A 144,179-nucleotide genomic window follows, 5' to 3' on the forward strand; every position below is an offset into this window, starting at 1 on the left:
GATTTGTGGGGGAAAAAAAAAAGGTAGAAAGCTGGAAAACATTCAAATGAGCTTCCAGTTGACGAGAAAAGAATGAGAACCGCTATTAGATCTCATTGTCAACAAACTCCTCAGTAGGAAGAATTTAGAGTAGAAACAGTCATCTGGTTTTTTTTTATTTTTTAAAACGATACATTGGCTTTCTTTGAATTAATGTGTCTTAACATATAAGCTACATCATCTTCTATTTCAAAGACCAGCAATACTTTAGTTTGTGAAAGCAGTATTTCAACGCAGCATTTCAATGTCTTATGCCAATTTTTAAAATAAACATTTTATAGGGGTATAGCATATATACGAGAAAAGTACACACAGCACAGATCCCTAAATATAGGGATCAATTTTTTTTTAACAAAATGGGCATAATCATGTCACCAGCACACAGATCAAAAGATAAGACATTCCCAGCACCAGAATACCCGATCAAGCTCATTTAAAGCTGCTTTCTTGCAACAAGTAACCAGTGATTTCGAACACCAGAGGTTTATTTCACCTGTTTTTGAACTCATCATAAACAGACACCTACAATTTGTGTTCTTTGGAGTTGGCTTCTTTTCCTCAGTATTATGTCAAGATTCTCCCATGTCTGTACATTCATTTAGTCTCACTGCTTTCTTGGATTCTATTGTACAGCTACAGCACTGTGTATCCATTCTATTAAAGGACATTTGGATGGCTTCCAGGTAAGGACTGTGATGAATAATGCTGCTCAGAACATTTAGCACAAGTCTTTCCACGTGCAAGTTTACACATTTCTTGCAGTTGCGTAGCTAGAAGTGGATCACTAGGTCATAGGGCAGGCTTATGTTTAGCTTTAGTAAATATTGACAAAGTTTTCAAAGTAATTGTATTTATATGCACTCCTACCAACACTACATGAAACTTCAGTGATTTCATACCCTTTCCAACAGGTAGCATGCTCTATCTTTTTAATTTAGCCAGTTCGGTGGTGTGTAATAATACCTTACTAAGGTTTAATTGCACTTCCCTAATAAATAATGAAGCTCTGCACCCTTTTTTATGTTTGAATCTCTCCCCCCCCCCTTTTTTTTTTTTTTTTTTTTTTTTTTGATCAATGGTCTGTTTATGTCATTCACTCAATTTTCTCTTAGGTCATCTGCTTTTTCCCTTACTGATTCTTCAGTGCCTTTTGTATGTTCTGGTTCCTCATCTTTTCTCTTAGTTATGTTCTCTGAATATCTTCCTCCACTTTTGGAGTTGCATTTTCACCCTCTAAATGGTATTTTTTGATAAATAGAAGTTGTTTAAATGTAAGGCACCTTAATGTTTTTCTTTTGTAAAAGCGCTTTTTGTGTTCTTCTTAACAAATCTTTACCTTCCCTAGGTCAAGAAGATAGTCTCTTATTCTATCTTTCTAAAAGCTTAATTGTTTTATCTTACACATTTGGATCCACAGTCAGTCCAGAATTGATTTTTGTGTTTGGTGTGAAGTGCTGGTCAAGATTCCTCTGATCCCATATGGGTAGCTAATCCTACACAGATTTTGCTCTAGTTACTTAGACTGTTTCTTCTTTGAACTATTTAAGTCAAAATCATTGTTCCCATCATTTTGCACAGAGGATAAATATTTACAAGAATGGAATCACATTTGACTTGCTTTCATCCTTTATGAAACCTAGTTCTATGCATTTAGCAGTTTAAAATATAGATCTACATTATTTTTATAACAATGATATTCTATTAGATGGCTGTGCAAACATTTACTTAACTCATCTTCTACTGGTAGATACTCAGATTGATCCAAATCTTTCAGTATCATAATCAGTGCTGCAAAAGTAATCTTTGAATGTATAGCTTGGCACATTTATTAAAACAGTTCTTTTTAATACAGTTGAGAATTACATTGCTGGGTCAAAGGGTATCCATGTTTTAAAGCTTTTGAGCAAAATTGGATATACCATGAAGCTTAAATTTCAGGGCCTGTTACTGGCACAGGCATCTTTCAAGTCCCTGTAGCAAAATTTTTATTAGGAATTTTGTATCTTTAAGCAACAATTGCTAAAAGATTTTTCCTTCATCTTTCCCTCAAATGGTATCATCAATTGAGTTATCATTTAAAGAGCCCATTGTTGCTTTTATGAAATCTACCTTTGGTTTGATAAGGTCCACTGGGTCTTTTCCCTACGTTTATTGTCCAACTAGTTATTAGTTAAGGAAAAGAAGTGCTTGGTTGGCCCAATGAGGTAACGATTGCCTCTCTAATGGATTTTTCGTGACATTTTGCAGTGATCTTTTCATGATAACAAAGAATGCCATCCATTTCGATCCCAAGTCAAGAAGGAAATAGTACATACATTGTGTCCCAAGGAAATGATACTATTCCAAGATATATGTGTGACTTGGTATAAAGATCAGGGGGAAAAATGCAATTTACTCTTTTTTTGGAATTCAAGTGATTTGAGCTTGATTTAAAATGAAAGTTCAGGTCAAACTATCACACCATCTGCTTAGGTTGCAGCTTTATGTCTTTACCCATAAATTTTCACTATAAAATTGTCTCCCCAGGCAGAGAAAAAGAGGAGGAAAGAAAAAGTAAGTGCCTCCAGGCTTTTTTGGCTGTGAAGTGTGATAAATGCAGCGTAATCTAATCTGATTTCTCTGTTTAGATCATTAAAATTTTTATCTAATCTCCGTCACTGAGTCATCACAAATGAGGGATAAAACTTCTCTCTGCCCATTTAAAACAGGTAATCTAGCAACCCTTTCACTGAAAACTTTCAGAAGTAATCATTTAAACTTTGGAGAACCTATTAATAAAAGGAGCATGTAGAAATGATTAGCAGGGAATGGAAATTCAAAAACTGCTTGATTTAGAAAGTATTTCAGTCCTTGCTTCTACCTCATGCTTGTATTTCTAAGTTGGTGGCTTTTCTTCTTTTTTTTGAGTGACCTTTTCCCCTTGATGAGTTTATACACAAACGTTTTAACATAACAGCTTGTTGGCTGTTTGTGCAAGAAGTAAAACCACTTTCATGAATACAAGTTACTTATTTTTTGGCGCAGGGTTTGGTTCTGACCGTAACTGTGGATAATCATTGCCGCCTGCAGATGTCAGAGGGTGCCGTCCGTCAAGCTGAATGGTCCCAGACAGTCAGATTAAGCTGAGGCATCTGGAAGCAGCACATCTGAAATAGATTTTACGACACCTAGCAAGCCTTCTTTTCTCATAATACCTGAAAGTTTCTGAGCAGAGAGGGCATCGGCTGATAAGCTTTGTCACCCGGTACTAAGAGAAGCAGTTTCTTTCCAGAACAAAGACCCCAAAGGAAAAGGCAACTCGACTCAGAAATGATGTAAATAAATAAATAAACTCAAAGTTTTCCAGAGGTCCCTTTGAAGAGATTTCTTTTCCTTGTCAGCTGAGCACTTCACAAGTTTTGCTGACTTTCTAGATCAAATGAAAATAGAAACACCATTTTCTGCTTTGCAGCCAAATCCACTTGTCTGCGTAACTCCACTGAACAGGCTATGCTCTGAGCTTAGGATGGCATTAAGAATAACTAGAAATGCCCCAAATTACACCATTCCCTTCCACCAACAGAATTTTCGTTAAAAAAAAAATCCCTGGAACCACTATATGTTTACTTTTCTCCAAGTCCTAAGGGTTCTTGATTATTTTTTCACTTATTTATTTTTCTTACAGTTTTATTGAAATATAATTGATATATAGCACTGTATAAGTTTAAAATGTACAGCAGAATTATTTGACTTATATACATCACGAAACAAACTTGTCAAGTTATTTCATTTTTTCATTATTTTGAAGAATTGAACAAAATATAATTGAGTCCACCCTGTGAAATACATTGGTCCATGTATGTTTTTACAATTATACTAAATATTTTTTCTTGAGAAACATTATAAACGATTTTGATATTGTAAAACTATATATATATAGTATATATATATAAAAATAACCAAGATGGAATTGCTCAGTAGAAAGGTGTGAACCTCTTTAACTTGAGAAATATTGCCAAATTAAAATACTGCTGATCAGTTTCTCCCTCTTACGATGACACAGTATCTATTGAAAAGATAGTTCTGAGTTTTATTACTTGTTTTTCAAAAGCACTGTGATGATTTTTTTTAAATTTTTTATTGGCTACTTTTAAGGTTTTCTTTTTTCTCTTGGTTTTCAGTAATTTGATGATACTAGGTCCTAGCATACTCCTTATTTATCCTTTGTGGGAATCATTGAGCTTGTAGAATCTCTGAGATGTGGTTCTTTATGAGTTTTGAAAATTCTTTGTCATCTCTTCAGTTGTGTTTCTAATCCATTATTGTCTGTCCTTGTAATACTACAAATACTACAAATAAATGTAGACTTTGGGCAGTGTCCCTCATGCCTCTTAGTTTTTTAAAATTCTCTCTTCTCTCTGCTTCAGTCTGGATAATTTCTATTGAGTCATCTTCAAGTTCACTATTCTTATTGTTTGCTGTCTGCAGTATGCTATTAAACCTATTCATGTGTAACGTCAAATATTTTAATTTCCAAGATATTTGATGATATTCATAGATTCAGATTTTCTATCGAAATTCTTAATCTTCCATCCATTTTATCCATCTTCTTTTCATTCATCATGGCACTTTTAAAATCGTCATTAACTCCCATAACTGAACCATCTGTGGGTCTGCTTCTGTTGTGTATTTCTTTATCGCCAGCCACATTTTTATTCCACATCATGGGTCTAGGTGTCTAGTACTTGCTGACTATGTATCAGACATTATATTTAAAGAACTGTAGAAGTTACAAGTGATGTTTTCCCCAGAGAGAACTCTTCGCTCTGTGTGGAAGCAAGGAGAGAAGCCTGTTGTCTCAGCGCAAGCAGAGGCTGAGCTAGCTCAAGGTTAAATTGTACTTTCAGTAAGATCTGGTCCTTCTTTGCTTCCTTCTGTTCCTTGCATGTGACCTTCTCATGTTTGTTTCCAAGCCTGACTTTTTAGTCCTGAAAAATTACAGGAGATTCAAGACTACTCTTGGGGGATTTTGAGCTTAGCTCTTTAACGTTCTGCCTCCAAAGATTCAAAATTTAGCAAATGTTTTAAAAGAGAAAGTGGTTGTGTGTTTCGAAGAAAGCCCCCTTTCTCCAGTTAGTCTTGTAAGCATGTCAGTATTACTGGAAATTTCACTCCAGTTTTAGGATCCAGTTGTCTAGCCTTGCACCTCCCCATGGACACCCCAGAACTTACTAAGTGTCTTGTGGAGAAAACTTATTGCATTTGGGCCTTCTCAAATTTCTTCTTGATCAACCAGGACCAAGTACCTACAAAAAATTTTTCAAGTTTTCTCTTTCCTTGAGTAGAGTTGCTCTGTTTGGATCAAGCCTTAGCCTGTCTGCAACCCACGTCAGTAAGTATCCCAGGGAAAAAAAACACTGGTGATTCTCACTCAAATTTGAAGTTCCCTCATTTCTACCCTGAGTTCCAGCGTATCTAGTCCTTGTTATATTTCTAGCTCCTCTCAATATCTTCAAACGTATGTCTTTGGTAACTTGTCTGGCTTTTCTGGTACTTGGAGAGGGAGAGCTGGCCTGCTTTGAGTTACTGCATCCTGCCTGGAAGTGAAAGCATTCACTTCATTGCCTAAAATTTGAGGGGCCAGAAGGTTAGGGTAAGTAAACACCTTGCAACTGTCTCTGAGAGTATCCCCCATCTTCAGTGCCTCAAGTCAACTTCAAAAATTGAGAATTATAAAGGAAAAACAATGATAAATTTGTCTATAATAAAAAATTTAAAACTTCTGCTCTTCAGAAGACTCTGAAAAACAAGTCAAAAAGAAACCACAGACTAGGAAAAAATATTCCCAATAAATATAGCTGACAAAATATTAATATCCAGAATTTATATTCAGTATAAGAAGACAACCCCACTTTAAGTGGGGAAAATTTTTGAACAGATATTAGAATGACTGATAAGCACATGAAAAAAATATTCAACATCATTATTCATCATGGAGATTCAAGTAAAAACTATAGTGTCTTAATCATCACATGTCCAGCAGAATGACTGAATTGTGAGATAAACACCACCAGATGGATAACAACTTGGAGCCACTTGAACTCATGTATAATTGGTGGGAGTGTAAAACAGTACAACCACTTTAAGAAAAGGTTTGGAAATTTCTTTTAAAAGTAAACATGCACTGAGTACTTCTACTCCTAGGCCTTTACCCAAGAGAAATGAAAATGTATGTCTACACAAAACATAGGCATGAGTGTTCTTAGAAGCTTTATTCCTAATGGCCTCAAACTGGAAACAACTCACATGTCACAATAGGTGAATGAATAAATAGCTACACCTTTTAAAAAAGAACTACATATTAGATTTGTAAAGTAATTTTATGATTAATCAAATGACATCACTATTTTTTTCTTTTGGAGAACTAGAGTCATTAATCACTCTTTCAACTTTTTCCTTCCAAATCTCCAGTATTCCAGGTATTATCCTTGGTACTGGTTGGAAATACAATAATGAACAGGCCAAACATGGTTACTGTCCTCATTTTTCATCAAATGACAAAAAAAAAAAAAAAATCTGAGTTTATAAAGACAACAAGAAAAGTATCTCAAGCAAGGAAGGACGTGATCCTTGATCTTGATGAAGCACCTGGAAATAAGTTTTTATTTAAGAATTTTCCCTCCACTGAAGAAGTCTGACTGGAGGAGTGTTTGCTATTTTAAGTGGAAAGCTGATGGCCACTGAATTTTGATGCTAGTAGTCTCTGCAGATTCCTTTGACAATGCTTGGGACCATTTGACTTTCTTTGCATTCTGAATACCCATGTTTCCATCCAAAAAATCCTTAATTCAGTATGGGATGTTTAAGCACCTCTAGTTTGATATTACCACCCACCTCATGTTTTTGACTCTAATAAACTCCAGATTGTGCACAATCCTCTCACCTGGACAGTCTTTCTGTTTATTCAGTCCTCTTGGCTTTTGCTTATTCCCTCCTTTGTGCTGCACATGCGTTTCTCCAGTCTTCTTTTGCTGCTTAATACACTTCCTAAGATTGATGCAGGCATCTTCTCATAACTAAGGCTTCCAAATTAAAGAGGGTACCATTCCTGTCTGCCCACCTGTGTATACCTCTTTGTGCTCACCTTCATTATATCGTCCTATTAAAACAGGGGAAAACAGGCACGAAGTATTGCACGGTCTAAAGAGAGCTACCAATAGTTGGGGCCAGCACCTTACACCCCAGGATTTCCTCTAATTATGTGGGAAGTCCCTCTCACAATCGGTCAACTCAACCTGCTCTTCCCCGTGCACATAAACTGGTTATTAAGGAGGAGAAATGTCGAGTTGAGCTAAGTTACTCCATGGTATTGCTCCCTTGGCATCCATTTTGTTTGGCCAAAGGGCCTGCAAAGACGTTAAACTAACACTAACCCCCTCATGCAAGCATACATCCCAGATATCAGCCTACAGAATAATAAGCAAATGTAAGTTTCTGATATGACTTTCCCATCAGCAGTCTCCCCTGCCTCCCTGCATCTCTATGTCTTAAGACCCACCATGGGTCTTACCTAAACCCTGCTCTTTTTGGTTTGCATGGACCAATCTGGCCCTAGCCTGGGAACCCCAAAGCACTCCACCTCCAGATCCTAATAAAGGAATGTGGCCCAGGTCCTGCCTCTCCGAACTCTTTCTCTGCCCTGTGCCTTGACCTCCCTGTGTAGCCCCTCAAGGCATGTTGTGTACCTGCTCCAGGACCAGTGGGTCATAAACCTCTCTTTCTCAGTTTTCTCCTGTCATCTGTTGTTGAACTACAGCTTACCGTGTGGCACCTTGTGCTCCACTTAACAACTGTTCGTTTAACAAAGTCATAACAGGAAGGAGGCAGAAAAGGAAGTAAAACTCAGGTGCCACAGCCTTTCTCCAACAATCCAGCCCTTTCCATTTTCTTTTCCCTAGAAACATCTTCACACCCCCATTTCCATGCAAGTGAGAAGGAAGATTTTGAGACATTCGCTCACAGAGAAAAGGAATGTATGAAATGAGGGGCAGACCGAAATTTCCTACTCTGGTTGGATATTTGCTTAGACAGGGAACTTGAAATTTCTTTCCGTTCTTTCTGTTCAAGAGAGAGAAATTTAGGAGAAAGGTGGCATATCATTTAATCTTCACAGCATGAGCCACTTTGCTGTTGTCCCCAAAAGGGCTGCCTGGAGGATGCGGGTTGGGCCACTGGGAGTAGGCGCCGAGGAGGCAGGGGAAAGGGATAGAACCTGAATCTGGCTCTGGAGTCAGCCTGCTGGTCTCCAGTACCAGGTCTCCTCCCCACTGGCTGCAGGGACTTGGGCAAAGCTCTTCATTTTGCTGAGCCTTAATTTTCCCATCTATAAAAAAGGATAGTCTAAAAACTGACTTTGTAGAATTTTAGTAAGGAATACACAAAGTAAGGAAGGAAAGATGCTTAACAGAGCAGTTACCATGTAGTAAAAGTGTATTTAATAATAGTAAATAAATGTAACCATTGATTTTTTTTCCCCAGCTTCTAAGACTAGACTTCATCCCAGATCTTTATCACGATTAGATTCCTGAACCTACTTTCTTTTCCTTCTTACCCCAACAGTAACTGATCTGCCCTAAGCCCAGGTTAGTTTTAAGGTTTCAGTCTTTACCATCCTACTGTAAATTAGCTATGCCGGCCTGTGCCTAGATATGGTTAAATAATTGAGTTTTATACTGTAGTCATTCTTACACTACCTCTTAAAATACCTCCCTAAGCCGTGTGATAAGAAGGTACTCAGGAAATTTGCAAAAGCCAGAGGTATAGCAAATCCAAATGTTCAGATTGCGTGCAGAAAACACACACACACAGTACCTGAGATGTAAAACTTGTAAAACAGAGCACAGTAAAAATAGTGTAAGACTGAATATGCAAACATAAAGAGGCCATGCCACATATAATAATAAGATTCTAATCCCATAATCTGCAGCCACCAGCCCAGGAAATCAGCTGGCTCTTTAAAAGTTGGTCTTGTAGTAATCAGACTACTATCACCAGTAACAATCCACGAAGCCAAACAATAACCTCTTTAACTTTGGCCCCCCAAATGCTGAGGACTTGATTACAGTAATTATTCTTGTTACTACTAACAGTTTAGCCCTGCTTCCAAGTTAAGACCAACCAGAGAAAGCCAAATACGCACCCCTAACCAATCACACAGGATGCTGTGCTTCTAGTTTTCCTGGCTTCTGCTTCTCATGCCACCAGCCTCCAATCAAGGCAAACCTCAAGCCTTCTCTTTTTCCATTATAAGCTTTCCCACTTCCCTGCCTGCCTTTGAGTCTCTGCCAAAACACAAGTGATGGTGGCCGACTCCCTTGCTGTGGCATGCGCCAAATAAATAGCCTTTGCTTGTTCTCATTTAGGTAGTCTTTGTTTCCACAATATTTAAGTATAAAGTCTTGTTTCAGTTTTATCTTAATGAAATCTGATCACTTATTAAGCTATGACTATAAATTGTCACGCAGAGTGGCTGGTCTCACTGTGGGGCTTAACCTCTGGCATCTCAAAAGCACCCAGAGTAAAACAGAGCATGGTGAGAAATAAGGCAAGGTCCACAGTACCTGACAGGAAGCAGCTAAAGATTTAAGAACCACTAAAAGTGAATGAGGGCTCAGCCTGCCCTATCAAAGTAGGTCAGTTCTGAGAGGATGACCTGGTTGATCTGTAAGGTAATTAGAAGTGTCACCTTAAAATTAATAACTTAGTCAGATGAACCATTGACCCTGTGACATCATCACAAAGGGCAGCTCATTTCCTCTGTTCTCATATTACCCAGAAACACCGAATGTGTTAAGAATTCCCAAACTTTCAGTAATAATTTTTGTTAACTACTTTTCTTTAACCTACACATACATTACCTTTAAAACAATAATGTAAAGATACACCAATATATTCTTTAATACATAGATTATTTTAGCGTACAAAGGAATTTTCAACCCCTCCTTTTTTAAATTAATGATTGCTTTTGTTTATTTTGTTTTACACTCAAAGGAACTATGTTGTTATAGAGGATTGAGTGGTATGGAGGATGAGGGCAGATACTGGGGCAGGGAGAATGGAGCACCAACCAAATCACAGAACGTGGAAGAGAACTGCTCTTAAACTTTTTTAAAGTTCATTTTTACAATAACATCTGCAAGCTATAGAGCTAAATTGTTTTATTCATTTGTGAGCATCTGTATCTCCAAGATGAGTCTTCAGCTCCTACAGGGGAACAGTGCAGCCAGAAATAGTCATCATCGTTAATCCAGAAGAACCTCACTGAGGTACGGATTCTAAGAAAAGGCCAGCTTGTCTTAGACACTGGTTGTATACATTAAGGTATTTTACCTGGGAATCCAAAGAGAGATTTCGATGTGCTCCATCTGTAGCCCCTATGCATACTAAGAGAGTGTCAATAATCTTAGGTTGCAGCTAAGACTACCTCCCACTCATTCTTCAGGTGTCAGCCTGGTCATCACAGCCTCTGGGAAGTCATTCTGCTGCTCCCCACACCCAGCAGTTCCCATCTTCCTATTATATTCTCTCCTGTCCCTCTCTACCCACATAACTTCACAGTTTCATTTTGGCGTTTCTCATGCAATTGCCTCTCCTTCGCATTTGTTTCCCTTTTTCCAAGGTGGGAATACCACTTTATATTCTCACCGGCTGTGTATGAGAGTCCAAGTGGCTCCACACCGTGGCCAACACTGGGTGGTTTTAGACTTTTAAATTTTAGCCATTCTGGTGAATATGTTGTGGTCTCCCAGTGTGGTTTTAACTTGCATTTCTACTGCTAAATAATGACATGGAACACTTTTTAATGTGCTTATTGGTCGTTTAATTATCTGCTTAAAATCTCTCATTTTTTTAAGTTAGATTTTTTTGTCTTCTTACTTTTGAGTTGTCGGAGTTCTTTATGTATCCCAGATATGAATTCTTTGTCAGATATATGTATTGGGAATATTTTATCCCCTGTTTGTGGTTTGCCTTTTCATGTTTTCAAGGTGTCCTTTGAAGAGAAGTTTTCAATTTTTGATTAACTCTCAGTGTATTTTTTTTTTTTAATAATTCTCAAGTTTGGAGATTGGCTTATGGTTTTCATGGGAACATTAGTTCTCGGAGACAGTTACAGAGTGTTTATACTGACCTTATCCTGAAAGACACCAATTCAGAGATTCCATAAACTCTCATTCCCATGAAGGATAAATAAAGAAAATCACATCAGGACACGTAATTGTTAAGCTTTTGAAAACCAAAGGAAAAGAGAAAATCTTAAAAGCATCCAGAGAAAAAAGACTTGCTATTTTCAAAAGAGAAACAATAAGTCCAAAAGCTGAATTTTCAGCAGAAACTGTAGAATCTAGAAGAAAATGGAATATAATCTTTAAAGTGTTTACAGAAAGAAAAATCAGCCTTGAGTTTCATATCCAAGAAGAACATCCTTCATATACTAATGTTAAATCAAGATAATGTTAAACACACAAAAGCTCTAGAATTTGTCACCAGAAGACTTCCACTTCAAGAAATTGTAAAGGTAGTTCTTTGGCTGCAGAGAATAGTTCCAGCTGAAAGCACAGAACTGCAAGAGGATAACATAATGTCCTCATGGTCCATCCATGTTGTTACAAATGGCAGGATTTCCTTTTTTTAAGGAAGGAAGGAAGATGTACACACGCACACACACATATCACATTTCTTTGTCCAGTCATCCATTGATGGACACTTAGGTTGTTTCCATGTTTTGCATACCTTGGCTAGGTTGTTTCCATGTCTTGCATGTCTTGGCTATCGTAAATAATGCTGCAGTGAACGTGGGGTTGCAAATATCTTTTCATGACAGTGATTTTTTTCCTTTGTATAAATGCCCAGAATTGAATTTCTAAATCATACGTTAGCTGTATTTTTAATTTTTGAGGAGCCTCTATACTGTTTTCCTTAGTGGCTGCATCAATTTATATTCCCACCAACAATCACAAGGATTCCCTTTTCTCCGCGTCCCTGCCAACACTTGTTATTTCTTCTCTTTGATAATAGTCATCCTAAAAGGTGTGAAGTGATATCTCTCTGTGGTTTTGATTTGCATTTCCCTGATGATTAGTATGTTGCGCTCCTTTTCATGTACCTGTTGGCCATCTTTATGTCCTGTTTGGAAAAATGCCTATTCAGATCCTCTGCTGATTTTCTAGTTAGATTGTTTGGGTTTCTACTGAGTTGTATGAGTTGTTTAAAAATATATTTTAGATATTCTTATCCCAGATATATGATTTGCCAACATTTTCTCCCATTCCATAGGATGACTTTTCATTTTGTTGATGGTTTCCTTTGCTGTATAGAAGCTTTTTAGTTTCATGTAGTCTCACATGATTATTTTTGCTTTTGCGGTCATGTGTAGAAAATCACTACCAAAGCCAAAGAAGCTTGACACCCTATGTTTTCTTCTAGGAGTTTTATGGTTTTAGGTTTTAGGTTCAAGTCTAATCCATCTTGAGCTGATTTTTTGTGTGTGATGTAAGATAATGGTCCAGTTTCATTCTTTTGCATATGGCATCCAGTTTTCACAACACCACTTATTGAAGAGACTATCCTTCCCCACTTTATATTGTTGACTCCTTTGTCATAAATTAATTGACTATATATGCATTGGTTTATTTCTTGGTTCTTTATTCTGTTCCATTTATCTATATATCTATTTTTATGCCAGCACCATACCGGTTTTGGTTACAGTAGCTTTGTAACATTGTTTGAAATCAAGAAGTATGCTGTCTCCAACTCTGTTCTTCTTCTCAAGATTGCTTTGGCTATTTGGGGTTTTTCTCTGGTTCTACACAAATTCGTCAATTGTTTATTCTATTTCTATGAAAAATGCCATTGAAATTTTGATAAGGATTGCATTTAAACTATAGAATTCTTTGGATGGTATGGAAATTTTTAACAATATTAATTCTTCCAAGCCATAAGAATGGAATATCTTTCTATTTAGTTGTATCTTCTTCAATTTCTTTTATAACTGTTTTATAGTTTACAGTGTATACATCTTTTGTGTCCTTAGTTAAATTTATCCCAAAGTATCTTATTACTTCTGATGCAGTTGTAAATGGGAATGTTTCCTTATTTTTTCTGATGATTTTTCATTTTATAAAATGCAACTGGTTATTATACTGATTTTTTTTATCATGCAACTGTACTAAATTTATTTATTCAACAGTTTTTTGGTGGAGTCCTTAAGGTTTTCTATATGTAATATCATGTCATCTGCAAATAGAGATAGTTTTCCTTCTGTTCTGATTTGGATGACTTTTAGTTGTTTTTCTTGCCTAATTTCTCTGGCTAGGTCTCCAGTACTACATTGAATAAAAGTGGTGAGAGTGGGCATCCTTGTCTTATTCCTGATATTAGAGGAAAAGCTTTCAGTTTTTCACTGTTGAGTATGATGTGAGCTGTGGGCTTGGCATATATGGCCTTCATTTGTTGAGGTATGGTCTCTAGATACCCACTTTGTTGAGAGTCTTCAAATTAAAATAATCTATATAAAATATATATAGTTGTCCATGTATGTATTTTCCCTAAGAGATGTTACTGAACCAAAGATGTTTATCAATCAATATTATTTTAAAGTCAAGAAATAAATTATTCTTATTTACCAGTTCTAAGCCATGTGTACATGAAGCAGACGTATTTTCCTATTTTAAAAGAGCTATTGCTCCTGACTGCAGTTAATCACGGCTGGATGAGAGCAGATGAATTTTCATCTGAAAACTTCTGTCTGATTTTCCACATAGTAAGTGAATAAATAGAGCATTTTCAAAACACAGACTACATCATAAAGAACAGTTTTATAAGCCAGCACTCATAGAAAGGGTTGAAGACAGATGCAACCCTTTAAGTAGTCTACAATTATGAGCTTAAAACAGACTTCTAGAGTCAAGACATCAAACACCTCTGCAATTCTCTGCCGCATGTTTCACTTTTAACTGCTGTACGTGGCATCATAAGCCAACTGAATGGATGAGGAGGAGGGAAATGGCTATACGAAAACCACAGCAGTAATATTACACTACACATATGCCATGCTTTGTAGTCTACAAAGCAGTTTCACATCTGTAACCTCATTTCAACCTGTACGCAACTTTGTTGTAAACAGGACTGGTATTAATCTCCTCATTTTATACAAGACTGAAACGAGATTTTGAAACATTAAGTGACTCGTCCAAGGTCACAGGGATGTTTAGAAGCAAAGCTTGAACTTAAGCACATATCTCTGCACACTGACCAATGGTTTTCAAACTTAGTGTGCCTGAGAATCAACAGAAGATTCTCTTTTTGTTAAAAATGCAGATTCTTATCCCCACCTTCTAGAGATTCTAACTCAATATTTCTAGTGTGGAGGCCCAGAAATTTACATTTTCAGTGGATTCCCAGGTGATTCTGGTGCAGGATGAACCCCATTTTACCTAACATTGTGGTGAGCAAAGAGGGACAGGAAGAACCTGTGGGAAGCATTCAAAATTTGATGTCCCTCACTAGATCATATGGGAAAAACTTAACCTACTCCCTGCACTGGTATCACTGGTAACTTTAATTGTCATAGTAGTTAGTTAGGATGAAAGAACTGATGGTGCTGGTAGAGTTTTTTTTTTTAAGTAACATGCTTTAGCACCATTCAACTTAATCCTGGTCAAGCTTCATGAACAACTGATTTACGTTAGTTCTGCCTGATTATAATATCACCATCCAATAATACTTATGTGGCAGAGTCCTGGATTGGGACCTCACTGTTCCTTTGGGACAATTTTCATAAGATCAAGTCTCAGCCTCAATAGGATGAAAGTTTGCCAGGAAATGTTACAAACTATTACTTCCCTTAACTGTCCACAGTATAGACAGTTAAACGCTCCTATTTTCTTGGCTGCATTTTCTTTTATTTGGTTCTCTTAACATGACTTTAAACATCAAGACTCGCAAGCCAGAATTTTTGGAGGACTGATGTATGTTTAATGAGTGAAGTCAGGAGTTGTGTTTTAGAAAGGTTTTTTTTTTTTTTTTTTTAACATTTTAGGGAGGTCAATATCAAAGGACAGTCTCTTAAAGAATGATGATCTGGTGGGTTTTTTTTTTTTTTTTTAACAAACAGAACAAAGATCTTTCATGTCACCATGAATCTAATACTGTCTCTTGTGTTTTCTTTTGCAGTCTCTTTGATTAGATTATGTTCAAGGCTACAGGGACCTCTTGTCTTTTGAGTCCATTTAAGAGTTCATTTTCCAGCTTTGACATTCACCTCTAGAGTTTCAACAGCAATTAATCAGAAATATCTGTATCAGAAACATCATTAATCCTTACCAGACAGAAGCAGTTATGTTTGTGACTAAACTTCAATGGACTCTTTGGAGGTGGGATTTGCCATTTTGCAAATGTTTTGAAAGGGAAGACAAGGCTTTGAAGCAAAATGAGAGAAACAGTTTTAGAGTTAGAGCCAAAATCCAAGAGTCATTCAACCAGTCCTGGAGGGAACATTTGTTTCTGCTGTAGGTTAGGAGAACGGTCACTTGCGGGTTGAACATCATCCAAGTGTGCATGAGGGCATGTGGTTATCCGTCCTTCACATTTCAGTCCTCAGCCTTTCTCTGCCCTCTCCCCTCAGATGAGCTCATTTCCTCCCAATTTCATTTATCACCTCCATGCCTCAGTGTAGATGACGCGTGGATTCATTCAGTGACCCAGCAGCTATTGAATTCCCACTGCTATAGTAACCATCATCATAATAGCTTCCATTTATTGAGTTTTCATCATTGCCAGAAACTGTGCTAACCTTCTCTGTGTACTGAGGAGAGAGTAGGGTGTTGTGGTTAAGATGGTGCAGAATCTGGAGGCCAAATGCCAAGGTATGAATAACTTTGGGGAAGTCATTCAGGTCTCTCTGGCTCTGCTTCTCTCTAAAGTGGGGATAGAAATAGAATCTTGTTTGGCTTCTGTTTAGAATTAAATAAAAGATTGTGTAAAATGTTTAACATAGTGCTTACTCGTGGTGAACTTTCCATTAACATTAACATTAATGATAATAATGGCTATTATCACTCTAATTTTTATATCATAACACAGTACTTCTAGGATGTAGTTAGTATTTTTTCCAATTTAGAAACATACTTGTGTTCTTAATGATGATACTGGCTTCTCTGAATTTTGGCTCATGAACATAACACAGTGTTAGAAAACATGGCAGTCCTTCACCTCAGGTTGCACACATACACAAATAAGAGGATTGAGATAACCATAAAGCATTAAAAAGTGATACAAGAGCTTAGGGGCCTAATTGTCTATAGCCTCATTCCTGTTACCTGATTTCCAAGTATTTACATAGTCACAGAATGTGAGAGCTGAAAACACAGTGAACACCAAAATCCAGAGCTGTAATCAAAGCAAAAGTTTCCATTTACAACCAAGGGGAGGGCATTCGTCTCAGACAGGTTACGGGATGTGGTGACAGTCACAGTTGGTGGCACAGACAGAGCTTCTGATTCTCTGCTCCACCACTCACAATAATGTGTCACCACTTGGCATCCTACCATCGACACTAGTCACCATTTCAAAATGTAAACCTACCACTCCACATATGGTTACCTATTTGCTGCTGTCTGGAAGGCCCCATCTTTGGCAAAATTCTCTCTTTCAATGTAGTGCAGACACCATATTGCAGTGAATCAGAACTACCCATATTGGAGCCATCCTTAATATTTACCAGACAGAATCTTCTCTTTGTGCAACTAAACTTCTATGGGGTTTACTGTTCCAAAGCAAATGCTTCAAAAAGGAAGGCAAGGCTTTGAAGCAAAGTAGAAGTGGTTCTTTTTTTAAGAGCTCAGTCAGGAGTAAAACCCAAGAGTTGTTAAACTTAAGTTTAAGGAATCCTTTTTTGACTACTGCAAGACATGAGAAACTTATCCCTTCATCTTTTGTTCATCAGGAAATCTGGCTGGTTTATAACACATTCAGAATATGACCACTGCTTGCCACCTCCATGCCACCATCCTGCTCTCAGCCATGACCATCTCCCACTTAGTCTGCTGTGGGAGCCCCCAACCTAGACAGCCTGCCTTTCCTTTCACCCCCTGGAGTCTCCTCCTCACAAAGAATAGACTGCACGAAGAACTCACAAAGTTATGATTTTTTAATATGAATCAGATTATGTCTTTCCTATGTAAGACCCCTCAGTGGCTTCCCACTGGACTCAGAAGAGAAGTCATTGCCCTTTCAATGGCCTCGGGCCCACCCTCTCCAGCTCCCTGCTCCTTTCCTCCCTGCTGGCGTCTCCAATGGCTCTTCCCTCCATCCACTCTACTTCCAGGCCCTGCATGCCTCGCATCCCTTGGAAATCATAGGACCTTTGCCCTGGAACAGTCCTCACAAAGACACTTAGGTGTCTGACTCTCACTTGCTTCAGTTTTTTGCTCAGAAGCCTCATTCTCAGTGAGGCTTACCTAGATCACCACATTAAATATTGTCATGTGGCCCTGCGCATGCATGCGTGAGCGCACACACGCATTCCTGATTCCCTTTAACTGTGGTTAGCTGTTTATAGTGTCTGATCCAGACTGGGACATCTTTCAGAGTTAAGGAGGTGCTATTAATGGTTATGTTGGGACAATGAGTAAACCAAGCCTGCCTTGGGCAAGTGGACATAGACCCAACCTGCTCTGATTTCTTTTCCTCTTAGCATTTATTGCCTTTTGGCATATTTATTATGTGTTTTAGTTACTATCTGCCTCTCCCTCTTAGAACATAAGCTCCATGAGGGCAAGGACATCAGTCTCTTATTTATTGATGTATTCTAAGTGTTCAGAATAGTGCCTGACAGCCTGGCACATTGTATATTCCCAGTGAATTTTTGTTGAATTGAATGAATAAGTGGTACGGGGAAACCAAAGATGATCTCAAAGCTCCTTTAAACTTTAAGCATGACATGAATTTTTCCGTTCATGTCTGTCAAAAATGCTTATACAAATGAATGAGATGATTATGAATACCTAAAATTTGAATCAGAGCCATGATACTCTAGATTTTCAATAACGGATGTGGAAGAGATACTAATGGATGATCCAGCTCGCTCTCTCTTCTTTCAAAATAGCAAAATATACACATTATTGCTCCCAAGTTATTTCCTGTTCTCCATTCTTGAATGTCTCTGACTTGTTCTTCTTCATTTTTGAAAAACTCCTGTGGAAAGTCCTCCCTAAAACGTTGTTTTCCTCAAGAAAAATACACACACACACACACACACACACACACAAACACACACACACACACACATCAGTGCAGCTTGTTCCCTCATGTTATTACTTCTGTGCTTTGTACATGTCCTAGAATTGTGTATGTCTTGTGACATATGCTCTAGCACGTCACCTTCCAGCTTATTGTTTGTATCTTCTATACGGTCTTTCTGTCTTTCAACGGACTGTAAGTTTTTTAGAGACAGGTGCTCTAATTTATTCACTTTTGGCTTCAGAGCAAGTGACACAGTACCTTGCGTAAGGTGGGCCTTGTATATTTACAAATGTGAGTTAAACTGCATTTGATTCACTGACAACAATATCTTTAATCTCATTAACCACTCCACCTGCCCACAATGTGCTGTACAACTGCAACAGTCCAGCTAAACTATACAATTTTACATCACTGTGATATCAAAGGCCCTTTCTAACATGACATGTTCACTTAGTAATGGTTTCTTACCCTCCAGCTGATCCCACTCCCAGCTATAAATGATCTTCAAACTGTGGTTCCCATATTAGAGAGGGCTACTGTTTTCAACATTACAGGTCAACAGTCTAAACTGGGTTCTTTTATTTACTAGTAAATAAAAGAATTTTTAAAGTGAATTTGAAGCCATCAAGTATAAGCAATGTCTACATGAAATCTACAGTTATTTCCCAAACATAAGTTTCCATACATGTGGAACACAGACACATGTGCATGTACGTGTGTATCTGTCATCCCTAGAGCATAGGAGGATAGATATTACTGAAACACATCTCCTAATTCCTGTGGATTATTTTTGAGCTTGTAATATTTTGATGACTGTTGGCCAAGTCCTTCTGGACTCTTACTGGACAGTTTGTCCATTACTGCTTATATATTGTGCTTCTGAGCTACCGACCACATTTCATCCTGAGATGCTTTTACCGTGTGCATAGTGCTACTCATCTCTATTGAATTTTGGATTATACTCAATTTCTGCTGTGTTCTTTAGCCAGAGCCAGTTCTGTTTCCTACTTCCAAGCCGCCTTTGGATCTGAATCTTTCAACAGTGAAATGCCCAGAAATAACAAAAATACTTAAATATCTTAAATATAAATAATTTAAATGTTATTGTATGAAGACTCTCCAGATTCGCCATTAGATGTTGAATAGATCTTATTTTGCTCAAATCTATGCCCAGAGCCTTCTGTCATGAAAGCGTCTAGTATGAATTGGTGGTAATCTCCATCATTTAAAAATCCTCCCCGACTTTCTCCATCAGATAATATAATATCTGCATCTTTTACCCCATTCTTTCCCAGCATGCTTCTTTTGTTCAGTTTATAATCAGACAAGTTATATGACAGTTACACTTGATTCAAAGTGTGCTGACTCCCTTCCTCATTAACAATGCCAGATTCTATCCCCTTAAATCACTATTCCAAGGGGGAAGGGGGAGAAATAGACAAACGTTACAGAAAATTACAAAGAAGAGTTTCTCACCAGGCTGAGTGTATCATAGGATGATCTCCCCCAAACCCCAAAGCCACCAGGGGTCTGGTGGAAACAGTTGCAAGAGTCAAGCCCTCACAATTACCAGAAATTCAAGCTGCCTTATGTATGTGTGGAAAAGATGTGTAACATACTTGCTCTCTAAAGCACCTTAAGGATAACATCCTGTTCACTTTTCACTCAGATGATATCTGTATTTCAGCAAATGTCAGCAAGTCCACATACTTTGGCAGAGCAAATGTTATTTTGCCTTTTATAACTGTCCTAAGAGGAATTGTGCAATCCTATAGATTATCACAGGGAGCTCTTGTTGGCACGTGGCCAAGGCAGAATGCTCTTCTCCGGAGGAGGCAAATTGTGAATTAGGTTCACTGCTGGCAAATTGCTTTTTTGTGTTCAGTTTAGTTTTCAGGATTTTTCCTGAGGGCTCATCCGGTCTTGCTCAACTAACTGGTTTAACAGATCAGCTAAAGTTCAAAAGCCCTCAATCTTTCCAAGATTTCAAAATGTCTTTTGATTCAACTGCTGATTAGGACAAGGGAGAGTAACAAACCTTTTACAGGTGTTAAAATCTCCAAGACAGACATGGTGTAGAGAAAAGGGCAAGGGAGGAGTTAAAATAAATTACACCAGGCATAATTTTACCCAAATTTAGAGGGGAAAGAAAGGGGAGAGTAGGAAGCAGCTTTTAACTTGTAAGCGGAAGTTACATTCTCCGGGCAGTGACTTTTTTTTTAAATATGCTGGACCATCCATGAACAGCAATAGTAATGTAGTAACTAAAATTGAGGATATCTGTTCAAGGTAAGAAACCAGGAGACAGGAGTACAATGTTCGGGAACTCGGTTTCTGCTCACACAAACTCGCTGGATCATTCGGCTATGAATAAACTCAAGATCCCAGATTGAATCCATGAGTAAAACATTTCTGGAATAATACAGTTTATAGATTTTAGTAATAAGCCTGAAGAGTGTTTTAATTACAGTTAGGTTTAGCTACGTAAGACACGCATGCACACACACACAAAGAAAACAAATTTGAGTAGTTTGAATGAGGTAGAAATTTATATCCTTCTTACAGAATAGAATTCTGGATGTAGGTAGTCTGATATGTAGAGGAGAGTTCCCTACTCACCTAAGCACTCTCCGTCTTTATGCTCCACAGTGCTATCACAAAGTGGCTCTAAATCTCCCTGCTGTCTCATGTTCCAAAATGGCTACTGTAGCTGTTGCCTTTATGTCTGACTTCTAGGCAGGAGAAAGCGGGGAAGTGAAAGGCAAACACCTCCTAGTTGAGTCATTTCTACTTGGAGGACCTTCCTAGGAGAAATACACTACTGGTTACCATAACCAGTAAACATACTACTGGCTAGATGCATGGAGGCTGCGAAATGCAGTCTTTTAACTAGACACTTTTGCCATCCTACCACAATATTGGTTCAATTACAAAAATACAAGGAGGGTGGATATTGATCAAGCAGCTTCAGTCCGTCTCATGGGTAAAGTAAAATTTTCATGAAACTGGATAGGAGACACTTTGAAACCTATTAGCTTCTTTTAACCATTACCTTATATAAATATTTCACAAATTATTTTTCTTAATGCAAATGTTTATTTGGTTCTCATTACTTTATGACCAAATGATCCCCTTCACAAGTAAAAGGATGTCATACAAGGTGACGTATCACTGACTTCTCATAAAATGATAGTGTTACCCTCGACACAGGTCGTGAAATTTAAGAGGACACTGAGAAGGCTCATCTGACCAAAACCACTCATAATACATTGCCTGAAACATTCATTGTGAATGCCATTCCCTCCATCAAGATGGTGTTCTTATAAAAGGTCTTTCTTAAAATGAATATGCATTACTTGGAAGGCGTAATCTTTGCCCCATTCAATATCCATTAATCTCTTTCTCTTTATTCGTTTATCAAATTAAGTATCATCATGAAAAACAGAGACCAAGGCTCTGAGGGAACAGGTACCCTTAAAATGGATACAAGTCACATACATCTTCAAGAAGAAGATACGAAAATGTCAGAGTAGGAAAGGGGTCCTTTAGTGTCATGGCAGAGTGTGGACATTAATTCGTGTGAAAAAGAAATAGAAAGTTGAGAGAATCCACATAGCAAGAGAGAACGTGTAGTAAGAGTTCCATAATTATTTTTGAATCAATGAATGAAGTAAAATACATGCACAGCATCATTGTCAGTAAATCTTTCTGGTTGACTCTCAGGTAAATGAGTGAGTAGATGAACATATGCATAAATCCTCAGGTGAAATTATCAGTGAAGATTCCTTTATTTCATGATGTTGTTCACTCAGCACAAGACAATTAATGGATAAAGCTTTTCCTCACTTGACCACAATCAAACAGGTATACCTACCTTACCCTTAATGACGTACCATATCATAACTCTGAGTATGCCTCCGCACCCCCCGCCCCAGTCTGGAGACAGTGTGGTATGATGATTACTAATATCAGCTACTGTTTCAGGAAACTTTGAATTCAGCTGCTGCATCTCCACTTACTACCTGCATGGCTTTGAGCATGTTACTTAACTGCCCTAAACCTCAGCTTCCCTATCTTTAAAATGGCAAGAATGCAGTTGCTTCCCTTGTGAGTAATTATAAGGATTAAGTGAGGACTCAATGATGTCAGACACTGTTACTAGTTATTATCTGTTGGGATTTAAGTTTTGGTATTAGAGTTCTGTAGAGAAACACAACCAATGAGGGGTGTGTGTGTGTTTGTGTAGGGAAGGCAGCAAGATAGAGACAGAGAAAGAAGGATAATTATTTTAAGAAATTGGCTTATGTAATTGTAGGGGGTTGGTGGGTATGAAATCTGTAGAGCAAGCTGGTAGGCTGGAAATTCAGGCAAGATTTGTTGCAGTCTTGAGTCTGAAAGCTGGAAATTCAGGCAGGGTTTCTGTGTTTCAGTCTTGAGGTAGAATTGCTGCTTCTGGAAAAGTCAGTCTTTGCTCTTAAGGCCTTCGACTGATTAGATGAGGCCCACCCACATTATGGCGGCTAATCTACTTTACTTGAAGTCACTGGTTTAAATATTGATCACATCTAAAAAATACCTTCACAACAACATCTAGACTGCTGTTTGACCCATCAACCTGGGCACCACAGACTAGCCAAGCTGACATACAAAATTAACCGTCTCAGGGACCCCATAAATATGACCCCCTTCTCCACCTGGATTTTGAACAAATAGAGAAGTAAAAGATTGGAAAATCCAACTGTAACTCAGATGACAAGCAAAGGCTAGGATGGAAGCTGGGGTTTATGTTTGTAGGCAAGTGGGTGCAGTAGAATTAGGGACCCCTGCCCCACCCCCTTCTGCCAGCTAGGTGAACACAAGCAGCCTGGGCAGTGCTGCCAGGCAAGACTGACAGCACAGGGGAGCTGGAAGGAATGCACATTTCTGCTGACAGGTTCACACTTGGAAAGACAAAAGGAAAGAGTTACTTTTCTCAAGTTTTCCAATCATATAAGTTTCTACAGGTCATTGGAGTAAAGGCAGTCAAGGGGCAAAGAGCAAACCTATCTGTCAGTTACCTGTCCTGCATAGGAAGGTATGGTCAGGAGTCAAGAAGGATTATTTCATCTCCCAACTTCATTCTCTCCTCACTACCACCCTCATTTTTCTTATTAATGGAACAGTGCTGTTTATTCTTGCTATCTGGGCCCTTAAAAATTGTCTGTGCAATGGACACTCTGGAGACTTGAATTTAGAGGCTTCCAAAACCTAAGGAAGCTCTGCCCAAGACTCTTCCAGGACCCTATATAATCCTGTACTTAGCAACTACATGTTTCCTCTACCCTGGGAACCACCAATTCCGGTCTCCACCCCCAGCTCCCACCCCCACACCCGCTAGCTTCAGTTGAGAACCAGCTGGGGTTTAAAGTGTCAGACCTGGTTTAGATCTCTTGACACCTCCGAAACAAATTCCTCTTCACTTTGGAAAACTGCTCAGAAGCCCTCAGAGCCTCAGCCAACTTCATACTGAAGGACTCAGACATGCCCAGTGTAGGGGAGATGGAATCTTTAGGGCATCCTTCCCTCATCTGTAAGGAAATCTGAGGGGCTGAAAACTGACGTGCTAGCCTCACCTCTCTCCCCTTGGCCCAGAATCCAGGGTTGCTCACTTCCAGTTCACTTGAAGCAGCTTGCCTTGGCAGGACTGGTATCTTGTGCAGTCAGAGCTGGGAAGTGGAAGTTGCCTGTTAAAGGCAGGTGAAAATTTAAAGTGATCTTTGGCTGACAGATGGCTTCAAAATGTTTGGTGCCTTTGGATCATTTTTCTGTGATCCCCACGTGAGAGATGGGAGCATGGGTCTCCACCACCGCCCTTTATTCCAAAGCCAGCAGAAACTGGCCAGGCTTCACATGTATCTGAAGGACTTCTTTTCGTTTTCTGTTGAGGTGAGGAGATTCCTGAGTGATCTCTAAGATTCCTGCTGATGGGGAAAATCAGAGAATCAGTTTTGGATGCAGCATCTGCCTGGTTTGGGAGGCTGTGTGGAGTCAGGGAGAGAACATGGGCTTTGGAGTCTCTTCCCACTGAGCAGCTGTGAGATCTTCAGCAGTTGATTTAATCTCCGGGAAAATCATTAACCTCTCTAAGCCACGTTTTGAAGGCACTCTAAAGCTGACATTTTGGAGCTAACTTTTCCCTGGCAAGAGAAGTTGTCTCCTCAGAGAGAAAGAACTACTCCGTTGTTGTTTAAATGTGAGATCTGCCGTATGTCCTGTGTGACCTTGAACAATTGCTTAACCTCTCTGGGCCTCAGTTTCCTCATCTATAAAATGGAGAAAGTAGAACCATCTCACAAGATATTGTCTAGAGAATTAAATCAAATAAGAAAGTACTTAGGAGTCCCCAGAAGATGGGCTTTCTCATCCTTCAGTGTCTGTATTGAAGGCTGACACTTGAGGAACCATCTCTGGATTTCTTGATTTGTTTGTTTGTTTGTGTCCAGTATCTTCTATTTTTCCTGTATTTGTCCAGGATCCTCATAAGAAGATCTGGAGCAAAAGTAATCTGCTTGATTTCCTGGCTTCAATTTGTTCCTTAGGTTCTTAGGGGAGGATTTAAGTAGACAACGTGGAAAGTTCCTCATAATTTTGTCTAAGCAATTCGACACTGATCAATACCAGCAGCAGCTCCCTGAACCGCACTGTGATTTTTTTTGACTGCTATGCAAATGGATCACACTGACCAAGAATGAGCAGAGCTGCCAAATACTCCGAGTGGAGTTCATCCTCATCAGGAAACACCAAGGAGGCCTGGAGCCCCCACCGAAGAGTGGTTTATATCCAAAAAGCTCATAAAGTAAGAGCATGTTATGCCAAAACCAGACTCAAATCAAGTGATAGTGATATTGGTCAGCAGGGCAAGAAGTATCGTTAGTGTTGGGGGTTTTTTTTTTTTCATTTTTTAAAAAAGTATTGAAAGCCTTTGGCCATCTGCATGCTCATCCACATAACAATATTTTTAAAAATACTAAGAGACTGTATTTCTTGAGTGATTAATTTGTCTGAAGTGCTTTTCGTACATAACCTGTTGAATCATCATAGGAGCAGGCGTTGCATGTTCCCATTTTTAAGACAAGGAAATCGAGGCTCAGGAAGGGTTGGTGACTTTGCTACAGTCACACAGCTACTTGCTGGCTCATTTTTACAGCCTAGATGTACCACCTCCAAAAATAGGAGCTACATTGATGGAGATGTTGGACTTTACACAGGCTATCTGAGTTCACTTAATGTAATGATCTCCACAGACCCGTAGGATGGTATTCTTACTCCAATTAGAGGTGAGGAAATTGAGGCTCAGATAAATGGCACCCTTTACCAATAGCACATAGTAAACAAATCTGAGAACCTAATCCAGGGCAAAATAGGACATCCTGCACTTCAGGTAGACTGTGATGACAGCGTGTACCTCACACACACAGTGCTTTGTCGTCACGGGAAAGGGATCCACAGGAAACCCAAAGCCGTCAGCACTTCTACAAATTACACCCCGCTGTCCATGACCCAGAGCAGGTTCCCCCAGCTAGACTTACAGAAGGAACCAGTGGCATTCATGAAATACTCCTCAGCCTCTCTGTTCTGCACCCATTACAGGATGATATCTCCAAGCCCCCAGAGAAAGGGTGGGGCTTTGTGACGAGTGCTGACCCATGACCTTAAGCAAATGCCACCTGTGTCACTTTGAGCCCAGAGCATTTCGTTGTCAGCATGAGACCATCCACAACTCTTGCTGGTGATGTTTGAGGTGGTAGCGTCTCAATCAGTTTGTACTGCCGAGTGACTAAGCTAGCAGAGCACCTGTCCCAACCCTGATGGACATGCAGACTGAGCAGGAATGAAACGTCTGTTATCCTAAGCCCTTGTGGTTTGAGTTTTTGTTTTGTGACTGATACAGAGCCAGACCCAAAGGAGCTTTGTATACCTCCCAAGGAACCTAGCTGGTGCCAGGACTCTCTACATGCAGAATCATGAACTCGTGTTACAGGGCCAGGGTAAATAAGCAAAGCTAAAATAAGCATACAGTTGCAGAGAGTGGAAGGGACTGGCTCAAGCTGGTGGACACTTGCCAAAGAAACATGGTCTCCCTCTTGCCAAATCTTGCAGCTTTTCCAAAGAAGCTGGATATTTGTGACTTTTCTTAAAAGATTAAAAGACTGTGGGTCAAGTTCACTCGAGTTTTTAGTTTGCAACTTCTGTGTCCTCTGTCTCAAGTTCACAGTCAGATTCTTATCTGTCAGCTGTAACCCAGAGATTTAGAGCTGGTTCTTTGAGTTCCTTGTTGTGTGATGTTGGGTATGTCAGTGATGTCCTTAGTACTCACATCTGTAAAATGGGTTAAGTGGGAGAACACTGATGATTCTTAATCTTTCTGAGGTACTTCTGCCCTATAAAATCTCATATACGCACAGATGCAACATCTTATTTACGAGTTTCATGATTTCTGGTGGTGCTATAGACCTCAGACACTAACCCCTTCCTCCCTGCAACAGATCCTTGAAATCAAAGTTAAGGATCTCTGGGCTATATGATTCCAAAGGTTTCTTCCATCCAACAATATGTCTCATTTTAGCAGGAGGAATAGGGTATTTTTATTCCCATTGAGGATCCCCAGCCCTTCTTCCTCTTAGGGAAGCCACAGCTCTGACGTAGTAATTGATGATGATCACTCAGAATGATATTCTTGGGGGTGTGGGTTTTGTCGTGATGTCTACAGTGAGGCGGTGTCTCTCACCCTGATACACTATGGTGTATCTAATCAGAGGGAGATCTGATATGCAGTGCATGCATTTTGGGGTCTGGCTTATGAATTTCTAGGTTCTAATATAATTCCAGTGGTTCGAATTTAGTTATCTTTGGCCTCCTTCAGATTTATAATCCAAACCATCAATGCAGTGCTGCTTTTAAAAATAATCTTTCAGAACTCACATCCAAACTGACTCTCTCTCGGTGCCGATGATGGGTGGTTGCCTTTCACAGTCTGGGACGAAGTCTTTTTCTGTGGTCATGTTGTCAGTTCTAGTCTATAACTCTGAAAAATCCATCCAGACAGGCCTTCAGATGCATTTTTCCAAAGGAGCCATTGTAATAATCATGGGGCCAAGAGCATGAAATCGCCATATTGCATGAATGAAGCAAAGTTTTCTTCCAGGTGGGCTCTGATTTCTCTCCCACTGATAGCATGTGCTGTTAATGCTTTCGTCAGTAGCACCTTTTACTGCCTGCCTTTCATAAAGGAGGATTTCCACCCCATTTGTCAGGATTCTAGATGTATGAAGCCGTTTTCTCTGGGAATCCCTTGATGTGGTTGGAATGAGACTGAAACTTCTATTAGACAATCATTCAGCTGAAATAAAATTTATCATAAAGGGCAACCCTAACATGAAATCTTTATACGTAACAAAGAGGTCTTAATTTGAAACAAAAAAGCCCAAAATGCAGCATTAAATTATGTCAGGAAACAGGCCCAAGGCCATATGATGAATTGGTCGCAAAACCAAAACATTAAAGCTAGAAAGAGAAAATCAAGTAGTGTTTTAAATTGGTATTAAATTAATTCAAGCAAGGTAGCTACCCCAAGATGCTAGAAATTTCTGGAAGTAATCTGAATCTTTTTAACTATCCTGCCAACTTCATATAATTAGCCAATCAAGACAATCTGTCCTGTCTCATTACTCAAGTTCTTGGAATGTGTGTTCAGTTCAACAAATATTTGATGGGCCTTCTATGTATAAGACAGCTTACAAGGTCCTGTAGGGACTGCCAAATAAGGAGCTCAATATTTAAGGAAGTAGTTCCCTAAAGCTGATGTGTAGGCTGGTGACATCTGAGTCATTTCAAGGGCTCTAAAATTACAGATTCCCAGGCCCTACCCTGTGACAAAAACAGAATCTCCAGATGTAGGAACAGGAGTCTGTATTTTAACCACATTCATTAGATAAAACTGTTACAGAGCAGGTTTGGGTCCTACATAAGTCAGGACCTTGCCATTGCAAATGACAGGCATCTAATTCCATCTGGCTTAAAGCAAAAAGGGAATCAGTTGACTCTAAGAATTAAAAAGTCCAACAAGGAAATAGCTTCAGGCACAGCTGGATCCAGGTGTTCAAGCAATGTCAACAGGAATTGAGTAGCTCCTTCATCTGTCAAGTCTGTTTTCCTCTGCATTGATTCTTAAGCACAACCTAAAGCACCATAGGAAGTGGTAGTAATAGTAGCAGTAGTGAGTAGTAGTAGTAGTGATGGTAGTATTAGTTGCAGCAGTAGTAGTTGTAGTTGTAGTAATAGTAGTATTAGTAACAGTAGTCACAACAACAGTAATAATGGATTCTTTCTTTGCTCAGGCACTGCACTTTACCTGTATCATCTCATTTAGTCTTTATAATAATAATATGAGGCAGGAAATATTATCTCCATTTAACCCGTAAAGAAACAGACGCTAGAGAAGTGATTTATCCCAAATCATGCAGTTATAAAAAGAGATAGAAAGGGAAATTGAACCCAAAGCTGTCCAGTTGTACCTTTCACTGTTTTGCCCCTTCTCCTGTACATAGTGGCAATATAGGCCAGGGATAAGTCAATAAAACACTGAAAGAAAAATTAGTGTCAGAAGGCAGAAGGGCAGGCAGGTATAGGCTTTAAGTGTACTCATAAAATGCCCCATCTACTGTCAGGTCTTGGTAGAGTACATTTGGACAGGCCTTGAACTCTGTGTTGTGGATGTTCCCCCAGTTCATCTAATTCACACCTCCTACAACTGGAAAGCTCTTTCCAGTCCTTCAGCACAGCTCAAGGAGATCTGCTGAAGCACTTGAATCCATGCACAAAATACATGTACAGGACTCATGCTGAACTTGTTTTAGCAAAGAAGGGCTGAGATGTCACAAACAGAGAAAGTGATTCCAGGGTTGCCAGAGACAGAAGCCCGATAAAGTCTTTGTGGCCCAGCTGATAGGAGCTGATAAGTCCAGGACTGGTGATCTCAGTACAGGAAAAAAATGAAAAATAAATGTAACATGTAGAAGCACGATTTAATAGTAAAAAGGATATGAACCATGAAGACAACTTTTTTTTTTTTTAAGTTACGGGTGACAGTGAGTCCAAGATCTCTGACTTGGACTGTCGTAAGAAACTGGCAGATTGTGGACCCCATGAACCATGCCTCCTGGCATTCCCATGTAACACTACTCTGGGCTTGGCGATGTGACTTCATTTCATCAATGGGACATTAGTAAGCAAGACACAAGTAGAGACTTGATATGTGCTTGCATACTGGGGTTTGTCCTATTGGAACACCTTCCTGGACCACTACGTTGAGACTGTCATGCTGTGAGTAAGCTCAAGTTGACCATGAAGGGATAAACCAAGATATCCCAATAACCAGCCCCAACCAATCCCAGATTCTAGTAATCTTCCAGCTACATGTAGGTACATGTGTGACCCCAAGCAAGAGCAGTAGAAGAATCACTCAGGCAACCCACAGAATCCTAAAAAATTATAAATCATCATGGCTTAAGCCACAAGTTTTGGGGTGGTTTGTTATGCAGCTGTTGTTAACCAAAACAAACCAGACTGCTTTCTTCTAGCTGGTAATATAATCCAGTGTTCAATCCGTTGTCTCTCCCTCCCTTCCCTGGCTGCTAGGAGTCTCAGAGCTACGTTTTATGTTCATTTCTGTGTCTTTCTTCAACCAGGAATTCTCATTAGAATTTATGCATTTCTCTGGCAGATTTCTGTCTTTTCTATTAATTGATTGGTCTTATCGTATCTCAGTTTTTTTCTGAACCAACTAAAGTTACTCTTACTATGTATATCCATTTGTTTCATTTTTTAGATTCCCCGTATAAGTGATATCATACAGTATTTGTCTTTCTATGTCTGACTTACTTCTCTAAGCATAATACTCTCCAAGTCCATAAGTACCACTACAAATAGCAGAATTTCATTCTTTTTATGGCTGAGTAATACTCCTTTGTGTATGTATCACATCTTCTTTATCTATTTGTCTGTTGATGGCAACTTGGTTTGCCTCCATATCTTGGGTATTGTAAATAGTGTTACTGTGAACATTGGGGTGCATTTATCTTTTTGAATTAGTGTTTTAATTTTTTCCAGTTAAATACTCAGAAGTGGAATTGCCGGATCATATGATAGTTTTATTTTTAGTTTTTTGAGGAACCAGCATGGTGTCTTCACCAATTTACAACCCTAACAACAGTATACAAGGGTTCTCTTTTCTTCACATTCTTGCCAACATTTGTTATCTGTAGGCTTTTTGATAATAGCCATTCTGACAGGTGTGAGGTGGTACTTCATCACTGTTTTGATTTGCATTTCTTTAATAATTAGCAATGTTGAGCATCTTTTCATGTACCAGTTAGCCATCTGGATGTCTTTTTTGGAAAAGTATCAATTCAGGTCCTTCTGCCCATTTTTGATTGGGTCAGTTTTTTGATACTGAGTTGTACAAGCTGTTCATATATTTTGGATATTACCCCTGGTCAGTCCTATTATTTACAAATATTTTCTCCTGGTTCATAGATTGTATTTTCATTCTGCTGATGGTTTCTTTTGCTGTGTAAGAGGTTTTAAGTTTAATAAGGTCACATTTGCTTATTCTTGCTTTTACTTCTTTTGCCTTAGGAGACAGATCCAAAAAGATACTGCTACAATTGTTGTCAAAGACTTCTGCCTATGTTCTCTTCTAGGAATTTTATGGTTTCAGGTCTTATATTTAGGTGTTACACCATTTTGAGTTTATTTTTTATGTGGTGTGAGGAAATATTCTAATCTTATTCTTCTACACGTAGCTGTCCAGCTTTCCCAGCATCACTTATTCAAGTCTTTTCTTCATAGTATATTCTTGCTTCCTTTGTCATAGATTAATAGTCCATAGGTATGTGGGCCTATGACTGAAGTAATTCTTAAAGCAGTCAGAGTATATATAAAATAAATAAAATTCTGTGGTTGATAAGTAAGACAATGACTGAGATGGAAAAAATAATAAGTAAGTACTAATATATGTGAATTCAACTAAATATTAACATATTTTCTGAGTCAGGTCCTGTTCCAAAATATATACAAGCAGCCAATTCTTTAATTATCCCAATAACTGTGTACAAGTACTGCCATCTCCCATCTTACAGATGAAGAAACTGAGGCACAAAATTTTTGTGGTTTGCCCACTGTCACACAGCTAGAAAGTGACAGGGGCAGGGTCCACCTCAGGCCTGCCCCAATCAGAGTTCCCATTCACAGGCATTCTAGAGCACTTGTTTACATGCTTTTTAAATTGTGTTTAGCCTATTTTGTTACACGTAAATTTAAAAGGGAAGAAATGATCTTCCATGTGCTTTGAAGTACAAGAGTTATCACCAAGTTATCAAGTAGTTTTATAAAGAGAGAAAAATAGAAAGTTGGAAATGAAGCCTCTGTCACCTAAATTGGGTAAACATTGCATTCTTAAGAAAAATAATTTTTCCACATTCAAAACAGAAATTTGCACCCCAGTTTCTGATGCCACAATCATTACAGTTATCAAAGCTGTTTCATTCTCCTCATTTTGTCCTTTGATACATGCATGTTCTTTCAAATGTCCGTTCTCAGAGAGAGAGAATACTTTCCTAAGAGTCTATCAGTGTTTCAAAGAAGTACACGTATCTTGTAAATATAGTCATACTGCCTGCAGGTGGTCCTCCAACATACAATCAATGCATTCACACGTTGATTACCTGAAAGCACTCAAGAGCCAAATATATACTTCGATATGTTGACTGAACAAGTGTTGGAAATACTCTGACTTACTTTTTGGTTCACAGAGCTCTAGTATCACCAACTTCGCCTGTAAAATAGAGCTTATTTAAAGCTTGAAATGCTTTATTGGATTTAGATATTAAGCTTCTATTTTCAAATAAGTGCAAAATGGAAAGCAATAGTATTGATTCTAACGATCAATTTTGAAAACTAATTAAAACCATAAGGCAGAAAGAGTTCATAGGCATGCCAAGTGTGGAACGCTTTTAGCCTCAAAAGGATGCTCTTGCTCTTGGTTGGTCAACTGAGAAGAACAACAAAATTGTTTTTATTTTCTTTTCCTGTTGATTCATCATTATTGTAAAGAAATGCAACTGATTTTTGTACGTTAATCTTGTAACCTGCTACCTTGCTGAATTCTTCGATTAGTTCTAGTAGTTTTTGTGTGGACCTTTTAGGGTTTTCTATATGTAGTATCATGTCATCTGCATATAGTGACACTTTTACCTCTTCTTTTCCAATTTGGATCTCTTTTATTTGTCTCTCTTGCCTGATTGCTGTGGCTAGGACTTCCAAGACTATGTTGAATAGGAGTGGTGATAGTGGGCATCCTTGTCTTGTCCCAGATTTTAGTGGGACTTTTGAGTTTTTCACTGTTGAGTACTATACTAGCTGTGGGTTTGTCATATATAGCTTTTATCATGTTGAGTTATGTTCCCTCTACACCTACTTTGGTGAGAGTTTTTATCATAAATGGGTGTTGAATTTTATCAAATGCTTCTTCTGCATCTATTGAGATGATCATGTGGTTTTTGTCCTTTCTCTTGTTGATGTGATACATTACATTGATTGATTTGCATATGTTGAACCACCCTTGTGTCCCTGGGATGAAACATACAGTCCACCAAGACTGAATCAAGAAAAAACTAACCACTTGAACAAACCAATCACTAGAAATGAAATTGAATTAGCAATGAAAAGCCTCTCTACAAATAAAAATTCAGCACTGGACGGCTTCACCGGGGAATTCTACCAAACATAAGAAGAAGAACTCATACCAGTCCTTCTCAAGCTCTTCCAGAAGATTGAAAAGGAGGGAATTACTCCCAAACTCATTCTATGAAGCCACCATCACCCTGATACCAAAAACAGGCAAAGACACCACCAAAAAAGAGAATTATAGGCCAATATCACTGATGAACATAGATGCCAAAATCCTTACCAAAATATTAGCAAATAGAATCCAACAGTACATAAAAAAGATTATACATCAGTGAAAACAACAGAATTTTAAAATATGTCTTATGGAACTGTGTCACTGAATTTTTATATCCAAAAAGTGAAACATGACCCAGAATTTTATCATTTTTATTTTTTAGGTTTTGAACTGAAAGTTCAGTTTAAATATTTCGTTCAGCTTAAATGTCACCTTTTTAAGGGAGACATTAGCTTTCCTGTGTCCTTTATGTACATCCTGCCCAACGACAGGTGACTGGCCAAGTTCACCTTGCGAGATGCAGTCTATCTAAATGATTCCACTCTCTAATCCATGATACTGGTTTTCAGTTGCCTCAAGGCAATTTGGAATTAAACAGCCCAGAAAGGTGCAAAGCTGCTCTGTTCTGATGTGCTCCCAGCCATCAGGTTCTCACAAGGCATCTGGGCCTACAAAGCAGACACCCATCCATTCTGCCCTCCTTTCCCCTCTCAGTGCTGATATGAACCCTACCCTACGTCCTGGCTTCCTCCAGGCTGCATGTGAGAGTTTTCAATGCATGAGGACAACGCCCTCTTTTTCTTCTAAGATACTAAATGACAAACACACTGACAAAAATACTTTGGTAGAGTTCTGTTAAGTGTTCACTCTTAATATAGTGTGAGAAGTCTTTGCTAACATAAACATAGCACTGATAAAGTACCATCACTGGGAGGGTCATAGTTAATAATTTACAACTTGGCCACCTCATAAATAATTGTTAATCTTCTGACCTCTGTGTGCTAATAGTGAGAATTGGGCTTTTCCCAGTTTCCTTTTTTGTTGTTTGTCATCCTTTCTTGACTGTTTTTCCCCTGACATCAGGAGGTGGTTTGTTTTGTTTTTTTTTTTTTTTTTTTTTCGGTCTCCAAGGATACAAAGTTCTGTTTAGAAGCTGGTTCCTTCTTCCCAAGGGTAAGAGAATTAAAAGGAAGAGAAAAACTATCCTGTCTTTTTTTTTTTTTTTTTTTTTGAAGTATAGTCAGTTTTCAGTGTTGTCAATTTCTGGTGTACAGCATAATGTTTCAGTCATACATACATATATTCTTTTTCATATTATTTTTCACATTATGTTATTACAAGATACTGAATATAGCTCCCTGTGCTATACAGTAAAAACTTGTTGTTTATTTTATATATAATAGTTAGCATCTGTCTTTATTTTTAAACTATGCTTCACTGTTCTCAATACTGAAGAGAGCAGTGTCCTCAATTGGTGAGGAACAAATGCAAGAAAAGTTAAGTAATTCCCCAAGGTTGCTGACAGCTTTCGCTTCCATCCTAGAATTCAGACCACAACAAAGAGCCATTTCAAAGTTACTACACTACAGAGTTCTCAAATTTTAGTTAATAATAAGTTTTTTTCTGTCTACCCCAAGTCCACTGGGTACCAGAAAATTTTTCTGGAAGTGGAAAAAAAATAACATTTTAAGTATATATTCTTCCTTGTGCCCCCAAGTATAACTTACTATAAAATATAATATTTGAAGAGAAAACAAAGATAGCTCCCCAGACTTGATTGCTTTTCCAACGTGGTTTTGGGAATTAGTGGCTTAATTCAGACCCCGAGAATCTGCTGAAGTTTTGTGATGTAAGCGAAGTCATTGACAATTGGGGAACTTTTTCTTCTGGAATTATAGCTACTCTTTTGAAGGTAAAAAGTTGCAAAGAGGGTGAAGATCTCCTAAAATTGCTCTGCTGTGTAATTGGGGAAACTTTAAAGATGAGTAAAATAATCCACACGTGCAGGTGCTACTGAAATCATGGATGCTAAAATCGTGGTAGTTTTCAATCATCATGGCAAAAATGATTACACAGAAAGGTGACCCACAAGCTTTAAAAAGGGTCAGAGATAGGATAGAAGTAATTTTCTATGGCTGCTGACTTGCGCTCAGAAGGAGATGCTATTTTTACCTCCAAAGAAAGGGCTTTTTTCTTCCTATAAACTTTTTTTTTTAATCCTAAATTGAGTATGATAGCTTTGTCTGGGTTGAGTTGAAAGGAAAATAAAAACCTACCAACTGATTTCACAACTCAGTTTTTCTTGTAAGGTCACTTAAAATTGTAAGTATTTCATCTGACCGATCAGAGTCTGTGGGAAGATTAGAAATCCCAAAACCAACCACTTTTTTGGATCTAAAGGCAAAGACAATTTTGTTGAGCCACCCTGAGGGGAACAAAGATTTTGAATAGTTTAGAAGTGGGATGTACACATATTAATGGCTTATTTAATCCTCTTTACTCCTCTCCCCATCTACAGCCCCCCAAAACCCTTCCATGACCCCCATTTTTGCCACCATCTCCCACTATCCCTGCTATAGATCCAGAAAATTGGATCTGCTAACAGTGGGGTCTATCGTCACAGATAGAAGCCATCCAGAATGGTGTAAAGATGTAGGTTTAAGTCCCAGTTCTGCCTCCTGTTAGCCCTGTAACATTGGCAGAGTCGCTTCCTGAGCCTCAGTGTATTACCTGGAAAATGGAGAAACTGTAATTTCTAATTATGGGGGTTGTTCGTAGGATTCAATCACATAATCCATATAAAACTTTTGACATGGGCCTAAAAGGTAGGAAAGATTTAACCTTGGTACCTGATCCAAGTCTGAGAGTAGCCATAATGATCATAGTACCTAACATTTATTGAGCATGTGGTATATTGTTCCCTCATTAAATACAATGCTAGATTTTTGGACAGCGTTGTCCACTCTTCATTCACACTGAGTTTCCTGTTTATTTCAGTTCTGAAGTCTTTTTGCTTCTTTTATTTGCACAGTGTTTTGACCTAAGGCCAGGACCTGACACTTGTCTATACGAAAGCTGCCATCATTAGATTCGGTTCATTGTTTTAGCCTATCACATTCCGTCTGCATTCTATCTGTATAGCCACAAGTTCATTCAGTGTATCTTGTAAGTCACTGAAAGTCCCAATGGGGAAAGGGGTGCCCTTGGATCCAACTGGCCCTTGTCAGCTCAGCCCAGTTGGAGCTCCCAGAGCCTCCTTTGCACAACCCTCCAATATTGAACACTCAAGAAAAGGTCAGGTTCTCCTTTGGTTTTCCCTCCTGAGGGTCTCTCTGCTTCTCAGGGCTGTGACAGTGGAAGACCCATCTCAGCTCTACATCCTGAGAAGCCTCAAAAGGGCCTCCTTCCCTTCTCTCCCCTCTTCTGCTCTCTTTGGACAGTCCCTCCTCCCTGCACCAGATAGAATTCATTTCCAAACTCCAGACAGATATTAATGTTAAGGAAACTGGAAAAAAAAAAGATTGAAATTGCCTGGAATACCTTCAACCATAAATTATTATTAAAATACCTCCAAAGTTCTTCCTATACTTAACTCAGCCTTAGGAATACCAAAAAATTGTTTAGTAAGAAAGATATTTAAGTTTGGTAATATTCACAAAGAACTGTAGTCTAGGTTGAATACCAAACACTGGAAAATGTCTGGGGACATAATTGAGTGGTTTTTGAATAATGGAATATTCTAGTAAGACTAATAGCTCTACACAGAATCCTATGTAGAAATTGCCAATATAAGAGCTTATTTTTCTTTCAAAACTTGTGATTTCTTGGAATATCACTCATCGATTTAGTATAGAGGATACCATGTGAATAACCTCAACCTTCACTTTATTTGTAAGAATTCATCATTAGCAGTTGATGGGGCCACTAACGTCAGCTTTTCCTGCTCTGGCTTTGTTCTTGACAAGCAGTAGCACCCTGGTTTTCTTTTGTGAAACTTCCCTGGCCAACTCTGTGACTATCAAACACGGTGCTCGACTATCCTATGTAGGAAACAGATCTACCACATTGTTTCTAGGGGCTTTCAGCCTAGTCATTGACTGTGTGTTCCATGATATAGTTAAGTGGTCCCTTTTTTGGATCCACTTAGCAGTCATTGTTTGTGGATGTAGACCTTTAGCAAAGATAGCAAAGAAAGAGTCATAAGATACTTAATGTTGTGTCTACACATTGGCAAAAACCAAGGTTCCAGGAGTTTCATTGGTTCCTATTCTTTTCAAACTCCCAGTTGTTTAATTGAGACTTTCCAATTAGTTATTAATTTTGCTTATTAACAATAATTATTTTGCTTGTTACTGAGGAAATTTAACTGATTGGCAAGAGAAAATAGGCTCCAGCTTGATTAGCTTGACCCCAAAATGTTTGACCAAATGGCCCACATCATGTCCACTCAAGGCGTTAGGCTCCCTCACTTGCTTTTGGGCTCCCATCTTTTTGCTTTCTCTATATGCATGGCCTGTTTTAAGCTTACCCATAGTTATCTGATTGGATTTCCGGGGTTTTGGTGTGGGACTTCAGAGAATTTATCAAAAAAAGTCCACCAAACCACATAGCTTTGGTTCTAGATCCCAGACTAACTTCCAGCCCAGGCAACGGGGAATTTCTCTTAGGCCTTATGTCCCTATTATACAGAAATATTTTCTTTGGTACACACAGTATTTTCTCTTAAGTATTTTTAATTAGCCTATTCATTAAAATCTATGGATGTCAGCTTTTAGAATTCTGGATTTCACTTTTTTTTAAATAGCCAAAAATATTAGGAAAGACTGAGGCCATGTTTCTGAATGACAGTCCTTTCAGTGATCACACATTGTCCACTGGGCCCATCTCTACCCAGTAAGTTTTGCATCTTTGCATCTAGCTGCCTGGCCCCGATTGGCATCTGAGTCTGTAACGTCTCCTCTCCATGATCCAGATGAGCTCAGCTGAGTACTAAGGTTTGAGGCCAAACCCTCATCCAGAATGTAATTCCCTTGTGGATCCACAGGAATAGTGGGTGGGTGGTTAAGGACAGGATTCACAAATTCAGTAATCTGGATCCAAGTCAACTTTTAATTTTTTCTTACATCCATTTGGTTATGGGTGGGGTATATGCTAAACAGCTAAAACAAAGAAACAAAGCCATAACCACAACAAAAATAAAGTAGCTCAAACAAAACAGAGGTTTATTCTTCTTTCCTGAAATATTCCAGAGGCCAGCACATGGTCCAGGTTGCAGGGAGCTCCCATCCAAAAAACCATCCAAGCATCCAACCTTCTTCCTTCTCTTGCATGGCTCTGTCAACCTCTAGTGTGATTTCTCACCCATTTGGTGAAAGGTGGCTCACTTCACACAAACCAAGGTCCAGCCCATGTAAGGGGAGAAGAGAAAAAATGAAGAGGAAACAAATTGCATTTAAAGAGGTGTCTGGAAGGTACGCCCCTTACTTCTGCTCTGACTACACTAGTGGTGGCTTAGTCACAAGGCCTCACTGAGCTGCTCAGAAGCTTTTGTAACATTTCTGGTTGGCAGCCATGGGACCCGCCGAGAATCCATAAGACTCCATGACTAACAGTAGGCCAGAGCGCCTATGCACTGGAGAGCGGGCCCTATACCCTGCCTGAACAACAGGCCTTGCAGAAAATATCGGGAGACAGTAAGATCTTACTTCTCAGAGACCACACACACAAACACACACACTCTCACAAACACACCATCACAACCACCCCCAGCCAGAGCCATCTATCTATAAGCCCTTGGATGTTCCTTTTTTTTTTTTTTTTTTTTTTTGAACCAAATAGCTACACATAGTGAAATCACGAGGAAATGATCTATCAAATGTGGATTACACACCAAACTCTGACTCTCAAAATCTCTTTCCAATTCTTCCTTCACCTGACAGGCAAGACTCATTTTATCAGGGTAGAAGTTACACATTTTCTGAAATGCTGAGAGTGGAAGAAATCCCTCTTCATGGGATTTTTATCTTAAAAAAAAAAACAAACCAAACTCCAAAAACAAACAAACAAAACTGTCCTGAAAGAAAACTAAAGCTCATGCCATACGTGTGTGTGTGTGTGTGTGTGTGTGTGTGTGTGTGTGTGTGTGTGTGTGTGTGTGTGTGGGTACAGAGTGTGTCATAACCATGGGGAAAGAGGAGAGAAAAAAGTACAGTTACACAATGATCGCCCCCCATGGGTTCTCCAGATCTTTGATCAGAGTTGCTCAACAGTTCGTTGGATCCGCAGGCGTTCTTCTCCAATAGCCTACTTGCACACACCATTTATTTCTCAGAACTTTAAAGCTACCCCCTAGAGTTTTAATTCCACCGAGAACATTTTAAGAAACTTTGCATTTAATGACAAACTTTTAAGATGGCTCAAAGAACATCTTTATTTTCTATTTACAAGGAGCCATTGCTTTCTCATTTTTTCATCCTTTGTGCTAGTCCCACACATCTCATTTTCAGAGCCACAGCACACAAGATAGATGGAATCACCATGGCTCTGGTTAAAGTAGGGGTTGGCCACCTGGAGCTCTAACGACGGACCCTCCTTGTCATCTCCCAGTGAAGTCCTCAAGGCCTCTTTGGGGAGCCCTCATCACTCTGTGAACACTATCTGATAACCATGCTGACTCTTTGTTCATGGCCTGAGGTTCAAGAATAGGAGAGAGAAGGGGGAAAAACATCCAGGAAAACACATGCCTTTTCTATGTAACACCAGTGCAATTTGACAGTTCTATTAATTCCATAGTGTAGAAAGAAACCAGCCTGATCACACATGATGGGGACAAAGCGGTGTGTTGTTAAGAGGCTCGTGCAGTTTTTAATGCCAGACTTGCTGGCCTCGTGTTGTCACGGCCCTCTTGTAACTTACACCCTTTTATAATGTGAAGGAGTTGCTATGTCAGGATGTAGTGGGATCATCACAGTTTATTAAATAAGAGACTGTGGGAAGCTCCGTTTCCCCATCTCCTCCGTAGGAGGAGAAATAGGACCGCCTTCTCTGCTGGACCACTGGGCTCTCTCCCTGGCTCCTTTGACTTCACCAGAGAGGCCTTTCTGACCAGCCTGTTTAAATAGCACCCAGCTGTCCGGGCATCGCTGTTCTGGCATTACCCTGCTTTCTCTTTCACCCAAGTTCTTACTACCACTTGACATCATATGTATTTATTTATCATCTCTCTCCACAACCAGAATTCAGCCTCGTGAGAGCAAAATCTTTATTTGGTTTTTTTTGCTATTATCCCTCTGGAGTCCAGCAGAGTTTTTTGGCATTTAGTAGGCGGGCAGTAAAATGAGTTAGCTGTTGAATGAACCATGAAATTATTGTGAAAAAGAAAAGAATATGTGTAAAATGTTCCACAGGGCATCTGGTGCATGGAAGGGCCAGTACAGTTAGGTATTTGTATTGTTGTCAGTACCTTCAACACCAGGACTCTAAGATGATGGTTGACTTAATGATCTCACCCGCCTCTTGGTGGATCTCCTTTATATGCTCCCCAAGTTACAATCTAGATAGATTGCCACAACACCAAGAAGTATAGGCAGGTGGTGTGGCATTTCAACTTTTCTAAAGCCATTATGTGAGGTGCAAAATCACAGATAGTTTGAGTGACCCTTGAAGATTCCTTAGGAGGACAGTTTCTGCTGCCAGGTTTTACTCCAACATCACAACAGATCAACAATTCTTTGGTTGAGTATCAGACGGAGTATTTGACTTGTGTTAGAGTCTATACTGTACCAAAAACAATAATAAAAATTTAAAGCATTATCATGTTGAACACTAGTCTGTGTCAATGTTAGAATGTTTCTTAACAGAGTGAGATTCTCATAGGATGAGAGGTTCTTGGGATCTGAGACCAAATGTAGATGAAGATTCCCATCTCTTCTGAGTCACTCCAGACGTGCCCTCAGAGACTTGAAGGCCTGTCAGAAGTAGGGTCACTGTTCCTCTCTGTGTTCCTTCTGTCTCGGTCTTTCTCTCTCTCTCCCTGGCCATTCCCCCACCCCTTTTCTTTTTTAGGGAAAATGGTATGAATTAAATGTGTGCGTTAATCGAATCATGAGCAGTGACAAAAACTGTTATGCTCAGGACATTTTCTAGTTGGAAGGATCTTTTGAAGACATCTTATCCAATCTTTTTCACTTTACACAAGGTCTGTGAGAAAGTGGTCGACTGCCTAAAAGTACACAAGTTGTAGTACTAGAACCAATTCTGAGGCTTTCTAATCCAGTGACATCTCCATCTCGTTCGACTGCCTTCTATTATGTCACTTGTAACACTTTCACTCTCCTTTCTCCCTCTTCCATTCCTGAAACCGTTCTCCATGGAGAAGCGCAGCCACCTTGAGTTCCTCGACCTCTTGGCTCAGGGTTCAAGCATCCTTGATAAATGTGGCATGATTCTTCCCTTTGTTTCCTCTGCAGTCTCTTGCCCCTTCCCCACTCCCCCAAGTCAGCTGGATTTCCAAGAAGCCTCTGGAGCTCTGACTCACTGCTCTGTAGTTGGGCCAGTGCCCACCTCCTCCATCCTTGGCAGCTACTGTAATTCCTGGTAGGAAAGATCATTCATGAAGCCCCTGGCATGAGAATCATGACAACACACGGCGTCAGAGTCTAATATTTTATTTTTGAGTCATGTGGAGAGAGGCACCTTCCTCACACAAAGACCAGGAAATACATCCAGATAGACAGCACAAATGGATAATGAAGAGGACTTAAGAGACTCCAACAGTATAAACAGAACTGCATTTTTAAAATAATAAGCATTCGCATATAAATGCCAGATTGTTGTTGCAGATTAGATCGTGGTTCACAGTGACCTCACATGGCACTTACGCCCCGAGGAGGGTTTTGATGGGGTGAGACATTACTCAGAACAATAGTTGGTTGCCAGAAAGCCAACAGAGTTTTAGAAAATGTTTGCTCCCTTATAAATCAGACCCTTCTTTTGTGTTTCGAGTGGATCCATTGGGCTCGTTCCCCAATGATCAAACACACATCCTCTGCCACCATCAGTCCACATCACCCCCATCTCTCCATCTCTCCGTCTCTCCACTCCCCCCACGTCTCTCTCACACAGACACACACACTCAATGCTCTTTTCAAAATTTTGCTGACAAATTTATGCATCCCATTTCCTCTTTCTCTAGTTGTGGTCTTTTAAGTACTCTGCAGGACTAAGACTGTGAAGAGAATTCTAAAAACTAAGGAGGAGACACCTGGAGCAAAAGCTAAATTGGAGCAACGCTCTCTGTAAACTTCCACAACGTCATCTGAGTGTCTGGGTGTTAATTACGCAGTGCCCTTGGCCCCCAGAGTTCTCTTTCCTTTTGATTCCTACTAGTGATTTTAAATCTCTCCACGTGTTTTACACACTCTCCCCCCACCTCTCCAACCCTTCACCATGATACTCATTCAAGTGGGAGGAGGAGGGGCAAAGAAAAAGAGAAAACTGAGTATAATGTCTATCTGTACAACCCTTCCTTCCATCTTTTGGCTTATGCCTGAGATAACAACTCTAATGGCCTTTGAAATTCAAGTGGATTTGGGTATATTTTAGTAAGTACCTTTACAGTCTGACTGATGACATTTCATGTCTTAAAATAGTTCTTCCCCAGTGGTTTCTTCTCCTAGCGATGGATGGAAAACCTTAATACATGAGGATATCGTAGAATAAGTGGGTAATAATCAGCAGAGACACAGGGTGATGTAGAAATTAAGTGTGTGTCTTATTTTTAGAGTGTTCCTCTGATATGATTCCTCTTAAAAACATTTCGAAGTGTTAGGATCTGAAACCATCGCCATGATTTACTGAAGTCATGGAGAACACATGTGACTCTTGTTTTGAAAATGACAGCATGCAGATACCATTGCTTTTTTCCCTCCCCTTTGGGTTTCTTACAGAATTGGTGGGCAAAACCAAAAGACCAAGATAAATTCTCCTGGTACTCCGCTGTCCGTGTTCAAAGGCTGTGAGTATTTGGTGTACATGATCTATGTACCAAGGTGATATTCTAACAGAGACAAATTTTGTTCAAACATCTGAAAGTCATCATTTCTATGCATATGCAGACATTTTGAGAAAAATCTACAAGAGGATCAAAAACAAGATTAAGCCACATCTGTTTGGGTTTAAACGACATTGTCTATGTAGTTCAAAGTTGTTTCCTTTTGTATAAAGACAAAACCTGCCCAGCTGTTTTTTATCTTAAATTCTTAGCCTTTATCAAAGAAGTGTTTTTATTGGCTAGCCAGTGTTATTTCTAAAAGTTGAACTCGTTAGGCAAGGGGGCTAAGAAGAAAAAAAATATGCTGTATTGGTCTTGCGTCTCTCCCTTGAGCCTTTCCTTGGCACTCCCAGAAAACTAATACAAGTGTTTTGTTCATTTCTAAATAGAAATGCTGTATCTACTGCGTGTCACCATGTCATAAATTAGGTATTCCTTCATTTTATACAAGTAATTGATTGCAATCGACACTGATAAGAAACATGAAACAAAAAATGAATCCTCAAAGGCATGAATTATATAACAAATAAGCATTTGACTGCATGAATGTTATGCACTGTTGAACAGGGAAAGGAATGCTTTTGAAAGCTGCCATCATCAGTAAATAGTCTTATTTAGTAGAAACATGGGTGTAGAGTGATACTGCCCTAGCTGTGTTTCTTTTCAACATCTAATACATTCCTACGTTAAAAATCACATCTGATTACAAAGTCCTTCTATTTTATGAGGAATAGATAAGCTCCACTATGAAGCACCACTAAATGGGTTATTAGGATGAAACTTGAAAGCGAAAAATTAGAATGAATCAAAGGAATATGATATGACAACCAAACCTTTCTAAGCAATCGCTTAGCTGTTTTCTGGTTAGATGATTGATTCTTTCTGTAATTTCCAGTTGCATTTAGCGGAATAACTAAACCACATAATACAGACAGGTAGGTTTCCATGAACATACACACAAATGGACTCTATTGTTCTTCCCACGCGTCAACAATCAGCAGATAACTTTAAGGAGGATATTATTGAAAAAACCTTTTCATTGTAGCCTTTCCAATCAGTTCTCCCTTACACACACACAGAACTATTCTTTTTCCTTTCCAAACAAGGATAGTTCTAAAGCCTTTGTCCCTAGTTTGTGTCAAAGAAGTGGCTCCAGTTTTCCCTACTTTCGATTGCCATAAAAACATACCTTTGAGACTAAAAAAAGTCCCAGGTGCAAATGCAGAAACCACTGTACTTCTTCACTCATGGGGTTTTATCTGTTTTTTCTTGTTTCCTTAGTACATTCAAAATACTCAGTTTAACGTAGTCCTTGGGCTCCAGTGTCATCCTGCTTGACTTCAAATCTTAGTTTTGCCACTTACCAGCTGAATAATTTTGGCTACTTAACCTTAGTTTTCTCATCTCCAAAAAAGAGGTCATCATATGACTAACTTCCACCAAGTCATTGGAAGGATTAAATGAGAAAAGACAAGAGAAGGGCTTAACAGAGTGCTTGGCTTGCAATGGCTGCTCAGAACAAACTTTTGCCACCATTATTCTGCAGACTGGTTTCAATCTTCTCTCTGCTCCTTTCCCCCAGCCCCCTACTGTCCTTAACCCATTGCTGTCCTGTGAGCTCTGATCGTAAGTCAGGTTCCTACATGGAACAGGCAGTTGAGATTATCCAGACATTTACATCAGGAGATCACTCTCTGTATTCACCCTCTCTGTCATCTTAGCTCCTGTCTGGAAAAGTCACACTCTTCCTTTCAGAGACTAACTCCTCCCTCTCTGGAGAGCACGTGGGTTTGCCAAGTGTGAGCCAGTGGCAAGGGCTCCTACTGTGCTGGCTCAGTGGGGAGCTACCCCTGAGCGAGTGATGCGGTCCGCCCTGACCCACAGACGGGAGCAGGATGGGAAAGGTGGCCGGGTGGATACTGCTAAGTCTTGTGTTCTTGGTCCAGGTTCTTTTGCCTCCTCAGAGCCCAGACTCCACCATTTCTCCTTCTCAATCGCATTTTCCATGGAAATCATTAAAATAACATCTTAGTAGGCCTCCTCACTACCACCTTACCTCATCCCATTCCCTCCCACACCAGCTGCCAGGTTAATCTTGCACAACTACTCCTGTTCAGAAACGTTCATGGCTTCCATTACAGAAAGAAAAAAAGAAAAAAATGCACTCTTCTTCAAGCTGATGGGGGGAAAAGATTTTACTGCCTTTCTCACAGAATAGAAATTTAGTCTTGAAAAGGAGACAGAATTTGTGGAGCTTCCTGTGTGCCAGACACTGTGCTAAATGCTTTGCCCATTTTCTCTCTTTTAATCATAGCAAGAATTGAATTAGATGGGTCTTCTTATTTTCCCCGTTTATTCATAAGGAAATGGGGGCTTAGGTTAACCTTGCTCAGAGACGGGTAGTGTGATGTGTTGCTATGAAATCATTTTGTTGGTGTGTTTCTTGTCTGCCCACCACCCCCACTGCCACCCACACAAGTTCTTTGGCAACAGGAAAATCATCCTAAATGCAGAGCAGGTGCCTGATAAATTCCTTGCACATTCAGTTGGCCCACAGGCTTCAAACAAATCCTCTTCAGTCACAAAGCACAACTGTATTGCTCCTCAGAGTATTTCTGATTTTCAAAGCTTCCATTACATTGGACCTTTTAGTTCTCAAAGCACCTGCCCCTGCCTCTTATTTGATCTTCTGTAATCCAAATCTGAGCATTCCCATTTTGTGGATATGACAACTAAAGTTCCAGATGATTCTGTGATTTTCCAGGGTCATAGAGCAATAAAATCACTCAGCTAGGAAACAAACCCAAGTTTCTCCCATCTTAAGTAAAATTTTCTTACACTCAAGATTTATGTACACCTTTTTAGATGCCTGGACTAGGTTAGAGACGACTAGAGGTTGGCAAGCTGCATTCTTTTTAAGTAAAATAGCCGTTGAAGAGCTTAAAATCTGTCGGTAGTTCAAGTGTCAGCCCCCAGTGTGTGGCTTCTCTGCCCACTTCTTGCCTACGAGGTGAGTTGAGGACAGAGTTTTAGTTTAACAGTGAATGTCTTGGTTTTCCTGAATTTATTTAACAACCACCCTGGATGTTATTTCAACACAGTTTATCTTCCTACACAGGAATATGCCCCTTTATAATTTCAAGGCAGATCAACATGGACTGGGGCTTTTGAGGTTTTTGGACAAAGGTGGCACTGAGGCTTATTCAAGGGATTTGAATGTCAGATGGGCAGAGGAGGGCTTGGCGAAACGCCTGCCCAGAGACGTTGGATGGAACCGCCAGCAAAGGAACATTAATGCTGCTTCTGTGTTGGGCTGATCTTCATCCAGGGAAAGAACAAATAAGCACAGAGATGCTTCTCAAAGTGGTAGGAGGTAATCCAACTTTTTTTAAAGAGTATTTTGGTCTCTTGGTTCCAGAAGGGATCAGTTAAGTGGACGTTCAAGGGAGAAATAATGGAAAAGTAAGGTGGCAGCATTTACAGTCTGGTGTCTGGGCAGCTGTGGAACAACATGGTAGCTGAAAGACCTCACTGCTATTTCGGTTGTAGGATTCTACAGAGAAGATGCATTGGGGCTCAGCTGGCCTTGTTCCCGTATTGCTTGTGAGTCTTTTGAGGTCATGCTGCACATTTGGTGCAAGTACTAGATTCACGGATTCAGCTGTATCCATCTGTCATCTAAAGAAAGAAACAAACCCAACTTACCTTATACCAAGAGCATAGATTTTCTGTTCCATAGTAGGAAATTCTCTGTGTAGCTTCATGTGTAACAGGGAACAAGAATTGAGTTTGAGGAATCATTTTTCCCCCTAGCTAACAAACTTTCAATTTGTTTTAAAAAATGAAAACAAATATAAATCAATACAAGTTTGGTACTATCCCCATGTCTTCTCAGGGTTGGCTCCTTTTTTCACTTGGATCTCATCAAAGTATGCCTCCTCCCCAAGGCCTTCCCTCAAACCTAAAATCTAAACTCATATCACAAATTATTAACTTCTCTTCAAGTGTAGTAATGGTGCTTTCGTATAAAAAGGGAAAAAAAGGTTATCTTTTGGAAATATGTCATGAAGTATCTATAAATACAATTAATATTAGAAGAATTGGAGTGAATATAAAATACTACCCCCGCCCCAGTCTCACACCCACACTAGGTCACTCTGCTTTGTCCCATTTGATGTTTTCCCCAGTTACTTAGGCCTCTCAAACCATCTTGTCCGTGGATGGGTTTACCCTCCTATTCCCCCTCCACTCCCAAAATATTAGCTCCAGGAAAGTAGACACCTGGTCTCAATTATTCATGTCTTATTACGAATACAAATTATGAAATTTTCGGATCTAGGTTTATATCTCAGCCTCACAGTTTTCTAACTAGAAGACTTGGAGCAAGTTACCTAATTGTTGAACCTGTTTCCTCACTTTTCACACAGAGATCATCTCTCTTCTTCAGGAATGTTGTAAGCATTAACTCAAAACATGTACTAAGGGCCAATCAGAGGACTTGTCACTGCCTAGCTTTTTAACACATTAACTTACTTTAGCTCTTTGTTTGTTTTGTGTTTGGAATATTAGTTGATATTTACATTTCAATCAAGCCAATCATTTGGGAAGATTGGGTATAAGGGAATTTCTCTTCACTTTAAAAACAGACTGAGAAAGCAAAAAAAAAATCTATTCTTGGCTTTACCAGTTCTGACTTGATCTGTGAATTTCTTTTGCTGATTTCTCCTGCAAAATGGGAAACCACAATACATGAGTTGGGGTGATTATTAAAATGAGAGAGAGAAAAAGTATTTGGAACCCCATATAAATGTCAAACCAAATTTTATAAAAGTCCAACATGCACTTGAAATATTCAGCAGTTCTCCTAAGGCCTGATTACAGGCTTGATGGCCTTAATTTTTCTCTAATATATAATTCTCTGTTATAGAACTCTGCAAAAATGTTGTAGCATATCATTAATGCTTACAAAATGTCATAAAAGTTCCAAGAGCAGAAAACCTCCCAGCTAGAGAAATTTTACATCTAAAGATAGAGGCAGTTAACCTTAATCTAGGAAACTCAAAAACAACCACAGGATGGGTGGGTATCTTGGAGAGAATGTTCCTGCTTGTTCTTTTGAAGTAGGGGATATTATCTATGAACTGACAATATTTGACTGTCGAGCAAAATCCAAAATAAGGTCCCAAAAGTATTCATGGTAAAAGAAAGGAAAATAGGAAGGAGGGAAAGAAATTTTTAACAGAAGGGAACCCTCTATTGAGATGGACTAAGAAACAAAACAAAGAAAATAATTTGTCTACAGATAAATTTTTAAGGGAAGCCTAAGTTTGTAGTTGTTGGAAATAAAAGACAAAAGCAGCATGATGGAAATTTGGGAAGTTGTATTATATTGCCCACCAAATGCACTGGAATGCAAATAGAACCAGTGCGTGGTTTTGGAGTTGACAACAATCTGAGCTGTTAAAAGCCTACGCTGGTTATTCCTAGAGTTAAAGAATAAAGAGTTAAAGTGTTGAAATCAGTCAATTAATTAATAAATACTCAGAACTTGCTATATGCCCGGCACTGGGGACACACCAAGGGAAGCCAAGCAGGTGCAATCCTTGTCCTCACAGCACTTATAGTCCACTATAGGAGAAAGGTAATAACAAGATAAGTACCTATAGATAATTAACTAAATTATGGTAAATTTGCAAAATACTGTTAAGGACGCCTCAGGAGCATTTAATAAGGAGGTCTCTCCAATCTAGTGGATTGGGAAAAGGGATGGGTAAGACACAGAAAAGTAACCTTTGGAAGTGTCATTTATTGAAGTAACCTTGAGGAAGTGTCATTTATTCAAGATTGATCCTGGATAATTGGGAGTTGACTAGGTTACCAATGGAGAAAGGCTTTCTATAAGTAACAAATAGCTTGTACAAAGGTCCCAAGGCAGAAGAAAGCACAGTGAGTGTGTAAACTGAGAGAAGCTCAAGTGGAAGAAATTGGGGAAAGAGTAGCCAAGATGAGCCTGGAGGAGTAGGTAGGAGTCAGATCAGACAGGGTCTGGGTAAGGATTTAGGACATTATTCTACAAGCAACAGGAAGTTACAGGAGGGAAGACCAAAGAAAGTTTAATGACTCTTCTTGTGATATTCATTCCATAATGAGGTCAATTATATTTGAAATTTGCTGGAAGACAGATTGTTTGTACGTATTGGCCAAGACATCCAGACACCTCTAAAACTGTAGGATACTGAGAACTCATTGTGCCCTGAGACTGAAGAATCACAGTGTATCCTGCCAAAGGGAAGACAAACATACACAAACACACAAAAACAAAACCTTGGAGATCATTTCTGGAAAACAGACAAAATAATTCTAAACCACATCTAAGGCACAAGTGCTTAGAAGCGATGTCAAGTGGGTGGAACTCACCCACCCAGACGGTTATTGGGCAATTGTATAGTGCATAGTTTGGGGTGGAGGGGTAATCCAAAAGGTTGGCCACAAATGGGAGAGGTGGATTACTATCCTTGAAAATTCTGGCTTGTGGTTGGTCACACAGGAATCTGCTTACTGTATCTCACGAAGCTTCCACCCATTTGTTCAAGACAAGAGCATGAGAATCATCTTTGGTTACTCCTCCTTTATGCCACACATTGAATCCATCAGCAAGCAAACTACTTGTTATTCTTACTTCCAAAATTTATCTTGACTCCATCTCCACTGCTACCAACCTGGACCAAACCACCATCATCTCTGGTCTTGACTACTGATACAGTATGCTAGTCCTTTGCCGTCCATTCTTCTGTAGCAGAGAATGACCTTATAAACTTGAATCAGATCTGGTCATTCCCCTGCTCAGTAGTCTTCAGTGGTTTCCGACTGCACTTAGAAGAAAATCATTCCTTTTTCTGGTTTACAGAGCCCTGCATGATCTGGCCCTCTGCCTACCTCTCCATCCTTATTCCATGCCTCCTAGTATTCTCTAAAACTAGCCTTGATTCAGTTCTTTGAATGTACATAACATCTTCTGCCTAAAAACCTTAGAACAGCACTTGTCCAAGTGTAGTCCAAGGGTCTTCTGTATCATCTGAAGGGTTATAGGAAATGCAAATTCTCATGTTCTACCCCTGACCTACCAAGTCAGAATTTCTGGGGTTGGGATCCAGAAGTCTCTGTTTTAACAAGCTCTCCAAGTGATGTTTTTGAGTGCTAAAGTCTGAGAGTCATCACGCTAAAGAATTCTGTTTTTCTGAACCTGCAGTGCTCTGTGCTTTTAGCTGTGAGTTTACCATAACACAGAATAGCAATGGTTTAAAATGTGAAAATCTACTTCTTTTTCATGAAAAAGTCCTGGTAGGTAATCCAGGACTGGAATGGAATTCTACTTTTCCAACAACTCAAGACTCCTACTACTTTGCTCTGCCATTCTTGGCCTCCATTCTCCAATTTATATCATGATCTGAGATACCTACTTCAGTTTTAGCTGTCATGGCTTCATTCTAAGCCACAGGAAGGATTCTAAGCCACAAGAAGGAGAAAAAGGAAAAGATCATGACACTTCCTTAAAGACACTTCCCAGAAGTCGCACACTCTGCTTCCATTTATGTGCCTGTAACCAGGATCAGGCCCCAGGGTCATACCCAGCTGCAAGGAAGCCTGTCAGATAGGTTTATTCTGAGTGGTCTCTCTGCCCATCTGAAGTTTGGAATTATATTGCTAAAGAAGGGAAGAATATATACTGGGAGGTAATTTTCAGATTCTTCCATATCCTCCACCCTGCACATGCTTTAACTTAAATTTGTCCTTCTCACAAAGCCCAGGTGTCAGGTAGGAGTAAACCCCTTTCCATTGTTTTCTCTGACTGCACTCAAATTATTTCCTTTGTAGCACATAACAGAATTTTTAATCAGGTACATGTATATGCATTGAGTCACTCCCCTCCTAGACCATAAGCCCTATGAAGGGAGGAACTACATCTTTTTTATTCAATATATATCATCCAGTATTGGGTATAGAGCTTAGTACATAGCAGGCCCTTAGTGTCAGTGGAATGAATGAATGAATGAAAAAACAACTAAATGAAATAACCCTCCTGTCACAGGTTGGAAAGGTTGTGCAGGGAAGTACAAGAGTCACTGGAGAGGAGCCACTTATCCCCATCCCTGCATAATGACTGACACTCAAGTAAGGGGACCTTACTCCAGCAACATGAAGCAAACAAATTCCACTTCTGTTACAAACCTATATATTCTCAACCAGCCTAACAGAAGCCACGAAAGAAACAAACAATAAAAAATCATGGTAAAGAGAATGTTCTAAGAAAGGTGATAAAATACGTCCAGATACATTAGTAATCATAATAACATAAATGAATAAGATCTGTCAGTTAAAAGACACAGGGGCTCAGATTTAGATAAAAATAAAATTTATGTTTCAAAGAAACACATGTAAAACATAATGATACAGAGAAGTTGAAACTAAAGCAATATATACATCCCTACAGGGCCAACAGTAATTAAAAGAAAGCTCTTGTGGACAATATGAATATCACATTATATAGACAAGGATAAAAGAATCATTAAGACTGAACAAGTATGTTGTTATAATAAAAGGAAGATGAAACTGTTCTGAACCTGTGTGCATCTAACAGAATTTCAGAATATATGTCCAAAATTGATAGAACTGAGAAGAGAAATTATCCAGTTTACAGTCATTGAGGAAAGTTTAATACATCTGCCTCAAAAAGCACTCTTACAAGAGCTAAAAATAAGGCTGTATATGGTATGAACATAATTAACAAATTTGATCTAATGCTTGATTAGAATTCTACATCCAGTGATGTAATAATTTTAATTCTTTTCAAAAATATGTGGAACATAGATTTTTAACAATTCAACTTGTATGAGACAACAGATATCAAAGAATCCAGATCATACAAACTGTGTTCTCCGACAAGAGTACAATAAAGCAGAACTCAATAAAAAGATAATCATCTTCCCAAATATATACATTTAGAAATTGTAAAACCTTATGTCATTAAAAACTAGTAAAAGATGAAAGCAAATAAAATTATGTAGAAATAACTGACCAAAAACCCCGTATGTATAACAGACTAAATGTTCTATTTGGAAGGGAAGGTATCACCTTAAAAACATATATCAAAGAAAGAAAAGTTAAAAGTCAATGAGCTAATCAATAAAAATTTAAAAAGTCAGTGAGGTAAGTGTTCAGCTCAAGACCCTGGAAAAAGAATAACAAAAAACAAGCGACCAGCAGGGAGGAAATAATAAAAATAAGAGCAACACTCAAGAAAAAAATTCTTAGGATTGATGATCAACTCAACCTAATTCCCACCATTTTGAAAAGTTAATAAAATAGACAAAAACTTATGGCAAAATTTATGAGAAAGAAAAAGGAGGAGACTATTGGTAAATGTGATGAATGGATAATGGTTCAACAGGTCACTTTATTGGTGATTGTAATATTGAAATGAGATTACATAGGTGAAAAGGTGGTCCAGTGCCTGCAACTCACAATGAAACCCAGTCAGTATAAATTTTTCTTCTCTAAAGAAAATAATAAATGAATCAAAATAAAGTGTTAATGGAAAATGACAATTTAGTGCAGTTCTTTTGAAATGCAGAGGACTTTTTAGAGTCTCTTAAATCTTGTGGAATCCCCTTGTATAAAAATGATAATTGCAGAAGGGCTCTGAATAAAGATGGTGGCAAAGGAAATTCCTTCCACACTGTCTCTTGGAATTCACCTAAGTCTCTAAACCAACTTTTAAACTTACTGCCCAACACAGCAAATACCTTTTGAGGGCCCACCGTGCCCAAAGAACTTTGCTTTCCAGGGTCGTCTTATATGAATGCATGAGTGAATCATGGAACCTCTCCTTGGACTGCATGAGCCTTCTGGCTCTACTGAAAGAGTAAAGATATTTTCTCCCTCATCCTTCTTGGAGCAGAACACAAGCCTGGGCTACATCTACCATCAGTGTCTCTGTTAGAGTTCTTGGATTGCAGTGTAAGAGAATACTCCAGCCAACAGCCATAGAAGTCATTTATTGGAAGAATACAGAGTAATTCACTGAATCCACAGAAAAGATGAACAACTATGCACAGGAAAAGATGAGAATCAGGACAGCTCCAGCCTGTAGTTTGTAGAAGTCAAGGAGCATTTATTCACACAGGTGTTACCATGAGATAAATCAACTCCAAGACCCATGTTCATCTGTCTCTTCTTGAGATGCATTTTCCAGAGGAGAGATTTCAGTGGGACCAGCTCCTGACAGACTGAACTTCCTGCCACGTGGCCATTGCTCTGGTCTCGGATGCCAGCCCTCTACAGCTCTCTGGATTCTGATTCATTTCCCAGGTCTTCCTCCCAGCTCGCCACTGGTCTGCAAGCCTCTGATAGTCTTTAAATAAATTCTCCCTTCCTTAGGATAACTGTAGTCAGGGACTGTTGCCTACAACCAAAATCCTGGCTAAAACAAAGGGTCTTTGTTCAAAAGGTTGTGGGTAGTTGATATCTATATATTTGGGGGACTGGGCACATTGTGACATTGATACAATAGGCTAGAATCTTATCCATGTATCATGGGATAAGGCTGAAAATAGTAGGGGTTAGGGACTTAACCTGATTGAAAACCTCTAAGTGTAAGGAACCTTTGGCAAAACCCCGAAGTAAGACTGTAATTTCTTTTACTGGTTTCTGTTGCATATTTGTACACTGCTCTGTATTCTGAGTGAATGGTTTTCATTGATTACAACTATCTTCTTGCCTCTGATTATAAAACCTTAAAATCAAAGCAGAAGCGCTTGCAATAAACCCTCTTCCCTGCCAGAGTGAGTTTATCAAAACAACAGACAAATCAGAACTCAATTTGGTCATCCCAGGAGAGTGAAACTTGGAAATCCTTGGCCAAAAATATTTTCAGAGCAATCCTTCAATCAGAAGGTGCCTTTTATCTTTAGAGACATCAGTAAGCTGACCTAGGAAAATGTAGCTGTGCTCTCTCTAGCCTTAAATGTGTGGGAACCAGACGTCCGTCTCCATGTGCCAGAATTTTTATTACAGAACTAACCCAAAGCCCTCAAAGAGCATCATAAATTCACAGTAACATGTCCGTTGAGACTTCTACCAGTGAATGTGTGGGAAAATACAAATATTGTCAAGGCCAGCATTCACCAAACGACGTCTAAGAGACCATTAGCGACCCAGCCAAGGGCCACAGTCGCTTTACTCTCAGTCTGTCCTTGATTTTCTACAGTCATTGAACCAACTCCACATACAGAGTTTGCCCCAAGAGAGCCACTTCCTGAGAAAGAACAGAGCCTCACAAATCTAGAGGGCGTCTATCTTAAGAGAAATAATGAAAACCATGAATTTGGGAATAAAAAAAAAAAAAAAAAAAAAGACTGCACTATCTTTGGAAATCATATGCATGCATCCTTAGGGGGCTTAACCCTAAAATACATTCCAAGACGTGGCCATCTGATAAGTTGTACTGGGGATATGGCCAATAAACATATGAAAAGTTGCTCAACATCATTAGTCATCAGGGAAATGCAAATTAAAATCACAGTGGAACAGCATTACACCTACCACAATGATTCAAGTTAGAAAGATTAATCGTACCACGTAATGCAGAGGATGGAGAAGTTTCGTAAACTGCAGGTGGGGACTTAAATTGCTTTAGCGATTTTAGAAAACTATTTGGTGTTACCCACTGAAGTTCAATATCTGTGACCTACATTTCCACCCTTCGGTGTATGTCCAAGAAATTTATTGATACAAGAAACATGTATGAGAATGTCTTTAGCAATGTAATTTGTAATTGCTGTAAACTGAAAATAATCAAATGCCCACTGACTACAAAAGATAAGTAAATCTGTGCAATTAATACTATACAGCAATGCAGATTAACAAGCTAACAAGTGTATGTAAAGCTACAGATGACATATATGAATCTTAGGAACTTAACGTTGAATGAGGGAGGCCAGACGCAAAGAGTACATGTGGTATTATTCTATTATACAGAGTTCAAAACCACATACAAACACCATGGTGTCAGAAGTCAGGCATTAGTTACCTCTGGGGAGGAAGGAAGGTATGGATTGGAAGGGGCTAGAGGGAAGTCTTCTGGGGTACACAGTGGTGTAAGTCCTTGATCTCAGCGGTAGTTAAATGAGTGCTCTATAATATAATTAAACAACCTCTCTATGAACCAAACTAGAAATGCTGCTTTTCCCTTTTTTTCAATCATTTTTGCAAGGCTCATATTGCTTCCCTCACTCCCAAGTGCCTGAACATGTAAGGACAGAGAGATGGGCAATGTGGTTCTCACTATAAAATCACCAGCTCTAGTTTAGGTCACTCTGCAGAGAGCTCATCTCGTAGAATATCAGAGCTATGTCCCATGTTGCCTTGTGGGCACTTCTGGCTGATCAAGATGGCAGCATGAGTTCTAATTTCTGACAGATAGTATTGGTTAATCTACCTACATTGGTTATAACTGAAACTTTCTTTAAGATTTCTTTAGTTTGGGAGTATCTAACGCAGCACTGTCAACAAATCCCAAAGTTTGGCCCAACTGCGTATCTTCAGGTGCAGCCTTCAACACTGATCTAGAAACTGATTCGATATAGAGAGGAAAAAACTCTGGAACTGATTGGAATCCATGATTATGTGTAGTCTCATTGGAATACAGCCTGATGCAGTCATTTGTCAGGAGATAGAATGTGAATCAAAGAAAAGCCAACTAAAACTACGGTCCAATTTCAGTAAGCAATTCAGCCACAGGAGGGGAAAGAGGAAAAAGAGAAATGGGAGGAGGACTGGAGGAGGTTGGGGAAGGGGAGAGAGAGTTGAAATAATCCATATGTCTATATTTATTTGCAAAACAAATTTTTTTTGAAGTAGCTAATTTTTTTCTTTAAATTTAGAATAATTTTAAAACTGTTTTTAGTATGTAAGGCCAGGTCATAGCAAATGAAAAGAATAGGTAACTATGATTAACCCCAGCATCTGATTCTTTTTTAAATCTTGAAACACCAGTTAAGTGTGAATGGCTACCAGTAGGTGGCAGCATTACCTCCACCATTTTGATCTTCATCTGCCAAACTCTGAGGCTATCATCTTTTGAAAGCTAACAGTCACAAATCGTGTCCCAGCTGCCCCATTTGTTGGCTGTTGTAACCTTTCTTTTATGATACACTCTTCTTTTAAAAGAGATCTAGTTAGCCAATACAATCCTTTAAAGATGCATAAGCAGTGTGCCAACCTGCGTTTTTTTTTCTCTTCCTCTTGGCTTTTATGACAAGCATGTCTTTGTATATCTACGTGTATAAAGACATTAACTGTTCTATAAAATGTTGCTTCCACTTACCTCTTTTGTGTAACCACTCACATCCAAATTTACTCATGAAGCACCAGAGCACTGCCAATGGAGACAGGAAGGGTGGGGGATTTATTGTAAATAGATTATGGTTCAGATACTGACTCCATCACTTAACTCCTCTGAGCCACATTTTGGTTTGGTTTGGTTTTTGTTTGCATCTACAGAGATGAAATTACTTGAGTTGTTCATATCTGCCTCATGGGATTATTATTATGAGTGTATACAATAGTTGAAGTCAGAAAATGTTGACTGAGCCTCTGCTACGCACCAGGCATTATGTCAAGCCCAGGGAGTAAGCACTACACCGACCTTATCCTAAAGAAGGTCATAGTCTACAGCTGTGTTGTCCAATACAGTGTCCTCCAGCCGTGTGCAGCGATTTAAATTTGAATTAAATAAAATTAAGTAAAATTAAAAATTCAGCTCCCGGGGTGGCCTGGCCACGTTTCAAATGCTTGATAGCCAATATGTGATTAGTAGTTAGCATATCAGAGAACATTTCCATCATTGCAGAAGGCTATATTGAACAACATTGGTCTGAAAGGCCAAACAGACTCACAGAAGTTTATAATCAGGCTCAAAAGCTCTTTCAAAGACCAAGCTACAAAACAGGGAGGTGAAACAAACAAGGAAGTGATGAATTCTTTCCAGCAGTATCAAAGATGTAGAGATAGAATTATCAGTTGTTTTTTTTTTTTTTTTTAGAATTATCAGTTTAATGAAAGCATTTACACAAAAGATGATACTCAAGGAGTAGTCTGAGGAGGATTGAGGTGCTTTTAGGAAGACCTGAGGGGAGGAGAAAGGTCTACAAAGAGCCACATCAAAGACTTAAGGAAGATGGAAAATCAGACAAGTTATGCTCCGGGACCCCGAGCTGTTCTATATTGTGAAAGGATAAAGACCTGGGGGCAAAGGAGGTTAGATGGAAGGAGATGAAACTGAGGAGAGAAAATCACTCCCTGGATTTTGAGCGTTAGAGTGAACACTCATGATAGCTTAGCTTTTCTTTTCCTAGTTGAAGAGAATCATCTTTGTACAGCTGAGCTGGGAGAGGGGGAGCAAAGAAAGAGGGAGCGGTTCCTGACGGATTCTTTCCACAACTGCGTCCAAGTGGAAAATGAAACTAACTCCCCTTCCAGCCTGTACAGTACCTCCCAGAACAAGGCTGTTCTGCTCACACTTCCCTCAGACAGGGGGACAACCCACCAACTATGTCACCAACAACACAGCTGCCCCCATCCACCCCCAGGGATGCGCATTCCCCCCAAATGAGTGAGGAGTGCCTTCTGCCAAGGTTAAAGTAAATTCAAGCCTCGTGAGTCCTGAGCTTTGAACTCATCTCCAGCTTCTTGTGGTTACAGTTCAGAGTTGGCTGGCAAAATGTGACTTCCTGGTTCTAAGATAAAAGACTTGTGGGGGATGGAAGCAGGGAGAAGACTTAAAAAAAAAAAACCAAAAACTTACTTGACATCAAATGGCTCTTGCAAAATACAACTTTCCTGAGCAAAGCCCACATGAATCCTACTCATCCCGATTACATTTTTGAAAATGTACATACACACTTTTGAAATTTCAGGCGGAGGCGGTTTGGGGGAAGTATGTTTGAGGTTTCTGTAGCCTCTAGACATTCAGAAAAGAGTTGGAGGTATTGCTGATTCGCAGCACACAGCTGGGAGGAAAGGGCTTTCAACGGAGGGGGAGAAAGAAAAAGGCAAGAAAAGGCTCTGTTGTAATACATGTTCCAAAAATCGTCGGTCTTTCCTAAGAGATGAGATGGGAAGGGTGGGGGAGGGGTTGGCAGAGCTCCTCATACGGTTTTATTTAAGCTTGACTAGAGATCATCAGCTCTGCTGTTTATTTGCAGACCAAATGCTTGGGAGCCGGATCTCTGTCACTCTCCTAACCTGGATAATTTTAGCGGCAGTCCTTCTGGAATAGAAAATGTACCCTAGACACTTCCTCGTAAAGAGTTACCAAGAGGATCTAGAGGAGCCCTCCAGGACTTTCACAAGCAGAGTGGCTCCCCGTCTCCCTCCCAGGTGGCTGGTTATTCCTGTGACAACACCTCATACTTCCCACATGATGCCATTTGACAAAAGGAGAACTGGAGCCAGGCTGAATGCTCACCCACTTGACACTTGATCTCTTTATCATCCCAGTTAGAAAGTTGAGGGAGGGGCCCTGGCACCAGGGGTCAACTCCAAACCCTTGCTTTCATGGTTATGAGCCAACAGGAGTGTTTTGTTTCGTTTTGTTTTAAAGCAGAGGGTTTGGGCATTAGACTATGCACTTCAGAGCCCAAGCCTCGCAACTTGGCCATGATACTTGACTCTTCGTAGCCTCAATTTCCTCCTCTGTAAAATGTGAAATTGCACCATGTTCACTTCACAGCGTCAGTTTGGAAGTGATGTGAGTTCTGTCAGCTGGGTGCCTAACACAGAACTTAACACACACAGGAAGCATTTGATGGTTAGTTGTGGCTCCAATCTGATGTCACACAACCTGATTAGCATATTGCAGAGCCTGAGGGGTGATCACTCTCCTCTCACCAAGGGATTTCTTTTACATTTCTATAAGAACAAATGGTGGATATAGCCCTCCCAATTTTTTTTTTTTTATTGTGGAAAGAATACTTACCATTTGTTATCTTCCTGACAAATTTTAAAGTGTACAATGTATTATTGTCATCTGTAGGCACAATATAGAGCTGTGGGATTGAATCATCTTGCATAACTGTAACTTTATCCTGGATGAATCGCAACTCCCCTTTTCCGCTCCCCCTGAGCCCTGGAAACCACCATTCTACTCTTGGCACGTGATTATTTTGTAGACCTCATACAGATGGTATCATGCAATATTTGTCCTTCTGTGATTGGTTTCTTTCAGTTAGCAAAATATCCTGAAGATTCAGGCATGCTGTTATATGGAAGGACAGTCTTCTTTCTTAAGGCTGAATAATATTCCATTGTGTATCTTCGCCACAAATTCTTTCCCATTCATCCAACAAAGGACACTTAGGTTGTTCCCATATTTTGTGAATAATGCAAATCTCTCTTAAGATCCTGATTTCAGTTCTTTTGGATAAATACCCAGTAGTGGGATTATTGGATCATATGGTAGTTCTGTTTTTAATTTTTTGAGGAGCCTCCATACTGTTTTCCACACTAGCTATACTATTTGACATTCCCAGTAATTATATATAAGAGTTCCAATTCCTCCATATCCTTGGTAACACTTGTATTTTTGTTTTGTTTTGTAATAGCCATCTTAACAGGTGTGAGGCGATATCTCACTGTGCTTTGGATTTGCATTTCCCTGATGATTAGTGATGTTGAGCACCTTTTCATATATATGTTGGCTGTCTGTATATCTTCTTTGGAGAAATGTCAACTCAAGTCTTGCCCATTTTTTTAATCAGGTTATTTGGGTTTTGGGTTTAGGGTTTTTGTTGTTGTTGTTGTTTGCTAATGAGTTTTGAGTTCTTTATATGTTTTGGGTATTAACCCATCAGATAACGAGGTTTGCAAATGTTTTCTCTATCCTATAGGTTGCCTTTACACTGTGAATTGTCTCCTTTGCCCTTTCACTTTGTAATTGTTTCCATCAAGCTCTTTAGTTTGATGTAGTCCCACTTGTCTGTTTTTGCTTTTGTTGCCTGTGCTTTTGGTGTCATATCCAGGAAATTATTGCCAAGATTGATACCATAAAGCTTTTCCTCTGTGTTTTCTTCTAGTAGTTTTACAGTTCCAAGTCTTATATTTAAATCTTTAATCCATTTTTAGTTGATAGTTGTGTATAGTGGAATGTAAGGGTCCAGTTTCACTCATATGCATGTGGTTATACAATTCCCAACACCATTTGTTGAAGATAATTGAGCCCAAGTTTAATCTCTCAATACCTTGAACTTTAAGGTAGGGCAAGCCCCGTCCTCACTGACACCAACCTCAAGGCTGAAAACTTTGGCCCATAACTTCTTATTAGCCTAGAGCCATTCTATAAAACTTTTCTTAAACTTACTTTCAACTTGTATCACCCCAGAGGGTCATTCCATAACTGTGTTATCCCGCAGGAAATGCACACTTCTTTTCATTGCAATCAAAGTGGCTTTCTTAAGGTGTGCTGGGGCTTTCCTCCACAGAGGATGTAGGGGTCCTACATTCATCTTGGCTTTGGCTTTGCCATCCTTAGACCTCACCCTTCCACCTCAGAAGTGATGTAGTTGCATTGCTGTTGTTGTTTGTATTCTTTCCTCATTTGGAAAGCTCCTTCCTATCCAGTTCCTCATGTACTTTCCTTTCTCTTCTGGTTTTCTGGAGCAACACCTATTCCATGAGAATATTTTTTCCTCCAGTTTACGAATTGGAGCAGATTAAGCAACAGTGGCTGACTCTTTCGGCATAGCCAAAGAACAGCCCTGCTAATGTGGTCATCCCGGCATCCCTGCCCAGGCTGTGTGCTCAGCTTCCCTCCTGGGCTTGGTCGCGCCGCACCCCACCCCACTGCAGAAACACCTTGCTGTGCCAGACAGGGGAAAAGAAAAACAATCTGTCAAGAAGCTGAAGCTTCTTTCCTTTGGACTAACTTTGACAAGTATGTTTAACCACTTACTTAGCATCCCCAAAGCCAAATCATGAGGATAAGAAAGGACTGTCATAAGTCCATTCTTAAGAAATATTTGCGACACCCTCTGAGGTTCGCAATGATACAGGGAGTCCTCAGGCTTGGAACAGGAATTTCAAATTCAAATCCAAATCCCTATAGGGGCTGGGCAGACAATGTAAATTAGGGAAGCAAGAGAATAGAAGAAATGTTTTTACTTAATTCTATTTTAATTCTTAATTATATTTTAACTGCAAGTACATTGGTTAAAGAGCATTGTCACCAGCTCTAAGTAGTGGTAGGGTAGTAGGGAGTGGTGGAGACTATGGCAAATTGGAGAGGGCATGCCTTACTGAAGAGAGTAGTCTAGTCCCTCCTCGAACCCAGTTGATTGTTGTTCTGTGAGAACATGAGCCCACTGTTGCTAGATGCTTCCATTTTTTTTTTTAAGACAAGCTGGAAATCTCAGATTTTTCTGTTAAATCGTGTAATGTTTGAATGTTGACAAGTAAACTAATCTATGCAATTAGAAGTCAGAATATTGGCACCCCTCATGTTGAAAGTACAAGTAGAATTTTGGGGTGCTTGTAATGTTCTGTTTATGATCTTGGTGCTAATTATACAGGCGTGTTCTTTATGAAAATCTATCAGGCTGGGCACTTAAATATATATGCATTTTTCTGTATGTATATTATACTTTCATGAAAAGTTTTTAAATGTGTTCACATTTTAGCAGAGTTTTAAAACATTATCTGGGCCAACATCATGTAGGCCAAATAATGCCCATCTGTGGGATAAATTAAGCCCTCAAGGTCATTCCTTATAAGCTGTAATTTAGAGGACTTAGAGGGGGAAATGCTGATTTTTCTTCCACTCATTCAGAGGTTGGAGTGGGGGTTGGGGAGAGGAAAAGGGAGTCATGGATGCAAGGTTCCAGCAGCACACATGATTTCCCAGGCCATACTACAACGGCCGGTGTACACACAGGGAAGAGCCCAGACTCTCCGGCCGCACCCTTCTCACCCCACACATGAGAGCCTATCTTCAGTTGACTTGCCCAGTGCTTCCCTTGGTCCACCATTATTGGGGCCTATAATTCTTGCTTCACTGAGTCTCCCCTTGTGGAAATTCAGGTCTCATGTTTCCTCTCATTGAAATGAAAGCGGCCCATTGCAACCTAAGCTTCAGGAAAAGATGAAGGTAACACGAGACAGTAGAAAATAGACCGGCTTTGAAGTCAGACCCAGTAAGGTTCAAATACTGGCCCTGACACAGGGTAGCCAAGAATTTGGCCAAGTTACTTAACCATTCTGATCTTTTGTTTCTCATTTAAGTAACATTGCTATAACTACCTGTTCCCTAAACATATGAAATGCCTAAATAAAATGCCTGACAGAATGGTGCTTCTCAGACTTTAATGTGTAAGAAAATCTTCCCAGGAATCTTATGAAATTCTGATTCTGATTGAGTAGGGCTGAGGTAAGATCTGAAATTATGCATTTCTGACACGTTGCCAAGTGTGCCAATGCTACTGGTCCCTGGACCACACTTTGAGTAGCAAGGCTCAGAATGCTTGATCACAGGACTTAATAGATGTTAGTTTCCCAGTCCTACCCTCCATAAAAACATACACCCGCCAACAAGGAGTTTAAAAATGGAATGTTGGAGGCAGGTAGCGATAGCACTGACTTCGCTCTCTTTGCTGGGGATTCTAGTCAGCTCTGGGCAACTTGTTTCCTTTGTGATAATGACAGCAAACACCAAGTCTCTACCCTGGTGATGCTCAGTCGGAGAGTCTAGGACTGCTGTCAACCATGGTGATGGCCCAGTGGGTTCCCAAATTAGGACATGAGACTAGAAGAGTTAAACAGGCTTCTCTATAGGAGGTTCTCTTTGTTTCCTCAAGAGGACTACCAAACTCGCTGGTTTGTTTTTTTCCTCTGAATGTTTTATTCCATGAATAGCCTACCAGTATAAATGTGTTTCAAGTCTATGAATAAACAACATAATAATAAAAAGCACATGACTTCCCCAAGAATTTATCCCTGCAGTTCTGAGTCAACCAAAAGAGAGCAACTTTCACTTTGGGGGAAGGGAATGAAGACAAAGTTTTAAATGTGCTGACGAGACTCAAAGAGGAAGGAAAGAAAGGAGTATTGGTCTCTGTTACTCATAGCTCCCCAGAACTGTTCTGGTGTGATTGAGGCAGAAAAGACAAAACTATTACAAAAGAGATTAAAGTGGCAAGAAAAGACACATGTACCTTTGGGGACAGGAAAGAATACCTTTTCCCCAGTAGTATGAGGAAGAGCATGAACTTTGGAATTAATCACAACCCGGTGCAAACTTGTCTCTTTCCCTCCGGGACAAGTCTCTGTAGGTCACTCACCGGAGTCCTAGTTTCTCCATCTGTAACATAAGGGAAGCAACTCCTACCCTACTGAATTACTCTAAGAAGGTTCTAAAGTCACACATCAGAAGTGCCTAGTTCCTTGGCACCTTAGATGAACAGATTCTCAGAAAATGTGTGTTCCCCACCTTCTTTCTCTAGAGGACTGAGGCCATTGATCACAGACCCTGAGCCCAGGAAAAAAACACCATACCGTAGTTCCATAGATGCATCCAAATCTCCAGGACACTTTTGCTAGGTAGATCTTCTGTCCCAAGATGGCAGACCGTGGTATGCATTCAGGGGATGTGTTCCAAAGGATCCCTGTCGTCACTTTTTCTCAACACCTCCTTTGGTCCCCATAGCCAAGAGCTCGTCATTCAAACCGAGGTGCATCTCACCCCACTTCATCTTGCACTTACTTACCCTGAGCCCACACATCTCTGACACTGTCAGGATGGTGTCACAAAGCTCTAGGTTTCAGTTGTAGCTTTCTTACTCACTAGCTGTGGGAACTTAGGCACATCACTTAACTGCTAAGTCTCAATTTCTTCATCTGTAAAATGGGAAGATCATAAGGATAAAATGAAGCTTGAAACCAGTGTCAGACGCATGGAAGGCACTTTGACATGTTAGTAGTTGTTATTATTATTATTCACAGTGGGCTTTGTTCCTATTTATAGGTGAGCAAATTAGCATTCTAGGTGAGTGAGTGATACTGCCAGGCTTTAGAATTTGCCAATTTCCATGGTGTCAAGTAGGCCCTAAAATGCAGAATAAAAGGTGTTTCAGCCAGTTTAAAAAAAAAAAAAGTTTAAAAGTCAGCTGCCTCCTTAGCCCAAGGTCTGAGTATTTATCAGGTACCTGAATTTGGACCTCCCCTCTCTGGTTTCAGGGTCATGAACCTGGACCCTCATCAAATATCCTTCTTGCCCACTGTGTCCCCTGACCCAGCACTGGGGAGCCGTTCATTTCTGCTTTGTCTGCCTTTGTGATTTTGACTTCTTCTCTGGCTCTAATAGCCACTGGACTCCTTTCCCCAGCACCTGCCCTTCCTTCTTCCTGCATCCACAATTCACTTCATCAGAGACTCTGTTTCTTCTTTAAGGCTGGTGTCCTATGCCTTGATTTAAATTTATCTCTGAGCAAGAAAAGTCTGCCATAGTGATTCTGTGTCCTTCTAGCCCAGGACACAGAGAAAGTATTGTACTAAGTGAAAGGGAGGTGACATTATGTAAAACAGAGGAAAAGCAGAAGCACAGAGATGGATTCTTCTGTTTTCTACCTGGTTACAAAGTACTGTGGCTCGAACTTTTCATCTCACTGTCTTTTCCAGCAACTTCCTTCTCTTCCTGACCTCTAAATGATGGAGTAGCTTAAGATTCCATTGAATGTCTTCTGTGTTGTCTATACTCACTTCCTATGTGATCCCATCCAGTCTCAGCTTTCAGTAGCTCTGTCCACTGTGTTTCTCAAATGCTCATCTCCAACCCAGACATCTTCGTTGTACTCAGGACCTATGTGTCCAACCACCCACCTGATCCATCGCTCCAGTGTCTAACAGGCATCATACACTGAGCAGGTTCAAGCCAAACTCTTCTCCCCAGTTTTCCTCATCTTGGTTAAGGACAGCCCCGCCCTTCCATCTACTCCTCCTAGACCATAGTTTCTTTCATGTTCTGTATCCAGTGGGTCAGCAAATCGCATAGTTTGTATCTTCAAAGTGTATCCACAATCCAACCCCAACTGTTAACCACCATCAGTTCTTACCAAGACTTCTGCAGTAGCCTCTAAATTGGTCGTCTATACCCACGTCCCTTGAGACAGCCTAACCAGTCATATCATGGCACTCCTTTGGCTGCCCATGGCTCTCAGGGTAAAAGCTAACATCCTATAAGGCACTATAAGATCTGACCTCTCCCTGACTTCATAGTCTTTTTCTCTTCTTTTTTCTCACTTCTCCCTGACTCACTGACCCTGTTACTGTCCTAAAATCTACCAAATATTCCATTCCAACTTAAGGTCTTTGTACTCACCCTTCCTCTGCTTAAGAACACTTAACACCAGATGTCTGTGTGAAGCATCCCGTGTTGCACTTCTACGTTGCACTTCTACCTCTGCCTGCATTTTCACTCTACTGTAAGGCCTTTCCTGGCCACCACATCTAAAATAGCACCCACACTCCTTAGCCCCCATCACCCTACCCAGCCCTAACTTGCTCTGTCTCTCCTGGCACTTACCACCACCAGCCCTGTCGTACACTGATAGACTTCTTTATCATCTTCCTCCCGGGAAGAGACTAGACTCATACACCCAATGAGCAGAGACATTTTGTTTTGTCATTGTATTCTCAGCAGTCCAAAACAGTTCCCAGCACAGAGCCAGTGTGTAGTAGATACTTGCTGAGTGAATGAACATGATTACCGTCCTGGCTCATTTTCTCATGTGAGTCCAGGTGGACCAAGAGTCACCCACAGAATTCGTGTCAGTAGTGATGCCCTTGTTTACATCTGAGTCATCTCCAAAGGACTTAATGACCTAGAAACCTGCTTGTGACCCCCTCCTCCTGCTGATCCAGGCCCATCTCAAGGCCAACTTTATGGGGTGCTAGGTTTTTCAGATTCCTACACTTTCACGTCATTCCTCTTGCAGTTGTAAGTTGCAGAAACCCAATTCAAACAGGTATAGAGTGAAGAAAGTAAAAACAGTGTGCTGGGAGGCAGGGAAGTATTTATTGGCTTAATAGAATTGAAAATGCCAGTACCAGGGCAGTTGGAGAAAGGGGCTGGAAAGATTTTGTCAGGAATGTTCTTCTTTCCTTCTCTCAGCTTTGCTTTCCTCTGTTTCATATAATTCAAACTGACTCACTCCAAGTAGAAGTGAAAATGGTCACCAATGTCCTCAAGCTTATGTTCTACCAAGTTAGCAAGCTCAGTGTCAGGCCCAACCTGAGATGCTGTCATTTCCACCCAGACCAAATGGGCCTAGCAGATGTTGAGATGGTTTCCTGAAGAAAAGTTAGCCTGTTGAAACTAAAAAAGAACAAGGATAGTTGCTGGGCAGATGAAAACAATCAATGTTCACTCCATTGATTTTGCCTTGTTAACTTTAGCGTATAGTGTCTGTTTCCTAACCCTACAGTATTGAAGGATAGAGACCATGGCTTGCATCTTTGTCTTTGCAAGATCTCAAGAATAAGCCCATACTTAGGCTCCACGTACAATAAATGTTTGATAGGAATGATCAGATCTCAGGACCAAGGAGGCCGTCCTAGAGCTGTGACTTGATTTTAAGTTTTTTCATCCCAGAGGAAATTTGAATTCCCCTTTCAGAGACTGAGTTTGCTTATTCTAACATGTCTCCTCTCTCCTTGCCTTTTTTCTTTCTGGGAGTCTGCTAAAATCTTGCCATGTTATTATCTGTGGCTGTGTAACAAATTATCCCAATATTCAGTGACCTTAAAGCAACAGTATCATCTCATAGTTGCTGTGAGTTTGAAGTCTGGGTCCTCTGGCTCATGGTCTTTCTCCAGGCACACTCATCTCAAGGCCTGGCTGGGGAAGGATCCACTTCCAAAGTCATTCACGTGGTTTGTTGGCAGAATTCAGTCACTGGCTTTCTTTTGAGTTGGGGGCATTGGTTCTTCACAAGCTGTTGAACAAAGGCCTCCCTCAGTTCCTTGCCATGTGGACCTCTCCATGGAGCAGGTCACAACACAGCCACTGGTGTCCTCAGAGTGAGAGGTTAAGAGCAGGTACCAGCCAGATAGAATTCACCGTCTTCTGTAACCTCATCCCAAGAGTGCCGTCCCATCGTCACTTTTGTAAACTTTATTCACTAGAAGTGAATCGCTAGGTCCAGTCCATACTTGTAGGGAGGGAATTACACAAGGGTACAAATACCAGCAGGGACACTTGCGATGGTAGAAAACTATCAAAGTGGCAAGACACATTTGTGCCATGTGGAGACAGCCCCAGTGAGTTTTTGCAGTGATGCCAATTCCAACACTGCTGTTCTGACTACCTGGCACCTCATTTAGACAGGATTCTGAGGCCTCGTGACTCAGTGATGAAGAGAGCTGTAATCGAATAGTGATGTCTGCCATGGGTGAGAGATGGAGGGAGCTGATGTCCATCTATTGGCTGGCCCCATTCTAACAACAAAGTTTGTTTGCCCAGGTCTAAAGTACATAACAATTTCTCTGTGGCACTAATCAGAGGAAATGAGCTGGCTAAAACCCACATATCCAGTAGCCGAGTCTGAATGTGCTTTGATTGAATGGCATGACTTGAGTTACTGTTAACAACTGGCACCTTGTCTTACTGGCTTTTTTTAAAATGTATGCCCAAATCAATATTGAACCATTCTGTGTGTTTGCATCTAGTTTCCCACTACAAACATACTTAAGAAATGGAACAGGGTGTGTGGGTTCTGATTTTTTGGTCTGGTTTCTGAGATTGTGGTGGAGCTTGGCCCCACTGCTGCAGTCGGTCCCCAAGTTACACACTGGTTTCATGATGGCGGACGACCAAGTCTCCCCACCCTCAGAAACAGTAACTGTACAGGCTGGACCTGTGGGTAGAGCAGCAGAGAGAAGTGAATCATGTTTCACATGGTACTTTCTCTTTCTTGAAAACTAGCACCACGTTTGTTAAATGGCAAAAATAAATAAATAAAAATTTAAAAGTCTGATTAAAACCATGTTTGTAAACACTCACTTCTTTTTCACTTAAGCAAGAGAACAGAGCTGACTTATTTTGACTTTCCCTCAGAAGAAGATTTTTTTTTTGAAATAATGGAGTAAATGGAAAAGAAGCAAGGATCTGTTTTTTTTTTAAATATTAAATGGTGTTCCAGAAATTAAAATACTGCTTTACTTGCTGAATGTTGGAGCAATAGGATTATGTTTCTAAACTTCTTAAGAAGGTCAGTTATTTAAAATTATTATTATAGTTTCCTCCCTCCCTCCTTCCTTCCTTCCTTCCATTTTTTTTTCCTTTCTTTCTTTCTTCCCAGTTGTATTTAAAGCTTAGAAGTTGACAGTGGAGTTTACAAAATAGAAAACAAAAAAATCAAGACCAAAATAAGTTGTAAACATGCTTTGTTTTGAGTTTATTTGTATCCCTTCCACTTGGATTGGTTTGTTTGCCACAAGGGGATGAAGGCCACCCTAAGATTAAAATTTGCTCAGAGAATGAAATCTCCACTTCCAAAATCCTTAGAGGCAGTCCAGACAGCCAGTCTTCCCCGGGCTCGCATGTCAGCGTGGCCACGTGTCAAACTCAGTCTGTGACCAGATATCACAACCTCTGAAATCAGAATCTCAGGAATTGTGGCCTGCATCCTTTGGCCATCTGGAGCCTGCTTTGCCCAGCCATCTATTATTCACCAGATAAGTTGCAGAAAGGGTTAATCAATCACATACCAGTTCAAACACGAGGCCGTCCTCTCACTTCCAGAAGCTTAACACGACCCAATGCCCAGAGCCAGAGGAACGAGGCCCAGCATCAAAGCCAGAAACTCAAAGCAAATGTGCCAAAAGCCCAAATGGAATTGGCTGAATTGGAGAAGCCTTTATTAAGTGTCACTTCTTCATACAGCCTATGAAACGGGCAGAGGTGATGACCATCACACCCACAGCAGAACTGAGGCGTGCCAGGCTGAGCAGAGACCTGGGCTCCCCACTGAGATCACCAGTCTCCCCTTAAGGCTCTTTCTGTAATAACTCACCTTGAAAATGCCGCAAAGACAAGTGACAAAAGGGCCGCTTCCCCGGGGATACCAGAACAAGGCCCTTCCTGGACGTGCCTGAACACGTGTGGATGGCCCGCCCCTCCGCAACCTTCTCCAGCGCTGCTTTGAATTGGACACAGATGACAATTCCTTCCATTCTGAGCTGGTGAGGCTGGAATAGTTCTATCTTTCTTGCCCTGGCTCTTTGCCCCTTGGTTAGAACATTTTCCTTAACTTTCAGGGTAGTAAATGTGTGGTTCAGTCTTCCAGCTCCCCCTTATCTTGCAGAAGTGGCTTTAAGTCTGATGGGTTGGGTGGGAATGTCGGCCCTGTTGCATATCAGTTGTGCAGCAGTGCCATTGTGGGGCTGACCTTTCCTAGGTTCCTTTGTATCATCTGTAAATTGGGAATAATCAGCATTCCTTGAAGAAGTTGCATTGTTAAACTGCTGAGTAAGGGAATGTATATAAGTGCTCAGCACCGTTCCTGTCAGATAATAAGCTCTCAATATATGTGTTTTTCTGCTACTGTAGATCATGTAGTCATGCAACAAATGTTCTCTGAATGCCTTTTTTGTGCTCAGTGCTGTCCTGAGCACCATGGGCAGTGATGAACAAAATAGACAGTCTTTGCTTCCATGGAGCCTGTGACCTCATCCGAGGAAACAAAAGATAAAAAGTAAATGAATAAGTGAGCAAGATAGGAAGGGTTCCAATGCCAAGATTGAACAGAGGTTAATGTGATAAATAAAGACCTGTGCTTTGAAAATTTAAACAAGGAGCTCCAAGAAGTTCCGGTAGAAATAGGAGTTTGGAACGCAGACCTGAGAAATGAGAAACAGCAGCCCTGTGAGAATCTTGGGCAGAGCATTCCAAGCAGATGGAACAAGTCCAGGGGGCCATGAGTCAGGACTAGCAGTTGGTTTTTCTCCTTGTGGACAGAAGAATGCTGACCTGGTCAGAGCATCACGGGAGGAGGGTGTGGAGGAATGGAAGGAACATGGTGTGGTGGTGGCCTTATTTCTGGACATGTTGTAGGTTTGCACGTGACCCAAAAAATATTTTTGCATTTCACTCTGCTCACTTCATCCTTGAGTTTGCCAATCCATTTCATAGAACAAGGGGAAAGTTCATTTATTCTCCATCGCCTAACCCCCAGCCCCCATCATTCATAAAGGCACAGACTGTTTCCAACAGAAATGCAGAAACCAAGGAATAGGCAGCTTTGAAATCCCTAGAGAGAAGTTCATGTATAAGCCAAAGAAGACAAAGTGGAAACATATCTTTTTTGTTTTCCCTTCCCCAAAGCTGAAATGGACATAGGAATACACAGTGACTAAATAAACGTAGGAATACACAGTGACTAAAGTCTCACTTTAATTCCAGTTGGTTTTTCATGCTTTGGGCAAAGAGCTAAACATCTTATATTATCTGCATTTCTCTTCTCTGAGGTTCAGCATGTTGTGATGGAACATGCCATGTGGATTTGTGTTCCACAATTTGCTTCTTAGTTCTGCCACTTAATTGCTGTGTGACCCTAGGCGATGTACTTACCCTCTCTGAGCAGAGACGCAATTTCTTCATCTACAAAATAGGGATAATAATATTCAGGCTATAATAATTATGTTTACGAGGAGAGGCACCTAGCCTGGTTCTGGCATTGAATAGGGACACTCCGCAGATAGCAACTTCTGCAGAACTAGTGGAAATATAAGTCTCTAGCTGAGGGGACAGCAAGTCATTGCCCATGAGCCAAATCCAGACTGCTCCCTGTGCGTGTAAATAAAGAATAATTGGGATATAGCCACGCCCATTTGTTTACAGGTGTCTGGGCTGCTTTCACTCTACAACAGCAGGATGGAGTAGTTACAACAGAGACAGTAAGGCTCACAAAGCCTGAAATATTTACTCTCCAGCCCTTCAGAGGAAAAGTTTGTCAGCCCTTGCTCTTGACTTCACATATCAAAGCTCTTTCCAGTTATTTCAAGATGCCTGAAAATTCACTGCATGTTATAAAAATCTCTTGTCTTCCCTACTGTCACTTACACACAGTGGGCAATTATTACAGTGATTTAATTGAATTAAATATACACACATATATACATATACATGTATATTCATGTACACACACCTTTAGATTTCTTGTCATGGCTCAGTCTTATTCTCCCCAGAAGGCCCTTCCCTTAGCTGCACATTCATTTTGTTCATATTATTTTTGGCCCCTTTATCTGTGCATGGTTAACAGATGTTGTAGGTTTCCGCCCCTCAAATAACCCTTGCCCTTTGCAGGATCTAATGTTCATGGGTTGAGCAGACCCTGCTGACCAGCTGGCGCCTGAGCATTCTACCTTAACTCTCTCAGCCCTGAAATGTCAAGCATTGGAAAGGGGTTCCTGAGACCCTCTAATTGTCCCCAAGCAGGAATTGCAAATAATAGACTAGCCTCTAGGGGTCAGTGTGGGGGATCCTAATCTAGCTGCTCAGAGTGGGCAACCCACACAGCGTCCACCACCCCTCATCCCATCATGACTCTGACCTCATTTCCTGTTCCTCTGGCCCTTGTTCACTCCACTCCAGACATGTGACTCTTCCTCAGTCACGCTTGGGCCCTTGCTCTAGCCGTTCCCTGTCAGGAGTAACCTTCCCAGAGAGAGCCACAGCTTTTCACTGAGTATATCTTCTCCGTAAGTCCTGCCCTGATCACCACGTTGAAATGCAACCCACCACCTGCATGAACATTCCTGCCCCATCGCCCTTCCCTCCTCTGTTTCTCCATTGCATGTATGACCTCCCATACTCTACTGTTTACTGTGTTCACCTGTCCCCTCTGTTATGGATAAGCCTCGCGAGAGCAGGAATTATAGTGTGCTTTGTTCACTGATGTATATATTCGAAGCGGGCCAAAAATTTACGTATTTACTTATCATGCCCACACGGCACCTATTTTGTATCTGGCACCGTTTTGAACTCTTTAAAAATATTTACTCACTTAGTGGTAGATACTCAATATATATTTTTAGACCCAGTGAATAAAGGGAGACAGCAAGGCTCTGATGTCAGAGTGAGCCATGTGTCAGCCTTGAGTCTGACACATGGCTGCTGTGTGACCTTGAGCAAGTCACTTAACTTCTCTGGACATGAGGTTTTTTTCTTTCCCACTGAGAAAATAGGAATGAATGTTCTCTGTCATAGATTTGATGGGAAGGTTAATGAGATACTGTTTAAAAGTTCTTGGTGCAGTTTTCAGCCCAGAGAAAGAGCTAAAGTTGGTAGGAGAGTGATGGCGTTGGTGTCGTGTCACTGGGCAGAGTCTTTCGAGTGCTAGGTGGCCGTGATCACTTCTTATTTCAATTGCTATTTCTCTTTCTTTGAAGAGCAAAAGGGCCCCTTAGTGTTGTTCAGAAGATATCAGTTCTTCAAGCCAAATTAAGGAAAGAATCAGAACAAATTTCCTGGGCAAAGTTCCCTGGAAATTAAGATGAGAACTATTTCAAAAATTTCAGTTCTAGTCCTCTCTCTCTCTTTCTGTGTCTTTAAATATTGTGTTAAGACTACATGAGATCTAGTCTCTTAACAAATTTTTAAGTGTGCAGTACAGTTATCAACAGTAGGCACGGTGTTGTAAGCAGATCCCTTGAACTTAACCATCTGGCATAACTAAAAGTTTATACCCATGGAACAGCAGCTCCGCATTTGCCCGCCCCCACCCCAGCCCCTGGAAATGCCCATTCTACTCCCAGCTCCTGAGTTTGACTATTTTAGATTCGTCATATAAGTGTATCATCCAGTCTTTGTCCTTCTGTGACTTATTTATTTCGGTTAGGATTATTTTCCCCATGTTCATCCTTGTTGGCTCATATGGCAGAATTTCCTTCATTTTGAAGGATGAATAATACTCCACTGTCAATGCATTGTCTTCTTTTTATACATGCAGTGAAAACACAAGAAGGGATGACTTAAATATAGAAATGGATTTATTTAGCCATTCTGCAACTATTTTTGTATTTATTGAATACCTGAAGTGTGCCAAAATCTTCGTAGCAGAAGCAGAAGACAACACAGTGATCAGTAGTAGGGGAGTAACCCCTGTCAGACAGCTCACTCTTTAATCATGGTGCTGAGTGGGTTAACAACACAGTAAATATAGTGATGGAGGCAACACAGAGCCACAGGCACATATGGATCTTATAATGACTAATGGTTACTGATCACTATCTTTCAAGTACTGAGTACTGTGCTAAACATTTCTAGATATTAATATGTCATTTAGTGTTTCTGCTATACCTGGGAGGTAGTTTCTATCATTATGTACTTTTTGCAGGGAGGAAAATGAAATTTAAAGAGGTTAAATTGCCCAAGATCACAGTTAGTAAGAGAGACAGGCAGGAATTAAGCCCCAAATCCCAGCTCTTTAACCAGGTGTGGATTTATAAGTAAAGAGCTGACAATAGCTCTACTATAGCTGATGGGCACTTCATGACCTGGTAGCCTTTTTAGAATTTTATGATTCCCTGGAGATAGTATCTGCCACTCTAAGATTAGAAAAATTAAAGAAGGTAATAAATAGGGAGCCATCAGCCAAGACCTAGCTAGCACATGGTATGCAACCAATGTTCATTTTCATGCCTCCTTCTTCTTAAATAACTATAATTGGAGAGTCCTGAGTGAATGTATGAACATATATATACCAAATAATTTCACTAATAATCACTGATATCAATGAAGCACTTACTCATGTGCCAGGCACTGTGCTTTTTTTCATGAATTAACTCATAACATCAGCATAATAACCCTGTGGGTAAGTACTTTTATTACCCCAGTCACTGTCTACAGGGGAGAGACAGGCACAGAGATATTGACTAAGTGGCTGAAGGTTATAGAGCTTGTACATGACAGGCCAGGACTCACTGCTGGTGGTCTGGTTCCACAGCCTGCTCGTGACCACTCTCCCATATAAATGCCATCAAAAAAGGACTGCAGATATCCTTGGCAGTGGTTACTGCTAGTGCTGGTGCTATGGCTGGTATGATTTGTTCTCACAATAATGAAATAATATTTACTCATTTATTTTCAAATTGGATAGATTTTTTTTCTACGTCACCGGTAGCCTCATGTAGTTGGATGACCCCATATGCATTTTTCTCTTATTAGCATCAGTCAATGCCATGACAAGGTATGCATTGTCTTTCTTGGAACAGACTCGTGCTCCCCACCTGCCTTGCTTGGCATCAGTACACAACCAAGTGTGGCCAGTGGCTGCCTGGGTGATTTCAGTGACCTCGCAACACCTACTAAGACTGGTGACAGAGCTCACAATTTAATTCTGGAGTGAAAGATTGGAAAGCTGTCTTCATACTGCTCAGAGCTGCTCAGGTGTTTACACTGTATTAAGTAAGAGCCATGCCACCTTTCTCAATGATTCTGCTCAACTCAGTAAAGCCTGTAGTACAAACTGTAGAACATATTTTCTATTCTCCCACAGAATTATCAACAGGAGACTTCCAGACTAGTCAGGAGAAGTGGGGAGGTAGTCCTTTGTGATCCTTTTCAAAGCTGCAAATCTCAGCCAGGTCCTCAAAAGCTTGAGTTACTTCATCTGGATGCTGCCCTGAAAGGTACTGGTCCTTTCTCAGCTGGTGCAACATTCGCTAACTTCTCCTAATGAGTGTGGTTCGCAGACTGTCATTTCTATGCAGCTACATTGCCAGGGCAGGTTTGGACAGAAATATGTGAACAATAAAGCACGACAGGGCACGCAGAGTTGGGTCATAAAACGCACGTCCCCTGTGTGTTGTGAGGCAAGACGCCAGCTGCCTTGTGCCCTCAGCCACCTGTGTACAATTCCAGCCAATCATCTGTGACTCACTGGAGGCTGATTAGATTGTTTCTGTCCTGAGGCCATTTTATTATAATGTTCGGTTGTGAATTTCATTAAGTTTTACAATCCTACGCACGTGTGTTTATAACAAGAGCTGTCTCCCCTTGTGGGATGACATTTCTTTTTATAAAACAAAAATTAAATCAAAATCTAAACTGAAGAAGGTTTTTTAAAAAATGTGTGGGAAAAGCAGTCAGCAGAAAACATTGTCACATAAGCCAGCATGAAATGTAAATCATTGCTAACGGAGGGGCTATTTTTAGCATCACTGAGAATGCAATATGAAACGTGTAGCAAGATGACATGGACTTACGCTCAGTCAACCCTTGAATAGCTGGATATTTAACGTTGGCCAGTGTTAAGACACACCTAATACGGAGAGAAATACGGAATTTTGCCTAAGCTGCAGAAGCGTGATATTGCCTCCGTCATTACAGAAAGTGGTGGCTCCAAGTTGCCTTCTGTGGAGAGTCAGAGGGGAGCGTCAGGGACCACTACATCTGGATTTCCTGCTTTCTCAAAGTCCTGTAGACTCAAGGGCACAGATGGACCCATCAGATGCTGTGCTCACCTTTCTGTCTCATGGGACAGAACTGTTAGGCTTCAAACCTGTTTAAGAATAGGCTTCAAACTGTATGTTTAAGAACCATACAGAATTACAGTATTTTATATCTGGGTGAATCATTTAGTCCAGGGGTTGGCAAGAGTCTCTTATAATAAGCCAGTAAAGATACAGCAAATATTTTCAGCTTTTCAGGCCATGTGGTCTCTATGGCAACTGCTTGACCCCACTGGGATCGCACCAAAACAGTCAGACAGCATACGTAAACAAATGGGTGTGGCTGATCTAATAAAGCTTTTTCATGGCCATTGAAATTTGAATTTCATGTATTTTCACGTGTTATAAAAATATTATTTTATTTTATTTTTGACAAACATTTATAAATATAAAAATGACCATCCTGAGGTCACAGGCTATACAGAAACAGGGGGCCAGATGTGACTTATGGGCCATAGTTTTTAACCCCTGATTTAACCCAGAAACAAAAGCCCTGGGGTGGAGTTGGGAGATTGCCCTGTACAACGTGGCCAGCTCTGTTCATTAGCCTGAGTGTGGCTACTTCTCCAATAGGCTGGAATAGACAAATTCAAGAGGCTAAAAAGCAATGGCAGCTTTCTCATTGCCATTCTAATGTTTAAAAATATACTCAGCCTAAATTGTATTTTTTCTGGAAACCATTAAGTTTATTTAATTACAACTTTTAAAAAGGGTTGTTAATAGCTGTTATTTCCTGATTGGATCTTTGGTAGAGTAGATTTCTCTCTGCCTATGTGGTCCAAAGCCTTATTTTACAAATTTAAAAAACAGAAATACAATTCTTCCTTGAAATCAGGTTGTGGTAAATTCTATTACCCTTCGGCCAAAATCCAGTCCTCAGCCCTCTCCCCGGGAGGAATATTCTTCTCTCATTCCTTCCCCCTTGTTTGATCTTAGGTTTGGCCAGGTGACTTCATTTGGCCAATGAAGGAAGGAAGGTCGATGAGGATAGGAGTGACAGTGTAGGCCTTCAGAGGAATTACATGTTTCCAGTTGCCCTTCAGGAGTTCCTCACCTCCTCCATGAGAGAAATATTCCCCAGGTAGCTGCTGCCCCTTCACCCTGACCCAGGCACGAGCAGTCCTTGAAGTCGGCCCAACCTGGAGTAGATCAGTAACTTCCCTGTGGACTCATAACCAGAACAGAGCCGCACCTGGCAACCCACAGTCCGTTGAGCAAGAAATAAACATTTCTTGTTGCATTCCACCGAGATTGGGGGTGTTTTGTTTTGAGACATAATTAAGACAACAGCTGACTAATGGCAGAGCTGGGCCAAAACCCCAAATTTCCTAACCCAACCTGCTTCACTTGCCACTAAACTACAAAAAGAAAAAGAAATTTGAATAAAGCAACTCTCAGGGGTGGAATATCCTATCAATGTGGCCTCATAATCACAATTTCTGGAAAAAGATAGGAGACAAGGTGTATCTGGGGTGAAATTATTGATGAACCCTAATTCTCGGTGACACTTAAGAGCTACCCTAGTCTGCCACTGGCAGTGCCTCTGACACAGTTTGCTTCATGTATTTCGTTCATCCTGCTTTGAATAATTGTCGCTATATTTATTTTTCTTTCTCTCTTTCTTTGTTTTTATTCCCAATGAAGCTTGGCACACTGTGAGACAGAAATCTCGTTCTGTTTATCTTGAAGATGGATTTGAAAGAACAAGATCATGTTTCCTCTAAGTGGAAAAGACAATGTTATAAATAGAGGAGAATAGAAATTTCAGTTGCTAAAAAGTGATTCAAGTAGCATCTAAGACCTCAAAAGAAACCCTTGAGTGGACTAAGCTTCCATGGAATTGTGTTTGTTGGAAAATTTTTGAGATCTTATCCACATATTCCAATTGCACAGAGCCAGTTAGCTGTGTTTTATTGAACCATTGTTAAAAAGTAGGTGCCAGGCTCCATGTAATGGTTGGCCTAAATGGATCAATATTTGGCATACTGAATATGTACTTAAAAAGGACAATTTAGAAATAAAAGGGATTCGATGGAGCACTCTCTATTGCCATTACAGTAGTCCCCCCCTTATGTCCAGTTTTGCTTTCCAGTTTTCATTTACCCGTAGTCAACCATGGTCTTAAAATATTAAATGGAAAATTCCAGAAATACAGAGTTTATAAGTTGTGAAATGTACGCCTTTCTGAGTAGGGTGATGAAATCTCTTGCCGTCCCACTCTGTCCCACCCAGGATGGTCTTGGTTGGCCTGATAATCCAACCATCTTGGTTATCAGATTTACTGTCATAGTATCACAGTGCTTGTGTTCAAGTAAGCTTGCTTTACTTAAGAGTGACCCAAAGCACAAAAGTTGTGACGTTGGTAAGTTGGATATGCCAAAGATAAGGCATAACGTGCTTACTTTAAGTGAAAAGGTGAAAGTTCTTGACTTAATAATGATAGAAAAAACTTGTATGCTGCGGTTGCTGAAATCTGTAGTAAGAATGAATTTTCTACCCATAAAATTGTGAAGAAGGAAAAAGAAACTCATGCTAATTGTGCTTTTTTTTACCTCAAACTGCAAAAGTTATGGCCACATTGCCTGCTGAGTGCTTAGTTAAGATGGAAAAGGCATTAAATTTGTACAATAAGATATTTTGAGAGAGAGAGAGAGACCACATTTACATAACTTTCATTATAGTATACTGTTATAATTGTTCTGTTTTATTATTTTGGTTGTTAATCTCTTACTGTGTCTAGTTTATAATTAAACTTTATCATAGTTATGTATGTATAGGGAAAAACCTGGTATATAGAGAATTTGGTTCTATACATGGTTTCAGGCATCTACTGTGAGGTCTTGGGACATATTCCCTGTGAATAAGGGGTATTACTGTAATTATTTTCACTGGGTGTAGTGGTTTGAGGGGAGCACTTTCCTAGCAATCCACTTTGTTGTTTCCCCTCAGTTCTTTAGCAATTAAATCATTTGTGTTTTAAATGAAGAAAACATGCTTTGAAACTAAGCATATTCACTTTAAACTGCTACCAGCTTGGTCCTTCTGAAAGTATAAATAAAGAGCTTTAAACTGGGGTCCTTCTAGACCACTAATAAAGAGAACAAAAGCAAGAAAATCCTCTGAAAGAGAAGTTAGAAAAGTTATAGCATAGTGTAAGTGAATATTTTAAGACAAGAACAGATTTTAAAATGAACCATCTCCTTAAACATAACTAAAGATGGATAAAATTTGCCAAGTTTCCCTGTGGAAAAAAGACACCAATTATGCAATGTGGTCTAATTTTCATCAGTATGAAAATAAGGCCAGGTTACATATTGGATCAAATATTGGGAAAGCAAATAAAACAAGAGTAGATTTTCAATTTTGTTTTCTTTTCCTGGTTTTTTTTTTTTTTTCATTTTTCACTTTTCCTGTGAAAAATCACCAAATTCAAGATGAGACATGCAACCTCACCACCTTGTCTTGCATCAGAATGAGCATCAGGCAAAGCAGGACCACTGGCACGGTCTTGTTGATTGCAGCAGACACAGAGGTACCCAGGCGAGGGGGGAAATGAAGCAGAAGTGATTGCCAAATATCACATTTGGGTCATAAATGCGCCTTTCCTTCGAAGCCTCACCAGTGTTAGCTACAAATAGGCATGTGGGAAAATGTTGCACATTTTCATGAAATTGTGTTCTAATTCTGTTCCTTGTCCAAGAATATCATGGAGCAATAGCATTCTTGCCTTGAGTCCACGTTGTTCTGCTCTGTAGATACCATACTTCTCCTGGGTGAGAAAAGATAGGGCCCAGGATTAGTGACTGGGGAAGTGGTCCTTTGATGGAGCCTACCCAATGTGATTGGGCCCACCTCATTTCTCTGCTGATGTGTTGTGCTGGTGATGTGTGCGTCTTCTTCGCGCCCAGCCCAGGTGAGCGTTCAGGTATATGGGCTGTTGAAAAGAGTCACAAACACTATGAAAGTGGTATTTCTTATATGCTTTTTTTTCAAATTCTCTTAGGTTCACTCAGCAATTTGACTTAAAATAAGGCCTGGAAATACCATATTCTTTTCAGTTAGCAGCTCCTTGCAGCCTCCTGGCTACATCAACTTTCATAATACTGATCTTCCTTTAATCCTTTGTTCTAGAGTATTCCTTTCTGCTCTGAAGCCTCTGCACCTACTCTTCCCTCTCCCTGTGATCTTCTTCCGTTCTCTCTTGCCCTGATTAATTCCCATTCATTTTTCATATTCCATCTCAAGTGTTAACCTTTTCAGTAAAGTCTTCCATGACTTCCCTCAGTTAGCCAAATCTCTACTCTAGGTCTCCATGGAACCATGAATCACCTTGTCCTCACCTTGCTTCAGTAGTTATTGAATATTTTTTCCATAGGGCTGTTTGATTAATGCCTGTATCTTTCGCATGAAGGTCAACAGATCTGTGTCTCCAGAATCTCATCAAAATCCCCCAATGCTGAGGAAACATTCAGCAATTGTTATGGACTGAATGTTTTGTGTCCCTCCTGAAGTTCACGTGTTAAAACTCTACCCCATAATGTGATGGTATTTTGGGGTGAGTCCTTTGGGAGATAACTAGATTTGATGAGGTCAAGAAAGTGGGGTCCCCATGATGGGATTAGTGTCCTGATAAGCGGAGGAAGGACAGCTTCCTCCCTCCCCACCTCCTCTCTCTGCCATGTGAGGACACAGAGAGAAGATGCTTATGTGCAAATCTGGAAGAGGGCGCTCACCAAGAACTGAACGTGCCATCACTTTGATTCTGAATTTCCCAGTCTCCGGAACTGTGGAATAAATGTCTGTTGTTTAAGCCACCCAGTCTATAATATAATTTGGTATAGCAGCCCACACTAAAACAGCAACTATTTGCTGATCAGCAGATAAATGAAAGGGTAAGAGGGAGGAAGGAAGGGAGGGGGGAAAATTTATCTGAAGGAAATAACCAGATAAGTGTGCAAGATTTAGCTCTCAGGATATTTATCAGAGCTGTAATTATAATAGCAAAAGCCAGGAAATCGGTGTTTCTAGTATCAGTATTCTACATAGCTCCCACCAGTAACATCTTACAGGTAGAGAGATGGCCCCATGTGGTTAAACAAATGAAAAAACTTACAAAGCAGCATATACTATGTGGATCCTACTTTCTTTAGGAAGAAAAAAAAGGATAAGGGAACAACACAAGTAGGCACAATAATCTAGAACAAGGGCCAGAAGGCATCAGTGCATTACCAACAGCTATCTTGGGGTGATATAAATCTGGATGGCTTCTTTCCTTCCTCTTGCTCACCCACATTTTCTCACTTTTCCTCAGTTAGCATGCGCCACTTGTGTGGACCATCTGTTGGTTTTCTCCCACACAGTCTTGACTTGTTCCTCATGCCTAGCGTGGGGCGGGCTCAGCACCTTTCTTCCTTTTTCAGAACGAATCTGAAACCATAAGCTCTGCTGAGCCATTTAAATTCTGTGGAAGCTTCTAAGTAAGAGAAAGAGGATGCTTTCTCAGAGCCCACAATGTTGATGTCAACAAGGTCTCCACAGGACATTCTCTTGTATCAGGGCTATTTTCCAAGAAACCAGTGGGTTTCTCTATCTTCTCTCTTTCCTCATGTAGCAGGTCAATCTCCATTAGCCCCTTGTCTCCACTCCAGCCTCTGATTCTTATCAAATCATTACCTTCTTCTCCATGAGAACTTCCCATCCAACACTCTCTCCAATCCCACAGCTAGCTGATTGTCACTTCTCAGCAAAGGCTACATTTCCTCAGTTAACAAAATCCTCAAACCAGCTGCTGAGAATTTCATCCACACTGTTACGCATCAACAATAAAATTTAAACCATAATCACGTAAAAATGAAAAAGTTCACATGTAATTTATTATTTTCCCTCAAGATACTCTTTCAGTCTCTAGCAAAGACCCTCACTAGCCTTTAGAGAAACGTTTCGATTAAGAACAGAAGTGTCAACCACAGCCTGAACTAAGAGTTCTTTGCTGATCTTTGGGGAATATTATCTAGTGCACATTGGTCTACTTATCAAATTCTCCATCATGTACTAGACATTGGTTTTCAAATTCTCAGATCTGGTAGGACTCTGAAAACCCAATGCCTGGCACAATTTTAGGGCATCTTAAGGGGCCTGGCACAAACACAAATACATATGTCCACCAGGACTCCATTTTCTTAAGGAGTCCAAACTGTTGTCTTCTGGGACTTAAATCACAGGACCCGTTGTGAAGCCACAGTTCTTGGCAGTTTAGCAGAAGACAGGAAGGGGACAGGAATGGCCAAGATCTAAAGCAAATTCCAACAATTTCAATTCAAATTCACCCCAGTTTCATCCAGAGCCCCCATGTATAACTGAAATCAGAAACCCTTTTCTTTTTGTAAATAATGAGAGGTAACATTTGTGAGTTGCAGTAACAATAGCTTTCTCTTAACTGCAGTATGGCAGGTCCTGTGCTCAAGGTTAACATGGATTATCCCATCCGGTTCTCCCAATAATCCTGTCTACATCCTGCAGATATGGCTTGTATCATCTTTTTATTGGAAAACTGTGAACTAGGGGTTAAAAACCTGTTCACATTCGCACAGAAAGTGGTAGAGGCTGCACTTGAAGCCATGACTGACATCAGACCCATGCTTCTAACCCCCGACAGCCTCCTGCTTCCCTGTACGTTTAAGTCTTCTCTGCCTTCATGTCAGCATAGAGCTAGAGAGAATTCCATGGCATCCTTAGAACAGATGCACTAATATTACATATTTGCAAAAAGGTTTTTTGTTGTTGTGGTCCAGCTATTTTTTTTTTTAAAATGACTTCTTTTAGTTAGCAGTTAAACATCTGTGTTCCCAAATGTCTGAGAAGGACCCCATCACTTGTGTTTCAGCCCGAAACATTATAACTAATAGAAAAGAAGTAGGATCAATTCAGGGACCATTATTATGAACTGTATTAATATTATATAATTACAAAGTCCTGGTCTTCTGAAATTAAAATTGTGATATCCCGTGTCTGGTAGAATGTGTATACAGTGAGCCTCCATAGCCACTTATTCTGCATCTGTGGATTCAGCAAAACATGGATCAGATTTATCATTCCATCTGTAAAGAACTTAAGCGTCTTCAGATTTTGGTATCGGGGGGAAAGAGGGGGACCTTGCCCCAGGACCAGGGGACTGTTTACCTAGACAAGAGCACAAAATTGTGATTTTCTTAAAAAATTCAATAGAAAATATATACTAATACTCACTCTGTCCTTTCTTAACTGTATAAGCTCAAAAATATCTTTAAAATTATTTGTCCTTTAGAATCTATTGTTGAAAAATATAAAGGAAGAATATATAATTTGGGCACAAAATTTCTCATCTTTCCACAGTAACATGTGGAATTTGTTCCAGGTCAAATTCAATTAACCTTCATCATGTTCTCATATTAAAACTGTTTGCAATTTAGCAACAAGCAAAATAAAGATGTAATTAAAGTGGTGAGCATTTTTTTGTTTAATTTTCCAAGTATAAAATTGAGGATAAAGTTTAAAGAATATTCTAGTTACTATCCAAAGTCTTGACTTACAGGATAACATATTATCTCCATCAGAAGTAAATTATGAAGAGATAAATTCTTTTTTGTGTTCTAACGAGTTCCCCTAAATTTTATAACATCTTTTTTATAGCATTAAAAGTTAAGATATCTGCAGGTACTTTTTATTTTCCGTTGTGTTGTTTTTTTTTTTTAATTGAAGTAGAGTCAGTTTACAATGTTGTGTTAATTTCTGGTGTATAGCATAGTGATCCGTTTATACATACTATATATATTTCTTTTCATATTCTTTTTCATTATAGACTATTAGAAGATATTGAGTATAGTTCTCTATGCTATACAATCGACCTTGTTGTTTATCTATTTTATATATATTAGTTAGTACCTACAAATCCTGAACTCCCAATTTGTCCCTCCCCACCCCCTTTACCCCCAGTAGCCATAAGTCTGTTTTCTATGTCTTGCATTCTTTTCAGTAGATAGCTCTGCCATTGCTCCAACTTGGGTTCCAGTATCAGCTCCATTGTATACTGTGTGACCTCGCGCAGGTTTCATTAACTCACTTGCTGTGCTTATAAAATAGTATAATTATGAAGTGTGGAATGGATGAGATGATATCTATAGAGTTAGAATGTCCAACATGATACCTGGCACACAGTAGGTGCTTCATGTATAGTAGCTTTCATTACTATTTCCAACCTTTTTCTAGCCTCTTGGCAAGTATCTTACAGAGCAAAGATGAATGCAACCTCTGTAGTCCTGCGATAGCCCTGCCACTCAGGGATACGCAAAGTTACGGTCATCACTAGCCGCCATGATCTACATGGTGTTATTTAATGAGCCCCTTGGGTCCTACTTGATGCTCCACATGTTCCACCATATACTCAACTCTTTGGGATAAAAATACTGTCCTGGGAAGGTCTCTAACATAATGCAAATATCTGAGATACAAACTTAGCACTCATTAATGCTGAATCAGTTCTTTAGGTTACCTGCAGCTCTTACGGCAAGGATTCTTGAGAAAGATGAATATAGGACAAATGAGTTTTCTTGAGGGAAAAGGATAGGAAAATGTACTAAGCAAAGGTGGCATCTGAGGAACACATGTCTGAGGGATTGTCAAATCGACCACTTTATATGCACCAGAGGAAGACGCTTGCCTCCTGCCTGACTGGTAGGACCCAAGCATGCCAGCATCCTTTCACTCACCAGTCTGGTTCCCCTTCCAATCCTGAGTCCTCAGGACTGAGCCCATGTTTCTTTTCCCTGACACACATGAACTTTGTAACAATCACACTTATATTCTATAGCCCTTTAGAATCGTATTCTGAAACTGTTTAGGTGCATACAAATTGCCTGAGACCTTGTTAAAATGTAAATTCTGATTCAGAAGTCTAGGGTGGGGCCTGAGATTCTGCATTTCTCACCAGCTCCCAGCTGATGCCAGTGATACTGGTCCAGTAATCATAAGGAGTCCTTTTCACAGAGAAGTCATTTTCACCGTGACCTCATTTTCACAGTGACCTCATGGATCTTGACAATGAACCAGTGGAGAGGGCGGGCAATTGTTTTGTCTCAGTTTCTCAGGGGAGGAAACTAAGTTGCATGGAGGTTAAATGGAGTTTTCAAGTCACATGGGTAGACATCCAGAGCCTGAATCGGCATTCTTCCAGCTGCACCATGCTGCCCTCACTTTCATCTTCAGTGCCTTGAGCATCGTTATTGACTTCAGATCAATACACAGGTTCATTTCAGAAGAAAAAGTAAAGGATAGAGCTGACTTTGCTTTCTGACACCTCCGGATCCCTTCTCTCCTGCATCACATCCACCTACACCCCCCACCCAATTAGAGCTCTTACTGTCTTCTCACAGTCTTCACTATATGCATGCACCTCACACAGAGAGACCTCTTCCGTGCAACCCCAAAAATAAATACTTACTGATCTTCTCTTTGGGTAAAGCATTTAGTGAAAGTCTAGGGACAACAAGATAAAACTTGGTCCCTGCTCTCAAAGAGCTTTCACAGTAGCAGAGAAGACCAACATCTATACCAGTTGCTTCAGTAGAAGGCATGGTATGCCAACCCAAGACATGATCTGACAAAAAGAAGAAGAAACGAAGTTCTATGAAAGCACCAATAAGGGAGCAATTCGTTCCTACTTAAAAGATCAGGGAAGATTCCTCAGTGGAGACTGTTTATGCCTTAACCTTTAAAGTAAAGCAGAATTTCAACATGCGGGGAAAATGTGGAGGAGGAGGAGAAGGAAGAAATGATAGATTGCAGGCTCAGTGCAAGAGATTTGCTAGTTTGAGTTGGTTGGGCTCCTGAGCTCCAACTGCCCATCAGGCTTCTATGTCTGTAATGCGGTCCAGGGGAAACTCAATATCTTACCTCTGAGGTACTGGCAGCAGAGTGCAGTCTCGTATCCCTCCCCCTCAGAATGGAACCCATCCAGGTTCCCACATCTCATTCTTCCTGAATCCAGTCCACCTCAGGAAAAGTATCACTTTTCAAGAAGGGACTTAGAGGCTCAGATAACAAATCTCTCATTGGTGAGTCATGTTCTTCTTGGCAATCCAACAGCACATGCATATTTCCTTTCCAGCCTCTTTCTTTTTCCAATCATCCCTAATGGAAACATTGCCTCATATCTGCCTTTGCCAAGCCCTCCAGCTTACCTGCAGCCCAGCTTCCGGGATTTCTTGCTCAAACTCAATTCCTATCTCTCATAAACAAATCAGCTGAGCTGTCTTCCTTGAGCAGTTGGGACACTAAGCCTAGAAGATGATACTAAGGCATTGCAAGACAACGTTTATTTTTATATTTTTCAGGCTTTCCAGTTTAGAAACTAGCAATAAAGGGCAGGCAAGGACTAAGCAAACAGAAGATGCTCAATAAATACTCATTGATTACTGGCTTTCATTTACAATCTTGGTTTTGGTACACCCCAACTTCAAGAATTTTTTAAATTTTGCTTAACAGATGTTTCCTATGTGAATTCTTCTTCTGATACCTTCTTTCAGTAAGAAGGTATATTCTGCACAATCTCCGTTATTTCAAAAATGTCAAGGTCCCTAAACCAACCGTCTCCAAAAGAGAAATCCTCAGTAAACACCATGTGTGTCTGATTCCAAAGAAGACTCTCCACCACAGAAACGTTGGTACAGCATCCTTCACGTCCCTTGTTAAAGTTTCAAATTACCAGTGGATCTTCTCTAGGCATTCATATAACCATGGAGATTTTTATGTTAAAAAATGTATACAACTACCCATGATTATCAACAATTTAAAATATTCTTATGTCATCTTCAGTAAGTTCTTGCCTTGACAACATTTTATAAACTCTTTAAATGAGAGGGAAGTCATTGCTCCCACCCCTCTGGTGCTGTCTTCCTTTCTCTACAGAAAGCACCTGCTGGTTTACCAGAAGCCACCTCCCATGGTCAGCACTCACGTTTTGGAAGAGTATATGATGTGTAGAATTTGCGTTTATTAGAAGAAGGGCAAATCTGAACTAGAATAAATGCATATTTCAGGACATATAAGTGTAATCATATTACTTTGAAATACAGTCAGTAAAAAACTCATTAAACCACCAAAGTGTTGACCATTTGCAATTCATAATTAGCATACTAATTGTTTATAAATTGAGGTCTCTAAAGTGCCCAACAGTTTAAATAATTTTGTGGTTGAAATAGTTTTTCTCCTTTTTGACTAAGAAATTCTCTTACTGAAAACCTAGCTGTTGCATAAATTAAAGAGACTCTCTAATTAGGAGATATAAAAATAAGACAATTTTTTTCCTTTTTCACTAGAAATACATTAGATGTGAACAAATTAACACAAACTAAGAAAAAAATCTTTACCTCTTCACTTCTCTTTAAAGAAATAATCCACTAACACATTAGTGTGCTTCCTCTTTATATGTATTTTGTATAATTGAGTTCATATTTACAATTATTATTACAGCATTTCCCAGTTATATCAATTTGAAAAACTCCACTTTACTAGCTACATATTTTGAACTGCTATGTATAATAAGTTAGTCATTCTCTTCCTATTCAACATGTACCTTTCTCTAATTTTTCATTATTGTAATTAATGCTTTGATAAACATATCTGTACATAAATAGTTATCTGTACTCTTATATCCCTAAGAGAGGTTTTTTGTAAGTGCAATTATCTAGCCATGGTACATTTTTTAAACTGTTTATTTTGACCTAGTTTAAAACTTATAGACAAGTTGGAAGGATAGTATAAAAAATTACCATATATGCTTTCACCTAGATTTCCCGAATTTTAACACTTCACTCCATTTGCTTTATGATACACTCTCCCTCCTTCCCTCTCTCTCCCTCTCGCATTGTAGAATTTCTTGCAGACATGAGACATCTTTACATACTTCATACAATTAAGGATATTCTCCTACATAACCATGTGTAAGAATTAAGATAGAAAATTAACACTGGGAGTATATATTACCTAATCTACAGAGTTTATGCAGATTCCTCCAATTGTCCTAACAATAATCTTTACAGCAAAAGAAAATTCTGCATTATATGTTGTTTTCAGTTATCATGTGTCTCTGGTTTTTCTATAAACTAGAACAATCCTCAAAGGTTCTTTGTCTTTCATGACATTGACATCTTTGAAAAGTAAAGGACAGTTACGTTATAAGATGTCCTTTGCTTTGGGTTTCTTGGATATGTCCTCATGAGTAATTTCAGATTATTCATTTGGGACAGGAATACTCTGGAGGTGATACTGTTTTCTTCCTAAGGCCCCATGACTCATGATGTTGACTTTGATCACTTGGTTAAGGTGTTATCTGCCAATTTCTTTGCTATAAAGATACCTTTTCCCCCTTTATAATTAATATGTATTTTGTAAAAGCTTGTAAGTATCACATTACTCATCAGCCTTTGACCCTCTGGTGTTAGTATCTATTGACTGTTGACTATTGTAGCTTGAATAGTTATTGTGATGGTTGCCAAATGATTTTCCAATTCCATCATTCCTTCTGCATGTTACGCTCATTCTCCTGTAAGGAGAAACTTCGCTTTTCTTTTACTCATTAACTTACTTATATCCATATGGACTTGTGGTTTCCTGTTTTATTCAGTAGCTCATAATCTGTTGTTATCACTATTTTGATGCTCACATTTAGCCAGTGGGGACTCCTTCACGTTGGCTCCTGTGTTCTCCTGGCACGTCCCCAAATTCTTGGAGCACTTCATACTTTATTGAAAAATACGAAGTTCCAGGTCCATGTTGGTTTTGTTTGTGTTTGTTTTTGCCTCTCTCCTGAAGTCGGCTATTTCTCAGAAGGGCCCCAATTGCTTTAAGAGGGAAATGGTATTTTGAATAGGTGTGCTTGTGGCTACCAACGTGTTATTGCTTCTAGATCCTCTCAACCTACAGAGCTAGAGAATCCAAATACGTATATACATACACCCATCTCTGTTTGTATCCATATCTATAACTGTATTCATAGCTATATATATTAAAATAATGAGTGTATTATGACCTCTAGTTGGAATGACCTCCAAATCTAGTTAAACAGAATGGTATTTCTTCTAACCCTTTTTCATGTGTGTAACCACGTTCTCCAATAATCAGAAACATGGCTACTACTATCCACAATCTGTTTACTTATTTGCTCAATCTTAGTTTACACAGAAAGCAGTTTCAAAATTGCTAACCCACAACTCCATGGGAAAAAGAAAATCTGTTAGGTAGAAGTAAGGATTTTTAAATAATGTTTTTGTATTCCACCTAAGGGTTGACAGTCCAAATACCATGTTCAAAAAAATAGAAACATTTGAAGTTTCTCACTATGTACTGTCAAATTTATTTCTACTCTCAACAGCAGAAATTAAGAGCAAGTGATTGATAGAAACACCCAACGCTGAATATAATCATTCCAAAAAATTAACTCTTTGGGTAAATGAAGAAAATGTTACTATTATCAATTTCTTTTATTGCTAATGCAAGTTACTATTGGAGGAAAAATAATTTTGCTGTGAATATTTGCTGTGAATTGGCTTGTATATAATTAGCAGATCAGTGCTTGAGCAAATACCAGTGGGATTTTTTTTGATACTGAGGACACCAAGCAGTGGGCAATGCCTCTGGGAGCAGTAGGTGAAGACATAAGATGGGGTGGAATTGAACAGGATGTAAGACTCACGTGCGTAGATAACCAGTCCCCAAAGGAACCATCCATGCTCCTTCTCCCCCAACTACTAAACTCCAGGCTATGTGTTTAGTTTTTGGTGACTTTTATGCCCCTGCCCTAAAATTTTGTTTTAACCTGAAATCACTGAATTAAAATGTTGGGCTGGAGGCAAGGCCACCTACACTGTGATTTGCCACCTACTCCAATCCCCCTTGGACTGGCCTTGTTCAATAAATGATTTTTGGAGAAAGCCAATGTCACTCAAAAGTCCTGTGGCTCTTGGAAGCTCAATAATGAGTACTAAATGAAGTCAGGTATACAAGAACCAGCTTCAGAGTTGAAGCAAAGAGGATTCATTCTAAACGAAACACATATGCATGACTAATGTCCTTGGTATCTCTAATAGGACCACAAGGATCTGGAAATTAATGAGATCCACTTAAGTCTTCTTAAGTTGCTTGTATGTACATAGACTGCCCATTGGTAAAGTTTCCTGGCCCTTGGGAGGTTAGGGAGGAGGGATGAATTAGGGGTTTAGAATTTGCAGATACATACCACTATATACAAAATAAACAAACAACAAGTCCTACTGTATAGCACAGGGAACTCTTTTCAAGAGCTTGTAATAAACCACAATGGAGAAGAATATGAAAAAGAATATATATGTATGTGTGTTAGTGAGTCACTATGCTGTACACCAGAAATCAGTGCAAAACTGTGAATCAGCTATACTTCAATAAAAAACGAAACAAAAAAACCTACCAACACAGTCCTCAAAATCCAACAAAACCAGCCCCAAAACAAAACTATTCCCAACACATTTTTAAAAAGTGAATTCTGTAATAGATGTGTTGTATGTATCTCAATTAAAAAGAAAACAAAAATAACTACTCCCTAAAGCCGTTCCATCAGATGCACTACAGGGAGGGCCTCTTATTATTTTCATTTAACCCAGGAGGAAACTGAGGTTCAAAGAGTTAAAAAAATAATGCCCAAGAACATTTCGGTAATAAGCAGAAGAACCGGGACTCAAATCCAGTTCTTTTTCTTTCCAAAACCAAGGCTTTTACCCAATGCACCATGACTTCAGTGAAGACGTAAGAGGCGCAGCCGGCTCTTAAGTCACTGCAAGTCAACCCAGCTTCCCATCTGAACATGGCTTTACAACGGGAGTAATTCCATCACACAAGTAGGTATTTTGGTTGACACTGTAATGAATAATTGTCTTGGCTAATGATTTGGGGGGAGGTTTATGAGAGCCCATTTTTTGCAACAGGACTAACCACGCACTTGACCAGACTCATTAGTTCAACCAGTAAGTTCAGCATCATGAAATGACAGCCCCTTGAACTGAGATTTAAAACACAAACTCATAGGACATATTTAGCTGCCCAAAAGTTCAATAAAAATAAAACAAAATGAAATCGTGTTTGGGGCTGCAGAAATATGATGAAGTGGCTACACTGTGCTTCTCAAATGTTCAGTGTGCACGTGAATCATTTAGGGATGTTGCTAAACCACAGATGCTGACTTGGTGACCCTGGGGTGACACCTGGAATTCTGTGCTTCTAACCAGCTTCCCGGTGATGCTAATGCTGCCGTTCCATGGACCACACTCTGAGCAGTGGAGTCTAGAGTGTTGTCTATGTTGCCCCATCACAAGGATTATTGAAGCACCAATAAAAATGCACCCCCAGGAATCACCCCATCCTGCTGAGTCAAAATCTCTAGAAGAGAGGTCAAGAATATTAAATGTCTATCAGACATGTAAAGTGACAGATCATCGGCCGGGTTGGAATTCCTGGACGAGGTGACCCCAAAACTTCAACCCTGGGACTCTGTCAGCCTATGAATGTACAAGAATAACTGTCAGCTTTTAAACGTGAAGTCTTGGCCTCTTTCGGTGTGTTGTTTGAACTGATCCATGCCATTTCTGCTTCATGATTCATGGGACCTCATTCTATAAGGGGTGTGTGTAGATTAAGCAATTTTAGTAACGTAAGTCCAGTCTGTCTCAAAGAGCCAGCTATAAAACTGCACTAAGAAATGGATTAAGATTAACAGAAACTGTCCCTAGGCCTGCTTGGTGTTGGTATGTGTATATGGCTAGGGTTTTATTTGTACAGGAATGTTGGTTGGTGGTTGAAACTGGAGGAGAAGAAAGAACAGAACAAGAAAAAACATTAGACTTGAAAACCAGTAAAAGTTGGTAATAGTTGACTTTATGATGCAAAATAGTTTTAATCATAGATTATCAGTCCTGTTTGAGATGTTCCAGATTCTCACTGTTTAATTAAAACATTTAAATATCCATCTTATAATTAGCAAAATGATACATAAACACATACATATATTATGGTTGCAAGTAATGCTTCCTAGAAAACCAGAAAGGATATTTGCAGAAGTTGTGTTTATGATGTTTTCTATTTGACGAGGGGCCACTTTCCCACCCCCAGGACTCCCATCCTTATAAAATAGGCTTGTTGAAATTAACAAAATTATCTACATTACATTACTTAAGTTTTTACTATTATTAACTGTATTCTTCAGTTTCTGAGACAAGGGAGAAAATACTTTCTGGTATGTAAGTTCAAAGAAATAGACCTCTTACCAGACATGAGCAGTTGTCTTGGGAATGCAGATTTATGAAAATCGATAGCCTGTCTTTGTCTGGCAAAACAGAGTGCCTTTCTTTCCCATTTTGTTCTCTGCCTGTGGAACAAAGACCAATTTTTTTTCCTTCTCTTCTTTGGGGGGGGGGGGGGCAGGGTGTGAATTTTTAAATTAGACATCTCTCTCAAACCCACTGCAAGGAAACATCTCTAGGGTCTTTGCAACTCCTTTGAGCCCCAGAGAAAAAGAGGTGGACTTCAAGTTCAAGCTAAAATGAAGACTGAAAGCAAATCAGCTGGGGAAGAAGGAGACAGCCATCCAAATAGTATGTTTAAATGGATGATGAGTAAACAGGTTATGATAAACAAAGCCACACAGCTGGACATGGTTAGAGAATGTTTGTTAAAAAAAATATGTAGAATAAATAAAATTTAAATTCTCTTTTATAAAAAACGGGAATATAGGAAAATGTTGAAAGAAAATAATTTTGCTCTGTTTTGGTACGAAGGAGGCAATATCCAGGATTTTATATTTTTTTCACTTTCATAAATTATGTTTATATGTGTGTTGCACTTACCTAGGCTTGCTTAACATATGCTAAAAATAATAAGGACTTTTCATCTCCTGGGACATGTCACATGTTCCTCCAATTACCTTGCTTTCGGTTTCAAGGCAGTGAGCAGGGCCGCTAAAAACGTAAACAAGCAGCTGACATAACACTACAAATTTAAAACGTCACTTGAACATTCCCATTCAATAAAGAGACAAAGGGGCCACAATGGCCTTTTTTTCCATCCTAAAAATCTGGAAAGCAACTGGGTTTTCTATCACACATTTGGGAATTTGAACAGCATCCAGACATCTGTAAGACTTGTATTTTTAATCACATCTGACTTTCACTCCCAAGCCTTGTGTACCAAAACTTGAAACTGCCATGTGGCCAACAAGCCTGCAAAGCATCTCCCACCCCCAAACATGTGAAGTCTCCAAAAGCATTTGTTCCCAATTTCCACAGTTTGGGTTAGAGTACCTCGATAGGGCTCCCCGACTCTTGGAAAACTAGAAACTTGGTTTGATTTGGCAGTGTGTCTGCTAGCTGCACCTTCCCAGGAGGCTTGCCTTCACTCTCTTTCTGACCTGAGTAAATTTTTTTCCCCTTTGCCTGGAATGATGTAATAACTTTACTATTAAATAAAGAAAACATTTATTGAGCATTTATTAGGCATGAGACACTGTACTAGTATTGAAGTGAGGGAGGGTGGCTGGACAGTGCAGTGCCTGCCATCACTGATCTCAGTGTCCAGTTGAGAAGGACAAAACAAGCAGGTGAAATGGTCAATAACAATCGCAGATGTAAAGAACTCTATAGAAAATAACATAAAACCAATGGTATGCGTGTAACTCTTGCCAGAGGATGAAGTAAATGATGAGAGTTCAAAATGGGAAAGAGAGTATTACAGAAGAGATGCAAAATGAACAAGGACTTGTAAGAGGTTGACCACATGTACTGATTTGGCTGTGACAACTCTAGTTCATACCCCTTGTCCTGGAATAATACTGACCCCTTTCATTCTCAAAAGTGTCCTAGTTTATATGAGAAATTTTGATGTCACCCTATTTATGGAAGAGGGAATTTAGATACAAAGAAGGGAGAGTGGGAAGGATATTCCAGAAGGCAGGAAATGGACATTCTAAGCAAGATCGAAGAGAAAATAAGATATAAGTCACGTGCCAAGGCTCAGTGAGTAAATCCATGTGTTTAGCTATAACACTGTAATGTACAAACATAGTTTTACATGAAGTTTATTACCCACCAATCCACTACCTACATATAGGAAATTATTTAAATTGCCTTCTTAAAATCATATAAAATACTACTCTAATATATAGTAGAATAAACAGAAAATTACATGAGAAAAAAAATTTATCATGGCCCATAATGTCCAGCACCTAATGTTCATCATTGTTAATATTTGCTTGGAAGTTATTTGAGAGATTTTTTTTTCTTTGCACATGTGACCCCAAAATGGTATCCTTTTGTTTATGTTGATCTCAGATATGCCTTATTCACTCAATTTCTCCACTATGGACATCTGTCCTTATCGTTAAATAGATTTTTTTTATATATGTGATAATTGTTTCATAAATTTCATTCTATAGATGAATTATGATATGTTAAACAAATTCCTGGGCTGAATATTTGGGACATTCAGACTAAAATTTTTTGCTACTATAAACAGTGTTGTGGTGGACGTTCTTGTAGAAAATCTGTGTCCTATTGCTGATTACTTCCACGTAATACATTATTAGATGTGCAAGTTTAATTAGGTTTTAGTTTAAGAATTTTTAAACTCTGAAGGGAGAAGTCAAATCACCCAGGCTGTACACCTATTGTCGTTTTGTTCCCTCATGACCAGCAAGAATCAATTGGTTGGAGAGATCGCCAACTTTTCTCCATTCCCATGACAGACATCTTAGCTAGCCCAAGGCCATTGGGATAGTCTCCTAAATTGCATTACTTCTTCTGCTCTAGCTTTGTCCAAAGTATCCTCCACATTACAGACAAAGTTTATTTTAAAACATTGCCCAGATTTTTCTGTTTTCCTGCTTAAAACCCTTCAGTGGGTTCCTGTGAACCTCAAATAAAATTGAAACTCCCTAGCATGACACTGCACCATCTAACCGTCCCTGTCTCTCCCGGTCGGGCCTCCCACCCACCCCCACTGCCCACTACACTCCAGAACCCCGTGGCCACCTTTCCGTTTCCAGAACAAGCCAAGCTTTTTCCTGCTTCTGGGTCTTCACACATCAGTCTCGGAAAGGCTCTTTTCCTTTCTAGCTCTGCTCGAATCATAATTATACCAACCTGTTTCTCACTAGCGTATGGTTCCACCTCTTCCAGGAGACTGGAAATTCCACAGTGGTGCTCATGAAGCTGACTTTTTCATCGCTGATTTGACGATGCCCCAGTAAGGTTGAATGGCACATAATAGGTGCTCAGTAACTATTGGCAAGATCGACGATGAATGAGATACATGGCCCTGGATCCAAACAGGCCAGTTTCCTTCATTCTTTTAGCATGATATTCTAAAAAAGCTCACCAGCCATAGTGAGTATATAAGTTTTGTTGGTGTCAGATGACAAACGTCCAGAAAGGAAGTACCTGGAGATAGACTGGTGCTAGCAGGAAACCACCTGGGATTGGGCATCTTGGATGCTCCTTTAGCCCAGGGGGTTTGCCTGCTCAAGGCCAACACACGGTCAAAATTGAAGCACCCTCAGCTTGACTTTCTGAAGGAAACCCTCTGCAAGCAGAAGTCACCCCAAGGGCTGGGATGAGTGACACCACACAGCCGGCACCAGGCTGACCAAGAGGCTTAGCTGGGTCAAGGCATCGGCCAGGCGAAGCAGCCACCACCCGCCCAGCAGATGCCAAGGAGTGATCGGGTGTCACCTCTGCTCATCCCATCTGTTCCTTCAGCTGACCCTGGGGCTGGCCCCAGCTTTCTTTCTGGACTCACAGGCAGCTGGGACCCGAGGAAAATTAGTATCTCGCAAGAGTGTTTGGCAACTGCGTGTTGGCTCTGTGCTCATAAGTCATGGAAATGACCGGGGCGAGGTGTCAGCTTACAATCTCTGCATGCTTCTCCTTCCTAAGGGCCCGCCTGCCACAGGGAAGAGTGCTGGTGAATGGCAGAGATCTCTACACAGGTGATTTTGGAGATAAACAGATCTGAAGGAGCTGGCCAAAAGTCTGTCTTGGGCTGTGCCTTTGTAACACCCCATCTTCACCCAGACCGAGGGAGATCATCTGGGACACAAGGGCTCTGGATTTTGAGTGTCAGCTTAAAGGTGATACTCTGTGCTCAGATGTCTTGTATCTGAATATCATGTCAGTCATTTCCTAGCTGTGTGACTTCAGGCAAGTTTACTAACTTCTCTGAGCCTCAGTTCCCTCGTCTACAAAATGAGAATGCCACCGTCTCACAGCACTGATGTGAGGATGAAATGACAGAAAAATAGTTCAGTGTACATTGGAAAGGGTTAATAAGTAACGGTTGTTCTTAGTATCATTGTTTTAAACTATCCCAGGGTTCCCACAGTCCTTAGAAGGGAGTCAGAGGATTCTTCCAAGATTCAGGAAGCTTTGGAACCTGGACATTAGTCTTGTTCCTACTTCTTATCTAGTGTGAGATATTCTCTTAGATCTTCCTTGGGGGAATATTTAATTATCTTCTAGCTCATCTACTAACTGATTACTAATGGCTGCCTCGAATGAGACTGTGTGCAGTGACCCATTGGCAGTGTCTGTCACAGGCAGGAGTGGTGACATGAGTGCCTGGCATTTTCTATTCACAAAGAGCTGGAACCACTTCTGTTACCAAGATGGTCTGTAATTCTTTTTAAGGACATGCTTGGCCTTGGCAGGAGACACTTACCCAAATACAACTCTATGTCCTGCGCTCCCTCTTCTTGAAGCCCCTGCTCCCATTCCATGAAAGAAAAAGGCAAAACAACCATATGCTACCAAATACATTTCTCCTTTCCAGCCTCTCTTTGATTCTCTTTCATGAATGAGTCATCGCTCCACCCCCACCACTGAAATGACCATTTTCCACAGCACTTCAGCCCTTCACCTCCTTGGGGCCTGCTTTCTGTCTTGATTCGGGAGCCTTTGGAAGGTGGGGGGAGGGCATGCAGACTTCTCTCCAACAGGAATTTCTTGCTGAAATGTATTTTCTCCTCCACATCAAAGTCCATGGGAAACATAGAAACCTCAGCCCATCAGGGGTTGTGTACGTACAGAAATACGTCTATCCATTCCTGTAACCCTGGTCTTTATCAGGAGTAAGTCCTGCACAAGGCATGAGTAGCATATTTCATAAGGCAGTTGACATCATCAGTGGCCAGCTCCTTGAGGGGTGACAATGGGCACTTCCCCCTCTATGGCCAAACCAGGCATGAGCATCATGTGACCCCGGGGCCCCACAGGCCCCATTCCTGACCATTGGTGGATTGAGGGCACTTCAGGGAAATCTTACTGTGTAGCAGCAAAATCTGCACACAGCGTGAGGCAGGCCACAGGTTGTGCAGCAAAGGAAATTCCATTGCAGCGGGAGTGTCAGGCAGCCCCAGAAGAGACTCTCTAGCCCTCTGTACATGGCCAAACAGCCAGGCTGACAAACGTTGCTGAGTAAGCTCCGTGCAGCAGGAAAAACTCTGGCAATGTTTTCTTTCTCAGCTTTTGCCTCAGACAAGAACGAAGACTAGAATCATTATGTCTACAGCAGTAGTCTCAGAGCTGGAGTCAAAGGGAAGGAAAGCATCTTATTTAAAATGCAGGTTCCTAGGGGCCCACCAGGCCTACCAAGATAATGATCTTTCAGGGCGGAATCCAGGAATCTGATTTTTAACCAAAGCAAGCATGTACAGGCATGTGCACCACACGCTGAGATTCTCACAGACTCTAAATTCTTTAACTGCAAGGAAAAGGTTAATGAGTCAACCACAGAACTACCTCGTTCTTCAGAGATCAGCTGAGAAATGTGTGGCTTGACTGCTGAGTAGCAGAAAGTTTCAGAGTGCCCACTCCCCTTGGGCAGGAAATATGTTCAATTCTTATCCATCCCATGACAGATCCTTTGTCATGGGGTCGCTGCTGACCACATGTAGGCTTTGCACCATTCTCAGTATCAAAGTTCAGTTTCTCCATCTCTGGTCTTATTCGTAGATGGAGACATTCCTCAGCAACATCTGCTGTTGATAAGACCCGTTGGGAAAACCAGTTTTAAATCATATCAATGACAGTTCCTCTTCACACTTCTGAGAATGCTGTACAGTGTTTTCCCAGTTATGCTTTCCCACCTGCCTTTGTTTTACTTCTGGCCTTTTTTGGTTGCAAATAATGGAATCTACTGAAATGAATTTAAGCAAAAACAGAAAAGGAGTTATGAAATGATCAGGGTATCTTAAGCATTCAGGATACATTCAGTCTTCCCAGAGATCTAAAACCAGAATCTTGGCAAACACTGGAAACTGCAGTGCCCACGGCTGACTGTCTTCCTAGAATTCTCTTCCTCCTTCCTCATCAAGTTCCAGTGCCCCTCGATGTCCATCCCTCTCTCCCAGGGCCCAGTGGTCACAGAGAAAGTCCAGCCCAGCTTTCAGTGAGGTCCAAACCACTGGCTCCTAATTTAGCAGATTGATGTAATTTGTGGCATCATGAAATGAAATTCAGATATGCATATTTTATAAAATTAATATAACTCCCCAACTGACATACAGCAGATACATAAATATTTTGTATAATAAAATGATATGCATTTCAATCAGAAAATGCCCAGGCAAGTCTCCACTAAAGTACATAATAAGCAGTGGGAAGGTTGTGCTTGAGGGAGGACACACTGAATTTGAGAACTGTGAGTGTTCACCAGGGTTTCTCAACCTCAGCACTGTTGACATTTTGGGCTGCACAATTCTTTGTTGTGGGGCTGCCCACAACAGTATGTTTAGCAGTATCCCTGGACTCTCCCCACTAGATGCCAGTAGCACCTCTCGCCCATCTCGCAGACAACCAAAAATGTCTCCAGTGGTTACCGCTGACCCCTGGGGCAGTGGGCGAGATCGCCTCTGGTTAAGAACCACTGGTGTAGACTGATAAAAGGTGTGTTGGGTTGGTAACTCAAATATAACAAACGGTGTAGTTGTCAGTGAAGTGATTTTTCTGAAATGGTAACCAACTCCTAGTAAAAGTCCAAAGAAAGCATAGTGAATTCATCCCCTCAGTTCACACAAGGGCTGCATTTTTAGAAAATTCAGTGTACAGAAGTACCTTGCGAAATAATGCTTTATGTTTACGTGTAAATCAGGGTCATATAATGTACTCAAATAATTAGGAACAGAGACATTTCCATCTGCAGATAAGGTAGAGTATAAAATGCTTTGGACAATCTGGCAATTCTTCAAAAGTTTAAACAAAGAGTTACCATATGATCCAGCAATTCCCTTCCTAGGGAAATGACCAAGAGAAATGTAAACCTGTGTTCAGGCAAAAACACATACATGAATGCCCAAAGCAGCATTACTGATGACAGTCAAAGAGTGGAACCAACACGTCCATCAACTGGCATATGGATAAATAAAATGTGGTATATCTGTATCATGAAGTATTTTTTGCACTTAAAAAAAAAAAAAGAAGTACTGATGCATGGTACAACGTGGACGAAATTTGAAAACATTATACTAAGTGAAAGAAGTCAGTCACCAAAGGCCACATACTGTTTTATTCCATTTATATAAAATATCCAGAATAGGCAAATCTAGAGAGACAGAAGATAGATTAGGTTTCTAGGTTGTGTGTGTTTGGGGTGCAGGTGGGAATGAGGCTGAGTGATTGCCATGGGGTCTGAAATTGGTTTTGGTCATAGTTGCACAACTTTGAATAAGCTACCAAAAAAAGGGTTGTATGCTTTAAATAGGTGAGTTCTGTGGTATATGAATTATATCTCAATAAAGCTATCTTTTAGTGTCCTACAGATCAGAGGACAATGCATTGTGTGAAGCTATATCACAGTCCTCTTTATGCTTTGCAAGACCTTTAGCTTCTCATCCACTTGTTCCCCTCAGATCATCATGAAGACAAGAAGAGCCCCTTACATTTCCTCACAGAGCTAGTTTCAGCCCCTTGGAGAGCCACGGACCAGTCAATGGGCTAACAGTTTATGTAAATGAATTCTTCCTTGCCAGTGATTGGTTCAGGAGTTCCGAGTTAAGCCAATCAATAAATCTTTTTAGACCCTTGGGTTTTTATGTTCTGTGTTGGCCCAATCAGACCGTAGGGAAGACTTTTATCCACTGGCTTAGGAAAGAGCCTTTTTTACACTCTCTGATGGGGCTTGAACAAACACACACGTAAGTCTGGTTGCCTTTGACAGTCATCCTGAGATGATGAGTAGAACTAGCTATAGAATGAAGCCAGCGGTTTGGATAGTGAGGCAGAAAGAAAGAACCTGGATCTGTTGCTGAACTGCTACTTGACGCACCCTGAAGCCTAGACTCCCTTTTGATTTTATGTTAAGTGAAATAATACATTCCTTTATGTTTGTAACCAGTTGGAGGCATGTTTTCTGTGAAATAGGAACCTAAGTGGACTGCAGGCAGGGAATGAGATTTGCTACTACCGTAAAACAAGCTGAGGTCCCAGGACATCTGTCGCTTCATGGGAAGATTTCCAACTCTGTCTAGGAAGTACAGGAAGTAGAATCAACCCTCCTCCTCAAGGAAAGGCAAATACCAAAGAGCATGTTTTAGGACCCCGGTCCATAAGGACTAGTGTTCAAGGCCAGGCCTAGACCTAAAATTAGAACTTGGCAGAACAGGCTGATTAGATGGCCAAGGTGAATGGGGCAGCTAAAGAAAAGATACTCAGAGTTCATCTCTGCCATTTTCTGTAGGTGTATATAGTAACTTGTAGACATTCTGAAGCTTGCCTTTTATTTATTTAAACATTTCAAAATTGTCATTTTATAATACTTTATTGATGAGTTCAGTATCTGAAGTCTTTTTAATTTTGTTTTTGCTTTTTGTTGTTTCTGCTGGTTCTCATTCCTGCTGCCTTGTTCCCTTGTGTGCTTGATCATTTTCAACTATATGTTAGTCATTGTCCTCAAAAAGTGTTTGTAGGAATTATATATGCCTTAAGTTGAAACTGCCTTCCTCCAGAGATAAATCGAGTTGCCTCTACCGCATATCTAGATACATTGTCAGTCCAGGAAAACCTTGAATTCCTAGATTGAGTAATAATGAACTTCACAATTGAGGAGCATGTCATCAACATCAGTATCTTTATTTCTACCATTATTATGCACTGATTCTATACATGCATGATTCTAAGCATGTCACATGAATGACCACAGTTAAACTTCGTAGAAGTCTGATGATGCAGGTATTAAAACCACGCCCAGAGTACAGAGAGAAAGCTATGGTTCAATACATTAAGAAATTAATTAACCCAAGGTCAGATTGCCAGCTGGTGACAGAGGTTCTAAAGTCTAAAACCTTAAGTCCTCTATTTCAGAGCCCACAAAGATAGTCAGAAGTCATTAGTAAATGCATGTTGACAGTGTTTATCACTGTAAAGCTATTGTTCTTAAAAGTTAAAAAAAAAAGTAGAAATAAAGATACAGGCTCAGCTGACTTAGGTGAAGTCCTCCCGTCTCTATTTCCCTCCATCCTACATAGATGGATTGAGTATGCCTGGAAGTGAAACACCAAGCTAGGTTTGGAGATACAGTCACGCGGTATGCATAGAACAGTAGACTCAGGCCAGATTCCAAAAAGAGTAGGCCTTGGAGAATCACAAATAGTGCTGAACACACAACTAAAATGTAAAATTACTTTGCAAGAAGAAAGTTTTGCAGAAATACTGTTAGTTATCTGGACACAAAAATAAAGAGAAGCTTCTTGGAGTTTCCAGCTAGCAACTTAGCAGAGAGTAAATATGAATTGAGAATTCCCAAATGCAGCTTTCTGAAGGGACACATTATTCTGCTTTACTAGCAAGATTCTCATTGGTCCTTGGGACCGTGTCCTCAGTTGCTCTGGAGGCTGCCAGCGCAGGTAACTAGGCCTGTGAGCCAAGTCAAGCCAGTACCTTGTTGCTGCCTTTGGTCAGGCCTTGCTCATATACACTTGGACAGTTGACATTGATTCCAGACTGGCCTCCAGTCTCCAACAGTTGACTGTTGGCTCCTTGACGGCAGGGACTGTTGATACTCTCATTATTAATGCTCAGCACAGCGGTGGCACCCCTACCCACCGGTTCAGGCCACCATCACTTAGTGAGCATCTCTCTGCTCCTCATTGAGAACATAATGATGAACAAAATTCTGCATGGTCCATGCCTTTAAGGAATACATGGCCTAGTAAAAGGCATACAGTAATCATGTAATAAAAGCCAAAAGCATATTACAAACTCTGATCAATGCTGTGAAGGAAGGGAACTCAGGACATTAAGAATCTGATCTCTTCTGGAGGTTCAGGGAAAGCTTCCAACAGAAATTGACATTTGAGCTAAGATCTGAAAGATTGATAAGGTTTAATCAAATAAAAAGGAGAAAAACATTCCAGGCAAAGGGGACTATAGTTGCAAAGACTCGGTGTTCAGAGGAAGTATGGCACAGAGGAGTTGGTCAGTAAAAATTGGATATGAGAATAAATATCATTATAGGTTATTACGAGGCATTGAATATAGTTCCCTGTGCTGTACAGTAGGAACTTGTTTTTATTTTATGTATAGTAATTAGTAGCTGCAAATCCTTAACTCCCAATTTATCCCTCCCCACCCCTTTCCCCCCTGGTAACCGTAAGTTTGTTTTCTATGTCTGTGAGTTAAATGTTTAATTTATATCAACCCATTTAACTTCCACAACAACCCTATGTAGTACGTATTATTATTATCTCCATTTTACTAATAAGGAAACTGAATTACTGAGGAAATATTTAATTCGGCCACAGTTACACAATTAAGTTGTAAAATTGGGATTTGAATGTCAGTATCTGGCTAAAGCAGAAAACTGGAGCTTTCTTGGTAATCTGTAAAGTCACTGGAATCAGATATATCATTAAATTGAGCCAACACTGTGGGACGAAATGGTGAACATCAGTCCTGAAACAGAGTCAGTGAGATCCAGGAGCCAGCTCCTTTGCATGACGTGAAAGTGCAGTGAGTCCAAATAGGTATTACAATTTTTAAAACTCAGTTAAACGTCCCTATTAAAAAACTGACTGTTAAAAACTGTGAATTTGTGATGAAATATATAGAGAACAATGAAACAAAAATAACATTAAATTTTTAAAAACCTGTAAAATATTAACATAATCAGCATTGTTTCTTTTGAATAGCCTTTTCTCTGTGCTACTATAAATCTCATGAACACCATTTCTCCTTGCATTTTTTTCCCCTCTCTCTGCAATCTATGAATGGACTCTGGTTATTATTTTGTCTCTAAGTGCAAGATACGTGGAAAATTGGGACAGGCTGGAAAACCCCTGATTGCTTCACAATAATAATGTACTGATGAGCCCTGTGGAGAAATTCATTCTGGATGTCAGTGGAGACTGTCTCCTCCTGTGCTCATGTTTTCATGAATCCAAAATCGAAGTGAAGTTCTAAATTCACAGGTGCAGGCAGGCAACGGCTCTGCAAACGCCAGCTACCCGCACACAATCAAGGTGCCTAATTATTACCCAAGGAGCCTCCAAGTCAGGTTTGCCCTTGAATTGTTCAACTGAAGTTTTTAGCAAGTTGAAAATTCTGGGGTAGTAGGAACTACTGGTTTACTTTGAAATCTCTCCTTTCTCTCTGTATCTTTCTCTCTGTCTCTCTCTCTCTGTATGTCTCTCTCTCAGTCCTGCACTCCCTCCTCCCTCCTCGCTCTTGTCTCTCTCTGTGTCTCTGTCTCTTTCGGTTTTTTCCCTTTCCCAACTTCTCTGCTCCTCTTGGCCACTCTTAAGAGCAAATGCTGGCAGGCCATGAATCAAAGTGGGCTATTTTTGCTCTTGCTGGGAGAATGTTTACAACATACTGAAAACTCAGCCTGTGGTTTAACGTTGTATATATTTTCAGAAAAAAACTGACTGGTTTCCAAAGTCAGTGGACGACTGTGAAACCCATACAGGGCTTGATGTATACGCACCGTACCCTGAACATCTGTCCTGACCCTCCCCACTCCCACCGCATCCAGTACAGCCCCGCCCCTTGCAGTGCTGAGATCAGGCTGCTCACCAGCTTTATTTCCTAACAATGCCGCTTACATGACCTGTGGCTCAAAGTTGTGAAAGAAGAAATTCAAAACAGGTTCTGTACAACAGAGAATTCTACGAAAACTTATCTGTGGCCTCATTAAATTATTCCTCCTTCCCCACCAACCAAGCTGCCCCCAAATGTTTTGGATACATGTACTGTTCCATTAGAATACAGTTGATCTTGAATATATTCTACCATGAAATATGAACATAGTAATTACAGAATTTTCCATTCAATGTCCCCTATCATATTCCTAGCATATTGGATTCTCTTAGAATAGCATTTAACTGTTTTCATATGGGCTTCAGCTGACATCTTAGAAAATTTGAAATGGCCAATAGTTCCACTGCATCAAAACCTAGTCAAACTATCTTTTTCTTTTCTTTTTTTGCTACAATTCCAAGTTTTAAAATAAGATGAAGGCCTAGCTAATTTTCTAAGTGTCTCCTGCTGATTTATCAGCTGATAGCAAGTCTGTGGTATTCAGGCCAATTAAACCGGCTCACAAAGTATTGCTCCATGCATAAATGGGAGATGGAAAGGTCTTGGGGGGGGGTCTTCTTTTATCTGGAGCTAAAATCAGAGGGAGCTGCGGAGGAGTTTGATTGGAGTTTGTCTGAGTGGTAAGGAAACTGCCCACTGGTGTTCACTAAAAACGGTACTGACAACAGCTCTTATGGGCAGACAGAAATCTTGAGACGCTCCAGCAGTGGTCAGTGGAGACAGAGGGGGCCCGAAATCAGGCTGGCCCACTTTCTTGGACCAAGGCTAACTTTCCACTGAGGTTTGGATCCTCCGCTCTGTATGAATTCCTTGTTTTGTGAGTGACTTCTATTGTCTGGGTGTTCTGCTGGCTCACACCAGGCAACACTGGCCCTGTTGTTCCAATTTGCTTGGAGATTCTGTCCTTGAAACAACATAGAGCGTGGGCCAGCCCCGAGGGTCAGAGCCTCGTTTAACTGGATTTAGAAAACTGGTTAAACAAGGCTATGGCTCCCTGGTCTGAGACTTGCTGTTTGTGTTTTATTTTTGTTTTTGTTTTTCTTTCCCCTCTGTTTGGAGTTTAAGTTCACTCCCTTTAGAGACATGAAAAGGATAAGAAGATGGAAAGTGACAAGTAGATTGGGGGGATTTATTTGTCCTGGCACACAGCAGTCTTGCTGGCAACAAAGAATTTCTCTAAAATGTCAAGCGTCTGTGAACGGCCCTGGCCCCCACTAAACCATAATCACTTGTTTAGGACGGAGTTCCTCCCTGGAACTCCACAGCACATCAGAATTGCCGGGAGGACTTGCTGAAACGCAGACGGCTGCCCACCCCAAGCGCTGTGAATTCACTAGCACCAGGTGGGTCCTGAGAATCTGCCTCTCCGATAAGTTCCTAGATGGTACTGGGGCTGCTGGTCCAAGGAGGACATGTCAAGAAGCGCTTACTGTACCAGCTATGAGCTTCTTCAGAACAGGAATTGTCTCACCCACATTTTCTTCATAACACCAATATGTCTGGAACAGAGACATATTCCAATAAACGGTCAGCTCTATCCATTCGTTCAGCTGGTATTTACTTAGCATCCACTGCATTCAAAACTGTTCTAGACACTAGGAATTCCACAGTGAATAAGACAAAGAATTTTCATGTGCTCAGTTTCCATTCTAGTTGGGAGTTATGGAAGAAACACCTTTCTAAAAATGATTTCAACTGGTCCGTAAGTGCTAGGAAGGAAATGAAAGCAGGATAGGAGGTCAGAGAGTCATGGAGGTAAGAGGTAACCAGGTAGGGTGTCAGGGAAGGCCTCCCTGAGGAAGACATTTGTAGAAAAATGAATGAAATAAGTGAGCAAGGCATGTGAAGATTTTGAGAAGGAAGAATTCAGGTAGCAAGTAAGTACAAAGGTCCTGAGGCAGGAATAGGCTTGGCATTTTCATGATAGCACAAGAAGTCCAGGGTGGCTAGAAGCAAGTGATTTAAAGGGAGAATGGTTGATGGTAGAATCAGAGAGGTAACAGGAAGGCTCCTGTGGAGCCTTAAAAGGATGGTAGGGAGTTTGGATTTTATCTTCAGTGTGATGGGAGAATCCTGAAGGGTTTTGATTGGGGAAACATTGTGTGTGTGTGTGTGTGTGTGTGTGTGTGTGTGTGTGTGTGTATCTGTGTGTGTGTTTAAAGATTGTGTTGGAGGAAATAACAGAAGTGAGGAGACCAGGCAGAGGCAACTGCAGTCATCCAGACACAGAGTGATGATATTTAGACTAGGATGCTGATGGTAAATGAAATAAGTGATGAGATTTGAGATACATTTTGAAAGTAGATCCAACTGTAGTTGCTGTTAAATTGAATATAAAGTGTGAAATAAAGGAAGAAATCAAGGATAATTTATAGTTACATTTTTCTTAATGAGTGGGGGTCATATTTGTTAAGATCAGGAGGAGCAGGACATGATTAGTTCTACTTGGTACAAGTCGTGGGCTGCCATTAGACTTCCAAGTGGGGATTTTGAGTGACTCTGCAAGTCTGAAACTTAAAGGAGAGGTCCATGCTGGAATATAAATTGGGGAATCATCAGTGGAGAGACTGCCCAAAGCTAAGACCATCTAGGATGTGCATGCAGAGAGAAAAAGAGAGGATCAAAGGCTGAGCCCTGAGGTTCCAGCACTTTAATGATCGGAAGAGAAGGAGGAGCCAGCAGACAAGTGTTTCCAGAAGGAAGGGGTGTTCAGCTGTGTTCAGTGATCAAGTAAGACAGACTGAGAATTGACCTTGGAGTTGGCAAAACGGAGGTCCCTTGACAAGAGCAGCTTCAATGAAGTGTTGGTAAGGGAAACCCAACTGGAATAGGGGAGGGAAAAGTGGTGTGAGAAGGAGGAAACACAGTGAGTAGAGATCACTGTTCCAATGAGCAGTCTGAGTAAAAGAGAAGATAAAGGAGATAATAACAGAAAATCGAAGTGGAAACTTAGGAGGGTTTTCAAAGAAGGGAGAGCGTTCATTCTGGTAGGGATGATCCAGGAGAGAGGGAGAAACTGATTATGCAGCAAAGAGCAGAGTCAACTGCAGTCTCAAAGCGCTTGAGTAGGTGGGAAGGGAAAGGACCCAACACGCAGGTGGAGGATCAGCCTGAATAGGAACAGGATGACAGGCTGAGACTGAGACTGAGCATGAGGACACAGATGCAGTGAGGAGGAAGACTGGAGAATTCTCTGCCACATCAGTATCGGGGAAAGATAAAAGTTTAATGAGCATGGAAGAGTCACCTAGATGAGTAAGAGAATAAACTAAGGAAATGTAACCAAGTTGCAGAGCTATGCTGCGTCCCACTTGATACTCACGGCTCTGAAGGTAATGCGAAGCCCATCAGTGTCATTACGTGTTTCCCCAAGTTATATTTCCCTGCTGGGGACCAAGCATGGAATAGGCAGAGGGTTGGGCTTGGGGTATAACCAGGAATGAATTGTGCCTGGTGAAGGGTGAGGAGTCTGAGGATAATATATACAAGAGAGTAGTCTAACGACAGACCGTGGACATTCACCTGGGTAAGGAGGGAGGGTGTGAGCATTCTCAGTGGGAGACAGGGTGGCAAAGTCAGTGCTTGGAAGTCTGGCAAGGGTGGATGGGTTGTTGCACTTGGGGAGTGAATTGGAAGACGAGGAGGAAGTATCGTTCTTGGTGATGATGACACAGTTCTAGTGTTGGGCTTGGAGTGGGTTGGCTGAGGTGAGACAGCAGAGAAGATTCAGGGGGGAGTGAAGAGGTCAATGAACAGAGGGGCCATCTGTTGGCTACATCACAGAGCTGATGGACGCTGACAAGGACAAAATACTCAAGTAAAGAGAGGTTATCATTCAGTGTATAACCAGTAATCACCTACAATTTCAAAGCTGTGTACAAAAGAGGAAAACAAATAAGGTTTATCTCCTTGCCTCAAGGAACATATAAATGTCAGGGCATAAAAAATAGTTTCTAAGGGCAAACGGAATCCGCTTTTGTCAACAGCACATTTTTTGAATAAAACATAGCTTTAAACTGAATAAAAATTGAAGGGTTGTTTTCTTCACTTGGGGGCAAAAAGTATCCATAAATATTTGTATCTGTATAATGTTTACAACCATAGAAGGAGCCTGGATGGGTGATTTTTGTGATTCTGAGTAATTGTATGAAACTCAGTATTAGATAGATTATTACAGATCATTCCCTGTAGCCTCAATAGCAGGACTAGCTGGGCATCTTTGTACAACTTGTTTGCATTATTTTATTCAGTGCTTTCGCTAAACAAAGTTCCAGAAACAGGTGATGACTAAGATCAGTTGCTCTACTCTGAAACCTCACGATTTCATGTCCTTTAGCTTACATACACTGTCGCTCATAATCGATTCTTGTATTTTCCTTTACACCTTGGCTCTACAAAGACCAGAGGTAAATGTGTGACCAATTACTAAAAATGTACAAGATGTTCTGGTAGATGTTTATGGACTAAGCTCTTACATGTTTACCTTTTGTTCCCTCTCTCTCTCTTTTTTTTTTTTTTTTTTTTTTTGGTCTACTTGTTTGCTTTTTTGTCTTGTTTCCTGAAATATTTTTAATCTTACTGTTATATCTTTGTAAGCCTCTTTAAATCCTCTGTGAAAGAAGATTAGGAATAAGTAAATATTATAGGGCACTGTACTATTGACTTTAGTAAAGTTGGTTTGAGTGAAAAAGGACATGTTGGCTAGTGTAACTGGGAAACTCTAGTGTTGGATTTCAGACACAACCAGATCTAGGTGCTTGGAGAATGATGCCACAGATCTGCCATTCTCCATCTCTGGACTCTTTTTTCCTCTGTATAGGTTTTATTTTCAGGCAGGAACTGAAAAAAAATAGTGGCAAAGAGAAACACTGGTAGTTTCTGGCCATCTCAACAGAAATGGTACCTGAAATTTTTCCCCAGCAGTACCTGGCTTGAGTCAGTAGACATCCTCAAGCCAGTCTGTGTTGCTAGGACAATGCCATGTTCTCCTTAGGTGGGTATGGGTCACACATCCATCTCTGAGGTGGGGAGTAATGTTAGCCCACCCAGAACCGCTTAGATTGATAGCTGGGGAAAAGATAGCTTTCACAGGGGAAAATAGAGTGCTAAACCAAGGAAGGTGGGCTGGATACCCAGCAAGACAAAATCAGAGATGTCACATCTCCATACTTAGAATCTAGCCGGGGAGACAGGTCATGGGTACAGAAATGCAGTGAGGGAGCACATACATGATACCAGCCAAAAGAATGGTTTGGACATTGTATGTGTCATAGGACGTCCCAGCAGCGGGAGGTCATGGTGAATGAGCCACTCCAGTCAGTCCACACAAACGTTCTGAAGACCTTCTGTGATCGAGGCTCTCTCCTCAGTGCTCAGAATAGGTCAGTGAGCAAAACAGACAAAGACTCCTGCTTTCCTGGTCCTCCCATTCCAGAGAGACAGTGTATCATAGATGTAAAGGAGAAGAGTTTACCAGGAGGGGATGGGTACTGTGGAAGCAGGGAAAGCAGGGTCAGATAAGGGAGGATGGAGATTCTTCAAGAGTAGATTGGGCATCCTTGAGAAGGTGACATTTAGGTAAACACTTGAAGGGGCTGAGAGAATTTGCCACATGAATGGGGAAAGAGCATTACTGGCAGAGGACCCAGCCGAGCCTAAGGCCCTGCAGCCTCACTGTGCCTGGAATATTCCAGCAACAACACAGACGTCAGTGTAGCTGGAGGGGAGTGAGCCAAGATGAGAGCAGGAAGAGATCAGGTTGAAAGGGCGGGGGTGCCAGGGGGGAGGCAGAGCAGATCCTGTTGTTGGGGGGGGTTCCTGAGCACTTTGATTTATAAGCTTTATGAAGTGGAGGCATCGTAGGGTCTGGCAGAGGAGTGACCTCTCTGAATGTGCATGTTAGAAGGTCCCTCTAGCTGCTGTGTGGACGGTAGGGTGCAGCGGGGAGAACAGTGGAAAGTAAAACAGTAAGGCAGTTGCTGCAGAGATGCAAAGGTGAGGGGATGGACGCTGGGACCTAGGGATTAGCAGGGGAAAGGGGACTGAACCAGATTCTGAGCATGTTTGGAAGACAGAGCCAAGAGCACGTGTGCCTCACATGGGACGTGAGCTTTTAGAGATGGGCAGGATTAGCAGGAAGAGAAGGAGAAAGAGCATTCCGTGCTGACGAACTACGAGGCAAAGCAAAGAGAGAGAAACACAGTGAATGGGCAGGTAATTGTAAGGAGAAAATTTGACTGGGGTGGAAGATAGATACAGGCAGGGAGTGGAAGTTCAGCTTGGGGTCAGATGTTAGATGCCATCAGTGCAGGTTACAAATTTCAGACCTCATCTTATCTTTTCTGGGAGAAACTGAAGTATGTGGAGGAGAAGAATTAATGCTACACTAGAATTATGGTTTAAGGATGTGAGTGGGACCCACCAGAGGGGAAGCTTCTGGCGGCAGGGAGCCCTCTCCTAGAGGTTGTAATGAAACGAGCACGTGAACTAAAGTCACAACAGCATTATGGGAGAACAGGTTTTAGCATCAGATGAACATAGGTGGCATCCTGGCCCCATTCTATTTGCAGTGGTCAACTTAAAATGTAAGACTAGACCTGATTCAAAAGACTATACCTGGGTTACCATGAGCCTTAAATGACACAGTGAATGTTAAGTGCTTTATCCAACACCTGGCACAAAGCAAATACCCCAAATACTATTAGTGACTGTTGCTAATATTTTTAATTTCAAATGAAATGGAATGAATTAATAAAGGTCAAAAGAAGGAAGAAAATAGAAAATCATCATTAGAACACCACCTCAATAATTATTCCATCCAATACCGAACTATAAATGCTAAAGTTACTGGGCAAAAAGCCTGAGGAGAAATGGTATATCTGTACAGTCTCATAGCATCTCCTTCAAGATATTTATTGATTACAAAGGGTAGTAAGTTTACAGTGAAGAAGCCCCAAAGATGTCATATTATCCAAGTGATTAAGATGAATATTGCCATTTTCACAGATTGGAGGAAACTTAACAAAAAATGACAACTAAATGTAATATAGGATTCTGGAACTGAAAACAAAAAGGGGAGGAGGGGGAACCAGTGAAATTTGAATAAAGCTTGTAGTTGAGTTAGTGGTATGTACTAATGCAGATTTCCTAGCTGTGATGATCATACAGTGGTTGTGTAAAATGTTAATCCAGCTCCAAGACCATCAAGTAGAGAGAGCATTCTTTCTCACTCAGCCTTTTATTCTAATTAAGCCCTCAAGGGATTGAGTGATACCTTACCACCCAGGGGAGGGCACTTTGCTTTATATAGTTTACAGATTCCACATTAACCCCAGCCAAAAACACCCTCACAAACAATCCCAGAATAATGTTTAGCCAAAAAGCTGGGCACCCCATGCCTCAGCTGAGTTGATACATGAAATTAACCATCACAGTGAGTGTATATATGAGTGTGCATGATGGTGCGGGTGTTTGAGTGAGAGAGAGAGAGTGTGTGTGTGTATGAGAGACTAGGTATTCTCTCCCCCTCTAGACATGGGCACCAGAGTCCTCCAGACAGCTGGATAACGAAAGTGTTAGGTGAGCATAGAGAAAAAGCAAGGCAGAGAAATGAGTTTAGGGGTAAACTGCAGAGAATATTTGAGGACAAATATAGAAACATGATCCCCACAGAGAGGATTTAGAAACATATGAGGAGATCTAAGTACACAACGGAGTATCAGTGACTTTTCATACAACAATGGAAGAAAATTCACAGAGTGACAGAGATAAGGTCACAGAGAGAAAAGGAGAGTCAAGATCATGTAGCATCACAGAAACTAAGAGAGGTCTGAGACCACGCCAAGATCAAGCCAACCTTGACCAACGCTGTTGATGGACCAGCTAGAAAGAGGATGGAAAGAAGGTTAGAGGAGCTGATGAGTAACACGAAGCTGGTTTTCAAGACCCTTTCATGAGACCAAAGTAGATAGAGGCCAGACATCAAAAGAGTAGAAGTAGTGAGGTAGCAGTGGAGGTGGCGTCTAGGTCTGGAAGATGCAGGCGTGATCCTAATCAGATCCTCAAACTTTGAGTGGAACTAAGAAATTTGATACTCTTTCACCCATTGATGGAGGAAATATGTGTGTCTACTGTGTGCTTGGTGCAGCAGATACACAGTGAACAAGGAAACCATGATCACTGCCCCTGGAAAGTTTCAGTCCTAGTATTTTCTGCCAACTGCCATTCAGGCTCCTCAAAAGATATGCTTACACAGCAAGCTTAGAATTTTCTTTCTGGAAGAGACTGAGAAAGATACTGGAGGAGCTGGCAATCACAGCATTTGGAGCACAGTTGAGAGGACAGTGACTTATATTATGTGATCCAAGCTTTGAACATTTGATCCACTGCTCAGTCTGTGAGGTGCGACTTATTTCCTTCCTGAGTTTGAGAAAATCCCCTCTTTTGTTCTCTCTAGAAAACAAAGCCCATGACACTGTGCTTAGTCTAGCTAGACTTCCACATTTCCCATCATGAACTTTATGAGTAATATGCTTTCTTTGAAAAGCTCACTCATAAATCGCTGAGTTTAACTATGAATAACAACTGGTGTATTAGGACAATGGAACTATGTTCTGATTTTGACAGTAGGCAATTCACAATTCACGATTTTGTTCAAAATTTATACCTGCTTTGAGTAGAATAATACAGCTTATTTCTCATCCTGAGATGACAAAATGCATCAACAGGAGCAAGGAATATTCACCTGGGAAATCTTGATTTTCATGGGCAAAATATGTGTATGGGAACACAGCTTCAAGGAAAACACCTTGTCCATTGCAGGGCTTCAGTAATCGTTAAATATCCAGGAATGGAGAAAATCTCAGGATAGCTTATCACTTCCTTAACGTTCTAAAAGGCTTTTAACTGCTGTTTTATTATGGCTTTAAATCTCAATAATAAAGAGCAGGACAGTTCATGGTAGGAGTTCATATTGCTAGGAAATCTACCTACACTGAGAGAAATGGGAAACTCCAAGAGTTTACCAAGGAAGGATATCTCATCTCTTACAAATTTCCAAGGACAAATCAACAGCTTATGGAAATGCTAACCAACTTACTCTGTGACCTTAGGCAAGTTACTTAACCTCTCTGAACCTCAGTTCCCTTATCTATAACACAATATGACATACTACTTCTTATTTAATACGGTTGTTTGACTATCTAATAAGACTATAGCATGGTGCCAGCACATATTAGATGGTCAGCAAATGATGATTTTTTTTCTTAAATAGATTTGGCATAGTTTCTGACATTTTTTCATTCTTTGGTCCTTAGTACCAGAACTGTAAGCAATGTGTCCAGCTGAGCTACAGTTCCACCCTCCCTTAAACATAGGGTTGGCCAATGAGATATATACAGAAATATTGGACTTGGGGTATCTGGGAGAGCCCTTTCACCCTTATTCTCCTCCTCCCTCCTACCAGCAAGCTGACATGATGACTGGAACTCCAGCAGCCGTCTAGTGACCTAAGGTTGGAAGCCATGCATTGAGGCTGGCAGAACAAAAAGACAGTAGAAAGCTGCATCCACAAGGATTCTAAGGAGCCCCCATAGCAGTCTTGGATGAATGTCCTCAATGTTCTTTTACATGAGAGAAAGTAAATCCCTAATTAATTTGAGTCACTTTGTTGGGTCTCTATTATTGAGAGCAAAAAGCAATTCCCAACTAATATTTCAAATAAGTAAACTTGAAGATCTTCTGAATTTTCATTTACTTTCCTGTGGATCTGCCAACAGACACTGGAACTAGTTTGTCTCCCTTTCCATCCCCTGTCTCTGTGGTGACAAACTGGTCCTTCTGTTCAGCCTAGACTTCACTTTGCCTTTGGGGAAATGAGCATCTTTCAGTTACCTACAACTTTGCCCATTGAATAAGGCACCCTCCTCTTTCCATTCTTCCATTCCTCCACATATATGCACATAGAAACCTGGGCTCTGATCTAGACATGCTAGGATGTCTTAAACAGGGAGGTAAGTAGAAACTGGAGAACGGTTTCAAAGAGTAGAAATGAAGCCATGGTCAAATGCATTTCTAGAGCAAAACAAAATGATTCTAGCTTGTGGAGATGTAGTTTTACTGCAAGACAAGGAAGGCAGTGGCTTCTCTCCATGGCAGTTTCTATCCACCAAGTACTAATAGAAAAGTTAGTTTTTCTTGCAGTTGAGCATGGATTTCACTCTCCGTTTCAAAACTGGACTAACAGGAAAGGAAAGATACCAAAGACAAAGATGCAGGAGTCCTGATGAAGAAAATACAGGATGAGGTTACTTTCCTGAACTAGGGAGCAGAGAACATAGGTCAGAAACTCTGTTGCCTCCTTCAGCCAGGTGGGTATAAGAAAAAGTCACATGAGTGCTTGGATTATCTTTCATTTTCCCACTTTGATAGAGGCCTAAGTTTTAGGGACCCTTCTGTACTCTAAGAAAATAACACTGTAAGCACAGTAATAAATGACAAGCTGCAAGAATCTCATTGTCAGGAAGAGAGAAGGAGGAATGCTGGGGACATTGGGGAACCAAGGGCACCTGCCATCTGTAATGGGAACCTCTTGTCTTAGCTGCAGTAACTACTTCCGTGCCAGAGCTCATGTTTCAAGAAAAGCAGAAACTCATATTTTTGTGTGAAACCTCCTCACTTTCAGATGTTGGCTCAATTATTAAATTTGTGTACGAGCCAAATAAAACACATCCGTTGGCCCAAATATGCCCAGACTTCGACAGCTGTAGTGAAGAGGGAGCAGAGCTGCAGGGGAAGGAAATCAAAGGTTCATTCAGTGCATGTGTTCACTCACGTAACAAGTAGATGTGAAGTGGCCCCCGTGTGTGCCCGGGGCTGTGCTAAGCACTAGATCTCAATGAAAACCAAGAAAAGAAGTAGAGGATGAGGAGGGATTATTAAATCCAGCCAAAAATTTTTTTAAAATATTATAATTAAGAAGGAGATGATAAAGTCTGTTGGGAGGAAGTCTCTAAAAACCCAAGCAAGGAGAAGAAAAATTAAAGTGCTGAGAGTTAAGAAAAAAGGGAATAGTAGTGTGGTAGCCAACTTCCCAAATAGTGAGTGTGGTAGGTGGGCTCCAAGTATTCTCACCTTCTCGTATGCACACCCTCACCCGGTTCCCTCCATTGCTGGGCAGAGTTGGCCTGTGTAACCGACAGGATATTGCTGAAATAATGAGTGTAACTTTCACAGATCGGTCATAAAAGGCATTCTGGCTTCTGTCTTGCTCTGTTAGATCGTTCACTCTGGGTAACCCAGCTGCCGTGACATGAGGCCACTCAAGAAGTACTGTGAGAGGTCCATGTGGCGAGGGACTGAGGCCTCTTGCCATCGGCCAGTAGGGAACTGAGTCCCCCTGGTAGTAGACACATGAGTGGGCCACCTTGAAAGTAGATCCTGCAGTAGATCCAGTCAAGTGTTTAGATGACTGTAGCCCAGCTGACACAGGAGACCCTGGGGCAGAATCACCCAGCTAAGCCATTCCTGAGTTTCTGACCCAGAGAAACTGAGAGATAATGTATATTTGCTGTTTTAATCTGCTAAGCGTTGGGGTAATTTGTTATGCAGCAATAGATAAGTTCTACAGTAGGAAAAACAGAGACCTTGAGTATAAAGCAGCAGAATCTAAAGAAATAGGGAGAGGGAGCGATGGCAGCTGGTGGGGTGGGTATTGGAAGAGAACAGCACAAGGTGAGAGCATGGACTTTTAAAATAAATCAAACATGGATTTGAAACCCAGCACGCACACACCTGTGTGAATGCTGTGTGACCTCAGGCAAACCCTTAACATCTCTAAGATTTTATTCCTTCTTTTTCCTATGTTCTCAAAGTCATAGTAACTACTTCAAACCATTATTGTGTAGATTAAAAGACAGAATTCCCATGAACTTTCTTACTTGGCACATAGTAAACACTCTATGGGTTTAAGTTATTATAGATCGTATCACTGAAGGCAAACCTCATTTCTTTTTCACATCTGGTATTGCCACTCTTTTCAGAAAAAAAAAAAACATTTTGATGCTTTTCTTTGTGTGTATGTGTGTGTATGATTCTGAAATATGTCAAAACTTTATCTTTTTAAGCTGGATTATCTTAAAAAGCTCTGTTTCCCAAACATTCCAAGGAAGAAAGGCATAGAGTACAATGCAGAAGCAAATAAATCTGGGGGAAAAAAATGTTTGAATAGTAATAAAAATTGTTTCAAGAAAATAATACTCCTTTCAACAGTGTGGACACCTTGCTTGGTGCATATACAAAACCCCCAACATCACAGGAGAGCAGATGGCTAATGTCAATGTTTATTCCTCTGAAGAGAGTAAATTTCTCCATCAGGAGCTATTATGTACTGAGGCACATCCTCAGAGTCCTCAGGGCATGGTGTGCTCATGTATAGCAGCAATTCATTCATTTATCAGTCGTATCCATCAAATCAGTCAATCAAAGTAAATTAAGTTCAGTGGCATAATTTGTTTCTTTTTCTTTTCAAATTAACAATGTTTCATCTCCTTGAAGTATGAGCCATGTTCCTCCCATGGTCAGCAACAAGTCACCACCAGCAAGGAGTAGTTTGTTTTTACCAAAGATCGGCAGAGTTTTCAGCCTAGTTGTCAGGTAGCGTGGTTTTCTAGGTGTGGATGTGGGTAGCAGTTGAAATTTCTCTCCTATGTGCTCTTTCCTCTACTAGCAATAAACTCACTCTTGTGATACAATAAAACCACTCCTTTCAGAGTGATTCAGTAGTTGAACCAAACTTACCCAGCTTAGTTAATAACAGAGCTAGAACTAGAAACCTGGTCTCTCGTTCCCAAACCTACTGGAGTTTGTGTTTGTTTGTTTATGTGTGTGTGTTTGTCTTTACTACAATGCAAGTATTTTAACAACTTTCTTAACTGATGTCACCAAGTCACTCCCCTCTTCCCTTCCAGTCATCCTGGTCATTCATAACATTATTCCCTCCCTCAAGAACCTTCACTGACTCCGTTTTGCCACTCCCGTCAATCTTAGGTGCTGTTATCCATCTATTTTCCAAATGCTGTTAAATACTGACTTTCTCAATAAACAAGATTGCTTTCTTTAGGCAGCTGAATCTCCTAAAAGGCACCATACCAATGTACCCTAGTCCGTGGGCTTCTCATCACCTGAGTGCCCTGCTCTCTCCTCTCCTCCTTTTGAAATCCTGATCATCTCTTCGATGAAATTCCACCTCCACGAAACCTTCCTCAATTCCTCCAGCCCTTCTGGCTTTAACTCTGCCAGGACTCCTGTTGCACTTGGGATCGACACTTTTTAGTTCAGAACCTGTTGTTCTTGTGCCTCCTGGGCCAGATATCTTCAGTTTGTCCCTCCAGGTCCATTCTTCATCCCTCTGCCACCTGCTCTGTGCCCCTGGAGTCTGACCTGTTCAGTCTACTCTAGCAGTTCTCAACATGTAACCCAAGACTGCAGCATCAGACTCACCTGGGAACCTGCTGAACCAGAGACTCGGGATGGGCTGCCGCAGTCCATGCTTCAGGAAGCCTTCCCGCCATTTCTGACGCGTGCTCAAGTTTGAGATCCTCTGGTCTATATTGAAAGTCCTCCTGTTCTTTGGCTTTGTGGTTGGGCTTAGTCAATGGGAAGCCCCAGCAGGAGATCACATGGAGGGCAGATTGAAGGACTACTCTCCCCTATCCCAGCACACACCTTTTGATACTTTATTCTTTATTTAGCCTTCCTTCACTCATCCGAACCCCCTGTGTTATCCACCGTCTTTTGGGACCCTGACAGGATCCAATGTCATCCATATTAATTTAAAATCAATACAAATGAAATGTCCCTGTTATATTCTTTTTTTTTTATCCTTCCCTGCCTGCCTCCCATCCCCTAAATTGTTCAAAAACGCAGTCCTGTTTGTCGTAATTATGTCCTCAGAACCCTAGACCTCTTAAGAGCAGTGTGACAAAATAATGGTCTCGCAAAGGTGTCCACATCCTCATCCCCAGAACCTGTAAATACGTTACCTTTTGTGGCAAAAAAGGCTTTGCTGACCTCAAAGATCTTGCCGTGAAGAGATCTGGACTCTCCCCAAGAGCTTAATCTAATCACAAGGGTCCTTATGAAAGGAAGACCAGAGGATCAAAAGCCAAGAGGGAGATATGACAAGGAAAAGTAGAGGAAGAGAGATTTGAGGATGTGATGCCGTTGGCTTTGAAGATGGGGAAAGGGCCTATGAACCAAGGAGTGTAGCCGTCTATGGAAACTGGAAAAGGCAAGGGAACAGATTCTCCCCTAGAGCCTCCAGAAGGAATGAAGCCTTGCAAACACCTTGATAATATGACTCGTAAGACTCATTACAGACTCTGACTTCCAAAACTGTTAAGAATACGTTTGTGTTGTTTTGAGTCACTAAGTTTATGATCATTTGTTACAGCAGCAAGAGAAAACTAATACAAGTAGCTTATAGAAAACAGGTGTCTTGATCAGATAAGTTTAGGAAATCCTTCATACTATCCCATAAGAAATATTGCACCAAAGAACCATTTTGAACTCTGAAACCCACTGCTTCCCAAACTTTTCTCTAGGAAGACTTATTAACATACGACAGCATAGTGATAATAATAATGGCATTTAACATTATGGGATGCTAACTACGTGCCAGAAACTGTGTTACATGCTTTAAACATCATCACACTCCCCCCAAAGCCTTAGGAGGTCGTTACTATTCTCATTTTACAGAGTGATAAACCGAAGGTCAAAAATGTGAAGTAATTTGGTTCGTGGCCACATGGTTAGTGGCAGAGCTCAGATTTGAAACATTGCCTAATTTCAACAGCTGTATTTCAGCCCTCCACTCCACTGTCTCTTCTTGAGAAATACCTTTTGAGATACACTAAATAGACTCAGGCTTCCTTATGGCTAAATTGAAGACACTAATGCATGATGTCTAACATCTTTACAAATACCAAATGCGTCTCTTCTCATAGTTTTAAATAGTCAGTGTTAATCTCGTTGCTAATCTCAGGGCCAAGTGCAGCATGGAAATCTCTTGCACTTTGGTTTGAAGGTAATTATGCCTCTGGAATGTGTGCAAGGTAAGGCGAACTTCCTTTCCAAGAAGGAGCAGCTTTCGGATACGAAGTAGCTGAAGTGTAGGGATGTGTCATGGCCATGTAGGGTCAGTACACTGAAATATAACTGCTGTATACCAGAAGTTAACACAACATTGTAAACCAACTATACTTCAATTTAAAAAGATAGAAAAAAATATATAATTCAGTAGAGAGAGACCATTCAGACATCGCAAACCTGTCAGCATTTCCCTGATTTGTCCATAAAAATTAATTATTGGCTAAAACTAGCAAAGAAAATCACAGGCTGTTAGGTGGAAAATGTTTTTACAGGAAATCCTAATTATATATCATGTTTGGGAATTTACAGAAGAGAGAGTTTCATGCAGCAGAATTTGAAGATTTTTTTTTCTAAATTAAGTTAATCACTTAAAAATAGTCTTCATAAGGCACTTTTTGTGTTTTAGGTACATATTTCAGTAGGCAAATACTACCCTTTGCTGGAATAGTTTATTGAAATGTACTTCAACTCCTTTAGTGATTACTACCGAAAAGTTTGTGCCTTTAATTTTTCTAAATAATTTGTCTGTGTTTGTCAGTCTTTATGTGAAATATGATGAATTATTTTGACCTGCATCGGTTCTCATGAACCTACAGCCAATTTTAAATTAATGGCTATATTTTACTGTTTTTATACAAATTTATACAGAGACAAAGCAATTTCAAAATGTAACCTCGTGTGCTTATACACTTTAAATGGAAAAAAGCACTTCTATCTATCAGTCTTTATCCCCAAAATGAAGAACATTAAATACAATATTTAGTTCTGACATGGGAAAAAGACCTTAGTAGGAAAACTGGAGAAATCTTAACATCATCTGGAGTTTAGTTAATAGTAACATACTAACGTTAATTTCCTAGTTTTGACAAACGTGCCACAGTTAGATCAGAGGTTAATGTTAGGAGAACTATATAAAGGCTACACTGGAACTTACTGTCTTTGCATCTTTTCTGTAAATCTGACATTATCTGAAAATAGAAAGCATAATTTAAAAATTGAAGAGTGTCACCCACGTTAGATTCTATGAGTTTAATGATGCATGTACAGACTTGAGTGTACAGACTCGGGCACCAATGACTTTTTTTTTTAACATTTTTTATTGATTTATAATCACTTTACAATGTTGTATCAAACTCCAGTGTAGAGCACAATTTTTCAGTTATAGATGAACATGTATATATTCATTGTCACATTTTTTTCTCTGTGAGCTACCATAAGATCTTGTATATATTTCCCTCTGCTATACAGTATAATCTTGTTTATCTATTCTACAATTTTGAAATCCCAGTCTTTCCCTTCACACCCTCCACCCAAGGCACCAATGACTTTGAGAGCTAACATTCCGCTCTCCCCATCTCCACTGCCTCTTCTTAGATACCGAGATCAAGCAGGTGTCTAACCAGGAAAACAAAGCCAATTAGCAAAGCAATAAAATGCCCTGTGATTGACACTCCTAAGGCAATGGTTGGTTTGTTTTACCAAATTATTTTATCCTGATCAGCTTCTTCAGAAAAGAACTGGCTCCCTGCGGACACCACCTCCTTACACAAGGTGCCATTCAAAAGAAAGACACAAACAAAACTCAGCCTCAGAATGTCACCTCATAGTCTATATACGTAGAACCACTTGTTATGCATTTGTTTGTCCTCTGTCTCCCCATCTAGACTGTGCGTCTTTCTCAGGCGGGAACCAATGAACCCCAGCACCTTGCCTGACACAGTGGGGACTCGAACTCCGTTTGATGATGGGTGAGTTCATGAATTAACTAGCTGGCATTTATATGAGAGGAGTCTTGCAGGAGATAGAAGGTCAGATACCTCTGTATACCCGGCGGAAATAGAACTCTTGTGCCATGTGTATATTTCCCATAAGAATTAGGGAATGTGGTTCCCAGTGGCCTGAGCTGTGAATGGGCATTCAGAGATGAATGAGTCCACACAGCATAAAGAATATGAGGAAGAATTCTCTCCTTAGGAAAACAGACCAATGAGGACAAAGATTATGATGAGCATGTTAAAACATGATTCTGCATTTTCTAGTGTGTCTCAAATTCATTTACTCATTTATTGGACAAGTAATTTTTGAGACTGAGGATTCTGTGAATAAGACAGACCGGAGCCCTGCCCTCATAGGGCTTACAGAGTGAATGTAAACAAGGGAAATAAGTACACAAGATGATTCAAGGTCAGATGTCCCTGTATGATACCAGGTCCCAGGAGAGCGGTGGGAGAGAAGGCGCTCATGGTTTGAAGTCCTGGGCAGGCTTCCTTAGCTGAAGAAACTTAGGCATCAGCAGGGCTATGATAAAGATTACGTGAAATTATGGGGAAGCTCTTTATTCATCTAAAACACTCGATGAAGTATGGGTGTAGTTTATTCAGTCATTCCTGACACTCTTCATTCATTTATCGGACTTCCATTGAGCACCTCATGCATGCCAGACCCTGTCAGAGAGACCCAAAGATAAAGAGATTGACAGTGATGCTCTCAAGTTGTCCCCAGACCAGGTAGCATCAGCAGAGGTTTCCTGTAAAGGGCCAGAAAGTAAATAGATGTAAGCTTCATCACTTAGCATATTTGTGGCATAGGCTTTCTTGTTTGTTTGCTTGTTTGCTTTTGCAACCCTTTAGGGATGTACCCTCTATCCTTTTAACTCAGGGTCCTTACAGAAACAGCCCACGTGTTGGATTTGGCCCATGTGGTATAAGTGGCCAACCCTGATCTGGAAGAGTGACAGGATAACAACTACAGCCTAATATGCACTGAAACCAAGGTCTGTGCTGTCATTATTGTCTACTTTCTAATGTAATTCTCATAGAAAAATCCTGTAAGTTAGCATCCGGCATCTCACCCCTTTTAGAGGGAAAACATGAGAGCAAGTGCCAGTGCGATGATTCGATCTGCTTCCTCCTTCCTTGCAATCATAATCCCACTTTGTTCAAAGCAAGGATGTGCCCAGCTCAGGACTTACTTCCTAGGTTTACTTGTTGCAAGAAATCGCCTTTGTCATAGTTCTGTTCAATAGGATGTAGGCAAAGTTGTGCTAGTGTTTCTGGGTAAATGTTTGCTTTCCTGGTGAAAGAGGACATAAACATCTGGTGCCACACATCGGCCATGGTTCCTGCTGGCATTCAGGCATGGTGTCTGGGGCTGCTGCAACTATTTTGTGACTGTGCGGTAATCAGAATGAAAAAAAGGACCAAGGGACTCACAGATAAGCTGGCTCTTAGATCACTGAGGCTCAGAGCCACTGTGAGCACAAACCTTTCTTCGCAAACTTTTACTTATGTTGTAGGCCAGTTTAAGTTGGGTTTTTCTCTTAGTCGTTGGTAAAATCACTTCTGATAAAGTATGGTTTAGTGTTCTACCCAGAGGACAGGAGTTTGTGACAGAACTGAAGTGAGATGAACAGTCCTGGGCTTCTTTGTCATCCTCACCATTGTCACCACCACTGCCACAAATGTTTATTGAACATTTACATGTATTATCTTATTTCTTTATTAGCTACTTGTCTGTTTATCAGTCCTTATTTAATTCATTGTCTAATAATTTTTGATAAACAAAATTATTGTCTAATATTATCTAATTATTAATCATCTATGTAGTATCTAATATCACAACAACTCTGAGGCAGGAGCTATTATCGTCACTTTTGGGTTAGGAAACTGAATCTCAGGGACTGTCTTGAGCGGTAGCTTTGGCCACAGTGCCCCTGGTCCTCAGACACATCCCAGAAACAAGTCTCAGCCCTTGAAATGAGCCAAGTTGAACAAGCCTGTCACATAGTTTCCTTTTATTCCTCAGCATTAGGAATTACTGTCAGTGCAAACGCACTGTTTCCCAGAAGTTGACGATTCAGCTGGTTTGGCATTTGAAAATTACCATTATTAGTTGTAGCACGTGAGCAATTTCTTCCAGCCTCCCAGTTTGCAGAGTTTGTTTTTAATCTTTTAACTCATGATGGGATGACACATTTCATTTGTGTTCAGATTTCCCCCTGCACCCTCTGAAGAATCAGACACCTGAATTTACAAAATTGTTATTAGGAACAAAAAAAACCTCATAAGTTTAGTCTTCCTGTGTCCGTATCGTCTTTACTTTGGTACTGCAAGGTTGGTTGTGAAGATAAAAGAAAGAAATCAAAAGTCGTTAATATTCTTTTTTTCTCATACATTAAAAAAATCAGTGTTCTGAGGAATCTGGCAGGTAGATCAAGCTGAGTGCTAAACTTCTGTTTCTCTCTTGGCTGATTATTATCTTTGTCATATGGAGACAGAAAGGGAGTCCTAATTTATGCAGCATTACACCGGGCTCGTGCACAAATATGTAAAATAAATAATACTGATAGCCATCATTGTCATCGTCATCTTCATCATCGCAAAGCCTTCTACTAAGTGCCAGCTGGCACTGCACGCACTGGAGATGCATTAACTCTTTTCTATTGTGATGAAATGCACATAATGTAAAATTCATCATCTTCACCACTTCTAAGTGTACAGCTCCATAGCACTGAATACGTTCACACTGTGGTGCAACAATCACCACCATCTACCTTCAGGACTTCTGCATCTTCTCAAACTGAAATCCTGTACCCATGAAACACTGACTCCCCATTCCTCCCTCCCCCGCCCCCTAGCAACTACCATTCTCCTTCCTGTCTCCACAAATTTGGCTACTCTAGAAACCATATATAAGAGGAATCAAACAGTATTTGTCTTTCGTGACTGGCTTATTTTCACTTAGCATAATGTCCTCAGGATTTGTCCATGTTGTAACATGTGCCAAAAGTCACTTAATTTTTAAGGCCAAATAACATTACATCGTATGTATGCACCACGTTTTGTTTATCCATTCATCTGTCAACGGACAGATGTTGCTTTCACTTTTTGGCTATTGTGAGTAATGCTGCTATGAACATGGGTGTAAAATTGTCTTTTCAGGTCCCTGATTACAATTATTTTGAGTATTTACTCAGAAATAGAACTGATTGATCATATAATAATTCTATGTATAATGCTTTAAAGAACCACCATTCTGTTTTCCATAGTGTCTGCACCATTTTACATTCCCACAGACAGTGCACAAGCGTTCCAGTTTCTCCACATCCTCGCCAATATTTATTTTGGTTTTTTTTTTTTTAAATAATAGCCATCTTAATGGGTTTGAGGTATGAGGGGCTATTTTTATCTCCATCCATTTTGGAAGTGAGGAAACTGAGGCACAGAGAGAGAAAATAACCTGCCCAGGGTTCTTTGTTTATTATGTCACAGTAGAATTGGGATTCACACCCAAGTGGTGCAGCTCCAAAATCCATACTGTTCTGCACAGACCTTTTAAAGCTCAGAGCAGCTACCTTTTAATGAACTTTTATTATGTGCCAGGCACTATGCTAAGCATTTTACATAAATTATTTCATCTAATTCTCACAACTGAACTGCAAGATCATTGTTGTTCTTGTGCATACTTTTCTAACAAGGAATACAGACAGAAGTTTAGTATATTATCCAGGGTTACTTAGCTAGTAAATGACAGAGCTGGGACTGGACTCCCAAGTCTCTGAATCCAGGGCTTCAGCAGGTAATCTCTATCACATACTTAGTTTTAGACAAATGATCATCCCATTAAATTCTTGATCTTCCTGTGTGTGCTCAGCAGAGATATTTCCCCCTCCCTATAGCTAATCAAAGTCCTTCAAATTGGATTTCCTAGTGATATGGATCCGTTCACTGGCATTTGAATGCAATTCCTCCAGGCTTTCGGATGAGCCAAGTAAGTTGAAACCTGCATACCCAATGTCACATTCCTTCCCAGGTAGAGTAAGTTGGCAGGACTCACCCTTTCATAGAAAGGCCGTGATTGTCCAAAAAAAAAAAAAAAACAAAAACAAAAAGCCTCTCAAACTATCCCTTCCCAGTTACTTCATTGTTGTTCTAAAAATGTTTTCTTCCAATGGGAAATGCTAAAAACAAAATTTTCTCACAGCCTGTCTCGCTCTTTCCTCAACCTATTATCATGTCTTTGGAATAGATGAGCAAATTTTACCACCTTCGCTCTTTGGTGTGCCCCAGAGATTAATATTTCGCCATCTTTCAGTAACTCTGCTAAATCTCCCCAACTGTTAGTGACTTAGCTTTGTCAAACATCAGTCCCCAAAGAAGTGCGAAATGCCGTTCAGAATAATGGGATGTAAGCATAGTTCAGTAGCTACGAGCACGGGTTTTGGCGTTCACTCAGCCTGGGTTCAATTTTACTCAGCCACTTAATAGATTTTTCACTTTGGATGAGCTATTTTAACTGCACTGGACATCAGTTTCTTCATCTGTAAAGTATGGGTTAAGAAGTTTCTGTGTCATAGGGTTTTAAAACGATAAATGAGATCATATTCAGAAGAATATTACCATGGTATTTGGCACACAGTAAGCTCTCTATAAATATTAGTTGTTCTGTTAAATCTTACTAACTGGAGAAGAGCATTCCAAAGGTGGGGAGTCATTTTTCTTGACTTTCCTAGCAAAGAGCCTGACACACAGGAGATGAGCAAGAAATCTTTTTGGATAATGATTGCTCCTTATTTGGATGGGGTAGTGATGATCTTCTCAACATTGTGACTTCAAAAATCACAAGTTTCAAGACGAAGGATCAGGAAGTATGCAGGGAAGGAGGGCAGAGAGGCCAAGGGAAGTGGGCATGGGAGACGGGTGCACACAGGAATTTCAGAAGTCATCATCCTGTGAGATCCAGCCATGAACAGTGTTCACACTTCATGCCAAAATAAGTTGGCTAGCATCTCCGTGTGAAGAGATGGATTGTTGAGCAAGGCTCTGCGTGTCTTAACGATTCCAGCATCTTGCCCACCTGAGGAGTTGTCCCAACTCTTCTCACCAGTGATTATTCTGCTTTTCCACACCCACACATTAGGAAATTTCTCCTCTCTAGGACATCCTAGGCCAGATCATCTCCACTGGTATCTTTGAATTCAGTCAGGCCTGGAAGCATTTCGCTTGTAATTGGAATGTGCTAGGGTTGTCCTAGAAAGCCTGCCCGACACTTACATCACAGCTGGAATATGAACTCTTATTCCTTTTCTTCTTTTTCTAGAGCTGAGCTGCCCAATAGAGTAGCTACTATACTCAGGCACCCATTTAAATTTAAATTAATTAGAATTAAGTAACATTTAAAATTCACTCTCATGAGCCATATTACCGGTGCGCAGTAGCCACATGTAGCTACTGACTGTTGTATTGGACAGAGCAAATAAAAAACATTCACCTTATCACAGAAAGTTCTGTTGGACAGTGTGGCTTTACAAAATAGCCTCCAGCATCATGGAGTAAGTGCTTCCCAGGAAAAATAGTGTCACAGCTAGATCATTAGCAACAGGGGCTGTTATTTCTCACGCACACTGTGGTGATTTTAAAGCATGTCATTAACACTCTGACCATGAAAATATGGACTCTAATTCCCCTCTTCTTGAACATGGGCCACTAGTGACTTGCTTCTGTTAAGTAGAGAGAGACGGAAGTGAAGCTGTGGAATTTCTGAAAATGTTATGTTAGAAAAGCTGACAGGGCTTCTGCTTGGCTCGCTCTCTCCTGAAATGCTCACCTTGAAACTCCAGCCACCATGCTGTGAGGAAGCCCAGGCCGCACGGAAAGCCCACATGTGGCTGCGTCGGCCAGTCACCACAGCCACAGCTGACCGCGAGCTTTCAACTTGAGACATGGGAGCCTTCTGAGGATTCCAGCCTTTGAGTCACCCCAGTTCACACCAGGTGGGGCAGAGACAAGATGTCCCCACTCTACCCTGCCTAAATTGCCGACTCAGGAGCCAAATGATTTTGTTGTTTTAAACCACTATATTTGAGGTGGCTTCTTATAGATAAATAGATCATTGGAACATACACATTCTGAAAAAGCAACACATTTTTAATGAAATATCTTGGGTGAATTTCTAAGGAAGCACAAGGGTCATTGTCTTCAGTGCCAAACTGAAACATAACTAGTGAGAACATGAGACACACAGAGTAGGAGAATGGTAATGCACTTGTAGAAATGGCAACCACCTCCACCATCCAATTGCAGACCACCCCCCCCTTCCCCCAGCCCTGCTCTCAGTGGCTCTAAAATGGCAATACTTTTTGTGCTTGCTTCCCCCATGTCAGGAATGGCAGCTTGAAAATTCCTTAAAGGGGTTACAGTCTGTTTGTAAGAGGACTCATCTTGGTTCTGTGTCTGCATAGGACCCTTGGCACTATTAATAATTATATGTGATGGTCAAATGACAAAGATTCCTAAGATGCTTTTATTCTTTTTTTTAATTGAAGTATAGTGAGTTTACAGTGCTGTGTCAATTTCTGGTGTACAGCTTCAGTCATACATATACATACATATATTCCTATTCATATTCTTCTTCATTATAGATTACTGCAAGATATTGAATATAGTTCCCTGTTCTATACAGTATGAACTTGTTGTTTATCTGATTTATATATAATAGTTACTATCTGAATGTCTCAAACTCCCAATTTATCCCTTACTACCCTCTTTCCCTCTTGGTAACCTTACGTTTATTTTCTATGTCTGTGAGTCTGTTTCTGTTTTGTAAATAAGTTCATTTGTGCGTTTTATTTAGACTTCACATATGAATAATATATAGTATTTTTCTTTCTCTTTCTGGCTTACTTCACTTAGAATAGTGATCTCCAGGTCCATCCATGTTGCTGTAAATGGCATTACTTTAATAATTGTTTATGGCTGAGTAGTATTCCATTGTATAACTATACCACAACTTCTGTATCCAGTCATCTGTTGATGGATTTTTAGGTTGCTTCCATGTCTTGGCTATTGTAAATAGTGCTGCAGTGAATATTGGGGTGCATATATCTTTTTGAATTAAGGTTCTTTCTGGATGTATGCCCAGGAGTAGGATTGCTGGATCATACAAAGTCTATTTTTAGTTTTTTGAGGAATCTCCATACCGTTTTCCAGAATGGCTATACCAAACTACATTCCCATTAATAGTGTAGGAGGGTTTCCTTTTCTCCACACCCTTTCCAGCATTTATTCTTTGAGAAAATGTTCACTGTCCCCATATAAAAATTATTTTTCCTAATCAGCTTCAGTTTTGATTAGTTGTGGGCTTCCCCAAAAGCAACCCCTAAGGAAAAGACTTACGTGCAAGTAGTTTGCTTGCTATGTCAGATAGCTCAACCCAGGGAGGTACTGAGACCAAATACACAGATACATTTTAGGGTTGATAAGTGCAAGAGAAGCCTGGATGCTGAATGCCCTGAGACTTTCAGAGAAGTTAGATGAATGCAATGCTTCTCAGGTCTGTCCAGCCCAGAGGAACGAAGGAGGAAGCTCTTACCACTGGCTCCTATTCTCTGGATCAGTTGTTGCCCCATGGACTGTGTGCCTAAGGGAGCACCACATGGATTCCCAAGGGCATCCCACACTCTACATGAGAGAAATCCTACAGCAGAAAGCAGGAGATGTGCAGTGGAATTCTGAGATAAAGCACTGTTGGGGTTGCACCTGCATGAAGCTGGTTAAAGGACGAGTGGAGCCAGTTCTTTCAGGCTGGCTAGAATAAGAGGTGAAGATAAGAGCAGATAAGAGCTCTGAGGTGGTACCTAAGGTGTGTGGTACAGGCTGCTCTTTGGTCTACTCAGCTGTGCTTTTGCCCTCTCAGTCCAAACAGTTACACAGTATCTGTAACGTAGCCGCCGCCACTGTCTGTGCAAAGACTTAATGTAAGGGGGTGAGTGAACCAGGCTAAGTGACTGCAGCCAGTCCTGAGACTGTCACTGCTGTTCCAGAGGCCTCTCTACCACCAACCGTTCTAGATTCCCTTCACCCTTGGCTCACATGTCAGCTGAGATGCTTGCCTAGTAATGATTCAGATATTCACTTTCTGAAGGTCTGAGCCTTGGTTTCCTTGCCATTGTGGGGCTGTGGTTCTCACACTTCCCCATGTACCATTATCAACAGACATGAACCAGCAAGGGACACCCTGCCGAACGCCCTGGGTCTCAGGCTTACGTCTCACTGCCACTATCAGGTAGCAGCGCCTCTGGCTTCTCCTGCTAATGAGTGTCAGTTACACTTACTGTCACACTATTTCTTCCCTTTGCCTTCTAGCCTGTTGTCATGAGAAGTTGCACGTGACCCACACCTCACCTTAGACAAGTTATATTTCTTGCCCATCCAGAGCCAAGAGTGACTCAGGCAAGATTCAGTCCAAACTGTCTGACCCTAAACCCCATACACTTAACCTGTACCCTCTTGGACCCTTAAATTCCTAATGTAACAAGAACACAGAAGGAATTTACACTTTCCCAAACCTCCCAGGCTGCACGGCTTTGTGGGCCTTACTGGAGTCACACTGGATGGTCTCCAAGGTCCCTTCCGCGGCACCAACTTCAGGACTCAGTGGCCCAAAATCTTATCCCGCAAGACCCTCCCTAGCCCAGCTCTGTTTCTCTTTGCTTGCCACACCAACTGTTTATCTCTATCTGAACTTTGCTTGGATAAAAGCACCTCATCCATAATTTTTCTTTCTCTGGATCCTGCAGGGGAGAAAAACAGACAAAGATAAACGCATGACCTCCATGTTCATTTTGATGATAAGCGTATCTAGCCCTGACACACACAGGCCTGGGACTACTCAGCAGGTTTGACTGAAAAGAATGATAGTGTGGGGGGCAGGGGTGGAAGGCAATAGAACAGAGACCTTTCCTTTTAAACACCAGGGGGATAAAAAGAGCTTAACCCAGATAGCATCACCAACAGCAGCCCAAGTGAGATCTCTGTGTTGAAGTTCCTGGTCTGTGTTATTGCTGTTTTATCCCTAAGTTCAGACCTAATTGTAAGATAATGACTTAGAGAAAGATAAAACTCAGGGAGAATGTCATATTGTGGAGGAGAAAGCTTTTATTCAAATTAAACTTCTTTGATGGTAGGGAAAAAAAATAGGGCGGATGTCAATTGCTATTTTACAGCAATCACCTAATTGCTAAATTCCTCCTTAAGCACAGCACGATTTTTTTTTTTCCTTTTTGAAAGAGGAAAGAGCAAAGACAGGTTCTTTTCAGTAAGGATTTCAAGCCAGTCATCTTGTGTGTTTTGAAACAAGCTGACATTTTAGTAAAAAATTGGGCTTTCCATCTACGACTCAAGATAAAAGCTTGCATTCAGCACTGGGTAGTCTGTAAGTGCCATTTGAAGGTTTTTGGTTTTTTTTTTAATTCTTTTACAGTTTTTGGAGCAATTGTGAGCTCCACATTTTTTTTTCCTGAGTCATAAAACTGGGGGAGATGTTTGCAAGTCATAATGTTCCATAAATGGTTCCAAATTTATGATTGCACTATAAACTATATTTGATGATCCAAAGCTAGTTTGTTGCTTTCACTGGCACTCTCTGAGTCTATAAATTAGAGAGTTAAGCCTGTAAACAGCAAATGAACAGTCATGAAATCACCCTGGGACAAGGTGCACACACTGACTGTTCAGAACATTCTGTCTCTCTGCCCCCAGACATTGCTAAATAAATCATCCAGGGACTAGAGTCAAGGTACCCCTCCTTGAGAGGCACCCAGCAGGCGAATCCACTCAGATATCACACTCAAGCCGACTAGAATGGGGATGACTCAGGGGGATAATCCATGTGGTGGAGAAGGTTGACCACATGACTGTTGCATCGTCCTCAAGGGAAGCTCTGTCTGTCAGAACCCTTCTCTTCATGAGGCCCAAGGTTGCCTTGCAGAAACTGCTATAAAATAATAATAGTAGATATTATTACTGTTATTATTTATTTGTTGAATTCTCACAAGGTCCAGGCACTGTGCTAAGCATGGCAGATGGATTATTTGTGCTATTACTCACCACCCTATGGGGAAACTGAGGCTCAGGAAGGTTAACCATTAGGCTTACCTGGTCCCAGATAAAATAACTCAGACTTTCTGTACCCAAAGCCAAACAATTAGCCACCCCCCAAACTGGATTTCTAGGCAAGACACAATCCTTTTGAGCCTAAGCAAATAATAAAATGTCTTCAGTCGACCTTATGTGCATTTTGTCACTCACTGTGAGTCCACTTTAGCCGAAATAAGAGCAGTAACGATGCAGAGGAGGAGGAGGAATTGTAACCTTTATTGAGTGGTTACTACGTAGAGAGTGCTCTGCTAGGCATGACACAGGCAGGATTCCGGGTTGGTAACCAGATCCCCCACCCCTGTCTGTCCCCCTGAAATTCTTCTTATTGTTCTGAGAATTAAGGGCTGGTGTATGGAATGTGCTCAATGTGGATAGCCATCATTACTATAAGTCCTGTTCTCAAATGTTGGAAGAGGCAGGGAAGAGAATGGAAAGTAGACATAGTGTACCTTTATTACACAAAACTGAAACTGATAAAGTCATTATTGCAGGTATAATTTTCTAAAAATACAGCTTTGAGCAAATTGCGGTTTTTATAAACCCTCCTAGATGATTTTGAGCTATAAAAGTCACAGTGACTGAATATATGAGAAAAGATACTCATGGTGAACCTTCATGTTTGAGTTAATAAGGATTAAGATATATTATGGAACCTGGAACACCAACTGCAAACTAATGACTCCCAAATTAATATCACCAGATCAGAACCACCTCTAAACTTCAGACTCATATATCCAACTGTCTACTTGACATCATTTGAGTAAGGTGTCTCAGACAGAATTCTTGAATTCATCATCCATACCCACTTGTGATCCAGTCTTCGCCACATTGGTAAAGAATATCATTATGCACCTGTTCGTTCAGGCCAGAAATCTTGAAGTCATAAATCATTGACTCTTCTTTTTCCCTCACACCCATATCCAGTCCAATGGAAAATCCTTCAATGAAACTTTCCAAGTTTATCTTTAATTGGTCCACCCCTCATACCCTTCTTGGCAGCTACTCATTTCTAAACCACCATCATTTCTTTCAGACAACTACAGTAGCCTCCTATCTTCTCTGCTTCTTCTCGTGTCTCCTAGGCTCAATACTTATCCAGAAATCAAAGAGATCTTTCAAAAGTACAAATCAGATGATTTCTCTCTTGCATCTGACCCATTTGTTTTTCACCACATCCCCAAAACAAAATCCAAAGTCGTTAACTTGGTCCACATAGATCTCTGTGCCTTGCCTGCTTTTATTGACCTCATCCCTACCACTGCCTACAACCAGTGCGCTACCTCTGCTCTAGACATTCAGATGTCTTACTGCTTGAATAGGCTGTTTATTCATGCCTCAGGGACTTTGCACGTGTTCTTCCCTCTTCCTGGAAATCAACTCCCCCCTTACTCACGTGACTGACTTCCTCCCTTTCTCCAGGGCTTTGTTCAGATGCCACCTCATCAGAGAGGAGTTCCTTGTCCATAGGAGTTAAACAGCATAGCGCCCTCAGAACTCACACCTGCTGTGCCCAAACCTAATCATTCCCTTTCCCTACCATGACCTTGATTCCCCCTTGTTTGTAGCACATACTACGTGTTTAAGAGCTGTTTATCTGTTTTCCTCACTAGGATGCTGCTTTGGGAGGGCAGACAGTTGTTTGGTTCACTACTGTATCTCCCGTGCCTTGTAGGGATCTCCCCTTAGCAGAACTTGGTAAACGTTTGTTGAATTAATTAATTTACCACCTAGCATCAGCTTTTGCTGCAGCACCCTCAGATCCCTCCTCCCTCCCCCCGCCGCTTCTCCGTGCCTTCGGGAAGATACACCACTCAACAGGAATCTCCCCACAGTTAGGTGTGTGCATCTTAGTTAAAGAGAAAAATAATTAGATCTCACATTTAGTGAGCATCTCTGTGTGGCAGGTATTATGCCAAGCCCTTGACCTGCAAGATCTCATTAATTCTCAGAACAATGCTGTGAGGAACTTAATTTTAATTGTCCTCCTTTTAATGATGAAGAAACTCAGATTTAAAAAGGAGGAGTTTATGCAAGGCCTAGATGTGAAAGAACCAGAATTGGTCCAAAGCGATCTTTCCTCAGTTACACTCTAGTCTCTCTGCATCCCTCCTTTATCCCCAAGACACTGAACAAGTGTCTCATAGTTGGGGGGGGGGGGAGATTATTTCCTATTTTTTAAGCTCTTGATATTGTTTGTTTTGTTTTTAAGGAAGACATGTCAAAATGGGATGAAAAAATTGTGGAACATTTTAAATGTGTTCACTTGTAACATCCAAGACACACTGAACCACAGTGAGCTATAAGAGTACTATTTACAAGGTGATAATGAGATTATTAAAAAAAGAAAATGGTAATTCATAATGAACTGCAGGTAAGGAGATGCTGTTACACAAAAATGGCATCTTCTTCTAATCCTGTCACTACCCTGCTGGGACCATGTGCGTGACCTCATTCGGCAGCGGGAACCTGAGGTCCCTGGTTGCTGGGAGGCTAAGCAGCTCCCCTGCACCTGCTCCCCGCCTCGTGGGAGGATATGGAAGTGCTGGAGTGAACTTAACCAGGAAGAGCATGACAGCTGGGGCTCCCAGAAAGTCAAAAGCCAAACCTTGATGGTTGAGTTCAGAATCGCCATCCTTCTGTGCCTGTGTAACTCCACAACTCTAACATGGCACGTGGGTACCGTCTGACTGCATTCTTGGATAAAGAGGATTGATTCTTCTGAGTTCCCCTTTGCTCAGCCAAGTAGCCAAGCCCTGATGACAGAAGCTGAGTCAAACTTTGGTCATACCCAGTCCTTTTTCATTGGGGAAACACTCAGGGCACAGATGTTCTCAGGTTCGCCTTCATTGTGACTCAAGCATCATAGGATTTTCTTTTGCTTTTCTTTTGCACTTTCTCTAAAGCCGAATGAGGGGTCAAACCAGGGTGCCAGTAGAGTGTGCAGGTTACATACTGCACAACCCTGGGGTCACCATTCCCAGAGACCACAGTGGGACTCAATGGCTCTGGTTATAATGCTTTGGTGATCTTCATGCTCTCTGAAGCTTTATCTTTTTCCTTTGTAAATGGAGAATAAAAACCTGCCTTATTCCTAAAGTTGTTGGAGAGAGTAATGAACCAGTAGAGGCAAACCCCTCATGAATTGCAAAGTTCTTTAGAGCATGTGTGATGTGTGTGCTGGGAATGGGTAATAGGCAACTGACTAGCTACCTCTGCACAAGAAGAATCCCTTTGTTATAAATGACTCCATTCCTTTATCCATAGAATGCAGGTCCTAAGACTGCCCTCTTATTCCTTTATGGGAATGTTTATTCAGACCACAAACAAACTTCAAGAATTTCTTACACCACCCCCTCAAAAAAACTATATGCTAGGTAAAGTAACATACAACAGCACAGTCTTGTTGTGGGTTGTTTTTTTTTTTTTAAGTGGATGCTGCTTAACCATTATGCTAAAAGGCAAACAACTCCAAGGTGATCTTTGAGCAGGTAAATTCATAGCCACATAAACTGAGTCTCAAATTTTAATCAAGGAGATGCCTTTTTCAATCAGATTTTTACAGTAAAATAAATGCTGTTTTCTTAATACATTTGATGAAATGGATATAGTAATCAGGAGAATAGTGAAATAGCCAAGCAAATCAGACATTCCATCTCAGCGCAAGCACGACCAGCCCAGGAGCAACAATAAAGTCCTGCCAGCAAACCTGATGTTATCACGAGGGAAATAGGAATTTCTTGAGCCCTGTTTTAGACTCTCCTTATGGAAGAAAGAGCAGCATGCTGTACCCAGGAAATGATGCTAATACAAGGCTTTGGACATCTGCATGAATTTTGAAAATCAAACTGCTCTAAAATTACATGGAGACAATCACATTTGGGGTTGCCTTCATTTAGTATTTTCAATTAGAGAGCAGACAGTTTCAGCTGCTTAGAGTTCTCTGCTCAATAAAAGCAGTTCACAGTTACATTATTTTTTTAATTGATCTTCATTCATTAGTGCCAAATGAGAGAAATAATTGGGCTCTAATTACCCTGGCATCTGAGTAAGTAGTAGTATAATTTTCCATTTGGCTCCAAAGTATTCTCAATAATTAAGTCATGTCTCTCCTGCTATCTAATTTAAGAACCTGAAAGAAATGAAAGCGTTGTGGGTGGAGGGGGAACACTTAATCACAATCCTTATTGATAGGCAACTTCTCTCATATATGCAGCTTCGTTTTGGTTTTAATCAGGACTGAGGCATAATGCCAAGTTCAGGGGAGATGGGAGCAAAGAGTGAAGTACACATGAGAAGTCTCCTCCATTGTTTATTTGAGATGGGAATTCAAAGCTTACAAATGTTTACTGCTAAGATGGACAGAAAAATAGATACCATCCCACCACATGCCTGAGTGTTTTTGTTTTGATTAGCATCAATTTGATTGCTATCCAGTCCCTTCAGAAACCTAGATAAAGATGTAACACTAATAATTAGGGATGGTTATTAACTTATATTTATATAACCCTTTAGAGTTTTCAAAACTCTGTGTAGTATATTATCTCATAGGCACCAGAGAGGAAGCAAAGGTTCGTGCTTAAGATGCCAGCCCTGGGGTGGGACCACCTGGGTTCCAGTCTCAACTCCACTGTTTCCTAGTGTACAACTGAGGTGGTAATAGCACTTTCCTCATAGGGTAGCTAGGGAGTATCTACGTATTTCACATACGTTAGTGAATATCTGTGAACTACTTAGAACACTGGTAAATATTAAGTTCACCATAAATGGTTACTAATGGGTGAGGGGTTCAGAAAAATTATCAATCCAAGTAATGGGATATCGAACAGGAGGTGGTAAACTACGGCCCAGGGGCCTAGTATAGGCCACTGCCTACTGTTGTCTGGCTCACAAGCTAAGAATAGTTTTACATTCTTTTTCCAAAAAAAAAACACAAGAGAGAGAATAAGAATACTTAGCAACATGTGAAAATTATGCAAAATTCAAATTTCAGTGTCCAAAATAGGATTGCATTTGAACAGAGCCACACCCATCATTCATGTGTGACCTCTGGCCACACCAAACATGGCAGTGTCTATGCCATTGTCTGTGGCAGAGCTAAATAGTTGTGACAAACACTGTATGTCCTGCAAAACCAACAATATTTACTGTCTAGCCCTTTATAGGAAAAGTTTGCTAACCCCAGGTAGAGATGTTAAACTCAGTTATAAGATAAGGACTCCCTAAGTAGTATAATTAAGGAAAAAGGGAACAGAAATCAATTCCCAGTAATAAGAAGACAGAATTTAGGGTAGTGTGTACTTTGGAGCACAATAGGTGTGGTTGGAATTCTAGCTTCAAACACTTACATCTTGTGTAACCTTGTGTAACCTTGGACAGATCACTTCAACCTGTTGGTGGCCAGCCTCCTCATCTGGGAATAGATTATAATAATAATTCTACCTTTCTCACAAAATTTTTTAAGGATTTTATTAGATAATGTATGTAACATATTGAATATCCCGTAAGTATTCAAAGGTCAAGGATGACACAGAACTGGAAAATACAAGATCAAGTTCAGGAACTCAGGTCTGAGAATTGAAGAACTAAGTGAAAATTCAGGAGAGACAGAGGTCCAAGTGAGGAAGGACAGGAAAGCATGTTTTCAAGATGGTAAACTGAGCCTGGCTCAGGAGAAGGAGACACAATTCACCTGGATGTTCCTACCAGCATGGCCTCCACCTCAGCCTGCAGCTGTTTCCCCAGTGGGGTGTGACATGTGCTTGTGGTTTCAGCTGTTTCTATGATCCAGGTTTATCTCCAAGGGTGTAGTCAAGATGATGAACAAAGAGAGAGGGATGGAGGAATTTGGTGTGTCCTGTTAGGTATGAGGGACCAGTGGGACGTTCCAGTCCAGTTGAGTGGCAGGCATCTGGAAAAGAGGACTCGAGACAGAGCCATGGCCTGGAAGCCGCTGGGAGAGCTGTGGTAATTTAAGGCCTCAAGGCTGAAATGAATAAGAATGACAGAGGGAAGGAAGAAATGAAAGCCAGGAATAGAGCTGCCACAGACACGGTTGTCAACAGAGGCCACGCCAACACCACATTCCACTGCTTCCTGCCACCGTGGAGTCTGTGAGGCCAAGTGCTCACCCAGCTGACTTGGTCACAAAACCCCAAATACTGGCAGATCTAGGTAATGGAAACCCACTCAGAGTAGCTTCAGTTTTAAAAAAGAGAATGTACTAAAAGGACACAAGGCCATTTCAGAGAATTCAGGGATCAGAAGGAGCCAGATCTCAGAGAGGACTCTGTTGGGGCGCTGATGGGGTCCAACAGATAGAACTCCTCTTCATTTCCTGAGTCCTGCGCCAAGTGAGGATGAAGGCCAAATGGAAGACCCAACTCTCAACGTTTGTTCATTCCAATATCCAGGAACAAAACACAGTGTCCAGGAACTGGCTAGCGTTCGGTACATATACATTGAATTTGAATAAATGAATGACATTTTTGGTCAGCCCAGGCAAGAAGTACTTTTTCTTGTCAAAGAGTAAGGCGCAAATAATTGAATAGCAAGAACCAATGGCCAGTGATGAGCACACATAAAACCCACTGCCCACTCTACTATGCTTGCTCCCATAGCACGTATCACCGTTTTTAATAGTACAGTGATTCTTTGATTAATGTGTCTCATGAGATAAGAAATTTCTTAAGAGTATAGCTTGTGTCTGTTGTGATCATTATCTGGCACAAGATCAACAAACGTTTTCTGAAAAGGGCAAGAGTAAATATTCTCATCATTATAGGACATACAGTTTCCGTCGCAACTAATGCTGCTACCGTAACACAAAAGTAGCTGTAGACCATGTATACTGAATGGGTATGGCTGTGTTACAAGAAAACTTTGCTCGTGATGACAGGAGGCAGGATATATTGCTTCATGGGCCACAGTTTGCTGACCCCTGATCTAGCACGTAGTTGGAGTTCATTAAATACTGAATAGTGACTATTCTACATCAACTTAATATCAGCTCAGGATGACCTCATACTGTCTGTGCCCTACAGACATCAGTGGAGGTGATGTCATTCCCTTGACTTCTGCTGAAAATTCCATCAGGCTTTGTTCACTTGATTCAGTGGTCAGTTAAGAGGCAACCAGAAGAGAGTGGGACAGATAAGATGAAGAAAAAAAAAAAAACAAACTTTTTTTTTTTTTAAGAAAAGAAGACTTGGGGATTCAAGTTTTAGATCTGGAACTAAAGCAAAACCAATCTGTCTGAACTCTGGTGGTCCCAATATAAGAAAGTTACATAACTGACTTTGTGACTTTATGAGAAGACCACTTGGGCTTTGAGGTCCAGAACGCCTGAGTTTAAGTCCCTCTTCTGTCCCTCCCTGGCTGTGTGATGTTGAGCCAGTGACTTCTTATGACTGAGCTTCACTTTCCTGATCTGTAAAATGGAGATAATAAGACACACTCTCCTTTCAATGTAGTTATTAGGATTAGATAGAGTGTGTAAATTCTTAGGTTTGTTAATGAAAAAAATGCTCAGCAAATATTATCTTCGGTGCTCTTACTCAATTCTGAAACCCTTTCAAAAACTAGAATTTGTCCTTCTCCCGAAGAGCTACATATAGCCATTTGGCCCCCACCAGCTTTCATGAAAAATTCAAGACCTTTGCACAATGTACACATTTCCTTTGACATCACTACACAATGCAGAACATATGTGTTGTTACAAAGATGAAAACAAGGCTTTGTGGCATAAATTATTGATGTGTTTTGGAGCATATGCAAAATGAGACATGGGGGAGGGAAATAAAGTGAATAAAGAGGTGAATTTGAAAGAAACTCAATTTACAGGCACAATTAAATCCCTATGAAATAATGCTAGCCAAAGAACAGTCATTTAAACAGGCTGACATGAATTAGAGAAAACTGAGTTCACTAAAGTTGTTTACTAGTAAAGGTAGGGATGGTTGGTTATTCTAAAGCCACGTTCCTTATGTTACCCTCAGCAAACAACTGGGCTTATCGTTAATATGAAAATAATGTTGATGTAATTCAAATCTTTCTGGAGAAGAGAAAGACTATTCGCCTTTTGGATGTTCTGTAGAGGCAAGCCAAATAAATTCTAAGAAAGCATCATTTGGTTAATCCCCCTTCTCTGCATGGATATATACACGCACATACTCACATTTTATCTATGTAATTAACAAGTTGTTTTGTGTCCCTGAAGTGTCTCAAGCTATAGAGTTCTTCAGTGAACACTGGTTCCTATAAGAAGCATGATATGTAATCTTTACAAGTGTTCCCATGTGTGCTCTTGCTTCCCTTCCATATGTACATTTTATCTGTCCTTAAAAAACAAATTTTAAACTTGAGCCATAAATATTGCTTCTCCCTAAGTATACGTTTCCTCCAAGTTGAGCACAGGTGAACTTTACAAAAATAAATGGATCTCCAAATAAACACAGAATTACTGGTCTTGCCAAATTTGAAATATCTTTCATCTTACTTTTGTTTTCCCTTATTTCCTGTTTCTCATCTTTCTTAACCTGAAATTCCGATAAATAGGATTGCTTCCAAAGAGATGAGATGTAAGGGCAACTGGCAGAAGGAACAAAATCAGGTCTCTCTTTATCTTCCCTTCATCCTAATTGATCCAAACTCCTGTACAGAGAGCCTGCCTCACAACTATTTTGTTGCATACCAAGTTCCCATGCTGATGTGAACATTTTTGGACCCATTTTAAAACTGTGGACTTCCTATGGACAGCAGATTTTTTACTATGAAACTGATTGTCTTTTATTTCACTATTCGTTGAGGGGACTGTCTTGCCTCCAGAAATAGAACCTCACACTCTGATGCTCATGGGAATGCCAATAGAATATAAATTAGTGAAACAGGTCAGATATTTCCACATTAAACACATAGAAGTGTTCTTTACTTCTAAGAAATATGCTCTTTCCTATCTTTCTTGAAAGATGTGGTCATCTGTATTTGTTTTCACATTTCTGAGTCACGGATACAGAGATTTCTTCTGTGTAAGGCGCTTGCGCAAACTCAGTGACAAATGGCCGCTGGCCCTTTGGCGTGGGAAGGACAATGGCACCTGGCAGGCTCTGTGGGGAGTGGGCCTCGCCCAGAGGAGACAGCGGCTGCTCAGCAACATGGTAAATAAGGAAACGGAAGGTTTGTTCCTTAGTTAGAACAGTACCTGGCACCAAGCAGTCATTCAACAAATATTAGCTGTCATTGTCATTATGGTTGTTATTGCTGTCATAGGATTTCAATGGGTGGAGTTGGGGATAAGAATTGGTGCTGAGTTGGGTCAACAGTCGTGATGGAGTTGGATTAGAGAATCAGTTTGCTCATTGTTTCCATTCTTCCTGGTTTTTATATATGTATATATATAATTTTTGAGTTATAGTCAGTTTATAATGTGTCAGTGTTTGGTGTAGAGCACAATTTTTCAGTCATAGATGAATATACATATATTCTTTGTGATTTTGATTTGTATTTATCTAATGATTTTGATATTGAGTGTCTTTTCATGTACCTGATGGCCATCTTTATGTCTCCTTTGGAAAATGTCTATTTAGATATTCTGACCATTTTTTAATCAGATTGGGTTTTGTTGTTGCTGTTAATTAAGTTGTATGAGTTCTTCTATTTAGATATTAACTCCCTTACTGGATATATGTTATCTTCTCCCATTCAGTAGCTTACCTTTTTATTTTGTTGATGGTTTCCTTTATTGTGCAGAGGCTTTTTAGTTTGATGTAGTACCATTTGTTTATTTTTTATTTCATTTCAGTTGCTTTTGCAGTGAGATCCAAAACAATATTGCTAAGACTGATGTCAAGGAGCTTACCATCTACATTTTTTTCCTGGAGTTTTGTGATTTCAGGCCTTACAGTCAAGTTTTTAATTCCATTCTAAGTTAATTTTTGTGTATGGTGTAAAATAATAGTTTCATTCTTTAAAATGTGATTGTCCAGTTTTCCCAAGATCATTTATTGAAGAGACTGTCCTTTCCCCATTGTATGTTCTTGCCTCTTTTGTTGTCAATTAACTCACCATGTATGCATGGGTTTATTTCTGGGCTCTCCATTCTGTTCCATTGATCTGTATGTCTGTTTTTATGCCAATTACACACTTTTGATTATTATAGCTTTCTATTGCAGTTTGAAATTGGCATGTGATGCCTCTAGTTTGTGCTTCTTTTTCAAGATTGCTTTGGCTATTAGGGATCTTGTGAGGTTTCATACTAATTTTAAGATTGTGTGTTCTATTTCTGTGAAAACTGTTACTAGAATTTTGATAGGGAGTGCATTGAACCAGTAGATTTCTTTGGATAACATGGACATTTTAACAATCTTAATTCTTGCAATCCAGGAGCACAGAGTATATTTTTATTGCCTTTTTAAAATTTCTTTCATCAGTGTCTTCTAGTTTTTATTGTACAGATGTTTCATCCCCTTGGTTAAATTCATTCTTAGGTATTTTATTCTTTTCAATGCAATTGTAAATAAGATCGTGTCCTTAACTTCTCTTTCTGATAGTTTGTTGTTAGTATATAGAAATGCAACTGATACTTGTATATTGATTTTTATATCCTGCAACTTTACTGAACTCATTCATTCTAAAAAGATGTAGAGTTTTAAGGTTTTCTATATATAATATAATGTCATCTTCAAATAATAACAGTTTCACTGCTTCCTTTCCAATTTGACTGCCTTTTGTTTCTTTTTCTTCCCTATATTTTCTGGCTTAAGAGAGTGTGGTATTGGTGAAAGAATGAACAAATAGATTAATGTGACAAAATAGAAATCCCAGAAATAGTCCTGCATAAATGAAGTCGAGTGACCTTTGACAAAGGAGCAAAGGCAGTATAGTGGAGCAAATACAGTCTCTTCAACCAGTGGTGCTAGAATGAGACATCCATGTGCAAAAAAATAAATCTAGACATAGTAGACACAGAGCTTATACCTTTTACAAAAAAAGAATTCAAAATGAGTCAGAGACATAAATGTGTAAAAGGCAAACCTGTAAAACTCATAGAAGGTAACATAGGAGAAAACCTAAATGACCTTGGGTATAGTTATGCCTTTTTAGATAAAAGACTGAAGACATGACCTGTGAAAGAAATAACTGAAAGCTGGACTTCATTAAAATTAAAAACTTCTGCTCTTTGAAAGAGAATTAGAAGACAAGCTGTAGAGTAGGAAAATATATTTGCAAAAGACACATCTGATAAAAGATTGTTGTCTAAAAGATACCAAGAACTCTTAAAACTTAAAAATCAGGTTGTTTGTTTTCTTCTTATTAAAATGGACCAAAGACCTTAACAGATACTTTACCAAAGGAAATACACAGATGTCAAATAAGCATAGGAAAAGATGCTCCACATCATATGTCTTCAGGGAAATGGAAATGAAAGCAAGGAGATACCAGTGCACACCTATGAGAACGGCCAGAACTGACACCACCAAGTACTAGTGAGGACCTGGAGCAACAGGAACTCTCAGACGCTGCTGGTAGAAGTGCAAAGTGATACATACAGCCACTTTGGAGAACAGCTCAGCGGTTTCCTACAAACTAAACACACTCTTACCACGTAATCCGACAATTGTGCCCCTTGGTATTTACACAGAGAAGTTGGAAACTTATGTCCACACAAAAACCTGCACAGAGATTTTCATGGTAGCTTTATGCATAATTGCCGAAACTTGGATGCAACCAAGATGTCCTTCAGAAGATGAATGGATAGATAAGTGTGGGACATCCAGCCAATGGAATATTATTCAGTACTAAAAAGAAATAAGCTATCAAGCCATGAATAGATACAGAGGGAACTTAAATGCATATGACTAGATGATAAAGTCAGTCTGAGAAGGCAACATGCTGTATGACTCCAACTCTGTGATATTGTGAAAAAGCAAAACTGTAGAGACAATGAAAAGATCACTGGTTGACAGGGGTTCCAAAACGAAAATCTGTACCCATGAAACACTAACTCCTAATTTCCCCTTCCTCCAGCCTCCTACAATCACCATTCTAATTTCTGTCTCTATAAATTTGACTCATGTAAATACCTCATATAAGTGGAAATCATACAATATTTGTCTTTTTATGTCTATGAAAGTTTTGTATCTTCTAGTAATATATTTCAAAGTTTTATCCCATCCCATGAGAACATTAACTATTCAGAGGAAAGAAAAAAATGTACTTTGATTAACACTTTGCAGTGATCAATTCCTGTGAAGCTTCATTTTCCTAAGGGAAAATTAAGTTAAAGTCAGAAAAATGCTTGCAGCTCTGCAAGGAAATATGAGGGTGATGTTAGAATAATTTACGAGGGACTTGAGGAAATCATTCCTGAAACCTGGGACAGTTCTGTCAATTATGTAGCTTATTGGGCGTTTCAAAATTGTGTCTTAATGCTTGGAGTATGTTCAGTTCACTGGTTTGATAGAGGAAAGTGTCATTACTCAGTGAAACAGTGAAATTATATCTAACATTTACAGTATTGAAGTTCAGATTATTCCCAAGATGAGTGATGATGCCGTTCTACTACATACACAGAGTTTCCTGCTCGGAAGAAGGAAGAGTGGATGGATGGATGGATTAGACTAGGTCTAAGTTTATATAATATATACGCAGGCTTCAGGCTGTCCACATTTCTTCACCCTGTTTTTTGTTCTTCCAAGAGAAACGTCAAACATTTAAAATGTATCAACAACCAACTCATTCTGTGATTATATGGTTTCTTGATTCTACAATAATAGTTTACATAATCGGTGCCTATAAACACTTAAATACAAGTTTGTGTGTTTATAAACAACCAGAAAACCAAAATACAATGGACCAATGTGAGGAAAATCAATAAACCTCTAATTAAATCTCTCTGGAAAGATGTTTTGCCTTGAGGTGCACCAGAGGGTAAAAGAAAGAAAAATTTAATGGGGGAGAAGTGAGAATATAGAAAAAATCCTGAACAAAGTTTCAAATTTTAAGAATCCGCCTGAAATTATTGAAAATGCAGAAATGAAAAAAGAAAAACATGTGGTTCCGGGTGGTGACAAACTGTAGAACTAAAAGAAACCTTAGCCTTCACATCACTATTTGATTGACATTTTACAGTTGTCCCTGAGGCTGGGCTGGGGGAAGGGAGTACGGGACTCACCCAAGGTCGTAGTTGGTGACAATGTGGGGCCCTTTTTTTTTTTTTTTTTCCTCCATCTCACTTTGTATGCAGCCCACATCTGGTC

The sequence above is a fragment of the Camelus dromedarius genome, chromosome 17, assembly GCF_036321535.1.
Source record: "Camelus dromedarius isolate mCamDro1 chromosome 17, mCamDro1.pat, whole genome shotgun sequence".
In the NCBI taxonomy this organism is placed as follows: Eukaryota; Metazoa; Chordata; class Mammalia; order Artiodactyla; family Camelidae; genus Camelus; species Camelus dromedarius.